This window comes from Aulostomus chinensis, chromosome 10 (assembly GCF_037954235.1).
Source record: "Aulostomus chinensis isolate RoL2024-O1b breed Wild chromosome 10, RoL_Achi_v1.0, whole genome shotgun sequence".
NCBI classification, from domain to species: domain Eukaryota; kingdom Metazoa; phylum Chordata; class Actinopteri; order Syngnathiformes; family Aulostomidae; genus Aulostomus; species Aulostomus chinensis.
The window spans coordinates 12,830,773-12,974,951 of NC_141329.1; the positions used below are offsets into that span (position 1 = coordinate 12,830,773).

Below are 144,179 nucleotides of genomic sequence, written 5' to 3' on the forward strand. Positions count from 1 at the left end.
AAGGTTAACAATAGTGTCCTCTGTAACAATGGGACATGACACTGAACTTAGCGCCAAAGGAATCGCTTCCTTAAATCTAGCTACAGCCTGATCAGATAAACATCTGGAAACCACCGTTTTCCTGAGTGAAGTGTAGTCGATCAGTGTTCATTCAGAAGTGATTAATTGATGGTCTGATAAAAAGCGCCTTCTGTGGAAATACAACTAGATGTTCAGCTTCAATTCCATACGTCAGGACGAGGTGGAGGATGTGGTTGTGACGGTGAGTCGGTTCATGAACAGACTGATGGAAACCAATTGAGTCTAGAAGAGAGAGAAATGCAGCACACAGACTGTTGTTATCAACATCCTCATGAATACTTAAGTCACCTACAATAATGACGTAATCTGATTTGAGGACTAAACTGGATATAAATGCTTGAGAATTCAGAGTGAGGACCAGGAGGGCGGTACACAACAATAAATAAGAGGCTGGACGAGACAAACCAAGAATCAGGCTTTCAAATGAATTGAAACTTATTTTGGGTTTGGGATTTATGACTAAACGTCTGTCAAAAATGGCAGCAGCTCCACCTCCTCTTACCAGTGCAGTGATTTTGTGCAGCGCCTCTAAACGTCCACCTACTAAACAGAACCATTGATTTTGTTGAGAGGATGAGGATGATGGCTGCTGCACAGACAAAACCCTGAAGTGGATCTATTTGATGAGGCATGACAGAGGTACGCTAACACTTACCATCCACTACCATTCAGATGTGCTAAGCTAACTAGCGGTCAGCTGGTATAAATGTGCTCTCCCAAAAAATAGTGTGTGCGTGTTACTTGTGTTAAAAGTGTCATGGTGCGACGTTGTAGCTGATCATTCCTTTTGATTTTCCTGTTGTGTAGATAAGAACCCTCAGCAGCATGTTCCTCTGCAGGAGTACTCCGAGAACCTGAAGGAGATCACCAGGCTTCTGGCTTCTGCCGGAGTATCGGTAGATAAAATCATCTTCATCACCCCTCCTCCTCTCCACGAGCCAGCCTGGGAGAAGGAGTGCGTTCTGAAAGGTTGAGCATGTTCCGTCCTTGTTGGCTCACACATCAACCTGCAGAGATAATTAGAGCTTGTGTACATGTCTCCCAGGGAGTCCTCTGAATCGCCACAACGCCGTAGCGGGACAGTACGCTCAGGCGTGCATCCAGGCGGCAGGTCAGTGTGGTGCAGACGTCCTGGGCCTGTGGACGCTCATGCAGAAGGATGGACAGGTGGGCTGCTAGAAGGGACAGAAGAGCCGAAGAACAGACGGGACAGAACATTCACTTTGTGCGCCTCTAATGAATTCACTCTGATTGAATGCTTGATTTTAGTCAGCAAGTCAGCTTCCTGTGTGCAGAAAAGATGAATGAGCTCCAGTAACTTCTTTGAATGAAACTTCTGGTTTTGTTTTTGATTCTTCAAGGAAACATCGGTGAATAAATGAACCAATCAGCTGATAAAATTGAAGCTGCAAGCAGCGTTGTTAGGGCCTGATCCCCCGCGTGGCCTGCGGCCGCGTCCTTGACACCAGCCCCAATCCAACGGTGTAATCGGCAAATCCCTAGGCCTTGTAGTTTAGGAGATACGAGCCTCAGTTCGCTGCACAGTGTGACTGCAGAGCTGAGAGCCGGCCCTTTAAGAGCCCCTCCCTTCTCTGCTCGCTCTCTGCCATCTGTGTCAGAGTGGAGAGCAGAGGAGGATTTGGCAGTTTTACTGTGAAAACCAGTCATAACTCTGCATATGTTGGTCAAAAGTGGAATGTAAAGACATCAGTTTGTAGAGCACAGTTGGGAGAGTAGTGTGTGAAAGTTTGGAAGCGCTGCCATTAACGGCTTAGGAGGAGATCGATTTTGTTCGGGGAGTAAAAAAAGTCCTTTTTTGAACAGTTTTGTCCAATTTGTGGACATTCTGTTGTAGATAGGTGAGAGGTCAGCGCATATGAATTTTTCGTCTTGATGAGACGAGTCCAACGGTGTTGGTCCCATGTCTGTGGGACATTAGTGGAAGCAGTTATAGCGGTCCAATGTTTTTGTTTTAGTTTTTTGGCTCCCTAGGTGGTGCTATTGAGTTTTTGTGGAATTTAAAAAAAATATATTAAATTTTTCGCCAGACCGGACGTGCGTGCCAAATTTCAGCGAATTTCATGCATGTTCAGGGGGTCAAATTAAGCGTTAAAGAGTTCACGGAATAAAGAAAGAACGAGTGTGTCGAGCAAACATAATAGGATTGGGCCGAGGGAAATGGGAGGGTCAGACATGGAAACTGTTGTTTATAAAACTGTGTTTTAGAAGGAATTTCTACATCGCCAATCAAACTGGAAGATACTAAAAGACCATTTCAATAAATGTAAGAAGATACAAGGGAAACAAGTCTCCATTCAGATGTAAGAGTGTGTGATGCTCAGTATACTGAAGACCATAAATGGCTGTTCCTCTATTTCATGTGGAAAGAAAGAAATCTCCATATTCAGGACCTGTGCTTTGTCTAAATCCAGCCTGTGGACTCTCTCCAGGACTACACCATCTACCTGTCTGACGGACTCCACTTCTCTGACAAGGGCAACCAGTTTGTGAGCCAGCACTTGTGGGGTCTGCTGGAGAGACGCGTAGCCCACCTGCCCTTCATCCTGCCTTACTGGGGGGACGTGGACACCAGCAGCCCTGAGACCAGCCTGCTCTGTGACCAGTGAGGAGGATGAGGACAATGTCTTTGTATGATGGACCTGTTGCAGCAGAAATCACTCACCTGAAGTCTGGACTAAGAAGAAGGTTGGCCAGCGAGCTTCAGCGGTTCCATGGCGATGGTAGCTGACGCTGCTCTCACCTGCTCCAAAGCAGCTTATAATCAAGAGAGGTTTAACAAATATTAAAGCGCAGCAGATTGACCATTATTTTGTCTGAAAGGTGGTGTCATTCTAACAAAAAATATCGATCGCACAAAGACACGGCAGGTGGAGCCAAAGATCTCTAATTTGGACTCCTCAGACCAAAGCCCAGATCTCCACTGGTCTGATGTCCATTCCTTGTGTTTCTTGGCCCAAACGAATCTCTCCTGCTTGTTGCTTTTCCTTAGCAGTGGTTTCTTAGCAGCTGTTGGACCACAGAGGCCTGATCGGCTCAGTCTCCTCTGAGTCTCAGTGGGTGTCTAGATGTGTCTGCTACCAGAACCCTGGGTGGCTTTTATCTGAGCTCTAATCTGAGGTGCTGTTAACTTGAGATTCCTGAGGCTGGTGACTCGGGTGAACTGGTCCTCAGCAGCAGAGGAGACTCTTGGTCCTCCTTTCCTGGGGCGGTCCTCATGAGCCCGGTTTGTTGCAGCGCTTGATGGTTTTTTTGACTGCTCTGGGGGACACGTTCAAGTTTTTGTAATTTTCCAAACTGACTGACCTTCAGTTTTTTAACTAGAGATGGACTCTTGTTTTTCTTTACTTAGCTGAGATCGACATCCATCTGTCTGTCTATAGAAAGATATAGATGTGTTTGTGTATAAATATCTACATACATATGTAGATATTTATAGGTCGATATAAAGTATATATTCTTGAAGCTTCCACTTAATGATTTTGCATAGCATGTAGCAATGCAGCAGATTCATCACATGAAGGTAGTTCAATGATGGCGGTCGTCTTAATAATCAGACAAACAAGAGCGCCATCATGAGCTGCCTGCTTCATCTTACCTTCAGTCGGCCTTCTGGACAGAGTAGCAACCACACATAAAAGCAATAAAATCACCTTATTGGGATAGGAGAGGGTTAATTCTACTCTTTACTAGACCAACAGAAAGGTAATAAAGGTAAACCTGTGTGTGTGTGTGTGTGTGTGTGTGTATTTATTCACTATAACATAGGACAATAGGAAAATCACACTGCTAAAACAAATGCAACACAATAAGCAGAAGTTTTATTGTTCCAGTCTTTATTTGAACAACAGGAGATGTAGCCCAGCCCAGCACACTGAACAGGGGATTTTTTTCCTGGAGCCCATCTTCTCATGTCTGGAGCTCCATGTTGGTCAGGGATGTCGGTGGAGATGCCATCAGGAGCTTCTTAGAGGGCTGCCCTCATGTCCTCCTGAATCCAGCCTGGGCCTGAGTGGAGAAGTTCTTCCTGGTGTCCTTTCACCACTCAGCCTCAGGGTCATAATCTGTGTCCTCCTTGGCAGTGGCAGCGAGGGTGTAAATTCGGCGCTGTAAACCTGTAGCCAGCTGCTCCACATCATAAGGAACACCAGATACTAGGAAGACCTTGACCTTCTGGTCCTCTGTGTCCATGGCAGTGATTCTCACTCTCTTAGTGCCGTCCTTGTCCACCTTCATCTGGGGCCAAAGGGTGGTGTTCAGCAGCACCCGCAGGCTGCCGTTGGCCCTGATCACCAGGCGGGACTGCTTTGTTCCACCTGTCCCCACCAGGTCATTTAGCCTCAAGGACCCTGGGCCTTTGTCCACCCACAACTGACCTGACTTGTCGAAGACAAACAGTTTGCACTGCATCTGCAAAATGTTGTCTTCTGATTCCTCTCCAGTTTGCATATCAACCTCTTCTAGAGTGCAGGACTTCTGGGCCGTTGACTCCATGAACGCTGCTGCAGACTCCAGCAGAGAGGTTGTGGAAGCAGGGGCAGCTGGAACCTCTGTCTCAGCTTCCCTGGACGACTTGCAGTCTGTGAGACTCTGCCAGCCCCCAGATTTCGCCCAACCATCTGAGCTGCTTGTTGTCAGCTGGTTGTGTGCAGAGAGGTACTGCATAAAATAGTTTGTGCTCTCTGGAGGCACAGTGTCATCCGTTGATTCCTCCGATGATTTTTCTTCCATCTTGACTCTGTCTGCAAAGTTCTGGCCGAATACAAAAGACACATTGGTCTCCGTCTCTTTTCGGCTTCCATTTGGGTCACCTCTTGGATTAAGGTCCTCAGCAGGGGCAGCTGGAACCTCTGTCTCAGCTTCACTGGAGGACCTCCAGTTGGTGAGACTCTGCCAGTCCCCAGACGTTGTCCAACTGCAGGAACTGCTTCCGTTAAATTCATTGGTGGCAGAGAGGTACTCCATAAAGTAGTTGCTGCATGTTTCTGGCAGAAGCACACTGTCATCAGTGGACTCCTCTGTTGATTTTTCTTCCATCTTGACTCTGTCTTCAAAGTTCTGGCCGAATACAAAAGACACATTGGTCTCCGTCTCTTTTCGGCTTCCATCTGGGTCACCTCTTGGATTACTGTCCTCAGCAGGGGCAGCTGAAACCCCTGTCTCACCTTCACTGGAGGACTTCCAGTTGGTGAGACTCTGCCAGTCCCCAGACGTTGTCCAACAGGAACTGCTTCCATTAAATTCATTGGTGGCAGAGAGGTACTCCATGAAATAGTTGCTGCTTGTTTCTGGCAGAAGCACACTGTCATCAGTGGACTCCTCTGTGCTGTGATCATCCAGCTTGGCTCGGTCTCTGATGTTCTGACCGAACACAAATGACTGCTTGGTCTCCTCAACGTTTGGGGCTCCATCCTGGTCACCACTTGAGTTATTGTCCTCCTGGTCACCATTGTTTTGTGTGGCTGTGCGCTCGGTGTTGTCGCAGGAGGAAGTTTTAGGTGCCATCTTGATAACTGAAGGGCGGACAACACCGCAGCCCTGCTCCGTCCGTGTCTTCACAAGGCCAGAACCCTCACTTGGAGCCTGGCAGACGCTTGGAGGCACTGACACACAATAAGGGAGAGGGGATGAAGAGTGCCTCGCTCTTTTGAGTGGAGGTGTGTGAGCGTCCTCGTCTGAGTCTTCTGACTCATCCCTCTTCCTTCTCCTGGCCAAAGTCCGACATTCAGTCTCCTCATGACACCAGTGAACGTCAGGCTCAGACGACTGGAAGTCACACCAGGGCAGGAAGAGCGAGGTCCTCGCTCTTTTTGCAGGGGGGTAAAATGTTCCCACGTCTTCTGAATCCTCAGAATCCTCTCTTGGTCTTTTTCTGACCACAGTTTGAAAAAAGGTTCCCGTCTCCATGTCGCTGTCACACAGGTTCTGTCTTGGTTTGCAGAAATCCTGTTTTAAAGGCTGCTTCGGTGTCTGATGCCGCCGTGTGTTCATACGATCTCTGGTGGTGCCGAGTTTCTTTATATGTTTGTAAAATCACCCTTTAGATCACACAGATGACAGGTTAACATGAAACCACAGACATGGCAGAGATCTCAGACAGAACTCTGACACCAACTGAGCTCAGAACTCAGAATTTGGAGATCAAAGCCAGAGATGGAGGTCAGAACTTTGATGTCAAAGTCAGAGAGGCCCCAGTGCGGACACACACACACACATGCACGCACAAACATTATATTCCTGATTTCCTGAAAGATTCTGAAGAGCTCCAGGGAAAAAGTTAACTATGGAATGTTTTAACAAACTTCAGCCATACCTGGACCTTCTCTGCTTGAGACCATGCTACACTTACCTGTCCTTTTAATGTTGCACAGCAGATTTGTCACTTTGAGTTATGTTTTTATATTCATTTGACAACAAAGCCCCTTAACTCGCAAAAATTTATGTTTCTCTGACTTCATCTTCTGCATACCAATTATTTAAAAGGCCTCGCTGGAATAGAAGCAAATGCTAATATTTTCATGTGGTAGGGAACAAATAGTTGTGATTAGAATCTCATCTATTTTTCCCTTGACCCTTCTTTGTAGTACAGAAACCTGAGCACGTGACACTGGACTGCACTCACGCTGTTCATCTACGTCGTATTTCCTGTTACATCAAAGGAGAGAACAAGCGTAAAAGGTTCAGATTTCACGATAAAGTTTATTTTTTAATTAACAGGTGCATATGAGTGATGCAAGAAAGAACATTTCTATGCATAGAATCATTAATAATCCACACATCCTTCATCTGACAGACAAACACAGGTGAGTCCTGGGTGGTAACGCTTCACGTCCACTCAGCAGACATCAGCATGTCACTCGTCGCAGTTAAAACACAGCAGGCAACAGCGGCGAGACGCGTGATTCAAGATGGCACATGCACAGCAAATCAAGAGGCAGCTTGTTGGACAACCTTAAGGACCGGCTATCCACGTTCCCTTCTTGCTGCAGAAGAAATGACTTCAAAACCAGAGAAGGTTCAGTGGTTGTCATTACTGGGGGTCCAACTGAAGTATGTCAATCACGTATTTAGTACGACTGCTCCTCAAGAGCCTTTTTAATGTCAGTCAGCTGATGGGAATCGGAGAGAAAAGATTGCCAGGAGCGACTGAATGACTTCAGTCCTGTTGGGCAGTGAAAGATGTCTCAGTCACTCAGTACATGTCAAAGAGATGGTTTATTTTTGATTGTTGTTCTTTATTAACAATCGATTTGATACCCGATTGGTTCTGCCAACAGAAAAATCCTCTGTATGATTAAATATGTGATGTACTTACTGCCTGTGTACTCCCGAGTACTCATGTATGAATCGTCCACATAAAAATGATGGATGCTTAAACACGCCAGCCTGCATCTACTCAACACGCCAATGATGAAACGGCACAGTCAAGGGGTTTCTAAAACAAGTCTCCAGGAACACGGACACTCCTTCCAAGTGCAGCTATGAAACAAAGATCCAGGACACAACAATCATCATCAGTCTGTATTATACAGAAATGTTTCCTTCTACACAGATACACTTAATATTAATGATAAATATTCATTTCTACAAATATTGGACCATTAAAGACAGTACTTGGTATATGAGGTTTTTAGTGGGTGAAGGAAAGCAAGATGGAAGCTTTTAACCTGACGCTCTGTTCTGAATCAGGATTGTAGCACTGTGTTGCCCTGACATGTATCTATACAACAGGCTGCCACTGGGGGACATTGTAATGGTTTGGGGTTCTGGTCCGAGATAAAGCTAGCAAGTGGGCCAGGACCCACCTGCTGAACTGAAAAAGGCTTTTCCACCAATGGCACATGAAAATATGACATCACATCTCAATTAACTGCAGCAACATGTAATCTGTTTCATCTACAGTGGTGATCAGGTCCTTGGACTGGTGTCCTCATCAGCTCTGTTACAGACATGTGACCAGTGACACGGCTCTTAATAGAAAAATGCACATAATGCTGCATGTGTGTGCATGTTCCCGAAAGCATTAGGGTGCTTGTGATGGTTGGAATTCAGCACTCTGTCTCTTTGGTATCAAAGCATTCCTGCCTCTTGAGGGGCCGCCGGTCTCTGGCTTGCTGCGTCTGTTCGGTCAGATCCTCGTAGGAGGATCCCGTAGCCGACGAGCAGGCTCCTCCGGTTGTGAAATCTTCCTGCTGGCCCTCCTCTCCCAGGTGAGAGCCGCTGCTGGTGTCCTCCTGGATGGTGGCCATCCGTAACCCCCCTGCGCTGTCCGGGGTGGGAACGTAGCTTGGCCTGGGGGCCAGGGTACTGCTGCTGCTGGCCCCGAGAGGAGCGCTTGCCCTGCTCATCTGCTGCTGAGGCGGTGGGAGTAGGGAGGAGGGCATGGTCTGGCCGGCGGAGGAGGAGGGAAGCTGAGGATGCTTGACGATGCGCACGGACGCCAACTTGAGGTTGTTCAGCATTTCTTGATTCTGAGGAGGGACAAGAGGACGTTAAACATGGGACGATACAAGCTGTCCATCTTTGACTGAAGTGGTATCCATTCCATTTTTACTCCATTCTGATGCTTCTCCTGAACTGCAGGCGAACCGAGCCGCTAAATACCCGAGTCGCTTGGCGAGTTGGTCGATGTGGGTCGAAATGTCAACTCGACCCACAGAGTGCAGAAAAACCTGTGTTGACCCACGTTTTTGGTGCAGTGGGAAAGGGGCAAAGTTGTCCTCTGCATACTTGATATGGGGAGCTAAGGCCCACCCTTAGCTTAGCACAATGAATGGTGGTGGATGGGAAGTGTTAGCATATCTCCAACAAACGTCATCAATTACTTTGAAATACTTTTGGCTTTTATTAATACAAATCGGTTTGTAAAGAATTTCGGGCTAGAGAGATATTGTAATTGTGTAATCAGATACTTGGATACGACTGCTACTACCTTCATGACAAAACCAAGTCAAGTCAATTTTATTTGTATAGCACCAAATCACAACAAAAGTTATCTCATGACACTTTACAGGTAGAGCAGGTCTAGTACCACACTCCTTCAATCAATTTACACCCAACAATTCTCCATCAGCAAGCACGTCCTGCAACAGCGGTGACAAAAACCTTCCTTTTAACAGGCAGGAACGTCGAGCAGATCAAGGCTCAATGGAGACGGCCTTCTGCTTTGACCGGTTGGGGGGAAAGAGAGCAGGAGAGCGGGGCAGAGACAAAGACAGATAATGGAGGAAGACAGATATGCAGAAGGAAAGAGTTGGACAGAGATAAAGAGAGAGAGAAGGGAAGAGACTGATGGACAGATGGGGACGTGAGCAGGTGGATCTACGGGTGGCAGGTTGAGCCCCTTCAGGTCTGCAGCCTCCTCCAGCAGCACCCGGGATCTGGGAAGCAATTGAGTGATTCCTAATAATGTGACCGAGAGGAAGCAGATAAAGGGTGAATAGGACTGGTCCAAGCACAGAGCCTTGTGGAACACCATAAGTGACTGCAGTGGTTTCCGAGGGTTTATCATTAGCAAGTACGAACTGAGATCAACCTAGTAAATATGACCTGAACCAGTTTAGTGCAGTTCCTGTAATGCCAATGTTATGTTCCAGTCTCTGTAGAAGGATGTGGTGATCAATGGTATCAAAAGCTGCACTAAGATCTAATAGGACCAGCACAGAGACGAGTCCCTCATCTGATGCTAGTAGGAGGTCATTGGTAAGTCTGACTAGTGCTGTTTCTGTGCTATGATGAACCCTGAAACCTGACTGGAAATCCTCTAATAAGCTGTTGCTGTGGAGAAAGTCACAGAGCTGTTTAGCAACTGCTTTCTCCAGAATTTTGGAGAGAAATGGAAGATTTGATGTTGGTCTGTAGTTGGCCAAAACTTCTGGATCCAGGGTTGCTTTTTAGAGAAGGGGTCTAATTACTGCAAATTTAAAGGACTGTAGGGCGTAAACAGTTAACAGTGACACATTGATCATATCTAAGAGAGAGGAGCTAACGAGGGATTAGCTTAGTTAGGCTTAGTTGGGATGGGGTCTAGAGGACAGGTGGATGGTTGAGAGGAGGAAATGATTGAACTGAGCTCATGAAGGCTCAGAGTAGAAAAACTGTCTAAGTGTATGTCTGGTCCTCCAGCAGCCTCTGAGGCTTCTGAGGTTGTAGGTGCCATGTTGTCAGCTGAAGGCAGGAGGAGATGAATTTTCTCTCTAATAAGGACAATTTTGTCATTAAAGAAATCCATGAAATCTTTGCTGCCCAGGGAAACAGGAATGCTTGGTTCAGTAGAGCTGTGGCTCTCTGTCAGTCTGGTTACAATACTGAAGAGGAACCTGGGGTTGTTCTTGTGTTCCTCTATTAGTGTCGAGTAGTAGGCTGCTCTCGCTATACGAAGGGCTTTCTTATAACTTTTAAGGCTGTCTTGCTAGATAATATGAGACTCCTCCAGTTTGGGAGAGCACCATATTCTCTCTAACTTCTGGGGGTTTTGTTTAAGCTGTCTGGTTTCTGAATCGTCCCAAGGTGCTTGTTTCCGTGGATTCATAGATTTCTTTTTTAGTGGGGCAATTGAGTCCAAAGTTGTTCTTAAGGTGCCTGCTGCACTATCGATGAAATGGTCACTTTGGGAGGGACGAAGGTTAACAATAGTGTCCTCTGTAACAATGGGACATGACACTGAACTTAGCGCCAAAGGAATCGCTTCCTTAAATCTAGCTACAGCCTGATCAGATAAACATCTGGAAACCACCGTTTTCCTGAGTGAAGTGTAGTCGATCAGTGTTCATTCAGAAGTGATTAATTGATGGTCTGATAAAAAGCGCCTTCTGTGGAAATACAACTAGATGTTCAGCTTCAATTCCATACGTCAGGACGAGGTGGAGGATGTGGTTGTGACGGTGAGTCGGTTCATGAACAGACTGATGGAAACCAATTGAGTCTAGAAGAGAGAGAAATGCAGCACACAGACTGTTGTTATCAACATCCTCATGAATACTTAAGTCACCTACAATAATGACGTAATCTGATTTGAGGACTAAACTGGATATAAATGCTTGAGAATTCAGAGTGAGGACCAGGAGGGCGGTACACAACAATAAATAAGAGGCTGGACGAGACAAACCAAGAATCAGGCTTTCAAATGAATTGAAACTTATTTTGGGTTTGGGATTTATGACTAAACGTCTGTCAAAAATGGCAGCAGCTCCACCTCCTCTTACCAGTGCAGTGATTTTGTGCAGCGCCTCTAAACGTCCACCTACTAAACAGAACCATTGATTTTGTTGAGAGGATGAGGATGATGGCTGCTGCACAGACAAAACCCTGAAGTGGATCTATTTGATGAGGCATGACAGAGGTACGCTAACACTTACCATCCACTACCATTCAGATGTGCTAAGCTAACTAGCGGTCAGCTGGTATAAATGTGCTCTCCCAAAAAATAGTGTGTGCGTGTTACTTGTGTTAAAAGTGTCATGGTGCGACGTTGTAGCTGATCATTCCTTTTGATTTTCCTGTTGTGTAGATAAGAACCCTCAGCAGCATGTTCCTCTGCAGGAGTACTCCGAGAACCTGAAGGAGATCACCAGGCTTCTGGCTTCTGCCGGAGTATCGGTAGATAAAATCATCTTCATCACCCCTCCTCCTCTCCACGAGCCAGCCTGGGAGAAGGAGTGCGTTCTGAAAGGTTGAGCATGTTCCGTCCTTGTTGGCTCACACATCAACCTGCAGAGATAATTAGAGCTTGTGTACATGTCTCCCAGGGAGTCCTCTGAATCGCCACAACGCCGTAGCGGGACAGTACGCTCAGGCGTGCATCCAGGCGGCAGGTCAGTGTGGTGCAGACGTCCTGGGCCTGTGGACGCTCATGCAGAAGGATGGACAGGTGGGCTGCTAGAAGGGACAGAAGAGCCGAAGAACAGACGGGACAGAACATTCACTTTGTGCGCCTCTAATGAATTCACTCTGATTGAATGCTTGATTTTAGTCAGCAAGTCAGCTTCCTGTGTGCAGAAAAGATGAATGAGCTCCAGTAACTTCTTTGAATGAAACTTCTGGTTTTGTTTTTGATTCTTCAAGGAAACATCGGTGAATAAATGAACCAATCAGCTGATAAAATTGAAGCTGCAAGCAGCGTTGTTAGGGCCTGATCCCCCGCGTGGCCTGCGGCCGCGTCCTTGACACCAGCCCCAATCCAACGGTGTAATCGGCAAATCCCTAGGCCTTGTAGTTTAGGAGATACGAGCCTCAGTTCGCTGCACAGTGTGACTGCAGAGCTGAGAGCCGGCCCTTTAAGAGCCCCTCCCTTCTCTGCTCGCTCTCTGCCATCTGTGTCAGAGTGGAGAGCAGAGGAGGATTTGGCAGTTTTACTGTGAAAACCTGTCATAACTCTGCATATGTTGGTCAAAAGTGGAATGTAAAGACATCAGTTTGTAGAGCACAGTTGGGAGAGTAGTGTGTGAAAGTTTGGAAGCGCTGCCATTAACGGCTTAGGAGGAGATCGATTTTGTTCGGGGAGTAAAAAAAGTCCTTTTTTGAACAGTTTTGTCCAATTTGTGGACATTCTGTTGTAGATAGGTGAGAGGTCAGCGCATATGAATTTTTCGTCTTGATGAGACGAGTCCAACGGTGTTGGTCCCATGTCTGTGGGACATTAGTGGAAGCAGTTATAGCGGTCCAATGTTTTTGTTTTAGTTTTTTGGCTCCCTAGGTGGTGCTATTGAGTTTTTGTGGAATTTAAAAAAAATATATTAAATTTTTCGCCAGACCGGACGTGCGTGCCAAATTTCAGCGAATTTCATGCATGTTCAGGGGGTCAAATTAAGCGTTAAAGAGTTCACGGAATAAAGAAAGAACGAGTGTGTCGAGCAAACATAATAGGATTGGGCCGAGGGAAATGGGAGGGTCAGACATGGAAACTGTTGTTTATAAAACTGTGTTTTAGAAGGAATTTCTACATCGCCAATCAAACTGGAAGATACTAAAAGACCATTTCAATAAATGTAAGAAGATACAAGGGAAACAAGTCTCCATTCAGATGTAAGAGTGTGTGATGCTCAGTATACTGAAGACCATAAATGGCTGTTCCTCTATTTCATGTGGAAAGAAAGAAATCTCCATATTCAGGACCTGTGCTTTGTCTAAATCCAGCCTGTGGACTCTCTCCAGGACTACACCATCTACCTGTCTGACGGACTCCACTTCTCTGACAAGGGCAACCAGTTTGTGAGCCAGCACTTGTGGGGTCTGCTGGAGAGACGCGTAGCCCACCTGCCCTTCATCCTGCCTTACTGGGGGGACGTGGACACCAGCAGCCCTGAGACCAGCCTGCTCTGTGACCAGTGAGGAGGATGAGGACAATGTCTTTGTATGATGGACCTGTTGCAGCAGAAATCACTCACCTGAAGTCTGGACTAAGAAGAAGGTTGGCCAGCGAGCTTCAGCGGTTCCATGGCGATGGTAGCTGACGCTGCTCTCACCTGCTCCAAAGCAGCTTATAATCAAGAGAGGTTTAACAAATATTAAAGCGCAGCAGATTGACCATTATTTTGTCTGAAAGGTGGTGTCATTCTAACAAAAAATATCGATCGCACAAAGACACGGCAGGTGGAGCCAAAGATCTCTAATTTGGACTCCTCAGACCAAAGCCCAGATCTCCACTGGTCTGATGTCCATTCCTTGTGTTTCTTGGCCCAAACGAATCTCTCCTGCTTGTTGCTTTTCCTTAGCAGTGGTTTCTTAGCAGCTGTTGGACCACAGAGGCCTGATCGGCTCAGTCTCCTCTGAGTCTCAGTGGGTGTCTAGATGTGTCTGCTACCAGAACCCTGGGTGGCTTTTATCTGAGCTCTAATCTGAGGTGCTGTTAACTTGAGATTCCTGAGGCTGGTGACTCGGGTGAACTGGTCCTCAGCAGCAGAGGAGACTCTTGGTCCTCCTTTCCTGGGGCGGTCCTCATGAGCCCGGTTTGTTGCAGCGCTTGATGGTTTTTTTGACTGCTCTGGGGGACACGTTCAAGTTTTTGTAATTTTCCAAACTGACTGACCTTCAGTTTTTTAACTAGAGATGGACTCTTGTTTTTCTTTACTTAGCTGAGATCGACATCCATCTGTCTGTCTATAGAAAGATATAGATGTGTTTGTGTATAAATATCTACATACATATGTAGATATTTATAGGTCGATATAAAGTATATATTCTTGAAGCTTCCACTTAATGATTTTGCATAGCATGTAGCAATGCAGCAGATTCATCACATGAAGGTAGTTCAATGATGGCGGTCGTCTTAATAATCAGACAAACAAGAGCGCCATCATGAGCTGCCTGCTTCATCTTACCTTCAGTCGGCCTTCTGGACAGAGTAGCAACCACACATAAAAGCAATAAAATCACCTTATTGGGATAGGAGAGGGTTAATTCTACTCTTTACTAGACCAACAGAAAGGTAATAAAGGTAAACCTGTGTGTGTGTGTGTGTGTGTGTGTGTATTTATTCACTATAACATAGGACAATAGGAAAATCACACTGCTAAAACAAATGCAACACAATAAGCAGAAGTTTTATTGTTCCAGTCTTTATTTGAACAACAGGAGATGTAGCCCAGCCCAGCACACTGAACAGGGGATTTTTTTCCTGGAGCCCATCTTCTCATGTCTGGAGCTCCATGTTGGTCAGGGATGTCGGTGGAGATGCCATCAGGAGCTTCTTAGAGGGCTGCCCTCATGTCCTCCTGAATCCAGCCTGGGCCTGAGTGGAGAAGTTCTTCCTGGTGTCCTTTCACCACTCAGCCTCAGGGTCATAATCTGTGTCCTCCTTGGCAGTGGCAGCGAGGGTGTAAATTCGGCGCTGTAAACCTGTAGCCAGCTGCTCCACATCATAAGGAACACCAGATACTAGGAAGACCTTGACCTTCTGGTCCTCTGTGTCCATGGCAGTGATTCTCACTCTCTTAGTGCCGTCCTTGTCCACCTTCATCTGGGGCCAAAGGGTGGTGTTCAGCAGCACCCGCAGGCTGCCGTTGGCCCTGATCACCAGGCGGGACTGCTTTGTTCCACCTGTCCCCACCAGGTCATTTAGCCTCAAGGACCCTGGGCCTTTGTCCACCCACAACTGACCTGACTTGTCGAAGACAAACAGTTTGCACTGCATCTGCAAAATGTTGTCTTCTGATTCCTCTCCAGTTTGCATATCAACCTCTTCTAGAGTGCAGGACTTCTGGGCCGTTGACTCCATGAACGCTGCTGCAGACTCCAGCAGAGAGGTTGTGGAAGCAGGGGCAGCTGGAACCTCTGTCTCAGCTTCCCTGGACGACTTGCAGTCTGTGAGACTCTGCCAGCCCCCAGATTTCGCCCAACCATCTGAGCTGCTTGTTGTCAGCTGGTTGTGTGCAGAGAGGTACTGCATAAAATAGTTTGTGCTCTCTGGAGGCACAGTGTCATCCGTTGATTCCTCCGATGATTTTTCTTCCATCTTGACTCTGTCTGCAAAGTTCTGGCCGAATACAAAAGACACATTGGTCTCCGTCTCTTTTCGGCTTCCATTTGGGTCACCTCTTGGATTAAGGTCCTCAGCAGGGGCAGCTGGAACCTCTGTCTCAGCTTCACTGGAGGACCTCCAGTTGGTGAGACTCTGCCAGTCCCCAGACGTTGTCCAACTGCAGGAACTGCTTCCGTTAAATTCATTGGTGGCAGAGAGGTACTCCATAAAGTAGTTGCTGCATGTTTCTGGCAGAAGCACACTGTCATCAGTGGACTCCTCTGTTGATTTTTCTTCCATCTTGACTCTGTCTTCAAAGTTCTGGCCGAATACAAAAGACACATTGGTCTCCGTCTCTTTTCGGCTTCCATCTGGGTCACCTCTTGGATTACTGTCCTCAGCAGGGGCAGCTGAAACCCCTGTCTCACCTTCACTGGAGGACTTCCAGTTGGTGAGACTCTGCCAGTCCCCAGACGTTGTCCAACAGGAACTGCTTCCATTAAATTCATTGGTGGCAGAGAGGTACTCCATGAAATAGTTGCTGCTTGTTTCTGGCAGAAGCACACTGTCATCAGTGGACTCCTCTGTGCTGTGATCATCCAGCTTGGCTCGGTCTCTGATGTTCTGACCGAACACAAATGACTGCTTGGTCTCCTCAACGTTTGGGGCTCCATCCTGGTCACCACTTGAGTTATTGTCCTCCTGGTCACCATTGTTTTGTGTGGCTGTGCGCTCGGTGTTGTCGCAGGAGGAAGTTTTAGGTGCCATCTTGATAACTGAAGGGCGGACAACACCGCAGCCCTGCTCCGTCCGTGTCTTCACAAGGCCAGAACCCTCACTTGGAGCCTGGCAGACGCTTGGAGGCACTGACACACAATAAGGGAGAGGGGATGAAGAGTGCCTCGCTCTTTTGAGTGGAGGTGTGTGAGCGTCCTCGTCTGAGTCTTCTGACTCATCCCTCTTCCTTCTCCTGGCCAAAGTCCGACATTCAGTCTCCTCATGACACCAGTGAACGTCAGGCTCAGACGACTGGAAGTCACACCAGGGCAGGAAGAGCGAGGTCCTCGCTCTTTTTGCAGGGGGGTAAAATGTTCCCACGTCTTCTGAATCCTCAGAATCCTCTCTTGGTCTTTTTCTGACCACAGTTTGAAAAAAGGTTCCCGTCTCCATGTCGCTGTCACACAGGTTCTGTCTTGGTTTGCAGAAATCCTGTTTTAAAGGCTGCTTCGGTGTCTGATGCCGCCGTGTGTTCATACGATCTCTGGTGGTGCCGAGTTTCTTTATATGTTTGTAAAATCACCCTTTAGATCACACAGATGACAGGTTAACATGAAACCACAGACATGGCAGAGATCTCAGACAGAACTCTGACACCAACTGAGCTCAGAACTCAGAATTTGGAGATCAAAGCCAGAGATGGAGGTCAGAACTTTGATGTCAAAGTCAGAGAGGCCCCAGTGCGGACACACACACACACATGCACGCACAAACATTATATTCCTGATTTCCTGAAAGATTCTGAAGAGCTCCAGGGAAAAAGTTAACTATGGAATGTTTTAACAAACTTCAGCCATACCTGGACCTTCTCTGCTTGAGACCATGCTACACTTACCTGTCCTTTTAATGTTGCACAGCAGATTTGTCACTTTGAGTTATGTTTTTATATTCATTTGACAACAAAGCCCCTTAACTCGCAAAAATTTATGTTTCTCTGACTTCATCTTCTGCATACCAATTATTTAAAAGGCCTCGCTGGAATAGAAGCAAATGCTAATATTTTCATGTGGTAGGGAACAAATAGTTGTGATTAGAATCTCATCTATTTTTCCCTTGACCCTTCTTTGTAGTACAGAAACCTGAGCACGTGACACTGGACTGCACTCACGCTGTTCATCTACGTCGTATTTCCTGTTACATCAAAGGAGAGAACAAGCGTAAAAGGTTCAGATTTCACGATAAAGTTTATTTTTTAATTAACAGGTGCATATGAGTGATGCAAGAAAGAACATTTCTATGCATAGAATCATTAATAATCCACACATCCTTCATCTGACAGACAAACACAGGTGAGTCCTGGGTGGTAACGCTTCACGTCCACTCAGCAGACATCAGCATGTCACTCGTCGCAGTTAAAACACAGCAGGCAACAGCGGCGAGACGCGTGATTCAAGATGGCACATGCACAGCAAATCAAGAGGCAGCTTGTTGGACAACCTTAAGGACCGGCTATCCACGTTCCCTTCTTGCTGCAGAAGAAATGACTTCAAAACCAGAGAAGGTTCAGTGGTTGTCATTACTGGGGGTCCAACTGAAGTATGTCAATCACGTATTTAGTACGACTGCTCCTCAAGAGCCTTTTTAATGTCAGTCAGCTGATGGGAATCGGAGAGAAAAGATTGCCAGGAGCGACTGAATGACTTCAGTCCTGTTGGGCAGTGAAAGATGTCTCAGTCACTCAGTACATGTCAAAGAGATGGTTTATTTTTGATTGTTGTTCTTTATTAACAATCGATTTGATACCCGATTGGTTCTGCCAACAGAAAAATCCTCTGTATGATTAAATATGTGATGTACTTACTGCCTGTGTACTCCCGAGTACTCATGTATGAATCGTCCACATAAAAATGATGGATGCTTAAACACGCCAGCCTGCATCTACTCAACACGCCAATGATGAAACGGCACAGTCAAGGGGTTTCTAAAACAAGTCTCCAGGAACACGGACACTCCTTCCAAGTGCAGCTATGAAACAAAGATCCAGGACACAACAATCATCATCAGTCTGTATTATACAGAAATGTTTCCTTCTACACAGATACACTTAATATTAATGATAAATATTCATTTCTACAAATATTGGACCATTAAAGACAGTACTTGGTATATGAGGTTTTTAGTGGGTGAAGGAAAGCAAGATGGAAGCTTTTAACCTGACGCTCTGTTCTGAATCAGGATTGTAGCACTGTGTTGCCCTGACATGTATCTATACAACAGGCTGCCACTGGGGGACATTGTAATGGTTTGGGGTTCTGGTCCGAGATAAAGCTAGCAAGTGGGCCAGGACCCACCTGCTGAACTGAAAAAGGCTTTTCCACCAATGGCACATGAAAATATGACATCACATCTCAATTAACTGCAGCAACATGTAATCTGTTTCATCTACAGTGGTGATCAGGTCCTTGGACTGGTGTCCTCATCAGCTCTGTTACAGACATGTGACCAGTGACACGGCTCTTAATAGAAAAATGCACATAATGCTGCATGTGTGTGCATGTTCCCGAAAGCATTAGGGTGCTTGTGATGGTTGGAATTCAGCACTCTGTCTCTTTGGTATCAAAGCATTCCTGCCTCTTGAGGGGCCGCCGGTCTCTGGCTTGCTGCGTCTGTTCGGTCAGATCCTCGTAGGAGGATCCCGTAGCCGACGAGCAGGCTCCTCCGGTTGTGAAATCTTCCTGCTGGCCCTCCTCTCCCAGGTGAGAGCCGCTGCTGGTGTCCTCCTGGATGGTGGCCATCCGTAACCCCCCTGCGCTGTCCGGGGTGGGAACGTAGCTTGGCCTGGGGGCCAGGGTACTGCTGCTGCTGGCCCCGAGAGGAGCGCTTGCCCTGCTCATCTGCTGCTGAGGCGGTGGGAGTAGGGAGGAGGGCATGGTCTGGCCGGCGGAGGAGGAGGGAAGCTGAGGATGCTTGACGATGCGCACGGACGCCAACTTGAGGTTGTTCAGCATTTCTTGATTCTGAGGAGGGACAAGAGGACGTTAAACATGGGACGATACAAGCTGTCCATCTTTGACTGAAGTGGTATCCATTCCATTTTTACTCCATTCTGATGCTTCTCCTGAACTGCAGGCGAACCGAGCCGCTAAATACCCGAGTCGCTTGGCGAGTTGGTCGATGTGGGTCGAAATGTCAACTCGACCCACAGAGTGCAGAAAAACCCGTGTTGACCCACGTTTTTGGTGCAGTGGGAAAGGGGCAAAGTTGTCCTCTGCATACTTGATATGGGGAGCTAAGGCCCACCCTTAGCTTAGCACAATGAATGGTGGTGGATGGGAAGTGTTAGCATATCTCCAACAAACGTCATCAATTACTTTGAAATACTTTTGGCTTTTATTAATACAAATCGGTTTGTAAAGAATTTCGGGCTAGAGAGATATTGTAATTGTGTAATCAGATACTTGGATACGACTGCTACTACCTTCATGACAAAACCAAGTCAAGTCAATTTTATTTGTATAGCACCAAATCACAACAAAAGTTATCTCATGACACTTTACAGGTAGAGCAGGTCTAGTACCACACTCCTTCAATCAATTTACACCCAACAATTCTCCATCAGCAAGCACGTCCTGCAACAGCGGTGACAAAAACCTTCCTTTTAACAGGCAGGAACGTCGAGCAGATCAAGGCTCAATGGAGACGGCCTTCTGCTTTGACCGGTTGGGGGGAAAGAGAGCAGGAGAGCGGGGCAGAGACAAAGACAGATAATGGAGGAAGACAGATATGCAGAAGGAAAGAGTTGGACAGAGATAAAGAGAGAGAGAAGGGAAGAGACTGATGGACAGATGGGGACGTGAGCAGGTGGATCTACGGGTGGCAGGTTGAGCCCCTTCAGGTCTGCAGCCTCCTCCAGCAGCACCCGGGATCTGGGAAGCAATTGAGTGATTCCTAATAATGTGACCGAGAGGAAGCAGATAAAGGGTGAATAGGACTGGTCCAAGCACAGAGCCTTGTGGAACACCATAAGTGACTGCAGTGGTTTCCGAGGGTTTATCATTAGCAAGTACGAACTGAGATCAACCTAGTAAATATGACCTGAACCAGTTTAGTGCAGTTCCTGTAATGCCAATGTTATGTTCCAGTCTCTGTAGAAGGATGTGGTGATCAATGGTATCAAAAGCTGCACTAAGATCTAATAGGACCAGCACAGAGACGAGTCCCTCATCTGATGCTAGTAGGAGGTCATTGGTAAGTCTGACTAGTGCTGTTTCTGTGCTATGATGAACCCTGAAACCTGACTGGAAATCCTCTAATAAGCTGTTGCTGTGGAGAAAGTCACAGAGCTGTTTAGCAACTGCTTTCTCCAGAATTTTGGAGAGAAATGGAAGATTTGATGTTGGTCTGTAGTTGGCCAAAACTTCTGGATCCAGGGTTGCTTTTTAGAGAAGGGGTCTAATTACTGCAAATTTAAAGGACTGTAGGGCGTAAACAGTTAACAGTGACACATTGATCATATCTAAGAGAGAGGAGCTAACGAGGGATTAGCTTAGTTAGGCTTAGTTGGGATGGGGTCTAGAGGACAGGTGGATGGTTGAGAGGAGGAAATGATTGAACTGAGCTCATGAAGGCTCAGAGTAGAAAAACTGTCTAAGTGTATGTCTGGTCCTCCAGCAGCCTCTGAGGCTTCTGAGGTTGTAGGTGCCATGTTGTCAGCTGAAGGCAGGAGGAGATGAATTTTCTCTCTAATAAGGACAATTTTGTCATGAAAGAAATCCATGAAATCTTTGCTGCCCAGGGAAACAGGAATGCTTGGTTCAGTAGAGCTGTGGCTCTCTGTCAGTCTGGTTACAATACTGAAGAGGAACCTGGGGTTGTTCTTGTGTTCCTCTATTAGTGTCGAGTAGTAGGCTGCTCTCGCTATACGAAGGGCTTTCTTATAACTTTTAAGGCTGTCTTGCTAGATAATATGAGACTCCTCCAGTTTGGGAGAGCACCATATTCTCTCTAACTTCTGGGGGTTTTGTTTAAGCTGTCTGGTTTCTGAATCGTCCCAAGGTGCTTGTTTCCGTGGATTCATAGATTTCTTTTTTAGTGGGGCAATTGAGTCCAAAGTTGTTCTTAAGGTGCCTGCTGCACTATCGATGAAATGGTCACTTTGGGAGGGACGAAGGTTAACAATAGTGTCCTCTGTAACAATGGGACATGACACTGAACTTAGCGCCAAAGGAATCGCTTCCTTAAATCTAGCTACAGCCTGATCAGATAAACATCTGGAAACCACCGTTTTCCTGAGTGAAGTGTAGTCGATCAGTGTTCATTCAGAAGTGATTAATTGATGGTCTGATAAAAAGCGCCTTCTGTGGAAATACAACTAGATGTTCAGCTTCAATTCCATACGTCAGGACGAGGTGGAGGATGTGGTTGTGACGGTGAGTCGGTTCATGAACAGACTGATGGAAACCAATTGAGTCTAGAAGAGAGAGAAATGCAGCACACAGACTGTTGTTATCAACATCCTCATGAATACTTAAGTCACCTACAATAATGACGTAATCTGATTTGAGGACTAAACTGGATATAAATGCTTGAGAATTCAGAGTGAGGACCAGGAGGGCGGTACACAACAATAAATAAGAGGCTGGACGAGACAAACCAAGAATCAGGCTTTCAAATGAATTGAAACTTATTTTGGGTTTGGGATTTATGACTAAACGTCTGTCAAAAATGGCAGCAGCTCCACCTCCTCTTACCAGTGCAGTGATTTTGTGCAGCGCCTCTAAACGTCCACCTACTAAACAGAACCATTGATTTTGTTGAGAGGATGAGGATGATGGCTGCTGCACAGACAAAACCCTGAAGTGGATCTATTTGATGAGGCATGACAGAGGTACGCTAACACTTACCATCCACTACCATTCAGATGTGCTAAGCTAACTAGCGGTCAGCTGGTATAAATGTGCTCTCCCAAAAAATAGTGTGTGCGTGTTACTTGTGTTAAAAGTGTCATGGTGCGACGTTGTAGCTGATCATTCCTTTTGATTTTCCTGTTGTGTAGATAAGAACCCTCAGCAGCATGTTCCTCTGCAGGAGTACTCCGAGAACCTGAAGGAGATCACCAGGCTTCTGGCTTCTGCCGGAGTATCGGTAGATAAAATCATCTTCATCACCCCTCCTCCTCTCCACGAGCCAGCCTGGGAGAAGGAGTGCGTTCTGAAAGGTTGAGCATGTTCCGTCCTTGTTGGCTCACACATCAACCTGCAGAGATAATTAGAGCTTGTGTACATGTCTCCCAGGGAGTCCTCTGAATCGCCACAACGCCGTAGCGGGACAGTACGCTCAGGCGTGCATCCAGGCGGCAGGTCAGTGTGGTGCAGACGTCCTGGGCCTGTGGACGCTCATGCAGAAGGATGGACAGGTGGGCTGCTAGAAGGGACAGAAGAGCCGAAGAACAGACGGGACAGAACATTCACTTTGTGCGCCTCTAATGAATTCACTCTGATTGAATGCTTGATTTTAGTCAGCAAGTCAGCTTCCTGTGTGCAGAAAAGATGAATGAGCTCCAGTAACTTCTTTGAATGAAACTTCTGGTTTTGTTTTTGATTCTTCAAGGAAACATCGGTGAATAAATGAACCAATCAGCTGATAAAATTGAAGCTGCAAGCAGCGTTGTTAGGGCCTGATCCCCCGCGTGGCCTGCGGCCGCGTCCTTGACACCAGCCCCAATCCAACGGTGTAATCGGCAAATCCCTAGGCCTTGTAGTTTAGGAGATACGAGCCTCAGTTCGCTGCACAGTGTGACTGCAGAGCTGAGAGCCGGCCCTTTAAGAGCCCCTCCCTTCTCTGCTCGCTCTCTGCCATCTGTGTCAGAGTGGAGAGCAGAGGAGGATTTGGCAGTTTTACTGTGAAAACCAGTCATAACTCTGCATATGTTGGTCAAAAGTGGAATGTAAAGACATCAGTTTGTAGAGCACAGTTGGGAGAGTAGTGTGTGAAAGTTTGGAAGCGCTGCCATTAACGGCTTAGGAGGAGATCGATTTTGTTCGGGGAGTAAAAAAAGTCCTTTTTTGAACAGTTTTGTCCAATTTGTGGACATTCTGTTGTAGATAGGTGAGAGGTCAGCGCATATGAATTTTTCGTCTTGATGAGACGAGTCCAACGGTGTTGGTCCCATGTCTGTGGGACATTAGTGGAAGCAGTTATAGCGGTCCAATGTTTTTGTTTTAGTTTTTTGGCTCCCTAGGTGGTGCTATTGAGTTTTTGTGGAATTTAAAAAAAATATATTAAATTTTTCGCCAGACCGGACGTGCGTGCCAAATTTCAGCGAATTTCATGCATGTTCAGGGGGTCAAATTAAGCGTTAAAGAGTTCACGGAATAAAGAAAGAACGAGTGTGTCGAGCAAACATAATAGGATTGGGCCGAGGGAAATGGGAGGGTCAGACATGGAAACTGTTGTTTATAAAACTGTGTTTTAGAAGGAATTTCTACATCGCCAATCAAACTGGAAGATACTAAAAGACCATTTCAATAAATGTAAGAAGATACAAGGGAAACAAGTCTCCATTCAGATGTAAGAGTGTGTGATGCTCAGTATACTGAAGACCATAAATGGCTGTTCCTCTATTTCATGTGGAAAGAAAGAAATCTCCATATTCAGGACCTGTGCTTTGTCTAAATCCAGCCTGTGGACTCTCTCCAGGACTACACCATCTACCTGTCTGACGGACTCCACTTCTCTGACAAGGGCAACCAGTTTGTGAGCCAGCACTTGTGGGGTCTGCTGGAGAGACGCGTAGCCCACCTGCCCTTCATCCTGCCTTACTGGGGGGACGTGGACACCAGCAGCCCTGAGACCAGCCTGCTCTGTGACCAGTGAGGAGGATGAGGACAATGTCTTTGTATGATGGACCTGTTGCAGCAGAAATCACTCACCTGAAGTCTGGACTAAGAAGAAGGTTGGCCAGCGAGCTTCAGCGGTTCCATGGCGATGGTAGCTGACGCTGCTCTCACCTGCTCCAAAGCAGCTTATAATCAAGAGAGGTTTAACAAATATTAAAGCGCAGCAGATTGACCATTATTTTGTCTGAAAGGTGGTGTCATTCTAACAAAAAATATCGATCGCACAAAGACACGGCAGGTGGAGCCAAAGATCTCTAATTTGGACTCCTCAGACCAAAGCCCAGATCTCCACTGGTCTGATGTCCATTCCTTGTGTTTCTTGGCCCAAACGAATCTCTCCTGCTTGTTGCTTTTCCTTAGCAGTGGTTTCTTAGCAGCTGTTGGACCACAGAGGCCTGATCGGCTCAGTCTCCTCTGAGTCTCAGTGGGTGTCTAGATGTGTCTGCTACCAGAACCCTGGGTGGCTTTTATCTGAGCTCTAATCTGAGGTGCTGTTAACTTGAGATTCCTGAGGCTGGTGACTCGGGTGAACTGGTCCTCAGCAGCAGAGGAGACTCTTGGTCCTCCTTTCCTGGGGCGGTCCTCATGAGCCCGGTTTGTTGCAGCGCTTGATGGTTTTTTTGACTGCTCTGGGGGACACGTTCAAGTTTTTGTAATTTTCCAAACTGACTGACCTTCAGTTTTTTAACTAGAGATGGACTCTTGTTTTTCTTTACTTAGCTGAGATCGACATCCATCTGTCTGTCTATAGAAAGATATAGATGTGTTTGTGTATAAATATCTACATACATATGTAGATATTTATAGGTCGATATAAAGTATATATTCTTGAAGCTTCCACTTAATGATTTTGCATAGCATGTAGCAATGCAGCAGATTCATCACATGAAGGTAGTTCAATGATGGCGGTCGTCTTAATAATCAGACAAACAAGAGCGCCATCATGAGCTGCCTGCTTCATCTTACCTTCAGTCGGCCTTCTGGACAGAGTAGCAACCACACATAAAAGCAATAAAATCACCTTATTGGGATAGGAGAGGGTTAATTCTACTCTTTACTAGACCAACAGAAAGGTAATAAAGGTAAACCTGTGTGTGTGTGTGTGTGTGTGTGTATTTATTCACTATAACATAGGACAATAGGAAAATCACACTGCTAAAACAAATGCAACACAATAAGCAGAAGTTTTATTGTTCCAGTCTTTATTTGAACAACAGGAGATGTAGCCCAGCCCAGCACACTGAACAGGGGATTTTTTTCCTGGAGCCCATCTTCTCATGTCTGGAGCTCCATGTTGGTCAGGGATGTCGGTGGAGATGCCATCAGGAGCTTCTTAGAGGGCTGCCCTCATGTCCTCCTGAATCCAGCCTGGGCCTGAGTGGAGAAGTTCTTCCTGGTGTCCTTTCACCACTCAGCCTCAGGGTCATAATCTGTGTCCTCCTTGGCAGTGGCAGCGAGGGTGTAAATTCGGCGCTGTAAACCTGTAGCCAGCTGCTCCACATCATAAGGAACACCAGATACTAGGAAGACCTTGACCTTCTGGTCCTCTGTGTCCATGGCAGTGATTCTCACTCTCTTAGTGCCGTCCTTGTCCACCTTCATCTGGGGCCAAAGGGTGGTGTTCAGCAGCACCCGCAGGCTGCCGTTGGCCCTGATCACCAGGCGGGACTGCTTTGTTCCACCTGTCCCCACCAGGTCATTTAGCCTCAAGGACCCTGGGCCTTTGTCCACCCACAACTGACCTGACTTGTCGAAGACAAACAGTTTGCACTGCATCTGCAAAATGTTGTCTTCTGATTCCTCTCCAGTTTGCATATCAACCTCTTCTAGAGTGCAGGACTTCTGGGCCGTTGACTCCATGAACGCTGCTGCAGACTCCAGCAGAGAGGTTGTGGAAGCAGGGGCAGCTGGAACCTCTGTCTCAGCTTCCCTGGACGACTTGCAGTCTGTGAGACTCTGCCAGCCCCCAGATTTCGCCCAACCATCTGAGCTGCTTGTTGTCAGCTGGTTGTGTGCAGAGAGGTACTGCATAAAATAGTTTGTGCTCTCTGGAGGCACAGTGTCATCCGTTGATTCCTCCGATGATTTTTCTTCCATCTTGACTCTGTCTGCAAAGTTCTGGCCGAATACAAAAGACACATTGGTCTCCGTCTCTTTTCGGCTTCCATTTGGGTCACCTCTTGGATTAAGGTCCTCAGCAGGGGCAGCTGGAACCTCTGTCTCAGCTTCACTGGAGGACCTCCAGTTGGTGAGACTCTGCCAGTCCCCAGACGTTGTCCAACTGCAGGAACTGCTTCCGTTAAATTCATTGGTGGCAGAGAGGTACTCCATAAAGTAGTTGCTGCATGTTTCTGGCAGAAGCACACTGTCATCAGTGGACTCCTCTGTTGATTTTTCTTCCATCTTGACTCTGTCTTCAAAGTTCTGGCCGAATACAAAAGACACATTGGTCTCCGTCTCTTTTCGGCTTCCATCTGGGTCACCTCTTGGATTACTGTCCTCAGCAGGGGCAGCTGAAACCCCTGTCTCACCTTCACTGGAGGACTTCCAGTTGGTGAGACTCTGCCAGTCCCCAGACGTTGTCCAACAGGAACTGCTTCCATTAAATTCATTGGTGGCAGAGAGGTACTCCATGAAATAGTTGCTGCTTGTTTCTGGCAGAAGCACACTGTCATCAGTGGACTCCTCTGTGCTGTGATCATCCAGCTTGGCTCGGTCTCTGATGTTCTGACCGAACACAAATGACTGCTTGGTCTCCTCAACGTTTGGGGCTCCATCCTGGTCACCACTTGAGTTATTGTCCTCCTGGTCACCATTGTTTTGTGTGGCTGTGCGCTCGGTGTTGTCGCAGGAGGAAGTTTTAGGTGCCATCTTGATAACTGAAGGGCGGACAACACCGCAGCCCTGCTCCGTCCGTGTCTTCACAAGGCCAGAACCCTCACTTGGAGCCTGGCAGACGCTTGGAGGCACTGACACACAATAAGGGAGAGGGGATGAAGAGTGCCTCGCTCTTTTGAGTGGAGGTGTGTGAGCGTCCTCGTCTGAGTCTTCTGACTCATCCCTCTTCCTTCTCCTGGCCAAAGTCCGACATTCAGTCTCCTCATGACACCAGTGAACGTCAGGCTCAGACGACTGGAAGTCACACCAGGGCAGGAAGAGCGAGGTCCTCGCTCTTTTTGCAGGGGGGTAAAATGTTCCCACGTCTTCTGAATCCTCAGAATCCTCTCTTGGTCTTTTTCTGACCACAGTTTGAAAAAAGGTTCCCGTCTCCATGTCGCTGTCACACAGGTTCTGTCTTGGTTTGCAGAAATCCTGTTTTAAAGGCTGCTTCGGTGTCTGATGCCGCCGTGTGTTCATACGATCTCTGGTGGTGCCGAGTTTCTTTATATGTTTGTAAAATCACCCTTTAGATCACACAGATGACAGGTTAACATGAAACCACAGACATGGCAGAGATCTCAGACAGAACTCTGACACCAACTGAGCTCAGAACTCAGAATTTGGAGATCAAAGCCAGAGATGGAGGTCAGAACTTTGATGTCAAAGTCAGAGAGGCCCCAGTGCGGACACACACACACACATGCACGCACAAACATTATATTCCTGATTTCCTGAAAGATTCTGAAGAGCTCCAGGGAAAAAGTTAACTATGGAATGTTTTAACAAACTTCAGCCATACCTGGACCTTCTCTGCTTGAGACCATGCTACACTTACCTGTCCTTTTAATGTTGCACAGCAGATTTGTCACTTTGAGTTATGTTTTTATATTCATTTGACAACAAAGCCCCTTAACTCGCAAAAATTTATGTTTCTCTGACTTTATCTTCTGCATACCAATTATTTAAAAGGCCTCGCTGGAATAGAAGCAAATGCTAATATTTTCATGTGGTAGGGAACAAAGAGTTGTGATTAGAATCTCATCTATTTTTCCCTTGACCCTTCTTTGTAGTACAGAAACCTGAGCACGTGACACTGGACTGCACTCACGCTGTTCATCTACGTCGTATTTCCTGTTACATCAAAGGAGAGAACAAGCGTAAAAGGTTCAGATTTCACGATAAAGTTTATTTTTTAATTAACAGGTGCATATGAGTGATGCAAGAAAGAACATTTCTATGCATAGAATCATTAATAATCCACACATCCTTCATCTGACAGACAAACACAGGTGAGTCCTGGGTGGTAACGCTTCACGTCCACTCAGCAGACATCAGCATGTCACTCGTCGCAGTTAAAACACAGCAGGCAACAGCGGCGAGACGCGTGATTCAAGATGGCACATGCACAGCAAATCAAGAGGCAGCTTGTTGGACAACCTGAAGGACCGGCTATCCACGTTCCCTTCTTGCTGCAGAAGAAATGACTTCAAAACCAGAGAAGGTTCAGTGGTTGTCATTACTGGGGGTCCAACTGAAGTATGTCAATCACGTATTTAGTACGACTGCTCCTCAAGAGCCTTTTTAATGTCAGTCAGCTGATGGGAATCGGAGAGAAAAGATTGCCAGGAGCGACTGAATGACTTCAGTCCTGTTGGGCAGTGAAAGATGTCTCAGTCACTCAGTAGATGTCAAAGAGATGGTTTATTTTTGATTGTTGTTCTTTATTAACAATCGATTTGATACCCGATTGGTTCTGCCAACAGAAAAATCCTCTGTATGATTAAATATGTGATGTACTTACTGCCTGTGTACTCCCGAGTACTCATGTATGAATCGTCCACATAAAAATGATGGATGCTTAAACACGCCAGCCTGCATCTACTCAACACGCCAATGATGAAACGGCACAGTCAAGGGGTTTCTAAAACAAGTCTCCAGGAACACGGACACTCCTTCCAAGTGCAGCTATGAAACAAAGATCCAGGACACAACAATCATCATCAGTCTGTATTATACAGAAATGTTTCCTTCTACACAGATACACTTAATATTAATGATAAATATTCATTTCTACAAATATTGGACCATTAAAGACAGTACTTGGTATATGAGGTTTTTAGTGGGTGAAGGAAAGCAAGATGGAAGCTTTTAACCTGATGCTCTGTTCTGAATCAGGATTGTAGCACTGTGTTGCCCTGACATGTATCTATACAACAGGCTGCCACTGGGGGACATTGTAATGGTTTGGGGTTCTGGTCCGAGATAAAGCTAGCAAGTGGGCCAGGACCCACCTGCTGAACTGAAAAAGGCTTTTCCACCAATGGCACATGAAAATATGACATCACATCTCAATTAACTGCAGCAACATGTAATCTGTTTCATCTACAGTGGTGATCAGGTCCTTGGACTGGTGTCCTCATCAGCTCTGTTACAGACATGTGACCAGTGACACGGCTCTTAATAGAAAAATGCACATAATGCTGCATGTGTGTGCACGTTCCCGAAAGCATTAGGGTGCTTGTGATGGTTGGAATTCAGCACTCTGTCTCTTTGGTATCAAAGCATTCCTGCCTCTTGAGGGGCCGCCGGTCTCTGGCTTGCTGCGTCTGTTCGGTCAGATCCTCGTAGGAGGATCCCGTAGCCGACGAGCAGGCTCCTCCGGTTGTGAAATCTTCCTGCTGGCCCTCCTCTCCCAGGTGAGAGCCGCTGCTGGTGTCCTCCTGGATGGTGGCCATCCGTAACCCCCCTGCGCTGTCCGGGGTGGGAACGTAGCTTGGCCTGGGGGCCAGGGTACTGCTGCTGCTGGCCCCGAGAGGAGCGCTTGCCCTGCTCATCTGCTGCTGAGGCGGTGGGAGTAGGGAGGAGGGCATGGTCTGGCCGGCGGAGGAGGAGGGAAGCTGAGGATGCTTGACGATGCGCACGGACGCCAACTTGAGGTTGTTCAGCATTTCTTGATTCTGAGGAGGGACAAGAGGACGTTAAACATGGGACGATACAAGCTGTCCATCTTTGACTGAAGTGGTATCCATTCCATTTTTACTCCATTCTGATGCTTCTCCTGAACTGCAGGCGAACCGAGCCGCTAAATACCCGAGTCGCTTGGCGAGTTGGTCGATGTGGGTCGAAATGTCAACTCGACCCACAGAGTGCAGAAAAACCCGTGTTGACCCACGTTTTTGGTGCAGTGGGAAAGGGGCAAAGTTGTCCTCTGCATACTTGATATGGGGAGCTAAGGCCCACCCTTAGCTTAGCACAATGAATGGTGGTGGATGGGAAGTGTTAGCATATCTCCAACAAACGTCATCAATTACTTTGAAATACTTTTGGCTTTTATTAATACAAATCGGTTTGTAAAGAATTTCGGGCTAGAGAGATATTGTAATTGTGTAATCAGATACTTGGATACGACTGCTACTACCTTCATGACAAAACCAAGTCAAGTCAATTTTATTTGTATAGCACCAAATCACAACAAAAGTTATCTCATGAGACTTTACAGGTAGAGCAGGTCTAGTACCACACTCCTTCAATCAATTTACACCCAACAATTCTCCATCAGCAAGCACGTCCTGCAACAGCGGTGACAAAAACCTTCCTTTTAACAGGCAGGAACGTCGAGCAGATCAAGGCTCAATGGGGACGGCCTTCTGCTTTGACCGGTTGGGGGGAAAGAGAGCAGGAGAGCGGGGCAGAGACAAAGACAGATAATGGAGGAAGACAGATATGCAGAAGGAAAGAGTTGGACAGAGATAAAGAGAGAGAGAAGGGAAGAGACTGATGGACAGATGGGGACGTGAGCAGGTGGATCTACGGGTGGCAGGTTGAGCCCCTTCAGGTCTGCAGCCTCCTCCAGCAGCACCCGGGATCTGGGAAGCAATTGAGTGATTCCTAATAATGTGACCGAGAGGAAGCAGATAAAGGGTGAATAGGACTGGTCCAAGCACAGAGCCTTGTGGAACACCATAAGTGACTGCAGTGGTTTCCGAGGGTTTATCATTAGCAAGTACGAACTGAGATCAACCTAGTAAATATGACCTGAACCAGTTTAGTGCAGTTCCTGTAATGCCAATGTTATGTTCCAGTCTCTGTAGAAGGATGTGGTGATCAATGGTATCAAAAGCTGCACTAAGATCTAATAGGACCAGCACAGAGACGAGTCCCTCATCTGATGCTAGTAGGAGGTCATTGGTAAGTCTGACTAGTGCTGTTTCTGTGCTATGATGAACCCTGAAACCTGACTGGAAATCCTCTAATAAGCTGTTGCTGTGGAGAAAGTCACAGAGCTGTTTAGCAACTGCTTTCTCCAGAATTTTGGAGAGAAATGGAAGATTTGATGTTGGTCTGTAGTTGGCCAAAACTTCTGGATCCAGGGTTGCTTTTTAGAGAAGGGGTCTAATTACTGCAAATTTAAAGGACTGTAGGGCGTAAACAGTTAACAGTGACACATTGATCATATCTAAGAGAGAGGAGCTAACGAGGGATTAGCTTAGTTAGGCTTAGTTGGGATGGGGTCTAGAGGACAGGTGGATGGTTGAGAGGAGGAAATGATTGAACTGAGCTCATGAAGGCTCAGAGTAGAAAAACTGTCTAAGTGTATGTCTGGTCCTCCAGCAGCCTCTGAGGCTTCTGAGGTTGTAGGTGCCATGTTGTCAGCTGAAGGCAGGAGGAGATGAATTTTCTCTCTAATAAGGACAATTTTGTCATGAAAGAAATCCATGAAATCTTTGCTGCCCAGGGAAACAGGAATGCTTGGTTCAGTAGAGCTGTGGCTCTCTGTCAGTCTGGTTACAATACTGAAGAGGAACCTGGGGTTGTTCTTGTGTTCCTCTATTAGTGTCGAGTAGTAGGCTGCTCTCGCTATACGAAGGGCTTTCTTATAACTTTTAAGGCTGTCTTGCTAGATAATATGAGACTCCTCCAGTTTGGGAGAGCACCATATTCTCTCTAACTTCTGGGGGTTTTGTTTAAGCTGTCTGGTTTCTGAATCGTCCCAAGGTGCTTGTTTCCTTGGATTCATAGATTTCTTTTTTAGTGGGGCAATTGAGTCCAAAGTTGTTCTTAAGGTGCCTGCTGCACTATCGATGAAATGGTCACTTTGGGAGGGACGAAGGTTAACAATAGTGTCCTCTGTAACAATGGGACATGACACTGAACTTAGCGCCAAAGGAATCGCTTCCTTAAATCTAGCTACAGCCTGATCAGATAAACATCTGGAAACCACCGTTTTCCTGAGTGAAGTGTAGTCGATCAGTGTTCATTCAGAAGTGATTAATTGATGGTCTGATAAAAGCGCCTTCTGTGGAAATACAACTAGATGTTCAGCTTCAATTCCATACGTCAGGACGAGGTGGAGGGTGTGGTTGTGACGGTGAGTCGGTTCATGAACAGACTGATGGAAACCAATTGAGTCTAGAAGAGAGAGAAATGCAGCACACAGACTGTTGTTATCAACATCCTCATGAATACTTAAGTCACCTACAATAATGACGTAATCTGATTTGAGGACTAAACTGGATATAAATGCTTGAGAATTCAGAGTGAGGACCAGGAGGGCGGTACACAACAATAGATAAGAGGCTGGACGAGACAAACCAAGAATCAGGCTTTCAAATGAATTGAAACTTATTTTGGGTTTGGGATTTATGACTAAACGTCTGTCAAAAATGGCAGCAGCTCCACCTCCTCTTACCAGTGCAGTGATTTTGTGCAGCGCCTCTAAACGTCCACCTACTAAACAGAACCATTGATTTTGTTGAGAGGATGAGGATGATGGCTGCTGCACAGACAAAACCCTGAAGTGGATCTATTTGATGAGGCATGACAGAGGTACGCTAACACTTACCATCCACTACCATTCAGATGTGCTAAGCTAACTAGCGGTCAGCTGGTATAAATGTGCTCTCCCAAAAAATAGTGTGTGCGTGTTACTTGTGTTAAAAGTGTCATGGTGCGACGTTGTAGCTGATCATTCCTTTTGATTTTCCTGCTGTGTAGATAAGAACCCTCAGCAGCATGTTCCTCTGCAGGAGTACTCCGAGAACCTGAAGGAGATCACCAGGCTTCTGGCTTCTGCTGGAGTATCGGTAGATAAAATCATCTTCATCACCCCTCCTCCTCTCCACGAGCCAGCCTGGGAGAAGGAGTGCGTTCTGAAAGGTTGAGCATGTTCCGTCCTTGTTGGCTCAGGATTCACATTCACATAAATGTTGGTGCCTTTTAGCTTCTTAGCCTTTCCCAAAACAGCCATTTTATCTTTGTATCTGAGGAATTTGATCATAATAGGCCTAGGTCTCTTTCCAGAATATCTAGTTGGATTCCCAGTCCTATGTACACGTTCGATCATCATCTGACTACTGTCCAGGTGAAGCTTCTCATTGATCACAAACATGACTTTGTCCTCAGTCTCCTTCCAGCTTTCATTCTGGGCCTCAGGAATGCCATCCACAACAAGATTATTTCTTCTAGTTTGACTCTCCAAGTAGTTTGCTTTCTCAGTCATCTCAGCCAATTTCTCCTGCATTCTTTTAGTTTCAGCACAAGCAATTCTTCTCTTGGATTCAGTTTTCTCATTTTTCTTTGTTAGATCATCAATGTCCTTCTGGGAGAATTGCAGGCTACTTCTCAGTTCCTGTGTCTCCCTGGTCAATTTGTCAATTGGAGTGTTCACATTGTTCACAAGTAATTCCACAACAGTTTTGAAATTGTTTTCTTGCTGCTGCAGAAGTTGCATGAACAGATCTCTTTGTTGACTCATTAGATCTCGTACCTGTGAAAGCGACATCAACTCCTCTCCATTACTTTGGTTGCTGCTTTGGTCCTTCTTAGGTGGCATGATGTGATGAGATTCTCTGCAAGGAAATCCTCAGGCCTCAGCAGGTGGAGCAGGCCGAGATAGTATCCACCAAAAATCTCAAAATATGAAGATCATCCACCACTTTTCTCCAGGTTTCACTCAGCGGAGCCTCAGGCGATAACTGGTCCTCCCTGCAGCTGAGCCGGAGCTCCGGGAGCCTTCGCACGCTGAGCCACGGGGATCCCGACACCGGGGAGCGGACAACTGGGAAACTTTAGCCGCAGCTCCGGTCTGCTCCGCGGCCGGGGTGAGGAGAAGGGTGGGGGCCCCGAGCTGATCAGAGGCCGGGACTGAACTCTAGTCGCGGGCGGCGGGGCGAGCAACAGCTGGCGGAGACGCTTCGACCGACGGAGTAAAATTAGTGGGAGAAAGTTGATCTGCTGTTCTGAGCAGCTGTCGCCATTTTCAGTTGTTCCAGAGGTGGTATTCAGAGTGGCGATTACAGGGACTCAGGACAATGATGCCTCACAGTTGTTGACTGCCATTTGAAAATTGTTAAAATATAATGAAAATGTCCATCTATTTTCTATTCTGCTTACCCACAAAGGGTCGCAGGGGTTGCTGGAGCCTATACTAGTTGACATTGGGCAAGAGGTGGGGTACACTGGATGGGTCGCCATTCAGTCGCAGGGCCATCAGGAGCAATTAGGGCCTCAGTATCTTGCTCAAGGATACTTTGACATGGTCAACAGGGAAGTGAGGATCGAACCAGTGACCCTTCGTCTACTTCTGAGCCATGCCTCCCATATTATATAAATGTCTCAAGTATATATAGAATCTGAACACATATAAATGATAAATGCATTTGAAATTTCACTGGTGTCTGAGATGAATCCTTTATGAATAAAATATTCTCCCACTTATCCCAGCAGCTTTCGGGCGAGAGGAGGGGTTCACCCTGGACGGGTCGCCAATCCATCACAGGGCCAAGACATAAACAGACAACCATTCACTCTCACACTCATACCTATGGTCAATTTAGAGTATCCAACTAGCCTAGTACCCATTTGCATACCTTTGGACATGGGGGAAACCCAGAGTGCCCGGAGAGAACCCACACAGGAACAGGGAGAACATGCCAACTCCATACAGAAAGATCCCGTGCCGCAGCTTGTGCCCGAGCCAGGTCTCAAACCCGGAAACTTCTTGCTGTGAGGCAACAGTGCTAATCACTGCACCAACGTGCCGCCAAAATAGAAAATAAGGTATGAAAATATATAATAAAATAGATATATTAGAGGCATGCAAGGTGCAACTATGAAAAAAAGGGAAATAAAAAATATAAAGTGAAGTATAAATGTAGCAGACATTATAGTGCAGAACTGCAAAGTGTGTGTGTTTGTGTGTGTGTGTGATTAAGTGCATGTGAGTCAAGTCAAGTCAAGTCAATTTTATTTGTAGAGTACCAAATCACAACAAAAGTTATCTCAGGACACTTCACAAATAAAGAAGGTCTAGTACCACACCTCATCGTTGTCCTCCTGCTCCTCAGCTTATCCAGTTGGTCCGGGTCATGGGGGCAGCAACCTCACCTAGGAAACTCGGACTGTCCTCTCCCAAACCACGTCCACCAGCACTTGCGGGGTAATCCCAAGGCATTCCCAGGCAAACTGAGAGATATAATCCCTCCAGTGTGTCCTGGGTCAGCATTGAGGCCTCCACCTGTTGGGGCATGCCTGGAACATCTCTCTAGGGAGGCGTCCAGGAGGCATCCTCACCAGATGCCCAAACCACCTCAACTGACTCCTCTCGACATGGAGGAGCAGCAGCTCTACTCTGAGTTCCTCCTGAATGATTGAGTTTCTCACCCTATCTCTTAGGGAGAGCCCAGCCGCCCTGCAGAGGAAACTAATTTAGCCGCTTGTATTCGCGATCTTGTTCTTCTGGTCATTACCCAAAGTTCATGACCATAGGTACCCTCACTTGTGAACAAGACCTCGAGATACTTAAACTCCTCCACCTGAGGCAGGACCTCCCCCGACCTGGAGTGGGCAGGCCATCCTTTTCTCATCCCAGCCATTTCACATTCAGCTGCAAACTGTCCCAGCAAGAGATGGAGGTTGTGCCTTGATGGAGCTAAGAGGACCACATCATCCGCAAAAAGCAGGGACGACATCCTCCCACCACCAAACTCGACCCCCTCCACCACTTGGCTGTGCCTCGAAATTGTGTCCATCAAGGTTATGAACAGAACTGGTGACAAAGGGCAGCCTTGGCAGAGTCCAACCCTCACTGGGAACAAGTCTGACTTGCTGCCGGCAACGAGGACCGGACTCTCACTCCTCTGGTAGAAAGACTGAACGGGCCTTTGTAAGGGGCCATCCACCCCATACTACCGGAGTGCCCCCACAGAGTGCCCCCCCCCCCCCAGGGTGCTCCTGGGAACACGGTCATAAGCCTCCTCCAATCCACAAAACACATGTGGACTGGTTGGGCAAACTCCCATGCCCCCTCCAGCACCCTATTGATGGTGAAGAGCTGATCAACGGTTCTACGGCTGGGACACACTGCTCCTCCTCAATCTGACGTTCAACAATCACCCTGACCCTCCTCTCCAGGACCCTGGTGTAGACCTTTCCAGGGAGGCTGAGTGTGATCCCCTGATAGCTGGAACACATCCTCTGGTCCCCTTTCTTAAAGATGGGGACCACCACCCCGGTCTGACACTCCAAAGGCATGTCCATGTGTTGTTGCAGAGACGTGTCAAACAAGACAGCCCCACAACATCCAGAGCCTTGAGATACCCAGGGTGGATCTTATCCACCCCCGGATGCTCCTCCATGGAATACGTGTCGGTGGGATTGAGGATTTCCCCAAGTATTTCTTCCACCACCCAATTATCTCCCCAGTTGATGTCAGCAGCCTCCCGTCCCCACTGTAAACAGTGTGGGAAAGTTGCTGCCTTCCCCCCGAGGCAACGGATGATTTGCCAGAACCTTTTCGGAGCCGACCGATAGTCATTATCCATGGCCTTACCAAACTCCTCCCACACCCGAGTTTTTGCCTTGGTGACCGCCATGGCTGCACACCGCTTCGCTTGCCGGTTCCGAAAATATAATATTGTTGAATCTATGCAACGAAGGATTAAGGCAGTTCTGAAGGCAAAAGGGGGTCCAACCCGGTACTAGCAAGGTGTACCTAAAAAAGTGGCCAGTGAGTGTATACATACATACACACAAACTTCTGCAAGGAAAACATAATACACACACAAAACACTCCACTATTATCCCAATTCCCAAGAGGAGCACCCCCCCCCCCCCATGACCCTGAATGACCTCTGCCCAGTGGTACTCTCCTTCCAACTGAAGAGGGCCATGGATAGGCTTGTCAAGTTGTGAGTCTTTGCTTGGCAGTCTCAAGTTCCTCAGGTATGGACACACACTTTGTTGTACTTACTTGGCATCCCTTTCTTCTTGAGACCTTTCTGTAGCTCTAAAACCAGATACACTTCCCTTCATTTTGACTAGATCTTGGTCTCCAGCCTCTTGCTCCTTGTGGCTCATGGGGTTCTTGTAGCCAAACTACTCTAGGATCGCTGTTGCTGACTTGTACATAAGCTCATTGGTTTCAGTTATGGTCCTTGTGGGGATTGTCTGTAGTACAGTGCAGGTTATATTCCATATTCCATCCATTCATTTTCTTCTGCTTATCCTGTTAAGGGTCCGGGGGGGGGGGGGGGGGGCGCAACACATATAGACAGACAACCATTCACACTCACTTTAGAGTATCCAATTAACATATCTTGCATATCTTTGGACTGTGGGAGGAAGTCGTAGTACCCAGAAAGATCCCATACCTGAACTGGGACTTGAACCTGGAACCTTCCTGTTGTGCGGCGACAGTGCTAACCACTGCACCACCATGCCGCATTGTTTAACTATATTGAAATTATTATTATTTTTTTAGATTAAAAGACCAGCAATAAAGACAAAAGTCAGGGAGAGAAAGCCTGCCAGCACATTTTGGTTTACAGAGGTGAGCTTTCTCAATCCTATGACTCTTATATTTTCAGATGAAAGTGAGGATAACAGAATCTAATTTTTTAAAAAAGGATTTGGGCAGGAACACTGGGAGACACTTGAAGTGGTATAGCAACTGGGGAAGGGATATAATTTGAATTGTGTTAATCTGCTGATCAGTGAGATAGGAAACGATCACCAAAACTGAGTATTTACCAGCAATTTGGCCACAAGAGGTGGGTAGTTAGCTTAAAAAAGAGAAGAAAATTCTCCAGTTATTTGAGTCACTAGATAGGTGAATGGTTGATTTGAACTTTTGAATGGTATATGTTGAATCATACGTAGGTCCTTAAATCCCACAGGCATCAACTCACTTTTGGTCCAGTTGATCCTGTGACCAGGAAAGGTTCCAAACATGTTTATTTCATCTAGAATCACAGGAAGACTAAATTGGGGTCTGGTGATAAATAACAGAACGACATGCAAAGAGAAATTTTATTAGTTATGTCTGAGACACTATGGTCATGAATATTAAGATCTGTATGGATGAATTCAGGAAGGGGCTCAACAGCCAGCCCGAAGGCTGCTGGGATAGGCTCCAGCCCTCTCGCAACCCTTAACAGGATAAACGGTAGAAAATGAATGGATGGATAGATGAATGGTATTAATGCTTTTACTTAAGTAAAGGATCTGAGTACTTTTTCCATTACAACAGGTCAGTGATCAGTGTCTTGTCTTTCTGTCAAACCAATGACAGCAGACTGTCTGTGAACAGCATGATGTTACACTCTGCTGTGTTTCACACACTGAGACTTTATTCGTGCGCACACTCAGGTGTAGTTTGTGACCAATTTTGGCTTTTTTATTTTTTTAATCAGTCCGAGAAGACAAAATAATCTGTGATTGACAAAAGATCAGTCTGCTCTCCTTTCCTCTCTCACCTGTTCGTTCTGCTCTGAGAAGTTCTGACAGTTTCTGACAGAGAGACAGACTCTCCTGTTTAATGTAGAGGCCTCGGTATATGCCATAATAAATTGGATCAAAACTTACGTTTATCAACAATCTGGTTTTGAATAATTCATCCATCCATCCATCCATCCATCTATTTTCTACCGCTTAGCCTGTGAAGGGTCAAGGGGGAGCTGGAGCCTAACCCAGCAGCCTTCAGGCACTGACAGTGATCAGTAGCTTAGCAGGGTATTGCAGACCAAACCTCTCACCCAGTTTATCTTTCAGCAGCTCTCTTGCTCTGTTAAACATGACACGCTGTCTCACAGCTGTTGGGGGGTAGTTGGTGAATATCAGGATCCTCTGTCCATGCAAAGTTATCTGCTGCAATTTGGCTGCTCTCTGGAGTATTCCCTCAGGCTCGTGGGTGTAGTGCATTCTAAGAATGAAAGGGCGAAGTGGTTTGTTGTCACCTGGATTGGTCCAGAGCTCTCTGTGGCATCTGTGGGATACCCCTCCAGAGACAAGGCATCTTTTAAAAGTTGCGCAACAAATTCTGGGCTTCTTACTGGTTCCTACATCCTTTACATATAGAATCCACAGGTTTTGACTCCTGCTATGCCCCTCAAGATCCATGCAGTTATTGGAAAGTTGATCCACCACTTTAAGTGCCCTACTTCTTTTTCCAGCTTTGTGATTGTGTCAGCAGCATCACAGGTGGTGTGTTCCAAATCTGTTTGCTTGTTAGCATGCTCAATAGCAGTGGCTTTAACAGCGGAGATGGCAGCATTGGTTTTGCACTTAAAAGTTGTCAGTTTGCCCTTGATGGAGATCGAGAGTTGGTCAATCCTTGGATGTCCACTAACTCAGTCTTGAGTGAGCGTGGTTCAGGGCGGAGGGAGGCAAGAGCCTCCAATACTGCCGATTCTCCTGGGTCACGGCCGTCTCCACCTGAGGCCTCTCCCTCATAGCTGTCTGGGGTGGCTGGTGGGCCCACTTCAATATTCTTACGAGGTCGGTTCGACACGGTTAGAGCTCACCATAGTTTGAAATAGTCGACTTAACAGGTTTTTATATGTCTTGCATTTGTTATTGACCCGAATATCTTGCTTCAGATACATTTTCATAAACTTTGGCTGTGGGAGCACTGTGACTTAAGCCTCACTCACGCATGGCCAAACTGGAAGTCCTCATGTGTATCTTTGTGATGATGATCATGCAGCCAGATGCCGGGCAACTGCCTGTTCTTTGCAGTAGAGAGGCTACTCTGCTGGTTCTGTAGCTTAATCAGACGCCCTTGATTTTTTTCATTTACATACCTTTTTAGGAAATAGAAATGCATGCTATGGAGAATCTATCAAGACATAGCTGTGTTATGATTGCATCAAAAGAATATAGAACACAAACAAGATCAATAAAGGGTCTCAGAGCTGGTTACAAATAGTTTATTGTTGAAATTATTTGGATTATTATACTTAGTGAGAATAGTCAAGAAGAAGAATCCTTGAAGAAAAGCCAAGAAATTGCTTGGTTCTCATTTAAACAAGACACCATCCCTCCATGGATGCACGTACAACGGACATATTCAATATGCACTGTCAGTGTCTATCATTAATCTCATTCTTGTTTCATATCACCATTATTAACGCAGCAGCAACCATTTTTCACAGTTATCGTTTGCCAGAATCATTTCACCCAAAGCAAAAACAGAAGCCATAACAGATAATTCAAACATACACATCAGTCAAAAAAAAACCCAACCTTCATACATCAATCAAAAAACATGCACATTCTTGACCACGGTGGAATACAGCGTGACCAGGCAGACGACCTGCCTGTGTCCGCCAATTCTCTCGTTTTTTTTTGTTTTTTTTTACTAAGATACACTGGTTAAAAACAGTAGCACAGTATTCACAAGTACTGAGTGAGCTCCTTTAAATGTCACACCCTCTGGTAGTCTTATGAAGTTTGAAATGCATAGAGAAAGTGGTGATTCTCATCATTACTAAGTTTAAAACATTACTAAGATTCCAACTTGTAAACTGCATAAGTACACTGTCACCCGGGCATTGTAGAGAATTGTGCTTTTATTTACCATCAGAGTTTATGATGTTATTGTGGATAAAAGTTCCTAATGATTTAATTACAAAAACAGTAATACAAAGCATTGGCTTTGTGACTGAAGGTGTGTTCAGACTGTATTCAGAAGCAAATTATCATCCTTGATTATTTCCCTGCTGGAGTGGTGTCACAGTTCATACACGTCCAAAGTGAGATGTGAGTGAAAGTATAGTGACTGTGTCGATGTTTTTTTGTACCTGATGTAGAAATATGAATTACTGCAAACCAGGTGGCTACACTCTTATAGTTTCTAATGCAAATCTTCATGCAAGATGCCTTTATGGAAAACTTTGATTTACAACTAGTATTGTATTCTTGCAACATGAGTATGGGAACAGTTTTAAAATTCCTTTATAAGGCTGCATCCACCTGTAGATCACAAAAGGGGGCCCGGCATCTCACCATACGCCAAATTATGAACAGCTCTCGGCTAAAACGGAACAGGCATTGGACCTCATGCAAGAGCCACATTCATTAACAGATTCATTCTTTCATCGCTTGTGTCGGCCATTTATGAAAATTTACAACCTTCATCAATGGTTTCATAATTAGGATGTATGAACTAAATCTATGAGTGGGGCAGACTTGTTGTTCCAGTCGCACACAACCAATCTGCTGCTATTTAAAGCCCTAAACCTTGGATTGTGTACCATTCATGACTTTGAAGACATTTTGAATTTTAATACAGAAGTTACATAGAAGTTACACTCAGTTCATGTCCTCTTGGTCCCTCATGTTGCAGTCATTGATCTCCTTGCTATGGTGAGACATTTTTGGCATTCAATATAGTGTCAGATAATTTCTTTCATATTTATTGAGTGCACTCAGCGAGCTGTAAAGTGATGGTGCACACACAGCGATCAAAGCACTAGTCATTTTCTAATTCTTAGCTTTCCCATGGCCTCAATTTCATTTGCTTTCACTATTAAATAATGTTGTTTAATGTCTCTGTTGATCTGTTTCCTGAGAGCAGGATCTCAATTTCAAAGTGAGGAAAGTTCTTATCTTCCATAACAATGTCATGAATTTATCTACATACCAGACAGCTGGCCTATGTTATTTTTGAGGGAGTTAATTATGCTAACTTGCTATTCTTGGGAATGTGTATTCATTCACCACAAGGGATTTATCATGTTTACCAAGTTCAGTAAAAAAAAGCATTTCCTGATGACACAAGTGAATCTGATGTGGCAAAGTTGTTCCGCTCCACCTCACGCAAAACATACAAAAAAAAAATTTAAAGATTAGAACACAAACATGTTCTTGCATGAAGCCCATTGTCAAACAGAACCGTCCTCTTCCACTAAGTCTAAATATGGTAACCAGCATGGACAGACATATCGGCAAATACTCTTCATTTGGACTGGCTCGGAGCATGTCCAGTACATTCTACTTGTTGAAAGTTTTCTTTGTATTGAGCGAAAGAGAATGCCACAACCTGATTCTCACAATTAAATCAGATGAAAAATAAGGGGCCATGCAGGGTTGCTTTACCTAAATCAAAGGGTAAGATGTTACCATATGGATGCTTCATGATAACGCCAACTTTTTGCCACCTGTGTCGCAAAACATCTTTGCATTGCATTGCATGTGTGTGTGTGTGTGTGTGTGTGTGTGTGTATGTGTGTCTGCTGGTAGTGTTTCAGCTACGCAGATGCATCTCTGCCTGTAAGGAGTTGCTTACCCTTTGCTTACCCTGTCAGTCTGAAGACGCCGTGACGCTAACCTGTTGAGTAATGTTTGTAAGAAAGATGAATATCTATAACCTCACCAGAGCCTTCTGTCACATGAGTTTGTTTGTTTTGTTTTGTTTTTTGGTAAAATCTTCATTTTGAGGCGACGAGCAATAAATCAGGCACCTTTGACAAACCATGGAAATGAGCATTAAAATTTGAGGCATCATCCACGAACACCATGAAATATATGTGTTATATCGTAGTGCATTTACTTATGGTTGTCATAAAAAAGATATGAAGAAAAGAATTGGATCATTCTGCTGGTAAAAATGAAAAATACAATAATTACTGTTGAACAGTATACCTTTAAAAACAGTTGGTGTCCCAAAACAATCAGCACAGGAATACATTACTAATGCACTAACGAAAATCCAGGAAGATATTGAAGCTGCTGTCTGACACTTTCAGACCAACATCGTAGTTGTTTAAAAGACCAAAACTACATTTTTTTTGGTGCCTTAACTTTCAGATGCATATTGCCCAAACAATACAGGCACCCTGAGGCGTACATAAGAGCATTTTACATACTAAGATACAATACATGGTTAGGGCTCATCAATTTAGGTTTTATGATTTAGAAGCCATCATTTATCATGAAGTCATATCTAATAATATTACAGATGCCAAAGCTCCAAAAATAAATTAATAAATGTGAAATTCAAACGATAGAAGTAGAAAAACATAGGTTCCTATATGTTGTACTGTTCATTTAATCCTACTTTATGAAAGTATTTCCACACAGTGTACAAGTTAATTCTCATAATATGGAAGGACTGAATATCACTAGTTTTGATATTGGGTTAAGATGTAGATAGTTCTTTCCTTACAAAAAATAAGTTTCTTCTATTGTGTCTGTGAAAAAAATCAAATAATAGCGCACGCTTATCCTTGGCTTGTACTGAAAAGTCTATTTGGCTTACACATATTATTTGGATGTAGATAGTAAACTATTATAAAGTATACTATATATAACATGTCTATATAAACTATGAATAGAGACCTCAACAGAATTGCATAGTGAAGTGGAGCTTATCGGGAATTCAAAGAAGCTGAGACAGGTCATGCTTGTCATTTTTTTTAACAGCTGTTATCTCTAGATTACAAGTTAATAATTAGATTATCTCAAGATAACTAGGCTTGTTCAGACAAATTACATTCTATCTAAACACTGATTTCATTGTTCTTTTCTCATCCTTGCATTGTGCAATCAATCATACTAATTGTACTTTAATATACTTTGATGAAAACTATATTTTATCAGAAATATTACATCAAGTTACTAATTTTAACGCTAGTTTTCTAGGATTAAACACATTAAATGACCATAAACACAGTCTGAAATTGGTTTTGGGATGTTCTGCAGTTGTTACACTGTTAGTACCTCTGCATTTCTTGTTTTAATCCATGTGTTAGTTCAATTTAAACGTCATAGTCACACAATAGAATTCTAAATTTCAAAGAAAAACACATTTGTGTTTGGTGGGATGTAAAATTTGTTTCAAATGCTGTAGTTTGTTGTTGGACTAAGTTAAATTAAATATGAATGGGGCAAGGGGACTTTTATTCCTTGTTTTACTTCTCACGTTTAGTTCCTGAGCTTCTGTAGTACCTAAAAAATTTTTTTGAGTAAAATGGGATAATGAGAGTTAATATTGCAAAAGTATTTTTATGCTCCTGTGTTTTGAAGCAAATGCAACATGAAATCAAACTGGCTTGATTAAAAACTGACTGCAGCTGTAGATAAGTGGTATCACAAAGGTGGTTATCAACAATAAACTGATTCCAGTTTTTACCAAACTAACTCATATTGTGGCACTCAGTGATTAATGGCTACAAATTTATCTTAGGAACAAACCATGACCCAAAAATGATCTAAGAAAATTCAATCCCAAATAGTGGCAAAAAGCAACACAGTTGCTGCACCTAAAACCAGAAAGAAAAGAAGGCAAAGCACTGCAGAGTATGTGAATGTGTTAATTAGCTGTGTTAGAATATGTTAATTACTCAACAGTGTTACTGCCTATTTATTAAGGCAGTAGATCTGACTATTAAGCCAACTGTCTCTTCCATTAAAAGAACCAGTTTAGATGGATTACTGTATGTGTGTTAATTCACTGGCAACCCTGGCAGTGTTCTAAGGTTTTGGGAGTGAGTTAGGAGTAAATATAAAAAGATATTTAAAACCAATATTCCGCTTACTTGCATATCTTATAAGGTCAACTTGACAAGTACAAGACTTAAGTGCTTTACTTAGTCTCTGTATCTGGCTTAAATCACTGTACAAATGCATAGAACATGGAAATGACTTTAAAAATAATGTCAACCAACAGGAAATAAGGGAGTCCAGGAAGACTGGAGAGGAGAGGGGTGAGGGGTACCTGCACAGGTCCACAGGATTTTCCAGAAATATACATTTTCTAAGAGAACCGATTGATGGGTAGGTATTAATACATGAGTCTTATCGCAATTCAAAAACAATTAGTCTCCCAAAAAGTGTAGTTTTGCTGTGAAGTAAAACACAATAGGCATCTTGAGCTCAAAAACACATTTTCCACAGGTGCACTACTTCCTTTTGACTCCAGAATACAGAAAGAGTGAGCCCCATATATTAAGCTTTAAGTTACAAGCCACCCTCTCACCCAGCTGCGAGCAACAGTAAATCTGTCCAAACATGTCAGTTTACGATCTCTGAAGTGCTTTGTCCGGTATAATCCATGTCTTTTTTAAGCCAGCTGTTTGCTCAGTAATTAACACTAACTAACTAACCCTAGAACACGTTGAAATTAGTAACACTACCACTAACATAGGGTATATTTAACCCGATATAGACATTGTATGCCAAATTGAAGTACTCTTCTTTAATTTCCATCCATCCATCCATTTTCTTCCACTTATCCTGTTAAGGGTTGCGGGGGGGCTGGAGCCTATCCCAGCATCCTTGTGGCGAAAGGTGGGGTTCACCCTGGACAGGTCACCAATCCATCGCAGGGTCAACACATAGAGACAGACAACCATTCACACTCACAGTCACACCTACAGTCAATTTAGAGTATCAATCAGCCTCGTCCCCTCTTGATGTCTTTGGACTGTGGGAGGAAGCTGGAGTACCAGAGAGAACCCACACAGGAACAGGGAGAACATGGAGACTCCACACAGAAAGATCCTGTGCACAAACCAGGGTTTGAACCTGGAACCTTCTTGCTGTGAGGCAACAGTGCTGACCACTGCACCACCGTGCTGCCCTCTTCTTTAATTTCCCAATATGCAATGTCACATAAAATAAAAAAGGACCATGGGTGACCCTATAAAAGGACATGACAAGAATCATGTGGGGGAAAATCACCCAACGTTAGTGTTCTAGGGTTAAATAAACAAATTATCACTCTTCCAGTTCTACACTCGTTCATGTTACTGTTAATTTGTGTTCACTTTATTTATTCAGTTGAACCAACTCACTCCATATTCATTTGCAGTCATTCACAGTTAATGATCACGTGGTTTTAGCTCAAATCAAGGTTTTTTTGGATTCCTGAAAATAAGGACCACGAAGGTGTAGATTATACTGGAGGAGACACGTGAGAGTTTACTAACAAACAGTTTTGAACAGTTTTGCTGTTGTTAGCTTCAGTGACCATCAGTCTCAATCTAAATTTACATGGCTGGCTCTTTCTCTTTTCTTTAGTCAAGAAGGAGTAATGCTTCAAAATAAAGTCTTTGTGCGACCGATTTGTGAGAACTTGAATCGTTAATACACTTTTTGTCAAACTAGCACTTTAAGATGAGGTCTGCAGGTTAGGTTAAGAGCATAAATTGGAAAAAGGAACCACCTTTGTGATACTGGAAATGTCAGATCAAAGTTATTCTTTTAACCTGCACATTCTGATTTGTGATGCTGACCCTGGATCCCATTCATTGAAAGCAATTTGTGACATTAATTTTATCTTCTTCACCCTTCATATTGAATGCACCCTGACCTTTGACAATTGGTGTGAATCACAAACAGTCCAAAATGAACTGAATTCAACTTCATTTTCTACAAACAAAGTTTGAGGATAGTGAGGTTTTAAAATTTTGGTGACTCTAGTAATTCATTAGAGTTCCCCTTCTGAGATCTTGTTCTATGGTGAGCTGTGGTGATGGATTGTAAATACCGTGTGCTGAGCGACATTGTAGACCTGGAAATCCTCCAAGTTCTACTACTTCTGAGAAAAGCTAGGTCCTTTTATGATCAAATCAGTCTAAACCAAAATTGATGAGCCTTAGGTTTTATTTATGGCACCCTTTAAGTAATAAATAATAAATAACACAGTTATTGTAGTCACTGTTTCTTTTTTCTCTTTTTTTTTTTTTTAGTGTTTTTTTCACTTTAATCCCCTCACACTCACTGTTGTCTGCTGTGGTTGTGTTTCCAGTGTTGGCTGAGGCTTTGGCACAGTAGAGATTACAGTTTGATCAATGGCACTGCACGAGGGAAAAAAGAAGAAAAAAGAGGGAGAGGGGATTTTAAGGGAAACAGAGTCACAGCGTTTCTCCCTTCACTTGTTCATTGTTATTGAGTCCGGGTGAGGGTTTGCTCTTCATACCTTCAGTACCTCCCCGGGATGTCTCCTGGAAGAAGAGGTGTGGCATCCACACAGACATGATGATCCGTTTATACTCCCTACGGAAGTTCTGGTTCAGCAGGCCATAGATGATGGCATTAAGGCAACTGTTGAAGTAAGCCATGAAGTAGCTGACCACAAAGAGCCACTCTGGGATGCGAGGTGCTACTGCTTCAGGGTTGATGGCAACAGCGAGCCCAATGAAGTTGAGTGGTGCCCAGCAGATTGCAAACAATACAAACACCACAAACATAGTGACAAAGTTCCTCAAGTCACTTGGCTTGATGCGAGGGCGTACCTCCGATTTCACTTTGCGCCTCACTTGAATGACCAGGATCCAGATGCGTAAGTAGCAGAAGGTGACCACAGCGATGGGCACGAAGAAATGGATGACCACCACTGTGATGGTGTAAGACGTACTGACCGTCTGTGCAAATGTGCATGAGTAGACGCGGGGGTCGTATTGCAGCGAGCCAACAAAGAAATTGGGCACAATGGCAAGGACCGTCAGGAGCCAGATGAGTGCGACCAGCAGCAGAGTGTTACGGTAGCTGTACAGTTTGTCATAGCTGAAGCTGTGGCAGATGTAACAGTAGCGGTTGATAGCGATGCCTGTGATGTTGAAGATGGAGCCGATGACGCTCAAACCCATCAGGAAGCCACTTACCTGAGAGAGGCAATCAGACACAGAGAAAGAAATGCCAATTACATGTTATTAATAATGAAGGACACAGTGACTGCAGGGGCTGTGATCCCATTATTAGTTTTTGTTGTCATTTTCTCACCATGCAACTTGCAAATTCATGTGTGCCATCTCACATTGTCCCTTCTTTCTATGGATGATTAGCTGGTTTCCAGGAGGTTGTGTGAGGTTTGAAATCTATTTATGAAGTTCTAGTTCTGTGGTCATACATGCTGTGCCCTTATTATTCTTGTCATGACTATTAAATGCACATATCATCCACTGTGTCACATCAGTTGAGGATCCTGTGTTGCTCTTGGAGATTTTCCCATTTTTTAATCTTTGTGTTTTCATTATCCAAACTAAGCCAAAGGCAGGAGAGAGTAATGCGCTGTACATGTGATAAATTTGCTCATTTGGACTGTATACTTTTTTTTTTTGACTCAAGCTGAAGCACAGCATAAAAATAAAATTTAAAGTTTTTTGCAAATACTTTAAAAGGAAGACATGGCTCACCTTGCACTGGGTCTCCCCCAGTGACCAGCCGTCATGGAAGAGAGCATACAACACCAGAGGGTAGGGGTAGAATGCAACCACCAGGTCAGCAAAGGCAAGGCTCACCACAAAAACATTTCCTGCAGGGGCAGAGAGAACGTTGGGAGTCATTTTGAATGTGCGTAACTGAAACTGTACCAAAGTGGAGAGAGGCAGCTCTGTGTAAATATGCATGGGCACACCTCAGTCCTGGCAGGCCTCCAAACGGTGTCAACCAATCAATCACACTAATACAGACAGTCACCTCGAAAACACTGCCTTCATCACCGTGTAATGTATCATTTCCCTTTGGAGTATTGTGGTCTGTTACTTGTGTCATCTGAACTCACTGCGTTTATCAATCAAGACAGAGATGAGGTTCCCTGAATGTACAATTGGACTAAAAATCATGAACATGGTTATATTTGAATATAAGTAACATTTAAATGATAAGAATCACGACCATTGGCACATACACTCGATACCACATAAGTACTTGAGGTTCTGATGTGTCACTTCTATAAATACATAAGTTCAAGCCCTCACCAAATGAGTTTCCACCACACTCATTAAGACTGTTGCACCAGGGTAATCATTGCATTCATGTATATGGGTTCATTCAATGTGGATAAATAATTTGATGGTCTGCCAAAACAGCAACAGCGGAGGAGGCCACGTTGGTACACCTACAACTGGTTAGTCCAGACTTGAATGCAGCTAAATAATTCCATCAAGGTCTTACATTCTTTTTAAATGTTATTGCACCAAACTGATAAAATTGTGACAACTAAAGTCACTTCGTGGAGGTGTCACTATGCTCAACACAATCAGTCGAAACATGGAGTAGCCTACAGCGGAGCCCATGACACAACACTCCACATTAGCTTTAAGGGATATTTATGGCAAAATAGAATGAATTAGTTCTTTATTAAACCGCTGGCCTTGGATGCACACTGGGAGTGTGAAGTGAGGATGTGGTGCTTTGAATTTCAGCATTTGCCATCTGGCGTCAGGCTTGGAGTGCCCCCTATTAGGAAGTAGGAGTTAGGAAGAACTTTTGAGTCATCAAAAGTTATCCATTACATGGTTCTTATAATGTTATAACTGTGTTGATAAAGTATTTTCAAGCATTTGGTTATCAATTGTCTGTATTGCTATTTATAAATAGAATGATTGATGAATTCCAGGTCACTGTGACATCCCTTTTGCTCATAAACTTGATAGTTGCACATAAATTGAGACCATTAGGTTGCTATTTATTTCAATGAGTGTAACTGTTCAAAATGCGTACGTTTAAATCTCAAGCTGTTACAGAAGCCCTGCCACCACCTAATGTTTCAGCATTGCAGTGCAACCCAGCCAAACCAGAGCAGAACTATAAACCAAGCTTTACCAATTAGTAAAGCTGAATAATTACAGGAGTAAAGTGTGAAGTTTCCTTGTCAATGTGCCAGAGAGCAGAACCCAATTAAAACCAGATTAAAAAAAAGAAGCTAGTACTTCAGCCAACCAATTATGTGAAATTTGAGCTTTTTTTCAGCTTTGCTTCAAATATAACAACAAAACTCATCACTTATTCCTAATAAGTGACCGTCAGACCTTTGAATATCAAAGGGATGTGTGCAGACATTACACGCAAAGTAAGAGGAAACACCAAAAAGTGCTAACTGCACTGCAGAGGAGAGACAACATGTGAAAAAGGCCAGTATCTAACTTAAAGTGGAGGGTAGATAAAAAGCAACATCCTACTACTTAATTCTGTAGTTAGATATTTGTAAAGATATACACATTAAGAGTCAAACTTTCAGGATTAATAAAGGAACATTAACTGTAGTTAGGTAGACAACAAGCTTCTCATGATGGTGTCAGTGTGCAGGTGTCAGACAACTGTGAACTGCAAGGGTGAAAAGAGAAAACCTTCAGTAACTTCACTCTTCTACAGTGTATCTATCAAAAGTCACTTCACACTTCAATAGTCTCCTGCTGCTTTGGAAAATGTCCTTCTACTAAATCAGATTAATCACCAAAGCTGCTGGTTTTACTATAAGAAATATAACACTTGCTTTGGGGACTTTGTGTGTGTGTGTGTGTGTGTGTGGGGGGGGGGGGGGTGGGGGGGCTCTCCAGTGTCACCAAAATCACTTCACACAATAGATGATCTTCCTCTGTCTTTTGACCAGTCACATGACTATCTTGATGTATGTGATACCCTTTTGTTCAAGACAGATGCATCATGCAGTATGTCGTGCCTCCAGACTTGCACCAGTTTGCTCAAACCATCATATGAGTTGGACACATTCAGTGTCAGAGTGCCATGGTTGGTTTACTGTCATCTTCCCTCTATAAACCAGAGGAGAGCCGGCAAAGACCCCTTGATATTCAATTTCCTCTTCATCAAGTGGAGCATATTGTCAGGGGTTGGGCATTGATTTCTATTGCGTTTCAGGTCATGCGTCAGAGAGACAGAGAAATATGTAATACATGAGTGTGGGTCTATTGCATTAGGTTGCCTGATTGAATGCATCTCTCAGGCTCTCAGACGTGTGTTAGAGGGGAGCCACTTCTAACCCTGGGTAAGAGCTGATAAAATATCCCAGCACTGAAGTGATGGATCCACATTATGAACACAAATGGAAAATAAAATGACAGGTAGATTTCCTTTTGTCTTTTGTGTATTTTTTTTTTTGTGGTCATTCCAGTGTGACGTAGATAGCTTCCTTAAGTCCTCTTTCAAACCACCTGTCTTCTCTGGCCAAGATGTGTATGTCGCTGTCCTCAAAGGAATGTCTCTTCTCCTTCAAGTGTATGTGCACAGCAGAGTCTTGACCTGAGGTGTTGGCTGACATAAATGTAAACAACACGTAGGTTAAAATAAAATCTGAAGAAATAGATAGAAACTCATCCGCGAAAGCTTCTATCTATCTATCTACCTATCTATCTATCTATCTATCTATCTATCTATCTAATAACCTTCACAAACCATCCTCAGGATCTCTGATGACTAAAATCACATAAGACTGGTCAATCATTTACTAATTTCCTAACTGTGTTGGGCTATTTGTGAAGTGTGTATCACATGTCAATCTCCAGGGCGAAATGGCTCAGAGGTAAGGTGGCCATCTAGCAGCTGCTAGTGTAATCCTTACTCCCCATGTCAAAATATCCTTGAGCAAGATACTGAGCCCCTTATTGTCCTGCAGCAGACTGGCTATCCATCTAGATCAGTGGTAGGGAACCATGTGCCATGGAGGGCCGTGTGTATGCAGGTTTTCCTTCCAACCAAACACTTTAACAGCTGATTCCACTGATTAACACACCTTCAGCCACAGAAGAGTGTTAATCAGTGGAATCAGCTGTTAAAGTGTTTGGTTGGAAGGACAACCTGCATACACACGGCCCTCCATGGCACATGGTTCCCTACCACTGATCTACAGTGTGCCCTGCCTCTCGTCCATTGTTAGCTGGGAAAGGCTCCAGCCCCCTGAGGCGACTTTCTCCCTTTTAACCACTAGATAGCGCCTGACCCTACACACTGGTCCTTCAACTGGGCAAGCTGTCTTGAGTGGCAAATCAGTTCTCCCTGACTTGGGCTTACATGTTGTGTCAAAGTGTTCCCCAGAGTAAGTTTAAATGTGAAGAGTAAACTTAAATCCAGTCAGGTCCTCAGGTCATTCACGTGCTTTGTTAAGAGAGAATTGATTAGTTTGGAATCAGTGACAAATGAGCTTAGTGTTATCATAGGTTTGTCAGCGTTGAAGCCTGTCTTCTCTTCTACACACAAACACTGTTATGTCTTAGGCTGCAGAGGTTCAGCAGCACCGCTTCTAAATTTACCTAACTTATGACTGCCCCTCCTCCCCCAGAGGCAAACTCCTCATCATTCAATGGCATTGACAAACTACATATTCTCCCTGAAATGCAACAAAATACAGCAAAATGTCGAGGGAGAGCAAGGGTAATCTCTCATCTCTAATCTTTTTTCATATGTCAGGGATGTTCCTGACTCAGCAGTCTGACCACAGCAGTCCTTATATTTTGTCGCAACCTGAGAGGAGAGCTGGGTGCAGGGGGGTGTAGTGGTGGGTACTGGCATCCGTCATTGATGAAAACACCATGCTAACAAAGACGGACTGGATGAAATGAACTTGGAGGTCACTGCACATGGCTGGACAAAGAAGCAGAAATTTCTCACATGTCCACATTCCTTCCTCTTTGCTATTTCAGATTCCTCAGGCAAATTCAGCCCTCCCACAACCAATCCATGAGAGGATCTCAGCTCAGCAGTGGGAGGGAAGACTCCTTGTCAGACTCTTCACTTCTGCATTCTGTGTTGTTGAAATATTTTGAAAGACCCTAGATATCTGGAATACTGTCTATGTTGTGGTGAGTTGTGCTACAGCCATCTCAACTATGACATTTCCCTCCCCCTTCAGGTGCTCCTGAAACACATCATGGGAGACATACCTACCAGACCTTGTTGACAAAGCTACACAAGCGGAATCAGCACATGACAGCTATGGCCTCCTATTTGGGGAGACATCAGTGTGATACAGAGAGGAGGAGTCACCTGACTACAATTTCTGTTTTCAGATGTAGAAATACAACATCTAGGCCAAGATTTAGTAGAATATCCTCTCAAATATTACGATTTTGGGTTTGGACTTTTGAAAGCTTTCTTAGACAATACATCCCTTTGTCGAAACCAGTACCTCAGTGAAATACTTCTTAATATCTTAATGCATTATTTTATTAAATTGAGACCAGACCAATAGAGAGTAATTTCCTGTAGGACCTTTTAGCGGTCAACATAAAATCCATGATTTATAAAATGTAGTTATAAATCTCATGATTTGATCAAATTACAACTAGCCTGTCAACAATTAACATGGATTTACTATCACAATGCATTTTGATGCTTTGTATCATCAATTTTATATATAACTGCACACAACTAATTTTTCCCTCAATGAATACAAATAGTCAGAAACCCCCCCCCCTTTTTTTTAATATTTCTGGGTCGTGCTTCTATAGACAATGTCAATATAATTGTCTGAATATTAACTGAAAAATAGTAAACTAACGTAAATAAACGTTTGAGGTCTATCTTAGCTTATATTTTTTGCAAAAGAGATTGCCTTAGTTGCAAATAACAAAAAAGACAAAAAGGTGCTAGCCAGGCTGCTGTGACGTCAAGACAGAGAGAGAGAAAGAGAGAGAGAGAGAGAGAGAGAGAGAGAGAGAGAGAGAGAGAGAGAGCGAGAGATTGTGGGCAGAGCTTGAGAACAGGTGCATAACATGTGTAACAGGATCCAGGTGAGTGGTCCAGTGAGGGGTCCAAAGTTCCGCTAACCTTTAAATAATCTTCTACGATGCAGTGTCAAGAATATGTAGGGAATCACCTTGTTCACAAGACAAAAGAGGTGGTAAGAGGGGACGAGGCTGATTGATACTCTAAATTGACTGTAGGTGTGACTGTGAGTGTGAATGGTTGTCTGTCTCTATGTGTTGGCCCTGCGATGGACTGGTGACCCGTCCAGGGTGAACCCCGCCTCTCACCCAAAAGCTGCTGGGATAGGCTCCAGCCCCCCGCGATGCTTAACAGAATAAGAGGAAGACAATGAATGGATGGATGGATGGAGTTTCAGGGACACAGCAGCTTTGAACATGACATAGACTGTGATTAATAGAGATTTCTTTGACCTCAAGTGACAAATATACTGATTGCTCATCCTGACAGTTGATGTCTCTGTCTTCAAAATCTATGAAGCATGTTAAAAGCAGCAGTCTCTGTCCTCTAAGATGAAATTTGATGTACTCAGCCACAAGAGCAAAGGTCATTTAATAGATGGAAGAAAATAGACTTGAAGTTAAAACTAGGAGGAGTAAAAGTACTATTCTACTCTGTTTCAATGATGCTGATTTTCACCAAACTTGGTGGAGCAGTGTCAAACAGGCCAAGGAAGAATCTATTTCATCTTGTAGTCTTGTAGTCTTGTATCTTTTTAGTCTTTGCATTCCCGGTGGCAGCAAGAAATGTCATGTTTCAATTTCATGTGACACACATATCCATCTAAAATGATTGGTTATGGATGATTTTCTTCAACTTTATTAATTATAATCCACATAAAACAATCCAAAAATGCATACTATGATTCACAACACTATCCACAAATATGTATTTTATTATTTGTGTTACACAGTGACAAAATGATATAAGTTGATATTATTATTATTATTATTATTGTTGTTATTATTATGATTGGTAGTCGTTGTAGTAGTACAAGACTAATATTTTAAAGGTGGTGTGGATTCTACAAGTATGATGGTTTATTGAACAGGCTGATATAAGACTGCTTTTTGGGCTTTAATTTTTTTAAGACCTGAAAGAATGACGCATTCACACCTTGTTAGGTAGCAACATTGAAAAGTTTTGGCCAGTTTTGGAACTTCGTATTGGCAGGACGGGTTGGGAGGAGACTTTAATTGCTCCGGAAAAATGAGAAATATAAGTCCTGAGCCATTTTGGGCAACACAGTTCTCCAACTAAGGTAAATGAGGACAAATAGATGATGGTAACATGATGACTGAGGACAAAGTGATTCTGTTGAATTAACATCAAATAAAGAAGAGGCTAATTTCAGCCATGAAAGAGTGATAAACACACAGTGAATGAGCAAACAAGCACAACATCCAGAAATGTTTCCTATGGAAGAACACTCACAGTTCCAGTTTACAACTCCACACTGACTGCTCTAATTTCTTGTTCACAACTCCACACTGACTGCTCTAATTTCTTGTTCTATGTCTTTATGTCTGCAGATATATAAAGAACTGTGGCCTCAGGACATCAACCAGCAGCTTGTTGCATAGTTGTAAGGAACAGGCATACATCCTGACATGCTGCATCATCATACACACTCTCTCTTGTATGATGATAATTTCTGTCCCTGTATCCAATGGTCCATCCATCTCACCTGCGTTACAAAAGCCTTTTCCTCAAAGTTAGATTTTCAACTTGCTTTTCAACTGACACATGAACAGTGACAGTAGTCTCCAACTGACAAACCAAAATTAGCACAAATTGTGATCATATTCAGCCTCTATTTAATAGAAGACATTTGGACTATTTCAGTCCCGAGTGTCATACAGTATTTGTTTACCCTGAATGAACATTATTAGAATCAGTGTCTTTTCCAGGTTGACTGAGTATGAACAAGGGATTTCTACTCACATCTTGTACTCAAAACACAGTTTTTTTTAAACTCTTCCCTCACAGTTTTACTTTTATCTGTATTTTCACAGAAAGAGGAAGGCTTGAGAGCAGCGGGACAAAGAGCAACCATATATCAAGAAACCATCTAATGCCCTCATGTTCTTCCGAAGGGAGCAGAGGCTGACAGTCCTCGTTGAGAAGAACCCGAAGAATCCTGCTCAGGTCAATGCTGTTTTGGGACAGAGGGGAAGTGTATGTACTCACTCTGTAAAAGACTGTAAAGGACTGCACATCCAAATTCTTTTCCAAACTCCTTTCCTGCACTGCTCCCTCAGAAGGGAGGAGTTTTACCACACCTGCCTTCCTGGGAGGCAGGCCCAACCTGTAACCACTCCCACCTCATCTACTGAGATGCTCTGCAGCTGCTCTGAGGCAGAGCCTTAGTGTGCTGGAGTGTGTCCCAGAAGAAGCACTTAGTTGCTGCTTCTTGAGCTGTCCTCCAGTGATTCATCAGCTTTTCCTTACCCCAGTCCAGTGTGCGTCTCCAAGTCAACGTGAGTTGCTTCCTTTTATTCTCATTTAGTTGTCTTAGAGTTTGAAACTACACCCCTTTGCTTTGTTACCTCAGGCCATGTGGGGGCCTGTTAGCCTTTGTTACCTCAGGCCACGTGGGGTCCTAGTAGCTTTTTTGTTAGCTCAAGCCGGTTAGCCTTTTGTTAGATCTCCTCATGTGAGTCTCCTTCTTTTAGGCACTGGACTGGGTAGTTATTTTATTTGTACTTATTATGTTGATTAAGACAGTTTATCACTTTTATTAGTTTATTTAATTTGGAGATTATTGATTTCAGTTAACTCTTAAATCCCTTTTTTTTGCCTACAGCACACACAATTCCCACAACTCCCTTCAATCACCTATCCAGGAAATACCAATAAAATACTTCATATCAACCTGGAAACCCTGTCTCCGTCTCTCCCTCCATACCTCGTCTCCTGACTGAGACTCTGGCTGCTCGCCCACACACTCCCTCCACCACAACCAGTATCCCTACAGTTTCTTCACACTCATTCAGTGTTATGCTAACATGTACACTTTGCTTAGGCATTGATTTTTACAATATGACACAAATTCACTCTTACAGTTTGCAGAACTCATCAGTGTAGATCTGTGTGTGATGATGCATCTGTTTATGTTCATACACCTGCATATGTAGTTGTGTGTGTGTGTGTTTACTAATTGAGTGTTGCATATCCACAAAGGAAGGCCAAGCAGGCACAATAATGCCAGCTAATTGAAGAGTAGCACTGATGTCACTTTGAGAAGCACCCCAATCGGTTGACCAGTTTCAATTATGGGAATCTAATCCAAAGAATTTTTGCATTGCATTTTCATGCAGTATTTGATCTTTCTCCTCAGAGATTTGGTGCTTTTCTCCTCCTGGAACGGTCACCTTATCGTGGTGGAGGAGTTTGAGTGCCCTAATGACCCAAGGAGCTATGCTGTCAGGGTCATTTTGCCCCTGGTAGGGTCATCCAAGGCAGACTGGTCCTAGGCGAAGGGCCAGACAAAGAACGGTTCAACAGACCCTTCATGGAAGAAAAAACAATGAGTCTGTGTGCCCAGCCTGGAGGGGCACCAGGCTGGGCACACAGGGTTTATCCCAGTGGATAAAAGGGTTACCTCCCTATGCCTTCAGGTCAGGGAATGGGTCCTGACTGTTGTCTGCGCTTATGCGCTGAACAGTAGTTCAGAATACCCACCTTTCTTGGAGTCCTTGGGAAGGGTGCTGGATAGTGGCCTGACAGGGGACTCCATTGTCCTACTGGGGGACTTCAATGCTCATGTGGGCAATGACAGCGTGACCTGCAGGGGCATGATTGGGAGGAACGGCAGGCCCAACCTGAACCCAAATGGTGTGCAGTTATTGGACTACTGTGCAAGTTGCAGTTTTTCCATAACTAGCTCCATGTTCGAACATAAGCATACCCACTGGTGCACACAGCACCCAGACATCCTAGGTCGTAGGTCTATGATCGATTTTATAGTCATATCATCTGACCTGCGACCACATGTTCTGGACACTCTGGTGAAGAGAGGAGCTGAACTGTGAACTGATCACCATCTGGTAGTGAGTTGGATCAGGTGGCAGGGGAAGACGCCGCGCAGACCTGGCAGGCCCAAACGAGTAGTGAGGGTTTGCTGGGAACACCTGGCGGAAGAACCTGTCAGAATGATCTCCTCCAGCAGAGCTTTGACCACATCCTGGGGGCAGTAGTGGACATTGAGTCCGAATGTGCCATGTTCCGCTCTGCCATTGTCGAGGCGGCTGTTGTGAGCGGTGGCCATGGGGCTGCTTGGGCCAGTCACAGCGGTAATTCCAAAACCCGCTGCTAGACACCAGAGGTGAGGGGAGCTGTCAGGCTGAGGAAGGAGGCTCACAGGGCCTGTGGGTCTCCAGAGGCAACCGACCAGGACTGGCAGGCCAAGCAGTGTGCAGCCATGGCAGTTGCCAAGGAGGAGTTCAGTGAGGCCATGGAGAATGACTGGCTCAGAAAAGATTCTGGCAAACCATCCATCGCCTCAGGGGGGGAGGCGGAAACTTTGCAGTGGGGACAGGAGGCTGCTGACATCAACTGGGGAAATAATTGTGCGGTCGAAGGAATATTTTGAGGAACTCCTCAATCCCACCAACATGTATTCCATGGAGGAAACAAAGTTTGGGGGATACTTGGGGAGTGGGGGGGGGGGGTTGTCCAATGTCTGGGGCAGAAGTCGCTGAGGCAGTTAAGCAACTCTGCAATGGCAGAGGTCCTGGGGGTGGATGAAATCCACCCTGGGTATCTCAAGGCTCTGGATGGTGTGGGGCTGTCTTGTTTGACACGTCTCTGCAACATTGTATGGACATCGGGGGCAGTGCCTTCGGAGTTGCAGACCGGGGTGGTGGTCCCCATCTTTAAGAAAGGGGACCAGAGGGTGTGTTCCAACTAGCAGGAGATCACACTCCTCAGCCTCTGTGGAAAGGTCTACGCCAGGGTACTGGAGAGGAGGGTCAAGGCGCTAGTCAAACCTCAGATTGAGGAGGAGCTGTGTGATTTTCCTCCCTGCTGTGGAACCGTGGATCAGCTCTTCACCCTTGCTAGAGTGCTGGAGGGGGCATGGGAGTTTGCCCAACCAGTCCACATGTGTTTTGTGGATCTGGAGAAGGCTTATGACCGTGTTCCCAGGAGCACCCTGTGGGGGGTACTCTGGGAGTATGGGGTGGATGGCCCCTTCCAAAGGGCCATTCACTCTTTTTACCGGAGGAGTGAGAGTCTGGTCTGCGTTGCCGGCAGTAAGTCGGACTTATTTCTGGAGAGGGTTGGACTCCACCAAGGCTGCCGTTTGTCACCGGTTCTGTTCATAACCATTATGGACAGAATTTCTAGGCACAGCCGGGTGGTGGAGGGGGTTGATTTTGGTGGTGGGAGGATGTCGTCTCTCCTTTTTGCAGATGATGTGATCCTCTTAGCTCCATCAGGCCAAGACCTCCATCTCTTGCTGGGAAAGTCTGCAGCTGAATGTGAAACAGCTAGGAAGAGAGAAAAGGATGGCCTGCCCACTCCAGGGCAAAGAAATTCCGGTAACAGGCGCTATGATTGTCATGGGTGGCCATGAATGGGCAGTCCAATATATGAGAGGTTCCAGCTGATTTGGGACAGATGACAACACCACAAATGATGATCCTGTTATTATTACAACATATTTCTGAACCATTTCTTAAATGGAATAAATGTAAAATAATGTGTGTAATATTTGTGGTTCTGATGATAGACAACAATCCTACAGAAAAATGTCAGCATCATTATTGTTTGAAAAAGTATTAATGACATGAATTCGATGAAATAGTGTTGAGGTTTGCTAACATTTTAAGGTTTTTATGGGGCTTCTATTTCAGAGTATCAATGACTTTGAAGAGCTTGAAAATGCTTGACAAAAGTTGGAATTCCCCACTGACTTTGAATCAGGGAATTTTCACAATTTTATGAAAGGTATTGAAGAGAAAAGCAGGCAAGCTCATGTCCAGAATTTCCTGAATTGGAATTTCTATGCTGAACAATGTTAAGGAAGAAGATGAATGAGTGAAAACTTTGTCGAGGAACAAAGTCAATTGAGGTCTTTACAGCTAACTACAACTCCAGGATGATAACAGAGGGAAAAGACAGGAAAAGAAATGAGCAACACAACATGTTCATGCTTGCAACTCTCGGGTTCGCATGATGCTAACTGTAAACTATTATGTCTCAGGTGTTTGTGAGTAGATGTAGCACTCTAAATATCTTCCCCTCTAAAATATTCGAGTTGAAGTGGGTATTTCCTCTGTGGGGAGGCACCTCCTGACTTGGACCCACAGAACAGAGAATTGTCTTGGCAAACATGGCACAGTCCCTTTTTAGGTGACTGGGACATCTCTGCTGGAGAATGACACACAACACACGCAGAGCCATCCCTCTCAGTGCCCAGACCATGACCTACCAGTTTTTTCAATACTGATGAATACCAAAATAAATTGAGTTCCATAAACAGTTTACACACAGATTTGTTGTGCTCACATTCATAATTGAGGTACCACTATTCATCAACAAATATCCCCTTTGCATGTATCTGAGCGGATCTAGACTTGCTTATAGACTTGTTCATTCGAGCATTAGGTTTTTATAATACTGTATGTCCTATTGGCCACTAGGTTTAATATCTCATTTAGGTTATGCTAGGTTGATGCATCCCACGACCCTTAACAGGATATGCGGTAGAAAATGGATGGATGGATAGATAGATAGGTTGATGCACTGCGCTGGGAACTGTTGTACATGAACCAGCCAACACATTAGAAGATAGGGCAAATTATTGCATTCAAAACTTCCCCCCACATACTGTATACAGTATTGTAATCCAATAGGTAAAATTTGCACTGCTACTACTTTGAAAGAACAGTGATTCACCATCTTATCTCGGAGGAGTTGTCCTCTTTCATAAATAGTTATCCATTACTCTGTCGTTGAGTCATAACGCTCTTCAGTCCAAGTTTAACTTTCATTGCAGCCAGTGAAACATAAGCTTCATTATATGATTAAGATCTATAGTGAAAGTAGGGCTTGTATCACTTTGCAATGCAGCGCTGACAGAAAGCAGACATGATAATGCAGTGCAGTCACAGTACTGCGAATCACTCTGTCTGTGGGATTTGGCAGGATATCCTTGTGAAAATGGCTGTCAACTGGCAGGCTATGACACAGACAGTATGAGTCTCTGAGCAATTTCCAGGAGAGACTGGCTCAAGTCAAGTTCAAGAGAAGTTCATCGTCCGCCATTCCCTCAGTGCGTCCAATCCATATCAAACATGCATGATACTTTGAGCAGTCTGTCACCACTGAGTCAGTATATACTCGCTTCTTTCAAATTTTATTCTATTGTGTATAGTTTTGATAGTTGTGCACAACTTTTTTTGTCACTGGCTTGAAGCTCAGCGCAGTGAGTAGAATTGCACATAGTTACATCATTGAGGAAAGTGATATTCTCAGTTTAGAAACTGATTTCTGAGCTGTGACCCATAATTTTGCAAAAAAACAAAACAAAAAAAGATTCAGTTATTTTAAAATCTAACAATGGCATCTAAGAGTGATAGTTTATCTGTGAGTTATAGATATTTTTGATATTTCTCATTTATTATTTTTTAGGTTTATGGGGAGAGGAGAGACCAGGGTCAGCAAAATGTTTTTGCATATTTCTGCCTAAATCAAAAAATTGAATACTAGAATAGTTAATTTGCTATGTTATAAGTTTCAGTATGTTGATAACATGGTTGCTTTATGAAATACTCGCTGCATAAATATCATTCAGTATCATTTCACTGTCACACTCAAACTGTCAATATACTGAATGAAAAGTTGATAATTTCTTCTTTTAACTACTTCTTACTCAATACAACATGATAAAAGGGGTAGTTTCAGTTTGTAATGCAAAGATGTAGGGATAGAATATAACCACTGTTTATTAAATAATGAAAGACTGATTAAAGATATTGCAGTGCCTCAAAAAAAATCACCCAAACCAGAACTCAGAATGGTTTCTGCTGCAGATAACCACTTCATTTTCTTTTTAAAAGAAAATCATTTCAAAACCAACTGAGCTCTCACATAGTTTCCTTTATCCAAGATAATTATTTAAACTTTACTACTTAATTTAATTATACAACATTGCATGTTAAAATATTAAAAAAAGTCTGCTAGTACGGAGTATTACTGGCCATGTTTTCACCTCATGTGACACATTAGTTATTTCTATTTTTAGATGACAAAACACTGATTCTAATAATACTTGTTTGGATTCCTAGACACTTTATCCCAGGACAGTATCCTAAAATACATCTAATAGAAAAATGCCCCCACTACCACACACACACACACACACACACACACACACACACACACACACACACACACACACACACACACACACACACACACACACACACACAAAACTGACTGTGAGGCAGCTTGACATTAAATTTTTCTAAAGCTAACTCAAGGCAGAATGACTCAACCTCATTCATTTTTCTTGTGTGGAAGTCTAAATGTTTCCCAGGCTGAAATGTTAATATCACTGAGTGGATTAATTAGTTTGCTGGGAGACCTATTTGTGTAAACATCCAAGATACAATGTCTTTGCTTTAAGTAGGATTGCTGAAGAAGACAAAAGACTACATTTGCTGTTGTAGTTTTTGGTACGGGGCCTGAGGGGATGACAATAAGGTCACTAAGGGTGTGTTTCCAGGGTACAGTTTGGTACAAGTGCGTTTCCACGAGCACTGGGTACCACGTCAGCGTGGGCGGACTCACTGGCTGAGAGTTCCCCGGCGTAATTTGTGTGCAACACAACAACAATGGACGACATGGAGGCAGCCTTATACCTATTGTTCGGTCAGTGGTTTTTACTTTAATTAAACGTAAGGGACAACAGAAGGCAAGGCTTCAAGCGGCGAAACAAAACATCCAAGAAAAGTATTAAAGACTTTACTAAGCGATCAACCCATATTCCACTGAGGCCAAGATGACACGAAGTAAACGACGTAAGCGGGCAAGTTACCCATTCAGCACTTCGCAATGTGTTTATGTCACATTTTAGGCTCTGCTCGGCACATTGGGAACCCCAGTGGAGCAGTGACCAAAATGGAAACGGTCAGTACCGTGTTAGGGCCAGTGGAAATGGGGCCAAACCGGCCTAACCCCACCCCACCTGAGCCCAAGTGAGCCAGTGGACACGTACCCTAATAAAGGCCTCTCACTCACTAAATGCCGTGATGTACCACATCTGATGATCAGAGGGTGTGTTTCATCGTCATTCTAAGTCATTTTCCTGCCAAGGGACTATGGATGGAAATTAGCATTTCTGCTAACTCCAGCATATTCACAAATGTTTTCATGCTGATGTTCATTGATTTGCATTGTTCCTCTCAAATAAAGACAAAATAAAAAAATAATTTCTTGCCAGCTACATTTTACTCTCTCTATAAAAAAATTATACTTGTCTCAGTAAAGCTGAGTAATGATTTACTCAGGAAGCCACATTCATTCTGTAAATGCAGACCACAGAGCTTGGGGTTCTTAATTAATAGCTCTGGTTAGCTTTCAGTACACCACAATGTTGTCACTGACATCCTGTTAATCTTCATGTAAAACTGCAATTAATTTCTTCGTGTGTCCAGTAATTTTTGTAACACGCTAATTTGTTGTACACTGTTCTTTTCTCTTAAGGTTTTGTTGCTTCTAAAATGTGTGTGTGTGTGTGTGTGTGTGTGTGTGTGTGTGTGTGTGTGTGTGTGTGTGTTTTGACATTTTATGCAAATTTTACAGAATAAGGTTCTGGAAATGATATTTGTAGGCAACTGATCCAGTATCATACCTGACAAGGCCAAACAAAAATAATTAAAGCAAACAAATGGTGCCAAGAAGACAGAGTTTGTCCATTTTTGGCTGACAAGGAAGACTACCCACTGCCTGTTGTTATAAAGAGCTCATTCTCATTTACACAAGCATTTTTTAAATGAAAATATAGTTATGAATAGGTGGCACGGTGGTGCAGTGGTTAGCGCTGTCGCCTCACAGCAAGAAGGTTCTGGGTTTGAGTCCCGCCTCGGGCACGGGATCTTTCTGTGTGAGTCTCCATGTTCTCCCTGTTCCTGTGTGGGTTCTCTCTGGTACTCCAGCTTCCTCCCACAGTCCAAAGACATCAAGAGAGGACGAGGCTGATTGATACTCTAAACTGACTGTAGGTGTGACTGTGAGTGTGAATGGTTGTCCGTCTCTATGTGTTGGCCCTGTGATGGACTGGTGACCTGTCCAGGGTGTAACCTGTCTCTTGCCCGTAGACGCTGGGATAGGCTCCGGCCCCCCCATGACCCTTAACAGGAATAAGTGGAAGACAGTGGATGGATGGATGGATGGATAATTATGAATATAGTCTCTTTCTGCCACATCTTACATTTCTTCCATCCTAAATTCTGCACACTGGAAATTTACATTTTTTTCCTCCCTGCAGACACATCAAACACACTGGCTGCAACAGAAAAACAAAGTATCCACACCACAGCTGCTCACACACACACACACACACACACACACACACACACACACACACACACACACACACACACACACTAACTAATCAAGGTTTTTCACCTCTGATCCTATACTTGTATCTAGTGAAATGCAAATTTTTACCACCTGGACAGGCTTTCACCCTGAGGTCAATTTGTTATGCGTTGTTAACAGGAGGATACTCTTGACTTCGAAATATCCCTGGAGATATTAATTTAAATACTGCAGTTGCAAGTGGAGAGTAGGATCTCAGAGACTGATGAGTCATAGCAAGTGGACTTGTACAATCACTTAACCCTCAATCTAACCAAGTCCTCTACAGGGCATGAATTAATAATAAGGCTGTAATGATTTCCCTCTTCATCATAACCTCCCCATTAGCTCCATCTGTCTTCACTGTCTCTTGTCCTGCTATAACTTCATGGCTAATTAAATACCAAGATAATCAATGTAAGAGACAGGGAAAGTGTTCCATGGACTCCTAGGTGTGCCATTTATGAAATTGAAGAAATAACTTATGATAATTTAAGAGTATATGCCAGTAAGTAATGAATGTTAAGGTGTTGCATGTTGCACTTTGTAGTTGTTTGTTTTAATACTTTATGCAAGAGTGTAAGCACCTGCATCGCTGCTGTTCATGTAAAATCCTGGATGATGAGCACTCTCCACACAGGAATGAGGCCCTCAACAATGTGTCATCATCTAGAGAACCATTTGCCATAAAATGATATCAATGTGTAAATCAGAGAGCTGCATTGGAGTGGAAGCTCTAGCAGCAGAGTGTGAAAAAAAACTATTCAGTTGAGAGATGGAGAAGAGACAGGAGCTACAGCTCACGCTGTGTTGTATTTTAAAGCAGCATTCCCAGTAACTGCCCAAGGCACACTGCCACTTACTGTATGTCACTGAGATGAAGAAATGTTATTAGTATAGCGACAATATGAAGGCACTAAAATGAACTAAAAACCTTAATAAGTTTTCTTATTACCTACCCCTAAACACAATATTTACTCTGTACCAGGTGTTTTAAAAATCTGACAATGTGGATCAACTTCCAGGAAAACACCTTAAGTCTTTTTCGACAACAGTTTGTCCTGTTCAAGCCTACATTTGTTTAAAATTTGTCACTATTGATAGCATGCTAGATTCATTAATTCCAAAGAATCTTTCTTGCTCTGATTTTTGAATTATTTTGCCTATTTTATTCATTGAGGGGGCAGCACGGTGGTGCAGTGGTCAGCACTATCGACTCACAGCAAGTAGGTTTCAGGTTCAAACCCCGACTCAAGCATGGGGTCTTTCTGTGTGAGTCTGCATGTTCTCCCTGTTCCTGTGTGGGTTCCCTCTGGTACTCCAGCTTCCTCCCACAGTCCAAAGACATCAAGAGGGGACGAGGCTGATTGATACTCTAAATTGACTGTAGGTGTGACTGTGAGTGTGAATGGTTGTTTGTCTCTATGTGTTGGCCCTGTGATGGACTGGTGACCTGTCCAGGGTGAACCCCGCCCCTCGCCTGAAAGCTGCTGGGATAGGCTTCAGCCCCCCCATGACCCTTAACAGGAATAAGCGGTAGAAAATATTTTTTCATAAAGGATTCATCCAAGACACCAGTGAAATTTAGAATACATTTATCATGCCTTTGTATTCAGATTCTACATATGCTTGAGACATTTATATAATATGGGCGGCATGGCTCAGAAGTAGACTGATTGTCTAGCAGTCAAAGGGTCATTTCGATCCTCACTTCCCTGTTGACCATGTCAAAGTATCCTTTAGCAAGATACTGAGGCCCTAATTGCTCCTGATGGCCTGGAATGGCGACCCATCCAGTGTACCCAACCTCTTGCCCAATGTCAACTAGGATTGGCTCCAGCAACCCCCGCAGCCCCTCGTGGATAAGCAGTACAGGAAATAGATAAAAAAAAAATTCAAATGGCAGTCAACAACTGTCTGCAGCAGGGTGTTTAGTTTAACAGTGCACTGAAACATGTTTTTGTAATCATTTTAGCCAAAAAAAAAATCAGCAACGTAGTAACAGAGTCCTCATTCATATTTGAGCAGCACTCGCTAGTTGGATAGTTTGGTCACCAAAGGGTTTAGCTCCTTGTTAGTGTGCCTGTCTCTCACTTGGTGGCCAAAATTTTGACACCAGACCAAAATTGAGCTGATTGCACCACACTGGGTTCAGCTGTGTACACCTCTGCAACAAGAACTAAAACAGCTGGTATGGTTTACGAATAAAAATGTCTTGGTTAAGGTCAGGACAAGATCATCATTTGGTAAGGGGAAGTCTTGTCCCAAACATCCAGTTTTGTCATTACAAAGTCTGAAAATCTCCTGATCTTTCTCCTGAAAACACATACAGATATGGTAATAATCTCACCAAAACCGTCCTTCTTTGGAGCCAGAACAAAGGCTGAAAATGGCCTGATAGTTCCCTTATAAACACTGAAAATGTCCTGATTGTCCTGCTCAAAACACCTGAAAGTATCCACATGGTCTCAGCCAAAACATCTGTTTTTGTTGTTAGAACGAAGGCTGAAAATACCCTGTTTGTTATGCTAAAAATGCCTGAAAATGTCCCCATCAGTTATGCCCCCAGAAATCTTATTCCTTGTTAGTCCTGCCAGAATTATGTGGGTTTTCATCGGAAAAAAAAAAACTGGGTAATTTTTCATATTTATAAGTACAAAATGTCATGAGAACAGCCTGCTGGATTTGATATGATCCTTGAACAGATTGAGGATTTTGAAGTAAAGGGCACAGCATAGTGGTAAGGATTTTTCAACTCTTTACTTAACTCTTGGAGCTGTTGGTCACAGTCACTGCTAATGACCATCTGATTTTCTTTCTCTCAGGACAAGATAATAAAGTGGCACACATCTAAGTCTCAAATGAGCAAAAAGGCAGCTTCATTATGCAGGTAAAATTCAAACAAGCATGAACTGTGCCAGACAGACCAACCCACCAACCTTATGTCTTTCCAGCAAGCTTTCTTGATCCAATGGGCCGAATACAGAAGAGGATTATGACTGAGTTTTTTTTATTGTTACTGGTGATCTTCACATCAATACGAGCTGGAGTTCTGTGGTGGAATTTTCTAATCATAATTAAATCAGGTGCCTCTATTTTTTGTATGACTCTTCCATGGATGGTTTGGTTTGGAAGTCCTACACAGATCAGCTTCAATATTATCTCAAATAGATCCTCCTTTTTTCATTGTTCCACTGGTTAGTAGAGATTTGTGCTTCAATAATAGAGTAAGGATGAGGTTTCTGTTCGTATCTGCTTGGTCTGAGAGCAGAGGCGGAAGATACCAGTCTGGAGAGACCAAATGGTAAGATGATGTTTTATTAAGAAATCCAAAATAGATTTAAAGGAGAATATGAGAGGATTAAAACAAACTCTCATGAGCATCTTCCAGTATAACAGCATGGACCAGCAGAAGCAAACTGGTTCAACTGAATTTTCCAGCTTTTCGTGCCCTTTGCTAACATGAATGAGTGCTGAAACTAAGGACGTGTTTCCACTGGCTCACTTGGTCGGGTGGGGGCGGCTTAGTACGGGTGCATTTCCACTAGCACTGGGTACCATGCAGGGGTTAATTTGAACCGGATCCTGCCAGAACAAGATCCAGCACCTCTGAAATTTGGCCTCCCTGTGTTGCGGTACTTATTTGAGCAAATCCGGTACCTCTCGTAATAAAAAATCATATATGAAATAGTTTTTGGTTAGTTTAGTTTTTCATGTTGTTTATCAAGATTTAACCTTATTTGAAAGAGTCAGAGATCTGCGAAAGCGAGTCAGAAAAGCCTCCACAAGCGGTGACGAGGGCAGCTGCAGCGGTCATGTTGACAATCGAAATCGGCTGCAGCAGGAGGCTAGCGCCGCCACAGCTAGCCAGGTTCACCTACAGCTAGCCAAGCCAGAGCAGGAGGTTGGTTGGTTGCCAAAAAGTTGCAGAATACAATGCGTAACGGTGATGTGTGGTGCATCTGCTTTCACTGGCACACCAAAACCAGACTTTCTTTCCAGCATGACCAGAGCTCCGTCCAAACAAACTGCAGAAACCATATCCCACAAAAAATTGTTATCTTTGAAGAAGTCATCCACAAGTTTCTTCACATTGGCTTCCTTAGTTGTTGTTGTAAGAAGCTTACAAAATAAAAAAATCTTCCTTTAACACGTCGTGTTTCACATAGTGCATAAATACAACAAGCCGGCTTAGATTGGAAACGTCTGTGGTCTCGTCCAGTTGAAGGCTGAAGTTTGCCGGGCTTGAAATCAGATGTGCAACTACTTGAGCCAAGATGTCTTTGCTCATGTCCTCTGTTCTGTTACTGATGGTGTCATTTGAAAGAGGAATTTGGGATAACTTAACTTCAGCCGCTTTTACCAGCATGATATTCGCCATCTTCAACACAGCTGGTTTTAGGAGTGTTTCACCAATGGTGTGTGGTTTGCCCTGATTTGCGATCAGGTAGGCAACTTCGAACGATGCTGTGAGGATCGGTTTGTTGATGGCTACAAAGCTGAGAACAGGCTCAGTAGCCTTTTCATCGAATCTGGCTCTCTTCACCTTGAATTCAGCAAGCGTTGTGTTCTTGTATTTTCCATCTCTATGCAGCTTTAGGAAGTGTTCCCTAAGTTGTGCCAGTGCTAGACTACAATTGCTCAACTTGGCATTGCAAATCATGCAGTTAGGATGCTGACATCCATCATGTTCCATTATACATCCATCCATCGTCTTCCGCTGATTCCTGTTAAGGGTAACGGGGGGCTGGGGTCTATCCCAGCGGCTACGGGCGAGAGGCGGGGTTCACCCTGGACAGGTCGCCAGTCCATCGCAGGACCAACACATAGAGACAGACAACCATTCACACTCACAGTCACACCTACAGTCAATTTAGAGTATCAATCAGCCTCGTCCCCTCTTGATGTCTTTGGACTGTGGGAGGAAGCTGGAGTACCTGGAGAGAACCCACACAGGAACAGGGAGAACATGCAGACTCCACACAGAAAGATCCCGTGCCCGAGCTGGGACTCGAACCCGGAACCTGTGAGGCAACAGTGCTAAGCACTGCACCACAGTGCTGCCCTCCATTATTCATGTGAATCCATATTGTACATATTTGTCCGACCACTTTTTTTTTTTGCTCAACATAGTCGGTATGAAGGGATTAAAATATTAGGAATCACATGACGTACCATCATGACAGTCCCAAGTCAACTACTGAGTGCACCAAATTCCCTGCAGCACAGATAGGCCAAGTGATGTAGCATGATCACCAGCAGCCAATGCTGGCCAAGCGGGGCATGTCATCACAAATCATATGAGTCGGGTGTGTGTCTTGACCTCCGACGAACCCCTGAGATTTACTCACCAAACCCCTGGGGTTCGATTGAACCCATGTTAAGAACCAGTGATTTTGGGGTTGTTCTCAAAGAAAACAAGAATAGGGGGGACTGATGCAGTGCAGTGAAAAGGTGTCAGGAAAAGTTTATTTTTTCCTCTTTGGTACCTTTGTGTTACAAAAAATGTTTCGCTCAGAGTAATTAAGTTTTTTTTTCATCCACAGCTTTTCCGCAGCCCCTTTTGAGCAGTTTCTTGGCCTTGGCATTTCTCCAAGGGGCTTTAACATCTGCTCGAGATTTTCTTAGATGTTAGCAGTGTAATATTATTGATATTGTCCATCAGAGGGGAGTTAAAGCGATCAGCCATCATAGCTTTTAGATCAAGTTAATGAGGAGCATTTTTCCATTATCAAGTTTTGCCTTGAGACTTTCTGACCTGATGACAAAACAGATGTAAAATGGGTTAAATATAGGCCCTTCAGCTAAAACATCAAACTACCTGCCAAATGTTGTCTTGGTTGTGCTCATGCTGCCTCATGGCTGGTGCTGACTACAATACCTCAGTGTGCGGTGTTTGGTACCAAGATGTTTGCTGCAGCAATTTGTGAGAAAGAAGCTGATCTGTGGAAATGGACCTGACAAGTTATCCCTTGCACCAACTGTGCTAGATAACTTAGGCTTGGGTACCTGTTCTGTTTCGTTTATGATTTAGATAGTCAGTTAAAAAAGATTGGATGTATTTGATTTCATTTATTTCATTATTTTTTCTTTGCATGGGAATATTAAAAACTGCAGTACCGTCACCTACCGGCAAAAGTAGAGCACATTTTGCCAGCTTCTACTTGACGATGAGCCACTCATACACAGCATACATCCTGTTTTAGTTGTATTGTCAGTATTTATTCATATGTTTATGTGAATTTTAGGTTTTAAATGGCAAAATATTACATCAAAAGTTCATTAGTAATGTGTTTCATGTGTATTTCTTTCTTGCAGACTGTGTCTGTTAGCCACACCAGTTTTTGGTTGATATGGTGCACAAAAAATGTGTGAAATTGTTTATCTGATGGTTATTCATCTGCATAAATGTAATAAATATTTTGTTTATTTTCCATTTAGTTTCACTTCTTTACTTAAGCAATAAATCTGGCATAGAAACAATACACAGAGTCTTGTTTGGATTGTCTGTCAACACATGCATGGGATGCATTGAGGATAGAACAGTGCCCTTGACCTGGTTCACCAGTTTTCCTTCCTTGGACCACATTTTCTGAACACCACAAGACCTGCTGTGTTGGACTCTGACTCACTCGTTAAGCCATCACAGCTTGTCCTTTTTTTTTAGGTTTTGCTTATTTTTCCAAAACAATATGCCTCATACATCCCTCCCCTTGGCAGGTGCCATTGTAACAAGATAATCAAGGTTATTCACTTTGTCAGGGGTTTTAATGTTGGCCGATCTGGATACAAAACTTCTATAACAGCTTTCCGAATGGATTCCTGTCACAATTCAGAGCATGTGCAAAATGGAGCAGTCAGACTCCTCACACTGACTTCAAATTAAGTGTAGAATTAATTTTGTGTTTTTTTTAATAGGTTTTAAGGCTCTCCCAAACCCCAAATGCTCCATGGCACAACCAAAGATCCTCAGCCAAGGCTCTACTCACCATTCCACAGTCCAGGCTGAAAACCAAGGGTCACTGGGCCTTCTTGGTTGAAGCTCCCCTGAGGAGATCAGATTAGCAAGCCCTGCATCTGCCTTTTTATTTCTCAGGTAAAGAGATTTAACGCTTTGATCTGTTCAGTCATACTGCTTTTGCAGTGCACTGATTGTGGTGGAACCTCTCTAAGTCATTCCTGTCATCAATTCCTTTTCTGATTCTATGGAAGCCAATAGCCTACCTCGAAGTACTGTTGGAATAATGATGGAAAACAATGAGAAACAAGTGACTGAGAGCACTTTTGTCTGCCAAGGTGAGCCAAGCCCAATGTAAAGTGATGAACAGATCCCTGCTCCTCAGCACATGTTGATGTGGCTTTTACGTAGACCAGGAGGATGATGAAATTGATCATATTTGGATATTGCTTGAGGTAGAAGAGTAACACCAGAAATGCAGAAAAGTTCTTAAGGTGTTTCTTAACTGTTGGATCTGATCCAACAACAAGGAAAAAATGAGTAACTTCCTGTTGCTATGACGAATCAGCCCCTGAAATTTAATAGGGTCTTCCTTTGCCTAAACTACACCCCTTTAACAAGTTTAGTGAAAGTCAGCTAAATAGTTTTCTTAGAGTTGCATAAGCCTGCTGAACAACAGATGATTAACACCAAAAAAATATCTCCTTATTAGCTTGGGAAAGGTTGTGATCAGAGTGATCAACTTGGGTTTGTTAACATAGGCTGCAGGAACACACGGGTCATCTTTACTCTTTCTTAAAGGGAAACGTTTTTTTTTTTTTTCTCATTCATTTGAACCCACATGTAAGAAAGCCCAGGAACAATTTAAGAACTCCAGCATCGTCACGTGTGCTGTTATTGTATCTTAGTTAGTAGTTTATGTGAGCAAATTCATTGTTCTATTTGTTAGGCAGTGGCCCCTCTAAGAGACGGGGTGGGGGGGGGGGGGGTTCACATGATGGTGCTTAAGACCTTCTATGACTCTGTAGTGGCCTCAGCCATCCACTTTGGCATCGCCTGCTGGTCAGGCAGCATCTCAGCCCAGGACAGAGAGAGATTGGACCGGCTGGTCAGGAGGGCCAGCTCTGTCTTGGGCTGCTCCCTGGACACACTGGAGGAGGTGGGCAACAGGAGGATGCTGGCTAAGATCACAGCTATGATGGACAGACCCTCCCACCCCCTCCAGGCCACTCTGACAGAGCTGAGCAGCTCCTTCAGCCAGAGACTGTTACACCCGCGCTGCAAGAAGGAGAGGTACCGCCGCTCATTCCTGCCCACTGCTGTCAGGCTGTTTAACAGTCACACCTGAACTCTGGACTCCATTAGGCCAGACATACCTTTTCACTACAGCTATATGAAGACTTCCATCAACTGCAAGATACAATTGTGAGAAACTGTAATAACTGCTTTTCAGTATACAGTGTTGCAGTACCACTGTACATAGACATACAGTATAGTTGAGACTGTACATACTCCACTGCTGTACATACTTCTTCCTCTTTAACTTTTGTGTATTATTTTTATATATTACTTATTTTTGTACATTTGCACATACCTCATATTTATCTTCACATACTATTTATGTTAAATTCTCCTTGTTCTTGCTGCTGTAACGATGTAAATTTCCCCACTGTGGGACGATTAAAGGTTGATCTTATCTTATCTTATCTTATCTTATCTTATCTTATCTTATCTTATCTTATGTGATATCGTAAGGCAATTAGGTAGTGGAAGACAAGCACATGGGAGTATACAGCTGGTCCAGCTGCCTGTTTCTATCTGCAGACATTATCAATATGTAATGTTATCAGATGTTAGGAGTTTAATTTAATTTCAGTGGATCTTTGTATGTAAAATGGCTACTTCGCTGATTTTCAAATTTATGTAAAATTTATTCGACATCTATAGTATAGTGAAATAATATGAGTGACAACACATTAAAACTCAATAGGTTACTTTACTGATAGATTGACGCATTAAAAACAAGTAATGAATAAAAAATAAATCAGCAAATCATATGTTGGTGTAAGTGAGTTAAAAAGAGCTATTTGCTTTCTGATGTTTATCATGTATTGGATTTTTTTAAAATGTACTGTCGAAATACAGTATGTTTTTTTGTAGCACGTTTCCTTTTTTGTCTGTTCTCAGTTTTACCCTTGTTTTAGTCAGTAAAACTGTTGACAAACTGGTCACCAGGAGTTTTGAGGGGCGGCATGGCTCAGGGGTAGAGTGGCCGTCGAGCAACCGAAGGGTTGCTGGTTCGATCCTCGACCCCAGTCACCATGTCAAAGTGTCCTTGAGCAAGATAAGCAGATTACTCCTGATGAGTAAATAGGTGCCTTGCATGGTAGCCTCCACCATCAGTGTGTGAGTGTGAGTGTGAGTGTGTGTGTGTGAATGGGTGAAGGAGATGACACTGTAAAGTGCTTTGAGTGCTGCTGAGGCAGAAAAGCGCTATATAAAACTGAGTCCATGAATGGAAGGTGGATCTTACGGCCGGGTTACATTCTAAACATATAACAAGGGCAGCATACCCTGTTCAGCTGACTTGCTTTTTGGTCCACTTATACCAGGGGGCTGGTGGGTTTGTTTTACATTCTCTGCTTAAAAGGGCTTCAGTAGCTTAGAAGTAACACAAGCACAACCCAGAAGGTTTAATTGAAGTTATTCATCAGTAAGAATCGCCCATGTGCCACAGTCATTAAAAATGAGTCAGACTTCAATGGGGGCTAACTTGGTTAAAACACATTCAAGCACATGCTCAGAGGACGCTGGGCTTTCTGGTACAACACTCTGGGGAGTGTGCATCGGGGACATGCTTGGGTTTATTATTGACGTTGTGCCCCCTATAGCCCATAAATGTCTATGTGACCTACCATGTCCTTCCCCCACCCCCTGTAATAAATCCCCCTCTATTCCCCCGTCTTCCCCTTTTCTCCTCTGATGGCATGACATTCCATTCCCTATTCCATCATCTCATCCATCTCTTCTCATCCTTCTGCTCCCTACCATCCTTCATCCTCTTCATCTTATTATTTATTAGACCCTCTCCCCTCCTCTACCATTCAGACCAACCATCCAGGGACAAACGCTTGAAATGGAAGCTAGTTGTTGGGGAGATGAGACTCTCCTTCAATTCTGCATCACTGCAGCTGGCAGGAGCAACTCCACAATGACGGAATTTGTCACTGATTGATGGTGACGGTCAAGCACAGGGAAGAAAATGAGGATGAGGAGGGAAAGTGGAGGGAGAGGGATGTGGAAGGATTGCTAAAAAGGGTGGAAGGGCAAGGAGAACAAGAGAGCTGCGACATTCCAAAATGCTCTGTGGTTTTGTCAGTACATATGATAGTTATGTGTTGTTGGGGTCAACACAAACACATTTTAATCCTGGCACACTGAAAATGATCTCTGATGAGCGTTTGACCACTTCTGCTGCTTTTAACAAGATAATAAGCAACTCTTCTAAATCATCTCTCTGTTGAATTAACAACAGGTAATCAACGGCTCATAGATTTAGTCAGGAAGATGTTTACTTCTGACACTTGATATACTTGCATGATAATGGGAATGATGAATCAGAGATGGCTACATTGCACGACTAACTTGAACCTGGGTGTCTGCTTCAAATTAAAACATCATGCTGAATCTTTCAATTAACGGAGGTAAATAAGGAGTAATGTTGTAAAATGTCACAAATTCACTTGTATTCTGTATTCATTTGTGTTGAATGAATAGCAAATATTTAACACTACCAGTAAGTCACAGATTTTTACCCAGTGAAATTTCTCAATGGCAGTGATGGGAATTCCAAATTCGACCTGTATAATGACGAATCTGACTAATAGACTAATATTTTTGTTTTGAAATATGAATATTGAAATAATGAAATATTGGGAAAAGCATGTCGCTCACTGGAAAAAACTATCATCCTCATAAGACAGCAGAACCTCAGTCTTGCTGGTCCTCTTTCATTGATTTTTTTAACAAACCTAATTCTAATTCCTGCTAATTTTTCTTGTCTGTCTGCCAGTCATCCGAACAAATGTCCATGCTCTTTCATTTGTGTGTGTTGTGAAGTCCCAGGGGGCTGAGACCTTTTCTTAATTCCTCTCAGCGCTTTGCCGCCACATCCAAACATTCACACACACACACACACGCCTGCACGCTCCAGCACACATATGCTTTCACACGCTCATGCAATCATATGCATTCAAATTCACACAAAATGATTAGAGGTGGCTAGGGTATAATACAGTAAATAAACTCGTTATATATTTTAATCATTTCTGTTTGTTTTTTTCTCTCCCTCTCCACTCACATGTTGAGACACACACACACACACAAACGCACAAATCAGATGTGTCCGTAAAACGCTCTGGTATTGTGCAGGCAGAAAAAATTAGGACAATTAAATGCATCAAATTAAGGCTTTATAATTAATTTTAAGGAGTTAAGTAATAATAGGGCCCAGAGGTTAGAGATTATTTTAGATCACTGCATTGCTCCCTGCATTAACAGTATAACCACACTATTAGTGTAGCGAGCAAGAGCACTTGCTCCTCCCTCAATACGCTGTTGAGTAGAATTGTTTACACTCAGGGTCTTACAATTGTGAATCCCATTGGTCTTTTCCACAGCAGAAGGTTTAACTTGTTAAAGTAGGAAAAGCTTTGGTGGAATTAACAACATTTGTAATGGCGACATTGAATTGAACAGAGCCAGACCCTGGACTGCTCACTCTGTGATTTACTGTGACAATTTATAGAATGACGCCACCGTGAATGACAGTTTTAGCACCTGAGTCTTTAACAATGGTAAAGATTTATGCTATGAAAGATGCATGTTACCCTAGTGAGAAGGCAACATGTTCCTAATAGCCAGAGAAGTCACTAGTGGTGGAGGAAGTACACAGTTCAACAAGTACAAATACAATGTTACAAGTAAATGTACAAAACGGCCATATCAGTATAGCAATCTGGTAAAAGCAAACATCTTCCCTCAAAATTCTACCGAGGTGGAAGTCAGGTATTTGATCTTGAAATCACATATTTATCAAAAGTATATCCATCCATCCATCCAACCATTTTCTTCCTCTTATTCCTACATTAAGCGTCATTAAGGGGGCTGGAGCCTATCCCAGAGGCTACAGGCGAGAGGCAGGGTTCACCCTGGACAGGTCGCCAGTCCATCGCAGGGCCAACACATTTAGACAGAGCAATTTAAAACAGGTGTCCTCAAATACAAATCTTGAAGGTCCACAATTGTTTTTTTCGTACAAGCATGGGTCCATTTATTAATGTCGGTCAAGTACAAGGGAGGTCGAAGGTGGTAAAGGTCGTTTTCTTTTGTCCAAACAAAAATACAATGCACATTCTGATTAAATAAAAATAAATTAACAAAACATTTTCTTGACTTAAAATAAAAAATACGAAAAAAAACGTGCAAGTACAATGTTTACACATGTACACTAAATAATTGACAAGATCTGTCATTAAGGTGCAAACAATAACTTTTGACAGTACATTTTGTAACTGTAAAACACTGCTGGACAAAAAAGATGCATGTAAACCAACAGATTGCAAAGTGCCGGGTACGACTCGTGTTTCACACTGCTGCAGTCTAGCTAGCAGCATGCACGCTCTCTCAGCCAACCAGCGCATCGTTGTCATAGAGATGACAGCCCAAAATACCCTGTCACCCAGGCAACAGGCAATCAGCGCATCGTTGTCATAGAGATGACACACACACACACACACACACACACACACACACATGCATGCACGCACACACGCACGCAGAGCGCATGCAGTGATTGAATACAACAGAAGTGGGAACATGGGAGATATTTGATAAAAAATGAAACAGAATTTAGCGATACTACTGGCTACTGCCAATTCTGCTACTACTGCTACAAATAGTTACAATAATAATATAATAATAATAAAAACATAATAGGGTCTTCGCCTGAAGTACCTTCAGGCTCAGGCCCTACTAATAATAATTGGGCAGCATGGTAGCGCAGAGGTTAGCACTGTCATCTCACCCTGGGTTCGATCTCGGCTTGAGCACAGGATCTCTCTGTGTGGAGTCTCCATGTTCTCCCTGTTCCTGTGTGGGTTCTCTCTGGTACTCCAGCTTCCTCCACAGTTCAAAGACATCCAGAGGACGAGGCTGATTGATACTCTAAATTGACTGTAGGTGTGACTGTGAGTGTGAATGGTTGTCTGTCTCTACGTGTTGGTCCTGTGATGGACTGGTGACCTGTCCAGGGTGAACCCCGCCTCTTCCCCCAAAGGCTGCTGGGATAGGCTCCAGCCCCCCCACAACCCTTAACAGGATAAGTGGTAAAAAAATGGATGGATGGATGGATAATAATACATCATGACTGACGAAGTTAAAGAATGTTTTTACCTTAAAATCTAGGCAGAAATTCCTTGCCATTTATGAAAGCCTGTCTCAACCACCATCCAACTCCAAGAACTGTGCATTAAACAGAAGCTGATCACCGAGGTAGAAAAGCATGAGGGTTGTTCACCCACTGGACTTTGTGAGAATAGTTTAGGCCATTCCACTTCATTATTCAGCTTAAAAAGACTTCTTGTAACCACGACATTAATTAATTTATCTCCCCTTCACTCAGGTTGAATTCGGTGTTCTTTTAATGTGTTCTTTTGGGATTATAGTTTATTACAAGGCTATTACCTACTATATTTAATTGATTTATATTTGACAGAAGACAAACAAGCTTTGGTAAATTCTAACTGTCCTTTAAATTTCACACAAGTCCTCAGATATTCAGGCATCAACACCACAGGGGACTGTCAAATCTGTATTTGCAGGAAGTGGTGATTGACAAACAACTGACCTCAAAACCGTGGGATTTTTCTCAGTTCACTGACTGTCAGGGAGTCTGAAATAACCTCTGTGAACACTGTGGAGCACCATGTTATGAGTTTGTACATCCATTTAACATCCAACATGCATTTCAAGAATGATATGGATGCCAAAACCGATCCCACTAATATTTCTCCCCCAGTATCTGTGATTGCAGATTTTGCCAATTCTTAGGAGGTTGTGACATGTAGGCTATTTGTGCTGAGCATGAGATTGTTTATAGTCTTTGCATTCAGTTCAGATTTGAGCTGGTGCAGAAAATCCCCAGTATGAAATAGGCAATCCCTGGTCCACTGTCCCTTCCTGACCAAGATGTCATCCTATCCCAACCCAAACTAAGAAAAAATAAAAATTGTTTAGTTTCCCTGTGGTGCAACTCAGCCAATCAAATTTCTGCATTTCAGTAAGCATTGCGACTGCTGGAGTTGATTAGTGAGACGAGGACAGAGACAAAGTGAATGATAGATAGCAGTTAGAAAGGTTAGAAAGGCAAAGAGAGAGAGGTGTTTTTAACTTGCCATGTCTAAGTAGAGAAAAATAGAAAATTGAGTTTTCATAAGGAAAGATTTGGATACAGAATGAACAAATTTCCCCCAAAGGCAGCTTAAAACCAAAATATCTCGTGTTCTGTGTCGATCATTTAATGTAGCAACATGAAGTGCCATCATGAGACAAAGTAAAATACATTTGAGCACTCAGACAGTAAAGAGTACGAAAACTCCTTTGCACCTTGTGACATGTTGCTCACCCAGAATATATGAATATAGGTTGAATATAAGCACGTAAAAACAAAAAAGGAAGTGAAAAAACAGTTAGTTCTGAGTTGGGTGAAATTTTCTGTGGCACTGCTTCATCATGTACATAGAGCCGGGGCAATATGTGTGTTTCCATGCAGCACAGTGCATTTTCATCTTGAATATTTTGAGCTTTGACTGACACTGTTTTGATCAGGTCGTCTCATTCCACTCTTTTCTTTTATAATTGTACAGAGGAGAATTACTGTGCCAAGCTACTATACTGCCTATCCAGATGAACAAACACTTCATGTTCGCGTAATGGTTGTGGATTGAAACATGCATCCATTTTGTATTTTGTTTTGCAGAATTTCTCACAGTGTAATTAAAAAATTATGATATATTTGGAAGGAAACCTGATTGCTATAGTGGCTACAGCTTCTTCAACTGACTGGAAAAATGGCAACTTACAAAATCATGGCCTTGAAGAATACAAATATACATTCAAAAAATATGACTCATAAATAAGTAATATTTCAGATGATATATGCTTTTGTTTAATTGGAAAGCAATGTCTCTTAATTCCCCATAAACATTACTGAGAGAGCAGAGGGGTCAAAGGTGACTCTCCACAGAAAGAGAGACTTGAGACAGACATGAACATAACATAACGTGCTAAACAGACAGCCAAAACATAATCTTACACACAGATATATATATATATATATATATATATATATATATATATATATATATATATATATATATATACTAAACTACAAAGTGCAACAGATAATGATAATGAATACTTGTAGTTTATTAAAATAACTAATGGTTCTCTACATGCCTCAGGTAAAGTTTGTAGCACGTGTGTTGTCGTAGTTCCTTGTTTTGGTTGCTTCCACCTATTTTCGCATCAGGGTGATGTCGGCGTAATTGTGTTGTCAAGTTTGTTGTATTTCCACTGCTGTAGTCTATCATTGTGTGACACTTGTGACATGCCATTGCATTGTTGTCCATGACGCGCTTGCCATCAGGGTCATACTTAACATGAAAACCAAAGTAGTTCCACACTCCAGATCTGAAGGATGGTGGAGGATTGTCGATTTCAGGCGCATTAGAGGTATTAGCCCGGTTGCAAGGAGACAGACGCTACATATGAGCTTGTGTCTCAGTAGCTTGTTTCGGTCTGAACGCATGTGGGAGGCACAGGTCAGTGAATCTGCGCTTGACGATGCTGATCACTGAGCTTTCAGTACAGTGTACATTGTCAGAAGTTGACGAAATAAATAAAAGTGCGTATTTTTCGTTTCACAGTGCGTACCAAACCAAGACCATTGTCTCACACAGTTAAATACAAATACGTGTATTGTTGCAACCCTAATTAATAAATAAATAAATAAACATAATTTTTTCCGCTTATCCTGTTCAGGGTCGTGGGGGGGCTGGAGCCTATCCCAACAGCTTTCGGGCGAGAGGCACGGTTAACCCTGGACAGGTCTCCAGTCTAATTGCAGGGCCTTCACACTCCCTATATATATATATATATATATATATATATATATATATATATATATATATATATATATATATATATATATATATAGGGAGAGAGATTAGGGGGGTAAGGGCAGTGAAAGAATGTATATTGTACCACTTGTTGGCCTGAGTGACATGTCATTGGTTCTGACTAATGCACTACTGGCTCTGTCTCAGGATGATAATTCTTGTGTTGCAACATGTGTCGTCCTCCTCTCTACACTGGTGGCTTTTAAGAGGTAAGTAGTGTGGCTGACACACACTATACCTCTTTTCTTATACAAGGTGACCCTCTAATTGCACGCACACACACACACACACACACACACACACACACACACACACATACACACACACACACACACACACACACACACACACACACACACACACACACACGAGAGAGAGTGTGCACAGTCTCCCCCACCTAATGCAAGAAGGGTGATAAACATCTGTTGACCAGCTATACACCAGCATCTCTGTTAACCAATTTTCCAAAATATATGAGAATCTATTTGTGTGAAGACTTAATGAATGTATGGCTAAACACAATATATTAAGTGACCAATAAAATATGGATTATGAAACCATCAACCTCACTCACCCTAAGGGAACTAGGTAAGCAGTGTACTCACTGGCTGTAGATAAACCATCGATAAGGGCTTATTGATGGAGGAGCTAGAGAGATTATGGTATTGTCGGAATAGCATAATTCTGGGTGAGAAGCTTTCTTTTTTAGATATCAGGACATCCAAGATCATAATTTTGATTTCAAACTGATGAAGATCAGCTGTGGAGTACTGCAAGGCTTGCTGCTGTGGTCCAAAGCTGTTTTATTCTGTATCTTTATTTAGTGAGCATTAAAATAATTAAATGTAACAGTAATGTAAAACTTTTAGAGTTCAAATTTTTAAAAAAAGTAAAATAAACGAATTTACCTTTTCAGAGAATGTATAAATCAGTTGCAATACTACACAAAACTAAGGACACCTCAGACACGTACACAAATTCAATCTTTATTCTGAAAAAGGAACAAGAATTATCTACAAGGCTGATAACAATGACCAACTGATTATTCTTCAAGTCACTCTCCTAAAATTTAGAGACCAGGTGGATTACTGTATGTAACTCTTCAAATTATGTTTAAAGCCCAAAAAAAGCACATTTCCTGAAGACATCCAAATGCTGTCTTCAATGACAATTGGAACTCTAATGCTCTGGGGCAGTTTTTATTCAAAGGGCAAAATACCAGCGGTATTTTGGGGTATATTTTTGGTAGAGAAGATGTGTGTCAGAAAGGTGATACCTTTATAATGGTGGTTATTTTTAATGGCTGAGTTTTTAAAAAATCGGAATGTTCGGATATTTTGAGAGCCCTAGGAATAATTCTTTATGCAGCCAACAGGACAGCAGGAAGTCCAAACTGTAGCTGGAGAGGTGTGGCAGCAATGAAAATAAGCTTTTTTTCTGGCTCTGCATGTTGGTGTGGGTTGTTTTGGGAACAGGGGACTGAAGATATGGTACAACTGACAGAGCAATGGACGTAAATCTTGAAAATCCAGGATGTGAAACTGTTTTTGAGCACATTCCACTGAGGGGATAGACAGTGATAATGCTGGATATCATTGTGTTTACCACCATCAAGTTTTGGAGCAAAACTGGCTGGGGTTTGAGTTAAGCTCTCTCAATATTCTCAGGGTAAAAAACAAATCAAAATAAAACTGCAACAAAACTGCAACAACAGGCAATAATAGCATGTGTACATATCAGATATGGGCAGTTCACAAATAATGCATCTAAGTAATAATAAAATGATAGTTAATGATAAATTGTAGTATAATAGTCTATAAATTAATTTGTCTGGGAGTGTTATCCAGCAAGTCCAGATTTTTATGACCTCTAGGATTGCTGCTCTGATGACTAACTATAATCAAACCTTATTTGTTAAATGTTAGCAGGCGAATGTGGCAGGAGGTTGCCATGCTGCTAATGCCCCCACAGGGGTTGAATTCTACCACTCAGAACCAATCAGTTCAAGCATTTCAAACTTAACAAGGTCACACAGCCTCAGAAATAGACTGCGATAGAAAAACCTTGATTGAGAGAATAGATATATTCTTATTAAATGAAGGAGAGAGAAGTTAAAGCAGATTACATGAAGACTTTCTGTCTGAGTGTGATGAAGACACAACTTAAGAAACTTAAAAATAATGTGTGTTAGCTGTGCACTCAGTTCCAATTGCATTGTCGAGAGGTCTATAAATGAATTTGTTCTGGTGCTGGGTGATGTTGAGGATTGCTAGTGTGATGCCAGACATACTTTAAAGCGGCTATCTTAAGCTTGTATCTGAGTTGTTTTTTTTTTATTATTTCTGTTGTGTATTTAAGCAAAGTTCTTGATCTATCAGTCTTCATTGCTAATCTGATTCTGAATATGACTCTGAAAAATGGGTGACGACCGATAGAACGAGATTGTCGATGCATGTTGCAGAAATGGGTTCCTCAGAATGGTGGCTGTTGGCTTCCCTTTAGGAGAAGGTGAGAAGTTTGGTCATTAGTGAGGGACTTGTTGTAGAGGTGGTGCTCATTTGCAGCAAAAGGAGCCATTTGAGGTGGTTTGGGCATCTGGAGTTTCAGGCACATCCAGCTAGAAGAATGCTGAGGGGCAGACCAAGGAAAAAAAGGAGAGATATACATGGCCAAGCCATGGTGGCTTGGGAACACCTTGGCACCCCCCAGTCAGAGCTGGTTAATGTGGCCATATATAAAGGGAAGTGGAGGTATGGAATATCTGTTCATGTATGGATGGATGGATGGATGGAGGGTTTATTTATGCTGTTTCTAGTTATAGCTCTACAGGCTATGGACCAGCTACTATGGTCACTTCATCAAAAGCTCTTGGTCTTGAAGCCTGAAGTCCCTTGTGATGTTTTAAGGTGCATCAAATCGGAATGATTTTTTTTTTTTTAATCAAAAGATTACCAAGCAAGTCAGTTCACATCACAGGGTTTTATTTTGTAAGCGCTTGTGTGTCAGCAGGGCTCATTAGAGGGACTCTCTCTACTGTGTGTATATGTATATATATATATGTGTGTGTGTGTGTGTGTGCTGTTTATGCACAAAAAACTGTATTTTTCATATCATAGCAGCTTAAATCAGGCCACACATTTCCACAGTTAGCATCTTAAAATGGTCACCAGAGATACCATATTGTTATCCTCAGCATGTTATCTCTGTTACTTGAGAGCTGCTGGATCGTATCTCATCTATTATCCCATTCCTAATGTGCCTGGCAAGCCTTTTATCCAGGGCAGCAACTATTACCATTAGAGACACCAAATGAGTTAAAGACAGCCTGGCAACAAATCCCGCTTCATGACTCAAAAGTGTAAATATGTCTTTATTGAATGAAGGTGCAGGTGAGAGTTGTCAGATGCTGGGAATGTCATCAGAGGCTAGGCTCTTGTGTTAATTGCTATGTCTAGTTGTGTTGTCAGGTGCTTGGCTCATTGTCAGGCATTGGGTCTGTGTTTGTTGTCAGCTGTTGGAAAGGCCTTTGTTGTCTGGAGCTGGGCTGGGTAATAACGATGCGGAAGGTACACAGCTGTGAAGTGATGGCATGTGAAGTGATGGCAGCCTGCGCTCCTTCAGATAAGTAAACGTCAGGGGAATCCACCAAATCACATTACATTAGTGAAGAGCAGAGTGGAAAGTAGAACTAGTCACAGAGGGAAGCAGAGGGAGGGGAGGAGGCACCGTGCAGGCACACACACCTTTGTGTTACTGTATTTATGTTAGCTTGTAATTGACATCACACTTTTCCAAGGTCAGTCAGTGGAGGTAAGAGCAGTTTTTGGGGTTAACAAAGAGAGTACACAAATTCATAGAATGCAAAAGTTTAATCACGGTTGCCATGGATACCATCTTCTCATTGCTGTTTTCTGCCAGGAATATTACCCCCCCAAAAAAAAAATACCACGAGGAAATCATTGCCTTGTTGGTAATCTCTGTCCTTTCAATTGTGACATGACTGATGTGTTGCTGAGCTGGACATGCAAGACAAATTTCCCTGTATGCAGTCAATTAAGTGTTATCTTCAGAGCAGAGGCAGGACATCTTTTTCTCCTTGGAATGTCTTTTTGAAAATTGTATTATTTTCTATGGAAAAATTCCATGGACCCAATGAAAAATACCAAGCCACATTTTCAAAGACTGACAGAAATATTTCATATTTGCTGTTATACCTAGTACCAATAAAACAAAGTAAAAATGTTGGTTTATAGTTGTGTTCCATCCATTCTATAGGTAGGCGCAGGTCATATAACCAAATAGTCCATAAACACTGCATGGCCAGACTTGCATCTCCTTGGAGAATCTCTTTCCACGTTGCTTTGGTACAGACTGCAACAGCTATGACTTGTCTGGGATGCAGTGTGACCTTTCCACATGCTCATTTCTACAACAACTCCTCCGGTCAGAGCTTTTTATTTCATTATTTTTACAGAGTAAATCGATTGTATATTGTCTAATTTTTTTCAATTAATTAATTTTTTAATATTGAAATTACAAAGTTTTTAACAACTTTTGTTCAGCACAGTGTCATAAGTCATTCATCAAAGTTTGCAGGCATTGCCATTCACGCCCTAGGAGGAGATAGCGTTTGTGCAGGGTACGAAGTTGGCGCAAAGTCATACTTTCATGTGCATATTGTGGACTTCTTGTTGGATTCACGTCAGGGGTGTCAGCATATGACTTGTAGGTCTTGATGAGACGAATAATTGGTTCAATGTCTCTAAGACATTCCTACGGGCTGTAGTGCCCCTTTTTTAGATACCTATGTGGTGCTGTGGAGAACATTTTGGCACTTTGGGGGTTAATTTTACATTTAATCAAATTTTTCACCAGACCTGATGTGCGTGCCAAATTTGGTGAGTTTTTGAGCGTGTTTAGGGGGCCAACTTGAGGTCTAAATAGGCAGAATAATAATAAAGAAAGAAACTGAACAGATACAATGGGGTCCAGGCCCTAATAATAATTTCTGGGCTGAAAAGGAGACTTGGCACTTGGGCACAATCTTAAATGCAAATAAATCCCATTTCAATCTTCTTGAATGGAGAGTGTTATATCCTCAAGATTCTGGTGTGTATCATCCTTTCCTTTCCATGTATCAGGGCTTTGTCAAACTACTACCAGAGTCTTAAAGGCAGCTGGGCCAGCTCATGTCAGGGTCATTGTCAAGCTATAGAGAGCAGCTGCACAAGCCATCAATACCAAAGTTGGGCAGCTACAAAAAATCGAAATCATGACAACTGATGGCATGTCAATACACTGACACCACTGACACCACTTTGCATTTGAAAAAGTAAGTGTCCAGTCTCCCTTCACAACCAGTCTCTGAAAATGTGGTCTTTAATGCTGTTGACATGAAGAAAAAACTGTGTACAACGGATTTATTGTACAAATAGATATGTTAATATTGAATACAATATTCTTTCCCCCATTTAATTATTACCAGAACATTGAAAAACAGTTATACATGTGCATCAACAGAGCAGTGTGCAAAATGTCATCAGTAATACTCACCTCACTCACTTTGAACAAGGCAGGCCATCTGGTCACAAATTCAGAGATTATGAGTGAGTCCTGAACAACATCCTGACATCTGTAGGAGAAGGTCTACTGCATTTTCTCCTTGACTACAGCCTCGTGTCTCTTTTCCACCTGTGTCAAGAGAACTACTCAGTCATTCTCACGACTCTCTCGTTTCACCACATGGCAGGATAGGAGAAACCTCTGCTTTTTCTTGTCCTTTGCGCTTGTTCTCCGAGAGTTTACACAGACTTCTGGGTGTCCGATCTTGTGCGGAAATTGGCAACTTTTGTCTTGAGATACTGTTTCCATCCTTCATGGCCGGCATGAGTTTCTCTTTCCCTCAAACATGGATGGGTATGAACCAAGACCTTAGTGGCCTCTTCAGTTTTGGATTCACTGGGGTATGCTGTGTATTTGGAGATCTGTTCAGCCATGCCTTCAAGAAAATCAATTCTTACCTTTGGGGGAGGGGTAAGAGGAGTGCCATTTGTTCTGAATTCTGCATTTGCTCTCTGAAGTAGAATTTCAGCCAAATATGAAAGTTGGGAACAATGAAGTTTGAAGGCCACAAAGAAGCTCTTTACTCTGGAGCTGGATCTAAAATGATAGTGTCTCTGCTGCCAAACAAGCGATCAGAGGAAAAAAACGTCCTCATGCAATGATGGTGAGCTGAGTGATTTCTCAGAGCTGTGGGGTGTAGTGGAAGAAGTGGAAGGGTGCTGGTGGTGCAAGGTGGTAGAGTCTCTTGAATGCTGGAGCTAGTTTCTGCACATGCAAAAATACCAATTTCAGAGAATTCCTGTCTCTTATTTCACTTGTTGACATGAGATTGATGTATTCGTTTCCAAACTGCATTTTTGTACTGGAGCCTGAACTGCTGTCCAAAAGCAGACAGACCAAAAGCAGTCTTGATCTCAAGGACAAGTTGATCCATGTATCCCTGACATTAGGCTAAGTTTTCTGGCATCATCTCCACCACAGACAACTCTCAGGTGGACAGGACTTGACATCTTTCACTTTAAGTATTCTAGGAAACAAATACAGGACACAAAGGTTATGATAATACGGAACAATTACTGCAACTTAATCTAAGAACTTCAATCGTCATTTTTAGCATTTAATCTGAGGATTCCCATTTGGTTAATTCTACCAAGTCTGACTTGAAAGATTAAGATCCCTTTATTTATCCAACAGTGGGGAAATTTTGTGCACACACACCAAAGTAAGCAGTGCTTCCTGCTGTTTAACCCATCCTTAACACACAAGTGGACACACCATGCACAGGAGCATAGATCACTCTTAGACAGACAGATGTTAGTTGGAATCACATAACCACACAGTATGTATTGTCACTGAATATCTAATAACCTCTAAAATTTACATGCTAGAAAAAAGAATGCAATTAAACAACTAATGATTTTTTTGTTACACCCCTACTTCATAAGATAGTGATAAAGAAGTTTCATTTAAGATATACCGTAAACAATAATGTGCCTTTTTAAAGTAACTATCTGTTACATTTTTTTTCTTTTCAAGATCAACTAGGGTAACCTCCCCACTAAAAGATGTAGGCAGCTCATAAGCTCTGAAATGCTCATGATACCATGCACACAATATCTTTACAACAAAGCTCAAACTGCTTTCACCAAAGCAGATTTGAAGGATTTCTGCAAACTCAGAAAGGCCACCAGTTAAACCAAATAGAATTAGCATGCGGCTGCACGGTGGTGCAGTGGTCAGCACTGTGGCCTCACAGCAAGAAGGTTCCAGGTTCGAGTCCCAGCTCGGGCGCGGGATCTTTCTGTGTGGAGTTTGCATGTTCTCCCTGTGCCTGTGTGGGTTCTCTCTGGTACTCCAGCTTCCTCCCACAGTCCAAAGACATCAAGAGAGGACTAGGCTGATTGATACTCTAAATTGACCGTAGGTGTGACTGTGAGTGTGAATGGTTGTTCGTCTCTGTATGTTGGCCCTGAGATGGACTGGCGACCTGTCCAGGGTGAACCCTGCCTCTCGCCTGTAGCCGCTGGGATAGGCTCCAGCCCCCCGCGACCCTTAATAGTAAGGAATAAGCGGAAGATGATGAATGAATGAATGAATGAATTACCATGCCAATTCTGGAGGAGATACCTTTGATGGTTTTTTCTGGCAAAATGTACATCATTCATCCTGGGGTATTTCTGCCTGAGGCTACCCACTACTTCCTTGTTCGGTACATCCAGAGGGAGTGTGGAAACATTTTCAGCTTCAAAAGCAGGTTTAAGGTTTAATTCACCGATATGATATGCAATCATTTACTGATGTTTAATCGCTATTGTGAGTGGTATGATCTTGAAATGACGAGCAACTTTCTCAAAGAAGCTATGCTTCCCTACTAAAGGCCCAAAACATTTGATCAATTGAGGGTAGTGTTCAAGGAAGTGATGCATTGGTAAGTTGCACAGGAAAATTCTCCAAGAATCTGTCCCTGTGTTCTGTCATTTTACAGTCCAGGTAGACAATGGTTTCTTTATCATGGAGAAGGGCAACAGTGAGTTCAACTATTTCTCTTAAGTCAAGCAACACAAGCCAAACAGGCTCTGCCTCTGGTATCAAATCTCCTATTATAAATGGGAGCAATCACAATAGATTCCAATTTTCATAGGCGTTACCTCCTATGGTCCTTCTAGAGGCACAAGTGCGTGGTATAATAATGCAGAATGCAATTTCAACTGGAACAACACCCTCAAATAAGTCATGGACAATGTCAGGAGGGTAGCCTCAGATAACAGGAAAATGAGATAAATAATTCGTAAAAAACACTCTCTCTTTACTCCCCAACAAATTGTTGAGCTCTCCCGTGCAAGCTTAATGTGTAGATCTTTTGTTCAGAAGTTAAAATGTCCTGACTGAACAGCCTTATCCTGAATGTCTGATCTCTCACCTGCACAAAACCTACAGAGGCTGTCAATGAAGCCTGCTATCCCGTGGGCCCCTAAATTGTCTGCAATGACTGATTGGACTGCGATAAAAACACTATGGCTCTAAAATGATCAAATCCTGTAGAAGGGGCTTTAAAATGTTTCCATACCGATGCACTTTTACATCACTACTCTTGCATAATACTGCCGAGTAACTGAAAGTAAGAGGTGATTGAAATCCAGGTGGGAAATTGTTCAAAATCCAAAAATGTCACGATTTCTTTACAGATGTTGAAGAGAGGGCAACATATGTATATAGTGGAATGTCTTATTTGTCTTCGGGTCAAGGATGTACTCAACTAGGTTAACCACATTGAAGTGCTGTTTTTATATACTGTATATATTTCTGTTTCCTTTTGTAGGCTTTAGCTAGAGGGCCATCTTTTGCAAAGGCTTTAGCCAAAGGACGGATCTTGTACACTATTTAAGCAAGCTCTTTGACAACCTATTCATTAACTGGGAAAGAGGGTTTTTAAGGATGTTACACAGGCCATTATACGTGATTGGAACAGATACAGAGCTTAAGAGGTATTGTAATTCCTGAAAAAAAAAATTGTCAATAGCTGTAGCTGGTACCAAAATAATGTATTCTAACTTTAATAACACTGAGGCAATATTCTGGTCAATACTTGGGAAGATCTTCAATACTGGAAGCATGCGCATCAATATCAGTTTCAGATTCTACATCTGTGTCTACAGCACAAGAAACATTCTGATTCCTGTTACCTAGCAAGAACAGTAACAACTTCAGCTTTAAAAAATTTCAAAGCATGTGGATGATGTTTCCTGTTTTAACTGGTATTGAATGTATTGTAAATGCTAGTTTTAAATGCACAATGTTTGAAAATGCATGCTACACTTTCATATCTTTGTTCATGTTCATTTACACAACTGAAGTAATCTCGTTCATTTCCAAGTTTAGGGCATGTACACAACTGACAGAACTTGGATCGTTTTGAAGATGTTTGAGTTTTGTGAGTATATATATATATGTACATATATATATATATATATTTGTGTGTGTGTGTGTCTCAAAAGACTGTTCCATAGTCTAAATGTGCACAGACAATAAGAATATGGGCAAACATGCCTGAAATCGTTTCGATGATGTCTGTGTTTTGGCTTGTAATGTTTAAACAATTCATATGTAGTTGATACACACACCCATTCTCATATTCAAACTAAAAGAAAGGAAAAACGGATGAAAATGCCACTGAAGCTAGCATTTTAGCAGAAAACTATGGTGTAATTAAGCTTCAACAATTACAACGGTATCACATGTACTCACCTAATTTGAGAGGTTTCTCATGTAAAATATGAGTTGATGAAGCCCAATGATGATTTACCCAAAGTAAAAGTAAAATATTACATTGTTAATTCCCAATTTAGATGAAAAACAGCTGCAGAAATGTGTGCATTTGTTCTCATGTAGGAATGACACTATAATGCAAGTGGTATTAAGTTGAAGAAAATTGAACACACTGAAAAATAACTGTTGATTTTATGTTTTGCATGCCTGTAGATAACTATATCTTGTTCTTGTGAGATGAGCAAACACAATGGGGCCACAGTAGGTAGCTGTATCCATGTATTATGTATGTATGTATTGATAAAGCAAATGAAAATTAATAATTTTATCTATAAATATTCTTCAGTGTATTAATAACACCACCCATCTGAATTTAAAGGGTTGAGTTAAATTAATCACTTCATTTATACAGTGCCAAATCACAACTGTTCGTAGCAGTAACCACTTCCATATGAGCAGCAGTGGTGACAGCGACAAATAAAAACTCAGTTTAAAAATAAAAATTATGTTTCAATATTTAAAAAAAAATTAACCTTGCCGTAATTTGACTTGTGAACTGTAGCGTGAGCCAGTGTGTTAGCATCAAACTCCAGCAGAAGGTGCCAGCTGCAGAACATGTATAAACCTATGCTGTTAGCCTAGTGCTAGCCCTTAGCTAAGGCCGTCACGCCGTGCACAATGGAAATGGCGACACCTGGCCTTATCTCAGACATAGTGGCAGTACCTCAACCATTAGCTTCATTCTGCTTGTATACCACCGTGATATAACCATGGTTGAAGCAGTGCTGCTAACTCATGCTAAAAGCCCAATCCATGCATTCAGGAACATACTTTCAAAAATATACATGCCAAAGCAATGACAATGTCTTAAAGAAACTTGAAAAAAAATGAAAATATCAATGTAATTGTAAAATATTATCTTACTACCATTGACACAATATATTTCAAACAATTGTACTTACCGTATTCACTTGAACAGCAAGTTCAATGTCCTCAGTCAGTCAGGATCAAGGCAGGAAGCATAATCCGCACCCACAGTGCCAAGTGTGTTAAGACAATATGGATGACTACATGCTGGCACACGCCCACTGTCCTCTTATGTGATCCAGTCAGATAACGTTTACGTGCTTTGCCTTTACATTCCGCTTTTACAGAGCAAATTTACATCCTGTCTAATTATTCCTGTCAAATAAACTTTTAGTTTTATACATTCCAGTTACAGTTTACTTGAAAATAATGCTTCATGTTTACTGGGGCCGGGAATAATTTTTAAGGGTGCATCTACAGTACCTTGAGACAAGAAACAGTATCAAACATTATTTATCTAGTTAAGTCACACATTTGCTATTTCAGTGATAATGATGGGAAGATCATCCAAACACAGACCTGGCAAGTATGAGGTGATCTGGTACTTCTCTCAGTATCCAGCCGAGCTAACCAAAAGCATGATGTCACGGGTCATAATATCACAAGGAGATGGTGACCTTGCCAAGATATATTTTATGTTTGGCATGTTTGTTATATAATTGTTGATTAAACTGGAAACCCATTTAGTAAATCACATTAACTTGATTGATGGCTTCATTTCCACTAAAAATGTCATGACATAGAAAGAGCAAGTTTACTTGCTGCCTGTCATGATTTTATAAGTTCACTGATGGTGGAAATTAATCAAAAAGCCCCTATAAATCTAATCATTAAGCCTCTTGAGTGCAGGCAATCTATTATGAGACATCTGCTTTGCATCTGGTTTGGGTAAATGTCCTCTTGTGTGGGTGTTACTGAGCAGAGGTTAAAGAATATGAACTGGAATAGTTTCATTACGACGACTAGTCCACCCTTTTGATTTTCTGGTGGCAGGGAAACATTTCAATTATCCACTGAAGAAAGGATTAAAAACAGTGTTAACATGCATTTTTGTATGTATATATTAAATTATGATCTTCAGGAAGGATGGAAAGTCTGTTTTTGAACTTCAACACATGCCCTAAATTCCTTGCAACCTAATTTCAATAGCGCACAATATGTCTTATCCAAACTTGACCTTTTCTTCAGTAAAAACTAAACTAATGCATTGCATGCATAAAAAGAAATATTTCAGGCTCCCTGCGCTCTACAAAATCTCCCCCCTTGATGGGTCTTGACTCCAGTTTGTCAAGTCTTACAAGAACTTGGTATCTGGCTCAACAGTCCCCTATGATGCACTTGAACATGCATGTCCAGGTTAAAATAAGTCCTTCTCACCTTGTATTATGGTGACGTAATCTACAGGTTTGCTTCCAAAAATCTTCTCAATAAACTGGATGTCAGCTTCCATCTGTTTTGTCTAGGGCCCAACCAATATGTTTATTTGGGGGCCAATGCCGATTTTGATATTAGGGAATAAAAAATTCAGATAACCAATACAGCGGACGATTACATTTTTTTTTACATTTTACCTACGAAAAGAGACAAAATACCTGCTTTTAATGGCTTAAATTTAGTTCCAAACACGCTACAAAGATTTAAATTGAAGGTCAACACCCACTGTCTCAGTAAACATAAAGAAATCACTCAGACAGTGTCAACATTTACAAAGTAATACATTTACTGAAGCAGTATAAGGCTGTTATGCGATTGCATCACATTTCACAGTGTCTAATTAAGAGGTCAGTGTGTATACAGTATCTGTAGCTAATAGGCTGGTGGATAAACAGTGTTAGTAAATTCTCTGGGAAAACGTGATCTGAAATGTGCCTCTTGGATGTCCTCTCAACGAGCGACTTTCTTTCCTCCATGAAGGTATGACTTCAACCAAAACCACTTTTTCTTCCTCAACACCATGAATTAAAAAACGCAGTCCGTGCGGTGCCGAAAACGAATGCAGCCCACAACGGTTTTTCATGGCGACGAAGCATCATTCTAATTTGCTCCGGTCTGATCTAGTGTAGTAGCATGCAGCTGCCTAAGTGAGCGTAATATTAGGTTACATCATTCATGGGGCTGTGACTGACTCCGTTAAATAGTATAGCAAGGTAGCTAATACTTAAGCTAGGTTATCCAAACTTTCTTTTGCTTGATAACACACATGTCCCGCTCCACTGATAATATCAGTGGAGCGGGACAGACACTGCAAGGCCCGTCATGGGAAATGGGAAACATTTTATTTCACAAACTAGTAATTATCAACTTACCTTTGAGGCAAATTGTACAATTTTAATCTAGTATGCGCTGTTAGCTTTTCTGTACCGTACACTATTTCACTCTCACTCTGTGGGGTTGCTGGGGAGTGTGACATTGGAGGAGTCGGAGCGCACTCTACTGGACATACAAGGACATAACTTCTAAGAAAAAACACCATTTTAATGGCATTTTATCACTGAAAATTATGTGTTATAATCGGCATCAGTTGGCCAGCTTTTGGCCAATTACAGATCACGCTCTAATGGCTATAATTGACTGAATAAATCGTCCGGCCGATTAATCGGCAGGGCCCTGTTTTTTTCAATGGATGGCGGTAGTTTTATATGTGTCAAGCTAATGTAAAAGTAAAGCTAAGACAAAAATATCACCATTACATTTCAACATTAACAAACATTGATTAAAACATTGGTGTAGTCTACTGTGAAGCAGTAGCAAATTGTGAGGATTTAAATCCTATCATACAACGAGAGGTGTGTGATATTTGCGCATTCATTTGATGGCAATCAAAGGCTTTAATGATGGAACAGTGTTGTTGAAAGGTCAATTATTTGACATATCCTCACATTTATTTATTGACAGGTCTCCTAACTGTTGTTCAGTGCAGTATCCTTGTAATATGGATATTTGTTTGTCATTTGTCTCCATGTGGGTGATTGGTAATTAAGGGCCGACAGCTGATTTTTAAAACAGCTAATCATATTGTAAGCTTGCTAATATGGAGCGTTCCATAAATTTTGATCAATGCCTTTCAATGTTGAATGTAGCTACTGTGCTACAACAGCTATATGATGGAGCTGTATCATCAGTGCAACATTAGCAAAGGATGAGAAAGGGAGGAGAGCAACTGAGGAAGAGGAGAGATGTTAAATAGGGAAAGGATATGTAATGAAATAATAGAGGGGAGAAAACTAGGGAGGAAGATCAGAGATGTAGGAGAGGAAAAACAGGAGAAATGAGATGGTAGATGAAAAAGGAGGAGGATGACATGGATGGCACAAGAGAGGGAAAGATTCCCAGGTCAACTGAGGCAGATCTCTCTCTGGGGGGCAACACAGTGCAAGCTTTTTCTCTCTCGTTGTCCCTCATACACACGATCACACACAATTACAAACACAACTGTGCTTTCATCATAAACACACTGTCACCATAGAATTCAATGATTTACATTCTGGGGGCTTGCTTTTTGTACCAGAGAGGAATTCCCCAAAATGTTACTGAGTAAACAGATTTGTCCTCACATCATGAGGGATACCTGGGCCTCCAAACGCACATGCACACATACACGAGAGTTATATAATCTGCTTGAGAGAAGATTGAATGCTCCCTGAACAACATGCTTCCTCCTTGTTTTGTACAACAGTGTCTGACCTGAAGAAAACACTGATCTGGGTACAGCCGGCTCTAACGCAACACAAGCAGCAGTTGTATCAATTATAGATGCTCGCTGACAGCCTCGTCTGGTATTAATAGAAAGATACTCTGTGAGAAAGTCTATATTAAGCATCAGAACAAATTGACAGTGAGGGCATAGAGAGGGAGAGCAGGACTGACGGGGCTTAGGGGTGTTTTGCTGCTGGTGCAAAGTCCTTATTAAGTTTAAAGTCTGGTGATTCCAACGGGGGGGGGGGGGGGGGGTAAATCGTGCACAACTTTTTAAACCCCTTTTCCTTGTAGGAGAGGAATTGATGGTGTTTTCAGTCTGATTTACAGCAAAGCTAGCAATGGCATTAAAATGCTGCTGGATACAAGTTTTAATAAAACCTAACAGGGCTGTAAACACTGTGATCATGTTGTACCTAAATTATCATCAGCAAACACAATTTGACTGAATGATTCATTGAGTAAAATACAAAAAGTTGATTTAAAAAGGGTTGATTGTGTTGTTGTTCAGGTAGTCAGATTACAAGCCTTCTCATTTATTATCATTATTTTGGTTGTCTGACATCATGAAGAGGTATTTCATGAATGTATTTACTCCTGGTATGTTTTCATTCATTCTCAAGCGTTTTCAGTTGGTATCTTGTTTGCTATGATTTCTAATCATTGTTCTCTCAAGCTTCATTCACTCATGCACTTATACCCAAGTTTTTTTTCTGTAACGGGAACAGCTTTAATTGGCATTCGCTAACATTCATGGAATCGAATGACCCCTCTGCACTCCTGTAGCCATTGATGAGAACACAAATCCCGGGTGAGTGCCAGCTTCTTCGGCTACATGTGATGTGAGGTCAAAGTGCCGCCATCAACAATATTCATGGAGGAGTGAGGGCTTGTCACCTCCACTGATAGCTTCAATGACTTTTGTTCTAGCAGAAACCATTGTAACAGTCAGTGTTGAGTTTTGACAAAGACTGCAACTAAAAATACATCTGAAACTCTAGCACTGTCCACCACGCTGCTTTTAGTACAGCTACTATAGACTGTAAACTCATCTCTGCATTTACATGCAGGACTGTAGTGTGTGCTGTTGGTGTCCAAGGGGAAGATTATTTCCTACATATTTAAAGCAAAATATTGCAGAAGATTATTTGAAGGTTAGAAAATATTGTATTTTCAATTAGAATTATTTCAATGAAGTTTAACAATGATAATAAATAAAAGCCCAATGATGTTTAGGCCTGGTTTTGTTGTGATGTAGAAGTTGCTGAGGAGTGACCTCTTGGTTTGGAACTCCGCTGGACCTTTTGAAGGAAACATATCATCCTTAACCAGAAACGGTTGCAAAATGTTTCACACTGTTTTCAGACTGAATGTTTCCCAGGAGCCTTTAACATGGACTGTACCAAGAGGGACATTTGTGGGGAAGAAAAAAAAAAAAACCCGATGATGCAGCCATTCATATACCTGAGGTCTGATTGTGAGGGATCACCAATTCTATCGCTTTATACTGTTTATGTTCAGGAGGACAAAGGTTTCTGGCAAGACCTTACAACTTTCTCTTTACCAAAGGAAAATGAGCTAGGTCATTTAGAAAGGAGGAGAGTGGAGGATGAGCTTTCCAGTGAGCCGGGAGGACATAAGGAAAGAAGAAATTTAAGAATAATGCAGAGACAGAGGGAGTTGTTATTCCAAATGAGAGAAAATTGGTGAAGCCATAAATCGCTGTTGTGAATGAAAGAAATAAAATAACAACGTATAACTGAAGATCTGTGGACAATAGTGGAAAGCAAGTGACCAGGTGCCAAACCCTCTCTTGTTCAACAAATCAAAGTAGAAGCTTAAATAAAAACACAACCACCTGCTCAGTCCTTCAAGACAGGCTTTAAAGAGGAAAAGCATGCGGGCTTAGCAGCTTGACAGCTGGCAATTCTGCAACAAAGCATCCCCAAATAGATACAGTTGGAGTCTTGAAGCTGTTTGGAAAGGTGATGAGAGATTTATCTGATGTATGCATAAACGTGTCTTCAGAAGACCATGGTGATTATAGAGAGAAATGTGTAACAACACAAGAAGGGGGGGATAAAGTGTTGGTACCCCAGGCTCCCACACCTCATGCTCCACATCAACACCTATAATGGCACTTTGAGTAAAGAGACAGACAATAAAACAACTCTCAACTGATAAACAGCACAATGCGACCCATCATCCACCCAGAATAAAGTATCACATACTGCAATAGATGTGTCATTGCTAGTTTCTAATCAATGCTTTTTTGAAACTCTCTCTCCAGGTTGTTTTAGCAAATGTACTTGTGTTGTACTGCTCTCGTGTTGTTGCTCCGCATTCTATAATATATACTATCATACTATCTTCTCTGTGGTGAAAAGAGGAAACACTTTAGCACAAAAATGAGACCAGACATTTCTTTACATGTTTTTGTGAAAAGTCTGCGTTGCAGAAACATACATATCTGGACTGGAAACCAGATATATAAACATGTTAGAGCTGTACAAGAGCATTAGCCATTGTGGTGATGAGGAAGAAGTACACGCACTCATACACACACAAACACACACATACACACGTCTAATTAATTACAGGAGTTCAAATTAATTAATGTAATTAATTGCATTTAATCTCATACCTGCTTAAGGTCCCCAAATAAAGAATTCAAATTCTAGGACATTACAAAATTGTAGCGCATGACTAATCAAATGAATACACTAAGAAGAGAAGATTTGAAATCAAGATTTTTATTGGTGATTGAATAAAACTTAAGTCAGAGCATCTTAAGGCTGAATCTCAAATAGAGACTCTGACCAGCAACGCAGATGTGAAGTGACGAGCCACTGCCAAGTACGGGTCCTTCAATCGGCCAAGTTGAAAATGCTTGTGTCTGGGTAAAATTCGCATTGAATTGCCACTCAAGTGTGCTATTATGAATCTTGTGTTAATTTTTATAACGCGTTAATTTGCGATGTAATTAATGAATCTAATTAATGCGTTAAAGTGACAGCCCTAGTTTTAATCATGAAAGTTTTCTCACCATGGCCTTGTGGAAAAGCCATCCCAATTAACTTCTGCTTGCAAACTAAATGGTCAGCAAAAACAAATTCTTTTTCCCAGCTAAATAAACCTCTGATGGTCACTTTTTTGGGGGAGTCATGTGACATGAGAACTTCTATAATTACTGTGTCACCGTGTTAAGAGGTTTGTAGTTTCAAACCTACAGAAAGCCCACATAATAAAGCAAATCCAGAATTTGCAGACTTAAATGAGTTCAGCAAAGTGTCAAGAGGTCTGCACTTTTGGGCTTTGAAATTGCCAAAGTTGTGTGGACATGAGGCAATACACATGATTTCAATTTTGCATTTTGAAATGAACCCTTATTAGTGTGGAAGTTGAGCCTCAGTCTTCGGTTGTTGTCCAGGTTTGGGCTGGGACCCTTAACAGTTAATGCCAGTTGAAAACATGACAAGACTCGATGTGCAAAGAGTCAGTCAGTCATGATGTGTGAGAATTTAACTGGCCAACACAGAGCCCTAACTTCATTCTATCAACACCTTAGGGATGAACCCAGTGTTGACTCTGAGCCAGGCCTTAGCAGTCGACGTCTCACTAATTCTCCTGTGTCTGAGTGGGAGAAAATCACTGGTGCAAAACTTCTAACCGGAGGAGAGGATGCTGATCTAGCAACGGATCAATTTCCCCGGGTTTTGGAGACACATTAATAATAATAGCATATGGGTTTAATGACTTCAAATTATGTACATATTGGAGTGTATCTTAAAATCTAACTGACCCTCAGTTTAGCTCTTATTTTGGGGGATGTGGTGCAGACGTTTGCTCCTCTGTCTGTATCGAAGGTCTCTCCACTGTCCCAGGAGTGACCTCTCTCTCTCCCCTGTATACTGCTTTATAATAATTGGTTTCTTTTTCATTAGTTACAGGATTTCTGGGACTCTGTGGTAATATGCTGGCAAATCAATGAGCACTCACTGCTGATTGGCCACACTGACTAAAGGGGGCTTGCATGTTTTACTGTGTAACCTTTATCATTTATTGTCTTGATGGAAAAACAAACTGCACTTTCTGAACAATGGATCTTTACCCAAGTTCTGAACAATTTTAACACCTTATAATTAATTCCTTTTGACAGGGGAATCATATATTTGCCTACACGTCTGACAAAATGGTTTTGGAGGCAGGTAGTATTTGTGATGGAGATTTATCAATGAAAAACAACAGAATGAAACTTACTTAAGGGTGGAAAGTTAACCTGTAACCACTCTGGACGACTAACTGATAAAGTACTGAAGTAAAGCAAAGAGGAGGCAAGACTGTCAAGAAAACTACAACAACAAAAAGAAGGATTCAACAAATGATCCGACAAAGTCTGACATGAGAAACGGAACCAAAATAGAAACTGACCTGATAATTCAAAAGGAAAGAGAGGCAGAGAAACAATAGCAATTTGGGCTGGCCAGATGAGGATGACACAAGTCTGATTAGCCAACAAGACACAGGTAGAAATAATGACCTTGCAGGAAGTAAAATAAAGACACAAAAAGAAGGACTGTTCAAAATAAAACAGCAATGGACACTACTTTCATGAAGAAAAGTAAGAAAGGTAAAAACATCTCAAACTTTAAAACAATAACTTGGTTCATACTCTGTGCTATTCTGTTGAGAAGAGATCATGATTGTACAGATGGCTCTGAGACCACCTGTCTGTCTGCAGATATTCGCTGAGAGGTTTGTTTGTGGTGTAAAAGCAATACAATCTTTTTTTATGAGATGAGCATAATTTCAAAAGCTAAGCTAAAGTTGAACGGGTAAAATTCTGATTTTAAAATGAAATGAATGTTATTTTCATACTTTTAATGCATGAATCTACATCATTATGTCCACCTAGGGAGTCTTTTGATCAGTGTTTTCTTTTTTTGTTGCTAATTTTTTGTTTGTTTTTGTCTGATTTTTGTTTCTTAAAAAACCATCAGGCTGACTTAACTTGGTGGAAGGGTGATGTATAAGCCAAGGAAGAAACCATCAAATTTGTGTTAGATCTTAGCAAAATATAAAATTTATGTAGGCCTTTTGGAATATTTTCACCTCTACCACTTATCCTGTTAAGGGTCGTGGGGGGCTGGAGCCTATCCCAGCAGCCTTCAGGCAAGAGGCGGGGTTCACCCTGGACAGGTCGCCATTCCATTGCATACAGACATCCATTCACACTCACAGCCATATATATATATATATATATATATATATATATATATATATATATATATATATATATATATGTAGCCCTGCAGGAACCTACAAATATGTTGTAGCCCTATTGTTTGCACTAGAAACAAAAGGGCTGTATAGGGTTATACATGCTATGCTATTTTTTTTTTTAACTGGCTACACTTGCTTATAAGAATGATTGATCTCCTGTTCCTATCGTAATTGGAAGAGGATGTTGCCTTTCAGTTTTTTGGGTATATCTTCGTCTTCGTCGTCCTCCGCTTCATCCAGTTGGTCTGGGTCGCGGGGGCAGCAGTCTCAGCAAGGAAGCCCAGACTATCCTCTCCCCAGCCACTTCCACCAGCTCTTCCGAGAGGATCCCGAGGCGTTCCCAGGCCAGCCGAGAGATATAATCCTTCCACCGTGTCCTGGGTCCTAGGCTTCCTCCCGGTTGGACATGCCTGGAACACCTCTAGAGGGAGGCGTCCAGGAGGCATCCTCACCAGATGCCCGAACCACCTCAACTGGCTCCTCTCGACATGGAGGAGCAGTGGCTCCACTCTGAGTCCCTCCAGAATGACTGAGTTTCTCACCCTATCTCTAAGGGAGAGCCCTGCCACCCTGCTGAGAAAACTCATCTCGGCCAGTTTTTTGGGTATATCACTTTTGATATTACAAATGCAGTCAATGCACCTGAAATAAGGTGTTGTCAAAAACACACCAGAATGTTGTATCTTGGGCAGTGTTGTCACGATACTGGATTTCGCACTTTGACATTATATTTTGAAAAACATTAATGTTCGATTCGATATTTAGCAACCACTCAGAATTTAGTGCAAAAATGTTTTTTATTGAAAGAAAAATAAAGAACTTTTTTCTCGAGGTAGAGAACTTTTACAAGTTATTCTTTACACATTAACAGTATGCAAATAAGTTTTAATATATGTAATCTACAGTCGATTAGCTTTAGCTACCGCTCGCTAACAAGACAACACCTTGAAGTAAACACCGATAGATGTGATAACTCTCGGCAACACATACTTCAAGTTCTACTGTTACCAACCTCTTTACCCCTAAATCTATACAAGTCTGTCTTGGAGGTGCTTTGCTAAATTTGTCGTGTTCGCTGCTTTATTCGGCACAGTTCTGTTGCATCTCTTGCACTGGCTCTCTGGACTGGTCCTTTGGCTTTCCTTGTTCGTCTGACTCAAATCCAAAGAACCTCCAAACAGCACTCCTGCTGTTTTGTTTATTTATTAAAACTGGTTGCGAAGGTCCTGCAGATCTCATGGCATCTTGCACACATAGATCAACGACACTAAAATAAAAAAAGAAATACAGCCAGCGCTGTTTATGTGGGGGAGGGGCTTGCTGCACCATGGCTTGCTCCCCAGGGCAGCGCTCTGTCTGTTCGTACGTGTGTGTGTGTGTGTGTGTGTGTGTGTGTGTGTTGGCGGCAGCGGAGGAGCATGTGTAAACCAAGGAGGCAGGTAGAGTATCAATACTATTGAAAAGTCATTTAGCACCGTTTTTACTTTTCAAAATCGACATTTAATAGATAAATGGACATTTTTGAAAACACTAATCTTGGGCTTCGATACAATTCTTAGTAACTTTTATTAATTCAGCATGGATGACAGTGACAGACTTTTTCCAACTCAGTGACAACTGAACATTAGTGCTCATCACTGCTTCAATGCAGTCAGGACAAATTTGTGGGTGATGACTAAAATTTGTAAAAATTACCTGTGGTGGAATAAAAATTTCCTTTTCTCCATGTAGTTTGTCTGCTGGTTGTATGTCTGAGATTAGAAGTGGCAGAAGTGGACCAAAAATGACCATGCTCATCTCATTTTAATGTTCACAGTTGCGATGCTGATCTGAGCTTGAGCTGATATTTGAGTGTCTATTGATATCACATGGGAATGAACGCTGATTAAGACAAAAGCCAGATGTTAGGAGTTGACAGGAGATTTAAAAATAAACACAGCTGGGGGTTTGTGTCCACCAAGCCTTTATTTTCCTTTGGGCCAAGTATTTTTTGATTGTTTCTGTGGTGTTTTTTAGTGCTATGAAAGCCATTGCTGAGTGTCGATTGCTGTGCTTTTTTTTTTTTTTTTTAAACAACGACATTGACCCAATCACAGTGGAAAAGAGACAGATGAATTTCCACAAAGCCATACTGTTTTAAATCCAAACACTGAAAAACAATGGAGCTCCTGAAAGGAAACGTGCATCCATGGCCAGATGTTTCCTCAGCCATGGAATCTTATGAAGTAACCAAAGTGTTTCACATGAAAAATTGCTGTGCCTCCAAATCACTTTCAAGCATTCCCAGCTGGGCCTTTTCATTAGAGTGCTGTGACTTTTTGGTGGGAAAAATTCTGAAGTATGGCTGAGCTTTCTGCTGCAGACTGAAATTAATCTATTGAGGATTAATAGGTGACACAGAAGAACTTGGACATGAAAGCACTTCCGCACGACATGGACATCACTTGACTATCATTGACCTAATGGATACAACCTATCCTTTTACAGGGCAATACAGACTGCTTGAGTTTACTTGATGGAAAAACTGTTGAGGATGGAGAGAGATTTATCATGAGGGAGTAAAAGCCATGCCTAGAGAAATTAATGAGTTAAGTGAGGCAGGAAGGGGAAAAAATAGGTTTGTGCTTAGTATGCAGCCCTAAAGAGAAACTAACCTCAACTAAGATGCTAACCTCAGCTTCCAAGAAATCTAACAGTGATTTAGGAACATTCAGAGTAAGTTAACACAACAATCAGCCAAACTGAGTCAGAGTTAAACACCTCAGATTAAACTACGAAAAATTCGAATTGTTTGAGAAATCCAAGGACTTCCTTGCCGTATGGAAGTGCTACAAACCCCATCTTTCCCATACTTTGGTCATGTAAATTTCAGTTGAGCTGCAACAACTAATCCATTAATCAATTAGCAGATTGAAAGAAACTGCCAATGACTTGTTTCTGTCTTTCCAAGCAAAAATGTCAAACATTTGTGGGTTCCAGTCTGTGTCATGATAATATGATCAGATGATGAGCTGATGATCATGGCTTTTGCTCTTCACTGGTATGTTCCTTTTTTTTGTTGAATCAATTAGCTTCGTTCACAGACAGAGACACAGAGCAGCAGGTTTTAAAAAGCATCTCTCCATGATTTGCCAAGGCTCTTGTTTGTGTCACCATAAAGTTTATTTGGGGATCATCTCTTTTGAGGCGTGTCATTGTCAAAATGTACTGTACGGGTGTGGGTTTGTTAGCTGCCATTCGTCCTGCAATCCAAGCTATAATCTGGCATTCAGAAATCCCCTAATTTCAGTAAGCTGGGATCTCCAGTGTCTGATATCACAGGCCTATTTGCCAAACAAGGGGAGAACTCTGAGTGCAGTTAACTGATGAACAATGTTTCATTGACTATTGACCTGAGTTAATAGAAAGGTTCCTGCCTCTTCCACAGATGCCTTTTGTGCTGGTATAAGACACACGGGGAATGAGACAGCATCAATATTTGAAAAGCTGGGGGTGTCTTTTTGACATTTTGGATAGGAATGTGTTGAGGATTCATGATAAAAATTGATTAGTCTCCTGTTTAAAAGGGGGTCATTTCGAAGAGCCAGAGCTAAAGTGAAGGCTGGAGTGACTTGTAGTTGCACTTAGCTCTACACATAACAACAGAAACATACAGACTACATGGACAGGAGGCTTTTTCCAAAGTTGCCCAGGGTGAAGCTGCAGTGGTGGAAAGACCGAAGTCGCAGCCCATGCACAGTAGCTTGAGACCACAAACCAGTTGGGGTCCTGCAGACTGACAAACTTCACTCCACAGAAATGTCTCAAAATGTACTGTGACCACGACACCTCCCCTTTGAACAACAATTGACTGATTTGCAATGACATCTCAGTTGGAAACCTCTCTGAAGGGACCCTATTTCATTTCTGTCCAAGATGCACAACTGAGTCTGCAACAATCATGTCACTGAAGCAAAATGAAGTGTAATCATCCATCTGGTGATGACAAAGAGAATAACAAAGAAAGCTAGATAGGGTTTGTTGAAGTATGAGGGCAGAACAAGATGTCTGTAGCAGGCCCTTGCCTCCTCTACAGTGATACTTTTGGGGGTAAAGGATTTGAAAAGGTTAGCCTTTAGCAATATCACATGATGCTCCCTGCTTGTCAAATACAACTTCACTGCTGCATTTATATGTGGCACAGAGGGCTTTCAACTTATTCCCATGTAAACACACACTCAGCTTTTGATTTCAATACATAGTGGGAGAGTTTACATAAGGAGAAGTGGTGACTGGGTCTCCATACTAGTACTGTATTTGAGACCACCCAAATTAAGAATAAGACAAAATAACAGCCAAGGCGGAGCGAGACAGAGGCTCATATCCATAACTGTTTGGGTCTAACAAAGATAAGAAGTCAAAATAACCACCAACTTTTAGATTTTTGTCTTACAATAAAAATGAAAAAAAAAAAATGTATGTGGCAGTTCCTTGAGCAAGATACTGAGCCCCTATTTGCTCCTGATGGCCCTGCATCGCCAGTCCATCACAGGGCCATTAAGGGCTCAGTAGTACGATAGTACATATAATTTATTGATTATAATTGATGGTTTTTATTTCAATGAGGGGTGTGGCCAAACTGGGGGACTAGGGAGGTGAGCAGGGGATCACCCTACCAGGCCCAAGAAGCCCGGCCGGGCGGCCCAGCAGGAGACAGGCGAGATGACTGCAAAAAGACAAGACTATTTTCGTAGGATGTGATGTCATTTTTTAAAGCAGCTGTAAGTTTTTGTAGATTTGAGTGATCTGTTAGAAGGTTGAGCCAGTGGATTATGGATATTTTTGTTCTGTCTTTCCAGTTCAATAATATGGTCTTCTTGGCAATGGTTAGTGATGTTAGTTAAGTAAAGTGGTAACTGGGCACATAGGGACCCTGAGGCCCAGAATCTCAGATAGTCTGCTCATGACCTGCAACCAGAATTTTTGAATTGGTGGGCAATGCCAGAGTGCATGGATATAGTTATCCACTGAGGCTGAGCAAAGACAACAGGTGTTGCTTTGGCTGAAGCCCATGCAGTAGTTTGTGTGTGGTGACATGAGTTCTATGAAGGATTTTTTCCTGTCTTTTACTGTTTTACTGTATTGGTTGAGTTTTAGTGTTGTATATACACATGTGTTGTTGCATATGTTTTGCCAGTTGGTTTCTGTTGGAAGGATGTTGAGGTCTGTGGTCCATTTAACTGTTGGAATTGATTTTGTTGTGTTGTTGAACATTAAGAGCTGTTTGTAGCTTAGCATATGGGGGGACTCTGATTATTATAGTTTGTGATGTTGTTACTTTTCTTTCTGACTTCTTTAAACAGTATATATTGGAGCATATATATACAGTATATATATATATATATATATATATATATATATATATATATATATATATATATATATATATATATATATATATATATATATATATCAGGGTTCCTACAAGTAAAAAAAAAATATATATATATATATATATATATATATATATATATATATATATATATATATATATATATATATATATCAGGGTTCCTACAAGTTTCAACAAGTTAAATTTAAGACCTTTTTTAAGACTTTTTGAATGAAATTTTAGACCAATTCGTGACACCATATGATAGCTTTTGGTCATCAATGTTCAATGGAAACTACAAACAGTAGTGGGGACAACGGACATCCCTGTTGGGTTCCTCTGTAATTGAAATAGTATTTATATGATTCCATTGGTTATAACAGATGCTGCGGGTGAATTGTAGAGTGTTTTAATCCCGTTAGTGAAGTATGGCTGCAATCTGAAATGGTTAAGGGAGGTGAAGAGAAAGGACCAGTCCACTCTGTCAAATACTTTTTCTGTGTCAAGGCTTGCGATGATGAAAGGTGGCTTGCTTATAATAGTCTGCTGGGTAGCCATCTGGACCGAGGGATTTATTTTTGGGCATGAGATGAAGCGCTCTAGTGAATTCTTGTAGTGAGAGAGGTAAGTCTAGATGCTCTGATTGTATTTGGATTCATTTGAGAAGGATGATATTCCTCAGAAATACCTGAATATACAGGGGAGGTCTTCAGGGTTGGGGTGTAGAGATTTGAGTAGAATGATCGAATAGAGTCATTAATTAGGGATGGGTCATGAGTTATATTACCAGATGTCTCCAAAATTGAAGTGATGATAGATTTCTCTGTTTGTTGTTTAAGTTGATTTGCTAGAAATTTACTTGATTTATTTCCAAATTCAAAATGTTATCAGAATTTGAGGAGTGTTTCTTCATTTGTTTTATATAGTGTGTTATTTAGTTCATGTTTAGCTTTTAGGAATGCCTTCATAATGGAGTCAGTGGGTTTATGGGGGGCCAGAAGGTCCAATCGCTTCACCTCTTTTTGAAGATTCTGCTCTTGTTTATTTTCTTCTTTCTTTTTGTAGGAATTGTATGATATTATTTCACCTCTCATGACAGTCTTTGCTGTTTCCTATAGTGTGCATGCTGTGAGTGTTATTGATTTAGATGAAGAGTACCCATTCTCGTTTGTAGTATTCCAGGAATGGTTTGTCTTTGAGTAATGAGTTGTTTAAGTGTCATCTAGGGGGAATGTGAGGTTGATGTTCCGCTAAAAAACTAATGCTAATGGGTGCATGATAAGAGATTATAATGCTGTGGATGGTTGGGTCTATTATTTTGTGTGTGATAGAGTTATTAATTAAAAGAAGTCTATGCAGGAGGATGATTTATGATAGGGAGAGTAAGAGGAGTATTCATAATTACTGGGGTTATTGTGTCTCCAGATATCCACCAGTCCATAATCTGATATATACTGTTTAAGCAGGGATGACGGGTGATTGGGTCTGTTAGCAGGGGTTGATGAGGAGCGGACGTTTGGGTCCAGTACTGTATTGAAATCACCAACTCGGGTGATATATGAGTCAAGAAAGTTAGACAGTTTTAAAAATAAAGAGTGAAAAAAGGGGAAGAGTCGGTGTTAGGATCATAAATGTTTGCTAGTGTCATATACATATATATATATATATATATATATATATATATACTAAACTAATATATATTAGTTTAGTTCAAGGTTTAAGCACAATAAACAAATGCCTATTGTACAAAGCTCATGGCTGAGGTTCAAGACACATTTGTCACTGTTGCTAACATGGCGGCATTGCTATTTGCAAAGCATTGCTATTTGACATCCTGAGATGAGAAGGAGCTTCAATTCTTTTGGCCACAATAATTGTTGTTAAAGTCTGACATTGATGCAACCCTAGAGCTAAATGTTTAATCTTCCAAAACTTCTACAATGAGACTGCCGGCTCCACTTATGCGGCGTCATCTGGTAAAGAATGGTCTATGCATCAAACACTCCCCCTGCTGCTGACGTTGAAGAATAACAATAGAGCATGCCTTGAGGAGCAAACTCACAACTGGGTCACGCTTGAGAGTTTGTGGCTGATTCACTTCCAGCTCCTACAATAGCCACTGAAACAGGAGATCTTCATTAACATGGTATGTGGAACTGTACGGGTTTCTGAAGAACGATTTCAACTCAGATGAAACAAATTCTAAATTAGGATATTCCTGCAGTTAGTTATGATGTTTTATTTTGTTTCAGTAATAATTACTTGAAAGACAGATTAATGGGGCTAAAATTAAAGACATGCCCTAACAGCTATTACATCAACCCACTTCCAGCTGATAATTCTACCCAGACGGCGTTAGATAGTTGACACACTCGCAGTTTGACTAATTAATTGTGAGAACACAATAGAAATGGGGGGTGACAATGGGCCTGGACTGTTGCATTTGGGGCATTCATGTTTAATATCTGAATATGTTTTCAGTGATAATGTGCTTTTGTATTTAAATCAATGACTAGGTCACCTACAGTAAAAAATAAATAAGTATATAAATCGAACGAGACCAAAAAAGTGTGACTCAATTATTTTTTTACATCTGGAATAGTGCATGAATGCAGAGGATCTTGGCAGTTAACCTTATGTATTCATTTTGGATCCTCCTGCCTATCTTATGAATTATCATTATCCCTTTTTGATGTTTTTTACTTGTCATGGGGATTACTGTCACATTTTTCATATGTATGAAGACTACCTCGTCTCCTGTGAATTACAAATACCACTTAACTGTACCAAAGGTGCTGCTCATATGAGGATGTGATTAACTGATGAACTTGAATGTGGATCAGTATCTAAGAGAGACTTCAGGGGAAACTCTGATGTGACTGTGACTGGCAGACCTATGTCAGGACTCTCATGTCCCCAGCTGGGTGTGTTGACTGCTTGCCTGTCCATCAGTCGGCTCCCTTTCTCTCTCTCTCTTGATCTCTGTCCTTCTCTCTCCTCTGTATATCTGTCTTTCTCCATTATCTGTCTTTGTCTCTGCCCCACTCTCCTGCTCTCTTTCCCCCCAACAGCTCAAAGCAGAAGGCCGTCCCCATTGAGCCTGGATCAAGTACTGTACTTGGAGCGTCCAGTCCATGCCGCGGTGCAGTGAAAAAAGAGCATCACACGATATTTTCAGTCATTTGTACTCACCTTCAAGATGGAGAGCAGAAGAAGGAATGCTTATGATGCAGCTTTCAAGCTAAAGGCAATCAATCTGGCAGTTAAAGATGGAAATAGAGCTGCAGCACGTAAGTTTGGCATAAACGAATCGATGGTGAGACGCTGGAGGCGGCAACATGACGAACTGACCCAATGCAAAAAGACGACAAAAGCTTTCAGAGGTCATAATAGCAGATGGCCCGAACTTGAAAACGCTCTGGAAGACTGGGTCAACACGCAGAGAACGGGCGGTCGAGGTGTTTCCGCCGTGCACCACGGCTTATTTACCGGTGCGGCTTATACGTGTACAAAGTTGATTTTTTCCCTAAAATAAGCATCTGCGGCTTATATAACGGTGCGCTCTATCGTCCGGAATTTACGGTATATATATATATATATATATATATATATATATATATATATATATATATATATATATATATATGTATATATATACATACAGTATACTGTATCTCTCCTAACAATTGTACAATTGTTATTGTCATTCACCCACACATACATTGATGGTGGAGGACCAACCTACTCATCAGGAATAGATTGCATAACTGAAACTTTAATACTACTACTCACAATAACTCTTTTTACAAAGCACTTCAGAAGAAAAGTTGTAAAGTACATTGACATAGTCACTGGGGGAAGCAAAGATGAAGCCAGCAGCTCTTCAGATGTTCCATGATCATGTTATTTCTGAGGCAATACTGACCCCAAAATGCCATGTGAAAATTTTATGTTCATGACTTTGTTGGGGAAAATATTAATTGGTGTAATTAACATGAGCAAGAGAAAGCTGTCTATTTCGCTACATTTTCAGTTAATTGCCCTGCCCTAGAAAAAGGGCACGGGCCCCCTCATTCTGAAGAAATGAATCACAGGCCCTGCTAAACTTAACTGGACCTTGACCAAAGCATTGATGTCAATGTCACTATTTTTGGGAGAGATATTTTTCTTTCTTTGTATGGTAGTCAGTGTCTCTGCCTGCTGCTTTTTTTCAGCACGCTGTGTTGTCAGTTAAAAAAACTAAAACAAAACAAAAAAAAAAAACCAGGGCATAAAATGACATGCCATCTCTTAACAATGCACGCAATGGAGACGGATAAAATGAAATGCCAAACACTTCAACTGTGTAGACATGACTCATGAAATGTCCTCAGAATTGCCATGCTATTCATCCACGCTCCCATGACAAGAAATTGGATTCCTCCTGGGTGCCTGCCATTGGAGGTTTTCCAGTTCCAAATGCTGGGGAACCCCAGGGCAGACCTATCCAGAACACACTGAGAGGATTATGTGTCTCATCCAGCCTGAGAATGCCTTGGGTCTTGCGAGAGAACCTTGCGGGTATTGCAGGGGAGAGTGTTAACCTTGCTCAGCCTGATGCTACCAGCACCCTGGTCCCAGAATAACACTAGAGCAGGAAGTGGATTGATTGATTCGCAAACCCTTTTTCCATACTTTTGTGAGAGAAAGGTTGGCAAACAGACACATGGATTTTATCTATCGTGTGTGTATGACCTTGATAAGATTTGTGTCACTTTACCAAGATCCTCTTCTGACATTGGACAGAAACAACATCTAAGGAAGGTTCAGTCTTCAAAGACATAATGAAAGTAGTGCAGAAGGATTCAGTAAGAATCCTGTGCGGCTGCACACTGACACTAAGGTCGCCCGTGTCTGTATCTATTTAACATTCACTACAGACCTGACATATGTACCTTAAGTGAGATCATTTCACATAAATCAAGCATTTTGAAATATGGGGCCATTGTAATCCCCTGAAATCCACAAGATGTCCTTGTAGAGATGGAAAACTGAGACAGCAAGGTCGACAGCGCCGTTATCAGGATGAGTGGGTGACAGACAGGTTTAACATTATACAAATGGTGTGTGTGTGGTGTTGTTTCATGTAAAATATAAAGGAAGGCAGCAAGGGGGCAGTTGGGCTGAATAGCATGAATCTGGTTAAGTTGTAAAATGACAAGATGCAACAATAACTGCATATGAAGGAGGAAATATAGCAGTTTACAATCCTTCACAGGGCAGCAGAGCGGGTGAATTAGCAATGGATACATTTGGGAAGAAAACAGGGGAGGAGACAAAAAGGTAATTATAAATATATAATACTGCTCTTTAGGGTGATAAAATAAATCCATGTGTGAACCTGGAATAAAGAAGGCTTGAAAGTAGGGAAACGAAACAGACCCCAATCTGCTGAAGTTACTGAAAACTGTTCCCACGTCAGTTGATCTGAAAGTGCCCCAGAATATTTTATGCTCGGAGGATGAAAAATCTTAACATAACAAGAGAGAGATAAAACCTCTTTATATTTATTTTTTACAAGTTTAATTTTAAGTACACCCAACTGTTTTTTTTTTAAACACTTGAATAAGGGCATGTTTCACGTCTGAATAATTTTCTGAGGAAAAAAAATTTTTGTTACATTAAATTTCCAGCATAAATCGATTTTATATACATAATAATCCTTTGTTGTTTGCTTTTCCTCTTATTTTCATTATATTACTTACTTTGTATACCACAGAAATAAACAATAGTTGATCAGAAATCATTTGAGGGATTGAGAATTTTTGTTAAACGTGAGAACTGTTTCTCTATTCTGTTGAGTGGCCAAGTGAAGGCATGACTGAACAGAACGGAATACGTGACATGAACCCACATTTTTAATTTTTTGTTTTTGATTTGTTGTAGAAGGCACGATTCATTTATAGACATATGAAAAAAACATGAATCTGTTTACATTATCTGAGGGAGCGTTTCCTTGTCTTGCAGTGATATAACATGTGTCATCTGTAACCACTATCCAGTGTTGGTAAAAGAAGAGATTTTCAAGCATAAAATTATTTCGTATTTTTACTTTTTTGTTTTACTCACTCCTGTATGGTCATTTTATATGTATGTTATGATAAAATATTAACGACAGTTAATTTATTTATATCCTAATTCATCGTCATCTTCTGCTTATTTCTTACTAGTAAGGGTTGTGGGGGGGCTGGAGCCTATCCCAGCACCTACGGGCGAGAGGAGGGGTTCACCCTGCACAGGTCACCAGTCCATCACAGGACCAACACATAGAGATGAACAACCATTCACACTCACAGTCACACCTACAGTCAATTTAGAGTATCAATCAGCCTCGTCCCCTCTTGATGTCTTTGGACTGTGGGAGGAAGCTGGAGTACCAGAGAGAACCCACACAGGAACAGGGAGAACATGGAGACTCCACACAGAAAGATCCCGTGCTGGAGCCGGGACTCGAACCCAGAACCTTCTTGCTGTGAGGCCACAGTGCTGACCACTGCACCATCGTGCAGCCCATTTATATCCTAATAATCAAGGTAAAGATACAATTCAAAGGATCTCACCAAAGGAAATTATGCATAAATCCCCAAAATGTAGCTCTGGTATTCTATAGGCAGCAACTCCTGGAGTGTCGCATTGAAGTTGTTCAAGGCTGTTTTTGTTTTCCATCCATCCATTTTCTACTGCTTATCCTGGGGGGGATGGAGCCTATCCCAGCTGCCTTCGGACAAGAGACGGCGTTCACCCTGGATGGGTCGCCAGAATCACAAAAATGATTCCCTTTTTTTTTTTATTGAATTTTGAAGAAAAACTGTATTGGGCATCAGATATATAATCATTATCAGATTGGGCTGATTGTAAAAATAGAATGGAAAATACATTCTTTGCCATTCAACCAAATGAACAGTGCAACATACATCATGTTAATTTTAACCATTTGGGGAGCTTACAGGTAGTTCAGAATAAAGGAGCCCTCATCGCATTTCACTGCCTCTAAAAAGAAAACCAAAAAAAAAAGGCAGCTTTCTTCTTAAATGTGCTGAAATAAAATATGTTTCTTTCTAAAATCCAAAGAATCCCCCAGAAATCCATAGGAACACGAGCATCTGACATTAGGTCTCTTGGTATTACATTAATATATTACGTCAGAAATGACTAAAAAAGGTTTTAACCAAAAGTTAAGTTTTTTTTTTATAGGTAAGTATTCTTTGTTCTTGAAAAGATGTAATGTGATCGTACTTTTATTCATAATTTACTGATTTAAATGCGTATGTGATTGAAGCAATTTGATTGAATATACTGCATTTAAAATCCTTATTTTGTCAAGATTTGTTTGGATCTCGGATATTTTGACATGTAGAACTTTGTATGGCGCTAAAAGACGTTTGTTTTTCATGTGTTGATAATTTACATTGCAACACTGCAGGACTCTTTGACCCCAGAGAAAACAGTCACTGCTGAGGCTGTGGTCAGTGGGGATCTGAATTGAAGGAATATATTTGTGGACCACAGGAGGGGTTGTCACCGTTGCAGCACTGTACCTCACGGTGATGGAAATAACTATACGCTTCACTCAACCATCTATATGGAGCGAGTCAGATACTGTGACCTTTAAAATACTGTTCCATATTACATTTTACAGTGTGACCTGCAGATGGAGAGCATCAAGCAGTCACTCATAAAATATCTCAGAATATTTGTTACAGTTGATGACTTTGCCCTTGGCTTGTTAAAGGTAGGGACTTGAATTAATTCTCAGAGTTAATCCTCACTTTAACCTGCATCAACCTATCACATCAGATAAGAGAGGGCAAACCCACAGGAGTGTTGATAACAAGATGTATCAGCCTGGCTTCAATGAAAAGCGTGCCCTGAACCATAATATAGAGGTTGCCCTCATATTTAAAATTGAATGTTTGAGATTAGAAATCAGTTCTCGACTTCACTGATCAAAGGGTCAACATTCTCATTGAAAATTCCAATTGGAAGAGAGGATATATGGAAAAGCTGCTGCCTCTACATTCAAATCTCTGGATGCTGTACATCACTCAGCCTTAGGTTTTTAACAGTACCCAGAAGAATTCCACTGGGAGCAGGCAAGAGAAATCCCATGGGAGTGAATGCTTTTAACAAAACAAACAAACTAGAACACTTCCAGTCTGACAAGAGTGTGAATCAGAAGTTGTACAGTTTGTTTTAGCTCAAATCAAGGTGTTTGCGGATGACTCCATATAATGACTGGGGAAAAAAAGACATGAATTATTCCAAACGATGATCTTGTAAATGGACATTTTTAGACAGTGTCACAATGTATGGGAAAAAATGTCTTTGAAAGCTTAAGCTTAATTAACTCTATTTGATGGAGAAACTTTTTCTACACGTAGCACGGTATGTTTTTCTGTCTGATAGATTCTCGTCTTTCGGACAGAAAAAGCGAACAACAGCTGAAAATGTTTTGTCGTAGGTTTTCAACAGGCTAAGTTAGCGACAGAGTTCAGAAAGTGGACAGTTTGCCAGCAAAAATAGTTTCCAAGTGAGCTAAGTAACAGGCTATCTCTGAAATATGGTGTGCAGATATTCTACATATCTGAGTTGAAAATATGACATATAAAATGGTAAAAAAATATAATATAAATTAGCTTTGCACCCCTTGCTAATCAGCAGGTATTTGTTTTGCCTTCCGGTGGCATATTCCTTGTATTATATAAAGTTGACAACGCCAGATTTCCTATCATTGCCTTCTTAAAATAATCGCCTAAGTCATTTTTCAATTTTTTTTTCAAAAAACGCAAATAACTGAGAGAAAACATCATATGGAGTTGTTTCAGGCAAAAAAATGGCAGTTGAAATCCAGCATTAATGCTACCGACATTGGGTTGTGAATGACAAGCACTCCAATGCATTGATAGATGGTATACGAGTAGGCTTTGCAACGCGAATGAGCAATCCATATATCCATACATCTCCTCCATCCCCTCAGCCTCTGCTCAATAGGACCCTGATGTACTTGAACTCCTTCGCTTGGGGTAAGGACAAGGACAGGAGGGTAAGTGGGCATTCCCTCCTTTTCCTGCTGAGAACCATGGCTTCACATTTTGAGGTGCTGATCCTCATCTCAGCAGCTCTTTCACTCAGCAGCAAACTAATCCAGTGAGAATTGAAGGTCAGTGACCGATGATGTCATCAGGACCACATCAAACAGCAGCAATGCCGTCCTCAGCCCACCAAACTGTAACGCCCAACAACCGCATCTATGCCTGCAAATCCTGTCCATGAAAAGCTCAAATAGGATCGGTGGCAAGTTAAAGCAGGAGGCCAACCCCCTCTGAAAAAGTGTCTGACTAACAGCGGGAACTTGAACACCACTCTTGCTTCAGGAGCACTTGAAGTGAACAGCCCTTTGTTGTCATTTTTTGTGTATTTGATTGCTCAGATTGTTTTTTTGTTGTTGTTGTTTTTTAGAACGTTAATAGACATAAACACATACAAGTTTTTTGGAAGGTGAAGAATAAGTTATTGTTTTAGCTCCGTGCATGGACAACAACTGACATGTATTCAAATATTGGCTTAGAAATGTTTTATTCAGTTTAATGCTGCTTATGAAATATGCTCTCCCGTAAATATCAGCCATGTTGTTAAATCCACAGCACAACCCAAAGATGATTTTCTAAATTTTATTATAATGTGCATAACGTAATAACACATGAGTTCTCTTTGTTTTGTTTTTAAAAATTTTGAGCATGAACACTTACCTCGTGTTTATTTGAATGACTGCAGAGAAGTCTTACAGTCATCTGATGCCTGTGTCAACATGTCTTTAATAAATGCATGTTAATGTTAAGAGATTGCGTATCTCATGTGTTATGATTGTATCATTGTATTCAATCAATTCATGCACAAGCACGCGCGCGCGCGCACACACACACACACACACACACACTTGATATCTGCGTAATATCAGCCATTAGCCAGACTGGTCTCTAAATATCAGAAAAACCCATATTGGCAGACCACTTCACAAGTGCGATGTGAACATCTGACGCCTCCGGTGCACCTACACTGAGAGAATGGACGTCAAAATGATGTCTTAGAGGAATTGAATGTTGTGCTTATAAACACTTACACTTACATTATGTTCATGATACAACGGTATGGCGGGGATCTTTATGCAAAACCTCCAACCAGCTTGAGGCTTTGCTCCAGTGAAGCTACAACCACTGAATGGAAATGACTCCATTTGACTGACAAGTTGAGTGAGACGGCGCAGAAGGAATCAACTCATTCAGTTAAACAGAGAGAGGGAGCGCATGAATTAAAACTCGTTCATTGCTGCTGAAGCAAGACGCTCATTCAGTCTGTGCTGATTCACACACTCGGATATATCAGGTTACAGTGTCATTTCAGGCATGACGGACAGGCGGATTACTGGATTGCAATTATTTGTTATTGCTTACACATTATCAATAAAATCACCTCAGCTCTGGATATCCTTTTTTGTCCAGACTGCATTGTATTTATAATAACCTGCGCTCCGTGCTGGAAGATGATTTTTGTTTACACATATACGCACACAATGAAAATATAAGAACAGCCTCTTACCTGCGTTTCGGAGTTTACGGTTCCTGAGCACGGACACGATGACAAGGAGGTTTCCTAGGAGATCCACCACAGTGGTGAAGATCAGCACGCTGGCCAGCGCCGTGACTGCCCATGCAGGACGTGCTCCCCCCTGGCTCGGCTCTGGCCCATGTTCCGTCCGATTCTTCAACAACGCTTCATCCTCCGGCGGGTCCATAGCCAACCCGCCTCTCTCTCCCCTCCCTCACGCCCCGCGGTCGGTGTGACTGCTCGCTGGCATTCTGCTTCCCTGTGACAGCCCAGAAATATCAGCAGTTTCACTCAGTGGCCGCGGCTTTCCTCCGCGCTGTCACTGCGTCCAGCCGCGTAACCTGCGCCGGGGTCCGGAGCCGCTTCGCCGCCACGCTGCCAGTCCACCTGGAGCGGACCGCGGCCCGCCGAGACCCATGGACAGTCAAGGGAGCCTGGATGTTGACAGCACACCTCCTCCTCTTCCTCCTCTTATTCTTGCCGCTGCTTTGCCTCCCCAAACCTCCTGCTTCTCATCTCTCCTCTTCTCTGCCTTTCCCGACACACATTTCCCTTCCTTGCCCCCTCCTCCTCTGTTCTCTGTGGGACTGAAGGCAACTCATTAAATCTCCTTTGGCATTCCGCTGCTGTCTTTACGGCTACTCTACTGTACTCTACTGCATACTGGGGCTGTTGTTCACTGCCTCATGTGACCACTGAGATGTTAAAGTGTCACAGGCCATGGTTTGGGTGATAATCACATGGAGAGCATGTCATTTGATTTTTTTGAAAATCTTCTTTGAGTATTATTTGTCTACATATGAAGATGTGTCATGTTGTAATTGTCCCAAGGTTTTGTGATTTGGCTTTCCAGTTGTGCTTTGCACATGGCATAAGCAGTGGCAGTGCTGACAATGAAGTCAAGAAGTCTTTGAAAAACCATTTAAACTTCATATTTGGAGCAGTAAAGAAAATATAGGCAAACACTTCCACCAGTTTACAAATCTACACATCCTGGTCATAAGAATGGATTGCCTACTTTCTCTTGAGTTCTTACTGTACATCAGTCCAAGTCTGTGACTCAGTCTATCAGTTCTGACATCCAACCATGACTGAAGCGAATAGAAGCATCACACCAGCACAGGCTGAGTTCCTCTCCCACAACCGATGTTGTTATCTTCAAGTGGGGAAGTGTTTCTGACCCAACAACACGCTGAACAGAGGAGAATATAAAAGACAAAAACATTCACATTTGGTTTATAGGTCCAGAACCTGACATTTTTCCAGTGCATTTTGACAGGCATGTAAATGGTTTGATATTTAAAAGAACAGTGTAGGAACACATCCTGAAACCTGCAAGTAAATCAGCAGTGTTGAACGTCCGGTTCCCTCGTCTCAAACTTATTGGCTTAAATAAGCTGTCTGGTTATTGTGAGTTTAGGATATCTTAATATTTGGTTCAGAATAAAACACATAAACGGCACGTGAATTTTAAGCACTTACAAGTTTTCAAAACAGCGGCTAAACATCAGCATGATGGCAAGAAAAGAAGCATGAAGCTCGTTGTGGTAACAAATTCAGAAATAATTTGTGCAATTCTAAAAATGGCATTGTCGCTTCAGACATCAACAAAGTGGCATTCATTAGTGAAGACGCTCTTCCTGAAATATAAAAAAAAATAAGCATAAAAAACCCTCTGTTATAAACAGAGGGTTTTTTATGAAACCCTCTGTTATAAACAGAGGGTTTTTTTTATGCAATAATCCACAATCCAATCTTAAAATCAGTCTGACTTTTGTTTGGGGGAACCCACAGAACTTACAACAACAACAACCACAACAGAAGATAAGTCATTGCTTTGGCATCATGGAGTTGTGAAAATAATAGGGCATTTTATTGGTTGTGTCATTAATATTAAAAAGCCTCTACTGAATGACTGATTGTTTTCGGTGCGGTACAGGCTAATAGTTTGGGAATATTCACAGGAATATTAAACGGCATTGCTAGCACTGAGAAAAATGTACTTCGACCAACCTCAAAATATACTTACAAATGACTGTTTCAGAATGGTGTTTTTTTTTTCAGCATTTTAATATTGAGACGAACTGAATCAGTGTAAACAAAATAATGTTAATGCTAAGACTGCATGAAATCCATCGCCATCCTCCGCTTATTCCTACACATTAAGGGTCGCGGGGGGGCTGGAGCCTATCCCAGCGTCAACGGGCGAGAGGCGGGGTTCACCCTGGACAGGTCGCCAGTCCATCGCAGGGCCAACATACAGAGACGAACAACCATTCACACTCACAGTCATACCTACGGTCAATTTAGAGTATCAATCAGCCTCGTCCCCTCTTGATGTCTTTGGACTGTGGGAGGAAGCTGGAGCACCAGAGAGAACCCACACAGGAACAGGGAGAACATGCAGACTCACACAGAAAGATCCCGTGCCTGAGCTGGGACTCGAAACTGGAACCTTCTTGCTGTGAGGCCACAGTGCTGACCACTGCACCACCGTGCAGCCCGACTGCATGAAATGTTTTTACCTTATTAACACATCCTTTTCTGCTGATTGCTTCACATTTTTCCTTGCCTTCTTCCCATCTCGTCTATACTTAAGTGGTCCCTCATCATCCTCATCCGTAACCTCACCATTCATCCTCTCCTTACTGTCTCCAAGGGGGGCTATTTACCTGAGACTCATTCACCATTCGTCGTCTCCCTGCAACCCATCCAGACAAACCAAAAATCAACAGCTCCCCTCCAACTTCACACATGCCAGTGCACCTAACCTCAGCTTTCAATACCTCCTACATACCATTAAACTTTTAAATGACTACTCATTTTGGCACGATTAGTGAGACTAAAATGCAAATAGTCTTTTAATTGCCTCTGACTTTCAGAAAAAAAAAACAATGCGCGTAGAAACTACATTCTTGGATCTAGCGTAACTGACTACACACAATCAGATGCTTTATAATACAGCTCTAACACTCATCTACAACCTGGTAGCTAAACAGTGTTGTATACTTAGGTTGTTTTTATTCATCACCTAGCTGTTTTACATTTATGCATTCCCTGATACTGCTACTATGTAATATTAATCTTTGTCCTTGCCTTTTTCCACTACAACTGAATGAAAATGTAGTGTTGGCTGGACAGTTTCCAAATTTGTGTAACCTTGGAAGTTCCCATAGGCTTAAGTCTGTGACAGATTTTAACCAACAATTTTTTTGCCTTGTTTTGCCATCCTCCCTTATGACACAGCGCCGCTATTGTGTCTTTGAGATGCATTCTGAACCATTTTTTTGATGATCTCTGACTGATCTTCCCTCCTCCTATCACTTGACTGTATTCCCATCTCTGTGCGAATGAAATTCAAGGCACTGGTATTTGTCCACAGCATTGCGCATCTGTTTGCATCCCCCTATCTGCATGCTATGGTCAGATTCCACATCCTATCTCAATCGCATGCTCCCAGGTCCAGGGATGACTAAAGACATTTCTATTCAGTTTCTTGAGATAAACAACAACTACAACAAAAAAGTCCTCCCTCACCATGACAATATTTCTCTCTAAGGTCCGACTGTAACTTAAGAAGTCTGATTCCACCTCTGAAAAAAATTGTCTGCTCAATGACATACCATGTCATTTTGGGAAGACAGTACTTTCCTGTTGTAAATGAACTTTTACTCATCAATGTAATTTAGCTCACAAGCTGTAATTTATTGTTATGTTTAACTCAATAAGGTGTGCTTACAATAATGTAAGGGCAAGGATGTCCAGTAAACATGAGAATGCTTCCTGCAAGAAGACACAACAGGGACTTACAAATAATTTGCACATTTGCAGGGTTGTATTACATTCCTGAATTGCCCTATTTATTAGGTTCTGAGGGGAATAAACCAGGTCCAAACTCATCTTAAATCTGTAGATTTGATTCTCTATTAAAAAAAAATTGCATGGCTTACATGGGCCTTGTGGCTAAGGGAATGGAGGCAGTAAATTATGCACAAATTTATAAATATAATGCTTAATTGTGTGTATATCAACCTTGAGTTAAAAGTAAACCACTATACATAATACATTTCGCTACTTGGTTTCAATGTTATGAAAATTCCCCTAGTCAAGTGAAATAAATAATAGAGATGTTTTTGGTCAATACTCAACATTATTACTGAAATTATGGAGAGAAAATAATGAAACCAACTGTCTCCTTTGCAGCTGAAATAACAGCCCCCCCCCCCGCGTCTCAGACATCTGGTATGCAGGAAGTTTATCAGCTGGTGAGGGTTGTCATTTCCTCATCTGTTGTCCTACAGCATGAGTTCCCTATGCTTTAGCTAGCTATGATGGGCATTAAAGTTCCTGCACTGACGAAGAGCATACTTTGTCATTGGAAAGTTTGTGTGAGGACAGTATCTCTGGGATGCTCATTGTCAGGGCCTCCTTCATGAATAGTGCAGAGCTGTCAAAACGTTGCTCCTGGATGAAGTTCATGTACTATTTTAATATAATATAATGAATATAAACTGTTGAAATTGTTGGCTGTCCTTTCACTGACTTTCCAGTGAGTTCAGCATTCTTTGCCTTGCTTATTGACAGTCAGCGTTGTCATTGGTGTGCATGGAATGCCTGAATCCTGAGGCACTCCAAGATCCATAATGTCAAGGTCCCAGCATGTAAACATTTTGGAAACAAATGTACATTTCTTCACAAGTTAGCATGCTCAGTGAATTGTATTATGATGATTATTTGATTAGCAAATCTCTGGAATGTATCTGTGCAGGGAAAGAAAAACAATGAATTAATTATTTTCCCCTCATGGAAAATAAATCAAAATCAGTGTTTCAGTGTAAGGTGTTGCACAACCTGATACAAGCCGATCATGCTGTCATTCTGCAATTCAGCAGCAACCCCGACTAATATTATGCAGCCACAACACATATTAGAATTGCTGGGGTTTATTTGGTGTAAAATACAATGATAGTGCATAGAGGGAATGAGATTATTTAAAAGTTGCCAGCAAACTGAATTGATACATAAGATCACCACATTGAAGCCAGTGAAGGAACGTCCAGGGTCGACCGTCGAGTCTGATGTAGTCTTCTTGTCTCTTCAGTCTACATGCTGGCCTCTCCAGTACATGTGAACCTTCAATCCTAATTTCTATCCTGTGGTTCAGAACCCAATTAAAATCCCTCATTTTTAGTTTCACACAAATAATTGGCATTTCTTTGACCTTTCTGTTTCTTTCATCTCTGGCATTTGAAGCCTGGCATGGCAGTGGACAAGTCTTTTATGGCGGTGACACATTTCTACCAAATGGATCAACACTACTGACTAGTCTTTTTGTCATCAGTCTAATGTAATAAACCACCAGCATATTCTACATGTGGACATAATCTCTTTCTTTGGCCAGGATAAGTGCATTTTTACATTTTTAAACCAACCAATTGTACAATGTAATGGAAAAAAAAACATTTAAAATAAGAGACAGACTGGTAAAACCAGCTAAACCTCTGAAAAATAGTCAGGTTAAAGAATCTGAGACCCTGTGTCTCAAATGTGCCCTCAAATGAAGGAGCCCTTGAACAGATTGCCTTATGGGGAATGAACCAAACTGGTATATGGTGCCAGTCACATTCCTAAACACACTCTTTGGAATCAATATGGGAAAGGTTGGATCTTCAAAAATGACACATCACTGCTGCATATCTTTTTGTGTCCACAAAAAGCTGTAAGAGGTGTCACTCATCTCTGCTGCAATGTCAACTTATGCCAGTGTTTGTCTGAGGGGTGACAATGCACTGAGTATTAAGTCAGAATTTACTCTTTTTTCCCCCACAGTTTAGATAGTGACAACTCATTTAGATTTGAAGTTTATAATTCAAATAATGATCTAAAGGATGCATAATACTATATTCATCAGTCCCACAAATAATGGGAGTTGTATATTTTAATGTAAGACACAGATAATGAAATTGTCTTCGTCTTCATCTTCTTCCGCTTATCTGGTTTGTCCGGGTCGTGGGGGAAGCAGCCTCAGCAAGGAAGCCCTGACTGTCCTCTCCCCAGCCACTTCCACCAGCCCTTCTGGAGGAATCCCGAGGCGTTCCCCGGCCAGCCGAGAGATATAATCCTTCCAGCATGTCCTGGGTCGGCCCTGAGGGCTCCTCTCAGTTGGACATGCCTGGAAATCCTCCAGAGGAAGGCATCCAGGAGGCATCCTCACCAGATGCTTGAACCACCTCAAGTGACTCCTCTCAACATGAAGGAGCAGCAGCTCTACTCTGAGTCCCTCCCAAATGACTGAGCTTCTCACCCTATCTCTCAGGGAGAGCCCAGCCGCCCTGCGGAGGAAACACATTTCGGCCGCTTGTATTCACAATCTTATTCTTTCTGTCATTACCCAAAGCTCATGGTCCTAGGTGAGGGTTGGAATGGTTCAAAAGACCCTTCATGGAAATATCATCAAGCAGTGTGTGTATCAAGCCCGGGGTGTTACCAGGGCTCCACCATGGAGCTAGGCCGATGGCAAATGCCTTGTGCTCAGGCCTTAGCCCATGGGGTCTGGCCGGGCCCAGCCCGAAATGGATACATGGACTTGTCCCCCTGTGGACCCACCACCCACAGGACGAACCGGAATGGTCTGGTGCATTGTGGTTTGGGCAGCAGACCAAGGCGGGGGCCTTAGCTGTCTGATCCCCAGACATGGAAGCAGGCTTTTGGGACAATGATATCATCACTGACAAATAGAGCTGTATAATTACTATATTTGTACTTTTTCCTGCATTCCATTGCAAGTTAGACAAGCACTGACTTGGTCCTTGTGATATCATTGTTAAAAGAGCAATCGATCATGGGGGCTGGCCTAGCATATGTTAAAGTGTCAGTAAAGTCCAATACAAAACTCATTAACATCCCATCCTTTCTTGCCTCTATCACATTGTGTTTTGTTGAGCTCAGATTAAAACAAAAAACAAAAAACAGCCATACCTCATGAAATCAGGGGGCCATCACAATTCACAACAACACTGTAAGATAATCAAAGAGTGATTTATATGTTGCTCACAGAAAATGACTGCACAGAACATGTTTTGGCCCACAGCTCAAGAATTCACACTCTGATTAAGACAAAAGTTATGCTTTATAGCAGAAAAGGATGATGACATTTTCTGAGGTGAGAGATCAACTGTATTGTCTTGTTTGACACTGTGTTTGTCACATGTGTAATGTTTGACATTTGGATCAAATTATGACAAATCACCACAATGTGTTCTGGATATATTCCTTTAACAATAATAGGATGGACAACCCAAAACATAATGTCTCTGGCTCACAGCTTTTGCCAGCATTGAGGCATAATGAACCTGAAGTCTGCACTAAATAAGTATCTAATAAGGGCCTGAACAAAAATGGATGCCAACTGGAGCTGGACTGATTAGCTGAGGCATACATTTGCAATGCTGTAATGAAAAAGATTAGTCTTAAAAGTGAACAGGTCTCAGTATATCACAGTACAGCTCCAGAGCAACACAAATTACTGCCTCCACAATGACCATTAAATCAATATCTCTCAATCACATTCAATAAAACCTGATTGTAATCCTCAAGGAAGAAGTGGAAGTGTGCCAGTTTAATTAATTTACAGTGAATTTTGCCAGGGCTCAGCCTGACTTGCTGAGTCGGCACAGCTGCACTGGCAAGTGCTTGAAAGAGGGCAGAAGGGTGGGAGGATTAAGGGACAGATTGTACATGACATGACAGATTGTACATTCATGTGTACACAATATTATGTAGTAACAGAAAATCAATCATTGTTTTTTAGTCTTTTATATTGATTCAGTCTGTTCTCATTATGATTTACATTTTTTACTCATCACTGTGGCAGCAGTACAGGGCAAAGAGTGGAAAGTAAGAAGTTAAGACAAAACAGAAGATGAGTGCTCTGAACTCTTTCCTGGCAGGTGAGTGAAAGCCTTTTTGCAACTGCAGCAAACCAAGCAGAACATATAGGTGGATCCATAATGAGCTGTTATAGATATGGTGCATGAAGATTGATTTCAGGCCAATCCAGGTCACAGTCTGTTGAAAGAGTAGACAGCCGCCTAAAATGAATCTGCAGCACAACTTCTGGCCTTCCTACCGGCTGCTTTTACCGGACTTTCTCTCCAGGGTATCACATTATATTAGGCAAGTCATCAGCTAAGACCAGAGCTTGTATTTACCAAACCACTCATCCCGAGTGCATTTATGATGCATTCACAACAAATAAATGTGCACAAAAAAAGAAAAGCTTCAAGTTCCCATTTTGCTCTTGGACACCCAAGGAACCACAAGTAGCCCCAAGCTGTTTCTTTACCTATAAAAAGAAGTTTCTGCTAAGTTTTCTGTGGATTGTCCTTGCACATTTTGATTATTATTCGTTGGTCACAGTTGTGATACTGATTATACTTTCCATATGTAGCACAGGTGTAGTGTACACAGCTGACTGCACTGATGGGCACCTGGTTCATTGTACAGGCTTATGAAAATCTGGTGTCTGAAACTTGACACCGAATGATTGATTAAAGGAACTTGCATGGACCAAAAAGTGCAAACCATTTTCTTCTTTATACTGCTCTCAAGCTTTCCAGCATTTTGCTGCATACAATAGGTGAGGGTGATACACTCAAAGAATTGACACAAAACATAAATTTAATAGCTCTCTCACACTGTCGAGAAACCAACAGGAAGCTGAAGCTCAGAAGTGAACATGAAATGCTAATAATGGAAATAATGTTTTTGTTGTTCTGCTCTTGAATGGACAGAAACATCATGGAGTCAAATGCTCCGAGCTTTAGAGATAAACTTGAGCAAATAATGCTCGTGAAGAATGGAAAGTCACTCTTGTTTCTTAATCTGACAAGTACCAATTTTGAATGAAACAACCTCATTAAACATTTTGTTTGAGGCTGGAAAAATTCATCCAAATTGTAGTTTAGTTTTCAAAATCATTGTAGTATCTGCCACACTTTCAACATCACAGTTGATTTACAAGACGTATATGAGGGTAAGAATAAATTTAATGTAATGTATCAAATGGATGTTCAACTGAAGTAATTTCTTTCGTAAAATAAGTCTTTCGCATTGTGAGACAAAGTAAATGTCAATGGACATAATTTTTTCTGGAGCTATGCAATAGCCCAGCAGGAACATGCTCTACAAGTTACAAAGGTAAGTGAGATACAATGTTCTGCTTAGTTGGATTACTTGTGGCAAACCAGTAGACGGCCAAACAAGTGTCATCATCCAGTAGTGTGTGTGTGTGTGTGTGTGTGTGTGTGTGTGTGTGTGTGTGTGTGTGGTCACCTGAGTGTGACATTACTTAGATGGACAGGGGTATGTGAGGGCATTTGCATCCTACTTTAAAAAGTGAAAGTCAGTATATTGCTTCAGCATGTATGTGAGTAAACCAGGAAACAACAAAAATTCAACTTGGGAGGTCCATACAGTTCATAAGGTCCCGTCTCGAGGTGTTCCAGATAGTAGAATCTCTTCAGTTGTCATGACAACCTGCATTTGTCCATAGATGTTAAGTCACATCTAAAGAAGTGGGAACCAGTGACTAGCAAAGAATGGAGTTCAGGATATGATTTTAAACTAGAAGAAAATCATAGCGCTATCTGGGTTTTCAACATAAACCAGAAGGGATCAGTCTAACAAAGTCACTAAAGATCAGTTTGATTTAACACAAGTTTGTTGTTTGGGATCATCTTGTTCAGCAAAATGACAATGACCAGATTCCATTTATACATCTCACTTTCCACTTTCCCCCTTACTGCTTTTATCAATATTTACTTTCTAGGTCAGTCTAATATCAAACTATATTCCTAGACATGTAAGTTCTACCTTTCCTTCTCTTAACCATATAAATAAAAATATAAACAGTTTATAATGTATACAGTATAATCAATAAGCAGTTGTGCTTATATGGTTTTGGATGCACAACACAGAGGTATGTCGTCCCCCGCTTCATCCAGTTGGTCCAGGTCGTGGGGGCAGCAGTCTCAGCAAGGAAGCCCAGACTGCCCTCTCCCCAGCCACTTCAACCAGCTCTTCCGGGAGGATCCCGAGGCGTTCCCAGGCCAGCCGAGAGATATAATCCCTCCACCGTGTCCTGGGTCGGCCTCGAGGCCTCCTCCCAGTTGGACATGCCTGGAAAACCTCCAGAGGGAGGCGTCCAGGAGGCATCCTCACCAGATGCCCGAACCACCTCAAGTGACTCCTCTCAACATGGAGGAGCAGCAGCTCTACTCTGAGTCCCTCCCAAATGACTGAGCTTCTCACCCTATCTCTAAGGGAGAGCCCAGCCACCCTGCGGAGGAAACTCATTTCGGCCGCTTGTATTCGCGATCTTGTTCTTTCGATCATTACCCAAAGCTCATGACCATAGGTGAGGGTTGGAACGTAGATTGACCGGTAAATCAAGAGCCTCGCCTTTTGGCTAAGCTCCCTCTTCACCACAACAGACTGGTTTAGCACCCGCAAGACTGCGGATGCTGCCCCAATCCGCCTGTCAATCTCCTGCTCCATCTTACCCTCACTCGTGAACAAGACCCAGAGATACTTAAACTCCTCCACCTGAGGTAAGACCGACCCGGAGTGGGCAAACCACCTTTTTCCGGCTGAGGACCATGGCCTCAGACTGGGAGGTGCTGATTCTCATCCCAGCCGCTTCACATTCGGCTGCAAACTGTCCCATGAAGAGCTGGAGGTCGTGGCCCGATGGCGCTAAGAGGACTACGTCATCTGCAAACAGTAAAGACGACATCCTTCCGCCACCAAACACACAGAGGTATGTATGGTGGTTATTTGCCTCTGTAAACAATGAAACACCGTAATGGACCATAAGGACCATAATGAACTGTGAAAAATTTAATGTTCCCTACCACGGCAAGCTTATCAGTCAAGCAAAGGAACAGTATTTGGAAAAACTTTAGTTAGTTGGCAGATTAGATCCATATGAGCAATTTTTATCTTTTTCTGAGCACTACCTTGGGCGGCATGGCTCAGGGGTAGAGTGGCCGTCTTGCAACCAAAGGGTCGCTGGTTTGATCCTCGACCCCAGTGACCATGTTGAAGTGTCCTTCGTGCAGCGAGGTGGCACTGGTTAGCGGCTTTCTGCGGCTACAATTTCCGCATCTAATTCCGGCTCACGGCGGGGAATTAGGGATTGGCTTTACAGAAGCAAGGTCCTGGTTATCCTTCTGTTTGAAATGGGTAGAGCTCTGTTAGCTACCACGTTTCTCATCCAGTGGAGAGGGTCACTCCATTGTCTCGGGCCAGGATATACTGTGTGGTTTTTTACACACAGGCTCTCCTATCAGTGACAGGTTGGCTGGAATTGCGGGGGCAAGTTTAATGCACACACACATTAGTTGGGTGTGTCAGTTTTATTGGGTTAGCTGGTTTTATGGCCTTAGTCGCTGCTCTTTCGATTTGCCAGCTGACCACTTGTGCCACTTTTCTGGGCTCTAATCTGAGTTTCTGTTAATTTGTGGGGCAGCACAGTGGTGAAATGGTTAGCCCTGTCGCCTCACAGCAAGATGGTTTGAGCCCCAGCTTTCAGTGATGAGCTTGCATGTTCTCCCTGTGCCTGCGTGGATTCTTTCTGGGTACTCCAGCTTCCTCCCACAGTCCAAATACATGCAAATGTGGACTTGGCTACATGTGTTGACCCTGCGATGGATTGGTGACCTGTTCAGGGTGAACCCCGCCTCTCACCCGAAGGGTGCTGGGATAGGCTCCAGCCCCCTCACAATCCTTAACAGGATAAGCGGTACAAAATGGATGGATGGATGTGAACTTGCAATTTCTGGGCAGAGGTGACCCTTGGTCTTCCTTTCCTTGGGTAGTCCTCGTGAGCCAGTTTCATTCTACCGCTTGATGGTTTTTGCAACTTAATACGAATTGCAACATAATATGAATTCTAACAGTTGTCAAATAGGTGTGTCAGCTGTGCACCAACCTGATTTCTGCAGAACACAACTGACTGTCACAACCCCATTAAGAAGGCAAGAAATTCAACAAATGAACCCTGGGAGTATAGAGCAATTTTGTGTGATGAAAGAATTGTTAGACACAAGAAACAGGCCAAAAACTCAGAAATGGCTTTTCTGGATATGACCAGTACAGATGTACAAAGTTCGCTGTGAGATTAGGTTCAGTCAGCTCCCCCAGGACATCGTGCACAGTCATACTCGTGATGTCACGCACTATCAGTACCGTATTTTCCGCACTATAAGGTGCACCTAAAAGTCTTTAATTTTCTCAAAAACCGACAGTGCACCTTATAATCCAATGCGCCTTATATATGGATCAATATTGGTTAACAATGGCTACCGTAGTCAGGGGGTGTCGCCGAAGTAACAGCGGTAAAAACGGTAAAGGGGAATTCCTGTCCCGCACCACTTGTGTGTGTATAAAGACCCCAAAATGGCACCTTTCAAGAGACACGCTTATGACGCAGAGTTCAAACTCAAGGATATCAGTCAGCAGCTACCGGTACGTACGGTACCGTATTGTGAATGCACTAACTTGTTTTGGGAGTGAACGGAGTTGTCAGAACGTTGGTTTGTATTATATTAATAAAGTTTGACTGACTGACTTATCTAACTGTTTTGTTGACATTCCCTTTAGCGCAGCTCCATCTAGTGGATGCATAACGCAACCCCAGCCACTACAGTAGTTTCTATTCTATGCGCCTTATAATGCGGTGCGCCCTATATATGAAAACAGTTTTAAAATAGGCCATTCATTGAAGGTGCGCCTTATAATCGGATGCGCCTTATAGTGTGGAAAATACGGTAATACCTCATTGGAACATCCTGCACAAATGTGGCCTTTCTCATAGTCTAAGCACAGTATCTAGATATCAATGCTGGCAGCGTAAGTGTAAGCTTTACTTTCAGTAAGTGTTCTAACACCAAATTTACAATTATAAAAGAATTATGAATGGCACCACAGGTTCACTCCCAGACCCAGGACAAGGCCCAGAGGTCAGATCAGCTCTTGACCTTACAGATCAAGTACAAGGATGAGGCCTAAGAAAGTTAAAACAGAGGACACCAGATGAAATTCCTTATCAGGGGGTGTGGCAAACAGGATCATAGAAAATAACGTTTACCTTGAAATTCAACCGTTGCAATTACAGCAGATTTTACACTTAAACCTGATCTGATTATTCTTATGACCCCAACAATAAGTGATTCTGCAAGGCATCCAATGTAATATGGTTAAATATGTAGTGTTATCTAGTTAATTAGGTCCTTGTATAACTTGGGTTTTTCGTTAACTGGCTTTATTCAAGCAATACTGCACGTGCCAAAACAGCAAACTGCTTTACTAAAATGTAGGCTACGCTACCCTCATGTCACAGCTACACGACCGTAATTACCCTAATACTAACATACTATTCTACACAAAAACACATCTCCCTCTCTTTAAAAACAAAAGAGTGGGCTCATCCCTGCTATAACATTTTAAATAATACAGCTAATATTACACAATTATAATACCCTTAATCTTTAATCCTAGTGTGCTGTGTGTTATTTAGTAAACTATACTTTTACTTTAATAAAACTATAACAAAACAGTTCCATTAAGCACTCTTGCTTTTCAAATAACTAACAAAACAAAACCAGCATTCCAGCATTTTGCTTTACAGAAACAATTTCACCATTTCACAGATTGAGTCTCTGGTTTTATGACCACTCTTCCAGACCTACTCATAATAGAGTCTGTGGGGACCTGCCTGCTGGGTGACGTAGTCTCTGGTGGACCTGGCTGTGGATGAGTGTGTGAAGTCTACTGTAGGCTCTTCAGTGGTGACTTCCTCACTGTTACTCTGCAGTGGCACCAAGTGATGCCGGTTTCTTGTCAGTATGCCCTAAGGCACTTGGACAAGATAGGAACAATGTTGTGTGTGTAGACAGCACTCTGCCTTGGGCTTTTGCATCAGTGATCCACACATCTTCTCCAGGTGCAAGTGGCGCCAGATCTCTCACTCTATGTCCCTTGTCAAAGTACTTTGAGTCCTTTGACCTCTTCTCCCTTTCCTTGGCCTCCACCACTTTGCAATCAGGCCAAGTCAGACCCAACAGGGCTGGAAGGGTAAGGACTGTGGTGTGCAGTTGGAGCCCCATCAGCAGCAGAGCTGGACTGTAGCCATTCTGTTGAGAGGTTGCCCTGTGCGGCAGCAGCGCACGATATGCAGATTTTTCATTGTTTGCACCACATGTTCCACTTCCCCATTGCTCTGAAGAAACTTGGAGCTGCTTGTTTGTGCTGAAAACCATAGTCTGCTGCAAAGGCTGTAAAGTGACTACCTGAAAACACTGGTGGTGCTTTACCACATCTGTGGATCTTGTGGATGTCCGCTGTGCAACCTCCACATATTGTAAGACATCATCTGCTTTTCAGTGTGGAGAGGTCAGCTCCCAATTTCTGCCAAGGTCTGTCTGGCATCTTGATTGGAATCAGTGGCTCTCTAATGTTCATTCTCTCTTGGATACATTTCAACACTAGTTCTAAGTCTGTTTGGCTTGTTCCCTACACTTTATCACTCCCAGGTGTCCCTCATGTAGTTTTCCAAATATATCATCTGTCATGGCCGATGGTATGACCAGCCTGGTTTCTCGCAGCAGCAGTCCATCATGTACGGTCAGGACCGCACACTCAGTCCAGTAGTGTCTAAATACTCCCTGTAGTCTGCTTTTGTCTGGCCAGCTGTCTTTGCAGTAATCCATCAGTGCAGAGCATGGGCTGTCAGCTTTCAGCTGCTCATGAGGGTCACTCAGATAGTCTTCACTAACAGGTATGTCACGATCCCTGTCTCATACTTCCTGTTTTATTTTGTAGTCATGTCCTGTCTTCCTGACCTCTCTCCTGTGATTACCTCATGTGTCTCACCTGGGTGATTGCACCACCAGTGTCTTGTTTCCCCTCTTGTATTTAACCCGTGTGTTTTCCCCTGTTAGGATGTTGAGTCATTGTTGTCGTTGTCGATGTCGCTGTCGCTGTCGTTGTCGTTGTCGTCGTCGTCGCTTTCGTCGTCGTCGCTGTCGTTGTTTGTTGTCCCCTCATTGTCACGTCAAGCCTTCGCCCTCATGCCACGTCAAGTTTTCGCCCTCACGCCACGTCAAGCCTTCGCCCTCACGCCACGTCAAGCCTTCGCCCTCACGCCACGTCAAGCCTTCGCCTTCACGCCACGTCAAGCCTTCGCCCTCATGCCACGCCCTCAGCTCTCATGCCACGTCAAGCCTTCGCCCTCACGCCACGCCATGCCCTCAGCTCTTACGCCACGCCACGTCTTCAGTCCCCAGCTTCCAATAAACCTGTATTGTTCACCGAAACTGTCTGCATTTGGGTCTCCCTCACCATCCACAACCCCCCAATCCTGACAGAATGACCCAACCAACAAAGACCCAGCAGACAAGTTCCCCCCCACGTATGATGACTCTTTTTGAGTACTTTGCTATGATGGCAAAAAGGACTCTAGAAAAGGAGTCACAAGAGGAGGAGGACTTCATGGGCACCCGACTGGCCTTCGGGGGTCCTCGCTCGGTGCAGCGAGCCCGCACGTCGGCTTAGCCCCCATCCGTGAGGCCCAGGAGCTCCCGGCCTGAGGTAAAGGCTGGCCATCCTGGCCTCGTGCTCCTAGGCAGCCAGGTCCAGCCCTCATCCCAAGCCCAGCAGCTGCAAAACCTTCTCCGCCGCCACGGGTCCTGGCGGGCGTCACTCCTGTTCCGGCGCCAAGGGTCCTGGCTGGCACTACCCCTGTTCCGGTGCCGAGGGTCCTGGTGGGCGCCACTCCTGTCCCGGCACCGAGGGTTCTGGCGGGCACTATCCCTATCCCAGCGGCTGTTACACCTTCTCCGCCACCATGGGTCCTGGTGGGCGTCACTCCTGTTCCGGCGCCGAGAGTCCTGGCTGGCGCTACCCCTGTTCCGGCGCCGAGGGTCCTGGTGGGCGCCACTCCACTCCAGGCGCCAAGGTTCCTGGCTGGCACTGCTCCTGCTTTGCTGCCAAGGGTCCTGGCGGGCGTCACTCTTGTTCTGGCACCAAGGGTCCTGGCTGGCGCTACTCCTGCTTCACTGCCAAGGGTCCTGGCGGGCGCTACTCCTGCTTCACTGCCAAGGTTCCTGGCAGGCGTCACTCCTGTTCTGGCGCCGAGGTTCCTGGCTGGCGCTACTTCCACGTCGAGGGCCCGAGGGGACACCTCTCCTGTTCTCGGTCCGAGGGGACGCCTCTCCTGTTCTTGCTCCGAGGGTCCGAGGGGACGCCTCTCCTGTTCCCGCTCCGAGGGTTCGAGTGAACGCCTCTCATGTCCTTGCTCTGAGGGTCCGAGTGGACGCCTCTCCTGTTCTCGCTCCGAGGGTCCGAGTGGACGCCTCTCTTGCTCCTGCCATGAGCGTCCAGGCGGACGTCTCTGTTGCTCTTGTGGCTCTTCACGGCTGCTCGGTGCCTCCTGGTGTGGCCCCCTGACTCTCCGTGGTCTGCGCAGCCTCCCGGCCGCCCCCCTGACTCTCCGTGGTCCCTGTGGCCCCCTGGCCGCCCCCCCCGACATGGTGTTATGGTGCAGCCCATGGGTGGGGTGAGTGAGTGGGTTTTTATTGTTTGATTCACTGGTGTTTTCTTGCCCTTTCCCGCCTCCTGGCCACCCTCCACCCACCCTGGTGTTGGGTTTTTTTTTTGTTTTTGGGCTGTCTGATAGCCAGCCCTCTTTTTTTTTGGGGGGGGGGGTACTATCACGATCCCTGTCTTGTGCTTCCTGTTTTATTTTGTAGTCATGTCCTGTCTTCCTGACCTCCTTCCTGTGATTACCTCATGTGTCTCACCTGGTTGATTGCACCACCTGTGTCTTGTTTCCCCTCTTGTATTTAACCCGTGTGTTTTCCCCTGTTAGGCTGTTGGGTCATTGTTGTCGTTGCTGCTGTCGTTGTTTGTTGTCCCCCTCATTGTCACGTCAAGTCTTCACCCCCACGCCACGTCAAGCCTTCGCCTTCACGACATGCCACGCCCTCAGCTCTCACGCCACGTCAAGCCTTCACCCTCACGCCACGCCAGTCCCCAGCTCTCACGCTACGCCACGTCTTCAGTCCCCAGCTTCCAATAAACCTGTTTTGTTCACCGAAACTGTCTGCATTTGGGTCTCCCTCACCATCCACAACCCCCAAATCCTGACAAGGTTAGTTGTTGATGACAGAGTCCACATACAGTAGATGTTAGTGTCCTCTAGTAGGCTTGCATATGCTTGAACCCTGGTATCTTTTAACGGAGGATGAGACAGGGTGTCAGCTGTCACCAGGTTCTAGCCAGGGACATGGACTGTGTAGTTATACCTTATGAACCTCAGTTGAAAATTTTGGATTTTTGGCGGGAACTCATCCATTGCTTTCCCTCCCAGTAGACTCATCAACGGCTTGTGGTCGGTTTCAAGTTTGCATGGTCTTCCAAGGATGAAGTTGCTGAATCTCTTGCACGGCCATCTTGATGCCAGGGCCTCTTTCTCCACCTGGGCATATCTCTGTTCAGTTGTTGTCAGTGGCCGTGAAGCATATGCAGTCTTTTGGCCTCTGCACAGTGTTTTCTTGACCACACCTAGCACAGAGAGCGCAGTGCCTCCTAGCCCCAGCAATGGCCATGTTGCCTCTGCTAGGCTTTTCATTCTTTGTCCTGCTGTTATGTCATAGTAAATAGCACTCGTGTCTATTTTAAAGCTCACTTTTTTATCTCTCACATGGAGCTCTAATGACCATGGATCATCTCCAGCATCCGCTGTTCCTAAGAAGAAGCTGGGATCATCTGCAGTGACAGCTTGCACAGATTTTCCATTTGGTCTGCATACTTTGTAATAATATCCCCTCTCTCCTACAATTGTGGCACACAGCATCCTTGCAGGGTGTTCCCATTTTGGGTGTGAGGGTGTCTTCCAACATCTTCCAGAAGCTTTTGGTTCAGGCCGTGCACTGATTTTCCCCTTGTCTTGTGTATGTAACTCTGGTCCTCTGGAGGATTTGGGCTTTTTGTAGGTTTTAGCATGAACAGCGTCAACACTTGAGCAATTTGTCGCACCTCAGTTTTCTCCTCTCAGGTCCATCTGCTGTCTTCTAACTTCTTCAGATTGCCTGGGTTTCATAATGGCTGTCTAAAGAGTTAGCTCCCTGTCTAGCTGCAGCTTTTCATTCAGTGCAGTATTTTTCAGATCCACAACAAGCCTGTCTCGGATCAGTTCTTCTCATAGCAGCCCATAGTTGCAATGCTCTGCTGATCCAGCAGCAGTGTGATAAAGGAATCCACTGTTTCACTCTGCCGCTGTACTCTCTGATTAAACTTAGCACACTCGTAAATGACATTCTTCCTGAAATGCATCAAAGCCCTCCTAAATGGCTGTGTACTGTGTGCTTGCTTCTTCACTCAAAGTCATCCCTCTAAGTACATCTTCCGCCTCATGTTCCGTGCAATAAACCAAAGTGTTCATCTGGTTTGCTTCATATGTTGTGCTCAAGTTGCTTGCGAGCCGAAAGCGCTCGAATCTCTGGGTCCACCGCTCCCATCCTTTTGGTTTGGCGAAGTCAAAAGGCGACGTTTACGTCCTGAGCAATTGAGCTACGACAGCAACCTCAAGTATCCCTCTTCTGACACATAATGTCATCTAGTAAATTAGGTTCTTGTACAACTTGGGTTATCGTTAACTTAAAGTAAAATGGCATGATCTCTCCCAACCAAAACTTGCAAAACACTGTCAGAAACACACACTGAGAACAGCTCTCTGAAACTTTAAATAGCACACTGACCATGCATCATCCTCAGCCCACATCACACAAATATCACAGCCCTACCCCAACTCTTTTTTCATTTTATTTTTTGAATTCCCAATGTCCTCCAGCAGCACCCACCGTTGTCATCATTACCACAACCATTTAAGCATGGCAGTGCTTGCTCTTAGGCTTCACACAGTTACTTTTAATTGATCCCACGTGTTTCTTAATTAAGCCACAATCACATCAGGATTGTGTAACACTGCAATAAACATGTTTTTGTTCATAATTTAAAGTAAATAAACAGTCCAAATAACACCCCTATTTATTATGAAATTGCATATTACATATTGCATGAAATTGCACAGCTGTCTTTGGTGGAACATTCCAACGGTGATATGACCAAGAGAACATTTGAATGGTGTAAGACATAGGAGTTGTTGAGGGAGTTATGGGCGTATTACACCCATGGCAGCTCAGAACTCCACTGGGAGGGTTTTTGCTTGGACCATGCAGTGAAGGGCAGCCTCCAGTTCCTGGTTAATCCACTCAGTCTGGCCATTTGTCTGTGAATGGAAGCCAGAGGAAAGACTACCAGAACAGAAAGCCTTCCACACCCTCAAAATGAACTGGGGACATCTGTCTGACACCACAACAATGGGCATACCATGTAAACAAAACGCATTACAGACTAAAAGGCCTGCAGTCTCCCTGGAGGAAGGAAGTTTGGGCAGATGTATGAAATGGGCTGACTTAGAGAATCTGTCCACAATTATCAATATGACAGTGTTACCATTTGAAGGAGGCAGGCCTGTTGCAAAATCTAAGACAATGTGATCAAGGGCGACTGGGCACAGGCAGGGGCAGAGTAGGCCTGAGGTGGGTTGTGTGGATCTCTTCTTCCTGGCACAGACTAAGCAAGCAGTAACAAAGTCCCTGTCCATGGTTGGCCGCCAAAGGCACTGACAGAGGAAGGCTAAAGTACAACCCACCCCAGGATGACATGTAAGTCTGGTTGAATGGGCCCACTGGAGAACTTCAGAGTGGACAGAATCTGAGAGAAAAAGAGAGTTAGGGGAACCATTGCCTGGATCAGGTTTAGTCTGCTGGGCCTGGTGGACACGTGCCTTAATGTCCCATGTCATGGAATGCAAGATGGCGGCAGGATGGGATCCGATTCAGGAGGTGCATCGACTGTGAACTGGCAGGACAGGGCATCTGGCTTGGTGTTCCTGGAACCAGGATGATAAGTCAAGGTGAAATCGAACCTTGAATCGAAAAACAAAGCCCACCTGGCTTGTCGGGAGTTTAGTTACTTAGCCGTCTGGATGTAGGCCAGGTTCCACACAATGAATGGCAGTTTTGCTCCCTCTAGCCAGTGAATTCATTCCTCAAGTGCCAGTTGCATGGCCAGAAGTTCCCGTTTTCCAATGTCATAATTTCTCTCTGTGGAGGACAGTTTGTGGGAGTAGAGAGCACAGGGATGTAGTTTAGGGCCCATGGGTGAATGCTGCAAAAGAATGGCTCCTACCCCAGTCTCATCATCCACTTCAACATCAAACTGCAGTTCAGGATCAACCTCGAAGAGAACAGGAGCAGAGGTAAAGCAGCACTTAATTTCCTGGAAAGCAGTCTCAGCTTCTGCTGTCCAATGGAATGGATGGGAGGCGGAAGTCAGAGCAGTGAGAGGGGCTGCCAGGCGACTACAGTTCCTGATGAAACGGCGGTAGAAATTGGCAAACCCCAAAAACTGCTGCAGCTGCTTACAGGTGGTGGGTGCAGGCCACTCAGAAACTACCTCAACTTTAACAGGATCCATGTTCACTTGCCCCCATAGCCCAAACAAGACACAGTGAAAGCATGGAATTCACATTTAACCAACTTGATAAACAACTTATTCTCCAAAAGGCATTGGAGTACCTGATAGACGTACTGCTGGTTATTGTTGAGGTCAAGTGAGAAGATTAAAATCAGATAAAGACAAACCATCCAATCATGTCTCTGAGCATATCACTTTTTAAAGCCTGGAAAACAGCTGAAGTATCGGTGCGACCGAAAGGCATCACCAAATATTCAAAATAGCCGAGTGGTGTGTTAAAGGCCATCTTCCACTCATTCCCCTCCCTGGCATGAACGAGATGGTACATGTTTTGCAGGTCCAGTTTGAGAAAGATCCTGGATCCATGGAGAGGGGAAATGCAGAATCAATTAATGGCAGAGGATATGTATTCTTGATGGTTATGTTGTTTAATGCTTGGAAATCAATACAATGTCTGAGTGTATCGTCTGTTTTCCCCACAAAGAAGAAACCTGCACCTACCATAGAAGATGATGGCCTGATGATACCTGCAGCCAAGGAGTCCCGGATATAACCCACCATGGCCTCCCGCTCAGGGCGAGAGAGGTTGTACAGGCGATTTTGGGGATGCGGGTCAATAGTAAAGTTATACAGCCAGTGACATGGTAATGACAGCGCATGATGTTGCAGACAGAGGCAAGGACGAGGCTGGAGCAGGGGCTGAATGCAGACAGTTGGCATGACAGAAATTACTCCAGGAGATAACCTTTCCAGCTGACCAGTCAATAAGAGGGTTGTGTAATTTTAACGAGGGATAGCCGAGGACCAGAGGAGAACTGGGGCAGTCAATGACACGGAAATTGATCATCTCCTGATGATGATGGGCACAGTCTTGTTAGTCACACAGGCCAGTAATTTGCCATTGAGAGCTCTGGCATTAATAGGCAAGTCACACTGTACATTGTCTAATGTCAGCTGAGTAACGATATTACTATCCAAAAACTCTCATCAGCCTCTGAATCAATGAGGGCTCTCAGGGGTTGTGACTAATTCAACCACAAGAGGGAAGCATTGAGCTGGGGTCAGGAAGGAGTCTCTGACTCAACAATATCACACTACTGCTGAGTCTGCCTTTTTCCCGGAAGGAAAGGACAGGTGAGGAGAAAGTGACCGGATTGACCACAATACAAACAACTGTTAGAATTAATTCGACACTGCCTCTCCTCTGGTGTTAGTTTGGCTCGATCTAGCTGCATAGGCTCGGGTTCTGGAAGACAGTGAGGGAAAGAGGCAGCCAGAGGTGAAAAACGAGGTAAGGTAGGAGGTGTAATGGGAGGAGCTACCTTACCCGTTTTTTCTCTTTGATGCTCACGGATGTGGTTGTTGATGCAGATGGCCAAGGCTATGAGATTGTCTAGTCCCTCAAGTTCTGGGTGAGACACAAACACATCCTTGATGTTTTCAGTTAAGCCATTCTGAAAGGCCCCCTGGAGTCCCTCCTCATACAGCCACTCTCGCGGCTAGACAGTGAAAATCGATGGCAATGTACATTGGCAGATGGAAAATAGCCTTTTAGCAGCATTCCTCCCACGGACTGGATGATCAAAGATTTTCCTCATCTCCAAAGTGAAGTCAATGTAGGAAGATACAAGTGGAGACTGCTGCTCCCAGACAGCCGTGGCCCAGCTGACAGACCATAGACAGAGACAGCCCATCAGGTAAGCCACCCTGGCTTGGTCAGAAGAGTAGGAGCTAGGCTGTTGGTCAAACACAATGGCACATTGCAAGAGAAAGTCTCTACAAGTGCCTAGGTTGCCATCATAAGGTTCGGGAGATGGCACGTGGGGTTCACAGACTGGAGGCTTATTGCTGCCGGCTGATTGTGGGATAAGGGGAGCTGCTGGATCGGGAGGAGGTGGAGGGTTCTGGGAAGTGAGTTGCAATTGAAGATTTGCTCATGTGTGTGCTTTCAATACCTCATTATGTTGTCCAAGGATAGCACGTCTAGAGAATACTTGAAGGATGATGCCAGAGTCCTGCTCCGCTGGGTCCATACTGGCCAGATCAAACTATTACGATGGAAGAAGTCTAAGGACCCAAGTGTGGACAGGTAGGCAGGCAACAAATGGATTTCAAAAAGCTTTATTTTAAAACCAAGGGAGCGGGTTGAGGGGTCCATGGCGAGGACAGGCAGTGTGGCAGGCAGGCCGGAACAATCGAAAGGGTTGATGGAGCAGAAAAGGCCTGGAACAGTGGCTAAGATCTGTCAGTGTGGATATGGCAGGGCTGATTGGATTGCAGGATGAGATGCAGCTGGTGGGGCTCTGCTCCTTCTCCAACACACCTATAACCATTCTGCTTAACCACATGCACACACAAATACTCACGCAGCAAATGTACATAACATGTAAAGAGAGAACTGGATATAGCTTTGGATGTCTATCAGAGCTGTGTCTGCACCTGTGTGTGTCTGATTTGCCTGTTCAACCTCCTCAGTGCAACAAAGATGTTTCAGTGCATTACAATGTGGTGTGTTAGAGTGTGGGCTTACTGTATATATGTGTGGTGTGACTACTCTGTCTCTCCAATGCAATACAATAAATTAATTCCTGTTTGTCAACACTACTAATGATATTTATCATCTGTTCAGTGCAAAGTGCAATAATTAGATACAGCATTAGTCAAAGTTAATGCGGTATAGCAGTATAATATAACATCCTTTTGCATCTTATCGTGCCTGCTTTTTTTTCTCCTGCTCTTCAAACACTTGTGATGTCTCTTAGATGGTGATGATGTGAAGATGATGAAAAAACTGCCGCTGACACAGTCTTAGTTAGATTTGAAAAGGTTTATTGCAGAAAGCACAGTGTCATTGACACATACATAATAAAAATGACAGTTCCTCCAGCATAACCTTAGCTACAAAATTGTGGAGTGTGAGAGCAAAAAACCTATCTTACTTTTCAAACTTACTTTCCAATATTAACATTCATACAATCTAGACTGGAAAATTCTCTCACAACCCCTCTGTTTTAGGCAGCCACCTTAGGCACTCCAGACCAATTACAAGGAGGAATTCAAAAATTCATAAAGAGAAATGACTTAAATGCAAATACATATGGAATCCTTGGAAATAAAATTAAACTATGTCCAAATTTAGGCCAGTCAACACGTCAATTGACCTTTCCTTGCCTAACACCCCTATCCCTAACCAAAAAAACAAAAACAAAAAAAGGTTCCAGTGCATTCATTCCTTAGCAGATACACTCATTCTCTAAATCATCAATTCAAATACTATGCAAATTAAAAGGAAAACATAAGAATACATCACACTGCAGCCCCTCAACAACATCAACTCTAGATTATAATGCAAATTATATAATGGCAAGGCAAGGCAATTTTATTTGTAGAGCCCATTTTCATAAACAGTTTGTGTCAAAGGGCTTCACATGGCATCATAACAACATCCTCTGCCCTTAGACCCTCACATCGAGGAAAAACTCCATAGAAAACCCTTTTAACAGGGAAAAATCTGAGAAACCTCAGGGTGAGCAACAGAGGAGGGATCCCTCACCCAGGACGGACAGACATGCAGTAGATGTTGTTACAGACAAGAAAACAGTTTACAATGCAGAATGTGAGAAACGTGGAAATGTTAATAACAGCTGAAGAAGGAAGCCTCTGGAAGGGGAGGCAGATTATAACTCACATTTTCCATTTCCCCCTTTAATTACACCTTTCAAAGTAAAACCCCTCTTGTTTTTACCTATCGTACATGGATATTCTCTTTTGCAGAGTAGCCATATATGTAACATATGCTCGTGTCCCAGGCGGCAACGGCAGTGGAGTGGTTAGCACTGTCGCCTCACAGCAAGAAGGTTCCGGGTTCTACCTGTAACTAACTCATGAGGTGTCATATGCAAATACGCAGCTCACTTGAGCGACATATCATAAGCACCAACGGAAGTGCTCCTACCCAGTTCAAACCCATATGTTGACAGACCTTAACAATACGGTTTTTCAAATTACCATTCATTTTTTTACAGATCCCTTGGCTTTGAGGATGATATACTTCTCCTAGAAACTGCTTAATCCCCAATTTTTGTAAAATCAATGTCACTGTTTTATCCACAAACTTTTTTCCATTATCTGAGGATATCTGATCTGGAAGTCCCCACCTGTTTATGACCTCTCTGCACAAAAACTTGGCAACAGATTGAACATCTTTCCGCTTAGGTAGACATGCTCCAGGCCATCACGAAAATCTGCCCTCAATGACCAGCATATATCTCTTAAATCCTCTGCTCTTCCATACTGCTCCAATTGACACATATTATGTGCATACACAGAATTTGTATATATTGTCACTCGCTAACCTTCCACTAATACCCCATTTCACACTGAAACACACGTGTCAAAGCGGGGTTTTGTACCCAGCGTTGCTCAGCATTAGGGCGCATTCAAGCTTCCAGCAGATGCGGGTCTGAGCTCCCGCTGTGAGGGCTTCGTGCCTGTGTTTTTCTCTCTTGTACGTCATCATTATATATAAAAGTGCACCGGAATACTGCGAGGTAAACAAACGACAGCGTGGACGTTGTCAAGTCAAATGTTAGCGTTGTCGTTGCTCTCAGGGTCAGCGTCCTCCGCCGGCGTACAGGTGTGCTCCGGCGCATCTTTCAAAACTTTATTGAAAATATGAGGACTTTTTAAATCCTTGAGCCAAATTCTTATTCACATAAAACTATCCTTTGTATGTAGACCCAAATAAAACCTGACTCTCAATGCTAATTGGGATGCTAAAAAATGCACTGTACAAATCGAACACTGTGTAATGTGTAGCACTCTGACACTTCTGCTGCAAAATCAGCTACCATGTCATTCACTGCTCTCAAATCATATACCAGATGATATGAACCGTCTGGCTTCTCCACTGGAAACAAAAACGTTTTACTCTGAGGATTCTGAGTTATCTTCAAAACATCTGCTTTTAAAACTCCTTCAATTTGTGGTTCAACACCTCTGACTGCTTCTTCTTCTAGCAGATACTGATTCTTCCAAGGTGGTGAGGTACCTTGTCGCAAGTTAAACTTTAACTGGTTGGGCTGATTTCACAACTCCAATATCTGTACTATGTTAAGACCACAAACATCCTGGAACTTGTTGCAGCATCTCGTCTCTAATAGTCTGAGTTCATCTAAGCATTGCAAATTGACTTATGTCTCTTTTCATACAGCTTGTTGCTGTCCCCATCCTTAAGCAGAAATCTTAATTTTGATGAACCACTGATCCTCACTTTTCCTGATGACACGATTCTCTTTCATTGGTACAAAAAAAAGCTTCCTCTGCTTCTGTCATCATTTCTCCAAGGTGCCTCTGCTCATATCGCTAAGACACCATTGAAGACACATGTGGCACACTTTGTCATACTCTTCTTTCAAATACTCCTTTGTATTTATTTTTATAACTGCCCCTGGCGGCCCCAAAATTCTACTGGACAGCGGTCCGGCATGCACTTTATTTTACAGTTCAGTCTACACAAAGCATCTTTTCCCAACAAAGCAATAGGTGTATGTTCTGATGCCAATATAGGTATTATAATCTTCTTGTCTTACAGCAGAGCTCAGTTGGTTCTGTGAGAGGAATCAGTTGTTTTACTCCCTCAAATCCAATTGTCCGTATCAATTGACCAGACAAGGGGAGATGTATAGCTTCTTCAGGCCAAACACAGGGGAAAGCAGTTCCTCTATCTGCCATTACTTCCAATGGTCGGTAATTTACTTTCACTACAATTGTTGGATCTTGCTCCAGGCCCAACGGGTGACACCCCCCTTTCATACTCTCTTAGCATCTCTTGAGTCCTGGCTCCGGTCCCCTGCAAGGGTTCGCCTGTCCCCAAGATGACCTTGTTTGGCCCCTGAATCCCTCTGTAAAGTTTCACCGAAAGCTTCCCCTGGCATTTCCTCCTCCTCTGTTGAATTCACAGGCAAAATGACCAAACTGTCCACAATTATAGCATCCTCCTGGAGGCTGTTGAAAATTCAGATGAAACCTTCCTCCTCTTCCTGGATTTCCTCGACCTCTTTCTCTCCAGGTCTGCGTCTGTCCAAAAACTGATGGTGAGCCAGCTCTGCCGGTTTGCTCCTTACCGGTAAGGGCAGCCTCTTCTGTATCTTGACTCACAGAAAAGACCGCTCCATTTGATCTTTATCCGGGTCATTTCCTATTATATTTCTCCACACTTGACGTGCCTTTGATACATAGGCCCTCAGGTTTTCTTCCTGTCCCAATGGCTCAATAAGAATATTATGTATCTATAATAAATGAAAAGTCAGTCCTTCTTAAAACTCAAATGTGCTCCCACATAACATCAGTGTTCGACAATAAACATCCTAAACTCACTTTGAGGTAAGTTGGTATGAATATTAATCTCAAAATCCTCAAATACTGTCAATATTAAGTTCACCAACTCAGCTCAAGGCAAACTAAACCATAAACATAATGGAATTCACATTCACAATTCTCAATCCATTTTAAGTCCACTAATTACCTCATTAATTGGTGAAATCCATCAACTGATCAGTCCGTTGCCAAGCCTTTTTCCTAAATAACTACAGCCTACAATATCCATCCATCCATCCATTCATCCATCCATTTTCTACTTCTTATCCTGTTAAGGGTCGTGGGGGGACTGAAGCCTATCCCAGCGGCTTTTGGGCGAGAGGCAGGGTTCACCCTGAACAGGTCACCAGTCCATCACAGGGCCAACACATAAAGACAGACAACCATTCACACTCACATTCACACCTACGGTCAATTTAGAGCAGGGGTGTCCAAACTGGTCCAGTAAGGGCCGGTGTGGCTGCAGGTTTTCATTCCAACCTAGCAAAAGCAACACGTGATCCAACAACTTAGCTGTGTGGACACAGCTTAGTTGATTTAAGTAGAATCAGGTGTTGCTTTTGCTCGGGTGGAATATAAACCTGCAGCCACACCGGCCCTTACTGGACCAGTTTGGACACCCCTGATTTAGAGTATCAATCAGCCTCGTCCTCTCTTGATGTCTTTGAACTGTGGGAGGAAGCTGGAGTATCTCTCACACACACCATCAAAGGAAGGTAGAACAGGAAAAGATTAGGAATTCAATCTATCCTTATACACATCACCATAAACAATTCAACATATTTTTGATCTGCCAACACTTCAGGTCATTTTAATCTACAACAAATGATACCTTCCTAAACAATTTATAGGCACCAAGTTATAGTTTCATAAACATATCTGAGACATTTTCATCCCATTCAACCACATAAGGTCACTCACACAAAAAATATCTTCCCTATTCTTCATA

At 42.9% G+C, this 144,179-nt stretch overlaps 4 protein-coding genes across 4 annotated transcripts; 3 read left to right on the plus strand and 1 right to left on the minus strand.

Moving 5' to 3' along the window:
• The first annotated feature begins 704 nt into the window (after positions 1 to 704).
• LOC147254452 (isoamyl acetate-hydrolyzing esterase 1 homolog) lies at positions 705 to 2,708 on the plus strand. Its single transcript, XM_086215866.1, has 4 exons — positions 705 to 720; positions 889 to 1,050; positions 1,127 to 1,248; positions 2,532 to 2,708. The coding sequence occupies exons 1-4, from the start codon at positions 705 to 707 to the stop codon at positions 2,706 to 2,708; spliced, it is 477 nt and encodes a 158-aa protein (XP_086071992.1).
• Positions 2,709 to 11,424: 8,716 nt separating this feature from the next.
• Positions 11,425 to 13,428, plus strand: LOC147254453 (isoamyl acetate-hydrolyzing esterase 1 homolog). Its single transcript, XM_086215873.1, has 4 exons — positions 11,425 to 11,440; positions 11,609 to 11,770; positions 11,847 to 11,968; positions 13,252 to 13,428. Exons 1-4 carry the CDS (start codon positions 11,425 to 11,427, stop codon positions 13,426 to 13,428), a joined length of 477 nt encoding a protein of 158 aa, XP_086071999.1.
• An 8,716-nt stretch (positions 13,429 to 22,144) lies between these two features.
• On the plus strand, positions 22,145 to 24,148 carry LOC147254454 (isoamyl acetate-hydrolyzing esterase 1 homolog). The gene is made up of 4 exons (XM_086215874.1): positions 22,145 to 22,160; positions 22,329 to 22,490; positions 22,567 to 22,688; positions 23,972 to 24,148. Exons 1-4 carry the CDS (start codon positions 22,145 to 22,147, stop codon positions 24,146 to 24,148), a joined length of 477 nt encoding a protein of 158 aa, XP_086072000.1.
• Positions 24,149 to 40,267: 16,119 nt separating this feature from the next.
• Positions 40,268 to 116,784, minus strand: LOC147254455 (melatonin receptor type 1B-B-like). Its single transcript, XM_086216105.1, has 3 exons — positions 116,240 to 116,784; positions 48,468 to 48,586; positions 40,268 to 47,936 (listed from the first exon to the last, which is right to left on the minus strand). Exons 1-3 carry the CDS (start codon positions 116,433 to 116,435, stop codon positions 47,187 to 47,189), a joined length of 1,065 nt encoding a protein of 354 aa, XP_086072231.1. The 5' UTR covers positions 116,436 to 116,784; the 3' UTR covers positions 40,268 to 47,186.
• Between the last annotated feature and the right edge of the window lie 27,395 nt (positions 116,785 to 144,179).

Excerpts from the sequence above, each read along its gene's own strand:
- LOC147254452 (XM_086215866.1), top strand. Across the intron at positions 1,051-1,126 it reads GAAGGAGTGCGTTCTGAAAG|GGAGTCCTCTGAATCGCCAC; the intron begins GTTGAGCATGTT and ends CATGTCTCCCAG. Across the intron at positions 1,249-2,531 it reads TCATGCAGAAGGATGGACAG|GACTACACCATCTACCTGTC; the intron begins GTGGGCTGCTAG and ends GACTCTCTCCAG.
- LOC147254453 (XM_086215873.1), top strand. Across the intron at positions 11,771-11,846 it reads GAAGGAGTGCGTTCTGAAAG|GGAGTCCTCTGAATCGCCAC; the intron begins GTTGAGCATGTT and ends CATGTCTCCCAG. Across the intron at positions 11,969-13,251 it reads TCATGCAGAAGGATGGACAG|GACTACACCATCTACCTGTC; the intron begins GTGGGCTGCTAG and ends GACTCTCTCCAG.
- LOC147254454 (XM_086215874.1), top strand. Across the intron at positions 22,491-22,566 it reads GAAGGAGTGCGTTCTGAAAG|GGAGTCCTCTGAATCGCCAC; the intron begins GTTGAGCATGTT and ends CATGTCTCCCAG. Across the intron at positions 22,689-23,971 it reads TCATGCAGAAGGATGGACAG|GACTACACCATCTACCTGTC; the intron begins GTGGGCTGCTAG and ends GACTCTCTCCAG.
- LOC147254455 (XM_086216105.1), bottom strand. The coding sequence starts at position 116,435 with ATGGACCCGCCGGAGGATGAAGCGTTGTTGAAGAATCGGACGGAACAT. Across the intron at positions 48,587-116,239 it reads CCGTAAACTCCGAAACGCAG|GAAATGTTTTTGTGGTGAGC; the intron begins GTAAGAGGCTGT and ends CTGCCCCTGCAG. Across the intron at positions 47,937-48,467 it reads TGGGGGAGACCCAGTGCAAG|GTAAGTGGCTTCCTGATGGG; the intron begins GTGAGCCATGTC and ends TGCCTCTCTCAG.